At 40.5% G+C, this 106,695-nt stretch overlaps 4 protein-coding genes and 1 long non-coding RNA gene across 8 annotated transcripts; 2 read left to right on the top strand and 3 right to left on the bottom strand.

The window, feature by feature from the left end:
* Positions 1–1,887: 1,887 nt before the first annotated feature.
* On the bottom strand, positions 1,888–10,594 carry LOC127023796 (uncharacterized). Its single transcript, XR_007767477.1, has 4 exons — positions 10,510–10,594; positions 8,832–8,923; positions 4,449–4,558; positions 1,888–2,575 (listed from the first exon to the last, which is right to left on the bottom strand). It is a non-coding gene; the product is annotated as an uncharacterized LOC127023796 (long non-coding RNA).
* An 11,066-nt stretch (positions 10,595–21,660) lies between these two features.
* On the bottom strand, positions 21,661–95,961 carry RABGAP1 (RAB GTPase activating protein 1). Of its 3 annotated transcripts, none has more exons than XM_050907738.1 (26): positions 95,916–95,961; positions 88,800–89,001; positions 82,133–82,367; positions 81,370–81,574; positions 80,566–80,740; positions 80,058–80,215; positions 76,362–76,472; positions 75,156–75,222; positions 73,612–73,714; positions 72,235–72,404; positions 69,298–69,472; positions 67,451–67,544; positions 64,365–64,515; positions 39,980–40,093; positions 38,933–39,007; positions 36,535–36,660; positions 35,794–35,937; positions 34,194–34,235; positions 33,722–33,850; positions 29,250–29,342; positions 28,096–28,242; positions 25,224–25,328; positions 24,661–24,744; positions 23,740–23,811; positions 22,984–23,181; positions 21,661–22,178 (listed from the first exon to the last, which is right to left on the bottom strand). In XM_050907738.1, the coding sequence occupies exons 2-26, from the start codon at positions 88,947–88,949 to the stop codon at positions 22,056–22,058; spliced, it is 3,246 nt and encodes a 1,081-aa protein (XP_050763695.1). In that variant the 5' UTR covers positions 88,950–89,001; positions 95,916–95,961; the 3' UTR covers positions 21,661–22,055. The 3 variants fall into 3 exon arrangements, with proteins under 3 accessions (XP_050763695.1, XP_050763696.1, XP_050763697.1); XM_050907739.1 differs by lacking the exon at positions 95,916–95,961 and adding an exon at positions 92,074–92,114 and having other exon boundaries at positions 28,132–28,242; XM_050907740.1 differs by lacking the exons at positions 39,980–40,093; positions 64,365–64,515; positions 67,451–67,544; ... (9 more) ...; positions 88,800–89,001; positions 95,916–95,961 and having other exon boundaries at positions 38,926–38,987.
* Positions 55,740–56,786, bottom strand: GPR21 (G protein-coupled receptor 21). Its single transcript, XM_050907741.1, has one exon. The coding sequence runs from the start codon at positions 56,784–56,786 to the stop codon at positions 55,740–55,742; it is 1,047 nt and encodes a 348-aa protein (XP_050763698.1).
* Positions 95,962–96,197: 236 nt separating the features above from the next.
* ZBTB26 (zinc finger and BTB domain containing 26) lies at positions 96,198–100,617 on the top strand. Of its 2 annotated transcripts, XM_050907994.1 has the most exons (3): positions 96,198–96,216; positions 96,482–96,562; positions 98,900–100,617. In XM_050907994.1, the coding sequence occupies exon 3, from the start codon at positions 98,910–98,912 to the stop codon at positions 100,224–100,226; it is 1,317 nt and encodes a 438-aa protein (XP_050763951.1). In that variant the 5' UTR covers positions 96,198–96,216; positions 96,482–96,562; positions 98,900–98,909; the 3' UTR covers positions 100,227–100,617. The 2 variants fall into 2 exon arrangements, with proteins under 2 accessions (XP_050763951.1, XP_050763952.1); XM_050907995.1 differs by lacking the exons at positions 96,198–96,216; positions 96,482–96,562 and adding an exon at positions 97,928–98,015.
* Positions 100,618–104,917: 4,300 nt separating this feature from the next.
* On the top strand, positions 104,918–106,454 carry ZBTB6 (zinc finger and BTB domain containing 6). The gene has a single exon (XM_050907923.1). The coding sequence runs from the start codon at positions 104,918–104,920 to the stop codon at positions 106,199–106,201; it is 1,284 nt and encodes a 427-aa protein (XP_050763880.1). The 3' UTR covers positions 106,202–106,454.
* Positions 106,455–106,695: the final 241 nt, after the last annotated feature.

Below are 106,695 nucleotides of genomic sequence, written 5' to 3'. Positions count from 1 at the left end.
CTGCTTGATCAATGTTGCAACAAGCAGTGTTTTGCTAAGGCGGAACTAGAAACTCCTTTCTTTTGCATAATACTTGCAGGTTTCCCTTCAAAAGCCTCCTCACAGGAGCATGGTCTAAGGTGCCTTTTCTGTGAGATTAGAGGTCTGTTTTACGGTTACTAAGCTTTGTATTTCTGGATGTACCCAAAAGCCAAATACGTAAACCTGGTTCTGTATGCTTTGTGCAGCTGCTAGCATCGTTGCCTATTTTGTAGTACCTTTTCAGTGAAGCAGAAATGTTATTTTATAGTTTGAATTTCTGGTTCATGGAAAAGAATTCGGGAAAAGTTCAATTAGTACATAGATAAATGACACCAGGGAAAGTCTGTGCCTGTGCACTACCCACCTTAACTCTAGTTTTAGCTAACCAGATGATAGTGTGTATTTTGGGAGATGGTGTCTGGCACTGAAAGGATTAAAAGAAGCCAGAGCTTTACAATAAAGAATTGATGTGTTTAATGTGTTGTCCGTATTGGAGGTGAATGGCATTACCATTGACTTTGGAAGAACAACTGTGAGCTTCAGTGGTCTACTCGGTTAACACTGAGGAAAGTGAGGCTATTTACAGAATGGGGAGATGAAAATGTAGACTGTTCCGCTGTTACAACAGCATTTGTTTGCCGTTAGCTGCGCTTGCATGCAAACCCATAATCAGGCAGGTACCTGCTTTCCCTTTCTACCAGTTTGGGTTTCGTGAGACCACATGAGGGAGAAATGTATGTACAACCAGCCTGTTGCGCTGTCTGACTGGTGTCTGAAGTGCCCGTGCAGGACAGCGGTTCTCTCTGGCCCATTGCCCCTTCAGAGAATTTATCCCAGTTGACTTCTTACACAGCTGTCGCATTAGTGTAAGAGCAGCATTGCTGTGACCTTGCTGTGAGGCCGTATATTCTAGCAGCAGTGTTTTCCTTTGTTTTGAAACAGGTGAAAGCTAGACAGAAGCATTGTTCAGAAATTTGTCAGCGCATGACTTCAGGAGACACCTGGTGTTATCACACATATGATACAAATCAGCTGGTGGCTCCCTCTCCAAAAGTGCATTGCTCTGCAAGGAGTTGGCACCTCCATTTCACCAGCTGCAATGGTTAAAAACTCGAGTTTTAAACAGCAGTCTTTACAGATGGAAGCCCTTAAGTACTGTGTACTGCTAACCATACCTCAGCATTTTTCCTCCTGATGGGTGAGTGGCAGCTGGAATGCTTGTCATTTTCCCAGATATGCAACTGTGAATTTTGAAGAAATAAGGTATTTAATAAAGTAGGACTTCAAGCCTACTTTGCCAGCCATATGAGCTTTCTCTGGGCATGTTCTATCTAGAGAAGGTTTTAAGGCACCCAGATTGGTTTGGAGGGCTTGGCTAGCTGAAAGCATGGTACATGATGCTTCCTGCCATCATGTCCTCTCTCTGCCAGCGCTTCCTGTCTTCCTTAAGCACACATCCAGAAGCTGGAACATGGTGACCTTATTCCTGGGCATTGCGCCAGCTGGATGGAGGGAGGGCAGCCTACACTCATGAAGGGAATGCGTAACAGACGGCCTCTGTTGCCCAAGCAATTTCTGTTGGACACAGTGCACAATCCAGCCCTCACAAAGGTGCTTTAGTGCCTGGGTAGGTGGTTCCTAATCTGTCTAACTTGCTGTCATGTAGCCAACGTGAGCTAATTAGATGATTCGGCAATTGTCATGGCTCCCACTTAATGTGCTGTAAACCCTGCTGCCGTGACTTTCACTGCAGTTAAATACCTTTGCTTCTGGGAATGCTGTCCTCCTTCCCTGCCTTCTCTGATCGCCTTCTAGCATCCCAGTAAATAACTGATTCTCTCAAATTATGGAATTGTTACATAGAAGTTTCTAGATTCTTAAAAACTTTTAATCAGCCTATGAAGCGCTTCAGAGAAACAAGTTTTCCTACAAATATTTCAACTTATTCATGTGCCAAGGGATTATTTCTGCTCATTTACAGAGATCTGTGAAAACTACTCTGGGATCTCTGGAGACTAGGATTCTTTCTTTGAGAATGCTTGCCTTCTGGTAGGAAAAAAGATTTAAAGTGTGTCTTACTCAATAAAAGACTATGCCCTCTAGCCACTGAAAGAATTTAATTGGGGAAAAGTGTACAAATCTAAAATTAATTGAGGCTTTTTGCTTTCATTGAACTATTGAGAAAAATTTCCCTGACCACAAGTTCCTCACGTTATTAGGAAGTAGAAAATGAAGGAAGAGTGGCACGAAGATTTTAAGTGGTCCAGGAAAAAAATCTCCTGTTTGTTGGCTGTTCAACTATGGGTCATCAATCTCTTAGCGCTTCTTCTAAAACTCCAAGATAGCAATAAATGTGAGCAGCTTTAACGTATCATCCGTGATCCAGTCCCAGCAACGTCCTTGGAGAGTGAGCCTGGAAGTCCCTGTCTTTTCAGTCACCAATCCCCTGAAAGAAATAGTGTCCTTTGCTTCACTTGTAATTCTGCATCTGTACTTCTGAGAGCTTGTAGATCATCACAGTCTAGAGGTGGGATTCCTGAACATCTCTCCAGAACTGCACAAATGAAGAGCAAGCAGACAATATAGTATTTCAGTCTTTACTCAGACAAAATTGCAAGTTTCCCTCTGCCTCTTTGGCTTGGTAGGCTAAGATACGATCATTCAGTATCAGAACTTTCTGCCTTTAGCTAAATTCTCTGCAGACAGCTGCCTGTTACTTAATCAAGGGAAAAGTATGTCCCAGCTTCAGACAAGTTCCAAGTCACAGAAGCAGCTTACAAAAACAGCTACTATTTCTGGTGGCTCTGGTAAACAGCACAAGAACTCTGCTGCAGTGGATTCTTTTGGATATGTGATGAGATATGTAAATATGAAGTTCAGATTGTTGTTCTCAGTCATGAAGCTGACTAAGACCTCTCCCCTCTGGCATCAAAAGAATGAAAATGAGCTCTCTGCTGGACTCACTGAGGAGTTCTGTTAAGAACAGTTGTACTGTCTTAAAAAGCACTAATTCAGCTTGAATGTTCAGGACACAGACCCTCTCAGGCTTCCTGCTGAATAAATCTATTGAAAAATGAGATACTTTATTGACTTGTTTAAAGCAAAGCAAATGGATATTGTAGTTGCATCTGCTATCTATAGTATATGAGACAGCTTGTCTAACAGCTCATTGGTTTCACTCTTCTGTTTTAGCACATCTAGTTTGCTGTGAATCTGATCCTTACTGTAAAGTGGAAATGCTGTTATAGTCATTTTAGAGCAATTCACTGGAGAAACTCGGCACTGAAGTCCTATGTCTATGGACTGTGGCAGCAGTATTCACCTGTGCTTTCTTTGAACGTTAACCACTTAAGCTAGTAATTAAGCATTTGACATGAAGAGAACTGTCATCACAAAGCTGTTTTATTACTTAACCCCAGAAGTTATGCCTCCTTAGCTTTATTTGTGTCATCTAAATCCATATCTATTTATGTCCAGGTTTTCTAGTGCTCCTGAAACATCTTCCTTTTTCCCATTCACAGAAATGGGTCTGATTTAGTTGTAACTGACGTTTAAGATAACACAAAAGCACGAGTAGGACACATATGCCTGTTCCTCTAGTCTGGGCTCTTCTAGGAGAAAGGGTGCTTTTTCTGCTAGGCCTTTCTGATACTGTGTAGGCAATGCAATGCCTTACTAAAAGTAGCTGTGTGAGGTTTGTAAGAGAAAAGTTCATCATAGTATAAGGTTTAAATTCAGTAAAGTGTTTTTTTCCTCCAATTCCTGTGGCTGCATGAAACATTCAGACCACATGTTTACCTTGATGTTTAAGAGGAGCTGAATATCCAAGTGGTATGTGGAAATGCACAGTTGTAAAGCAAATTTCTTATTTTGGATGTTGTTTTATCTTGTATTTGGTGCCTTAACTCTGTACAATCTAAGGTCATATATACTGTACCACAGGTAATTTAATAGTTAAGTGTACTTTAAAAGAACCCATCAATCCTAGTCTACAGAAACTGTTACAAAGACTGAAGCTGCCTTAGTGTGAGAGAGTTCTCTTCCATGTTTGTTTAATAATCCATTGATAAACAACAGTTGCAAGAATTTAAAGAACATATAAAAATTTTAACCACAGATTGAGACTGAATTTATCTGACTTCCAACCTCAAAGGTTTGTGGCAATAAGATAATTAAAGGTACAGTCTCTTCTATGTTGTGTAAGTAAACATCAAAATGTTTTATAGCTAGCCAGAAGTGCATGTTTGTGAAAACCTATGGACTGTTATCTCTACTAGAACAAATTACACTAATTCTAAGAGGCATTAATTGAATGTAATTGGCTATCCTTCATTCATTGGTACAGCAGAGTTGGAATGAGTAAGAGTTGTAATTAATTTTTAATTCCAAAATAGCACGTGGACTTAAGCCTCATTCCTGCCTCTTACCGGGATCCAGGAGCTCCAGGTACCTTATGCTGCTTTGCAGTTCGCGAGGGGTAGTGCAGCTTCTACTTGAATACACGGTTGCTGAATGCATCTGGTCCTGGTAGAATGGACTGAGGCCAGAGAGAGAGAGAAAAGAAAAAAAAATGAAGCGAGAACACCCTCCTCCAGTCTTAAAGGTTGAGCATCATAGATAGGAAGTTGGAAGGAAAGTTGCGCTGCCTTTTCCAAGTCCGTTAATAGTCTGTGGTAAAACCAGGCGGTTTATGTCTACTGTGGTAAACCAGCAGCCTTAGTATACGAAGAGCAGGGGGAGATGGTACTGTTTTTTCAATAGTTTGTAAGAAATTAGGTAAGAGGTTTAAGCTATCCATATAGCAGGCTAAAAGCTGCTAGTGATGTTGCTACAGGAGATTAATTTTTTCTCCTGTCCAGTAAACAAGTCCAGGATGGAAGGTGTTTTCCAGAGGAGGAAGAGGTACAGGAGAAATCCAATGAACAAATTCTGTTTCCTAATGCAACCATATCCAAAACAGGGAGATTGCTCCAAGCAGTGTATATAGCATGCAACTGAATTTTGGGAGGGAAAGGAATAATAGTAGTTTCCCCTAAAGGAATACTAGTAACTTATTTCTACAGTGCACACAGTGTTCTAGACAACTTGTTTTTACACAGAACAGCATGGCACCAAGGGAAAACAGATACTGCTTCCACAACTACATGTTGTAATGTACATATTTCAGGTCACCAATATTGGTGTAACTAGTTATGACAAAGTAGGTTCATCTTACCAGAAAAGCGTATTTTGACATTCTATCCAATTCTATTTTTTTTTAAGCTAGAGGGGAGTTAATTATAGCACTCATCTGTTTCGAAGGGAGTAGAGCAGAAGGTAAGTTTTAACTTCATACTTCGAAGCTGCTATGAGTAAGTTGATTAACAGTGCTCCATGGAAACAACCTGATGTACTTATTTATTTTCTTTGTGCTCATTTCTGTGTTCTTAGAAAAGCACAAGCTTGTGTAAGCGTAATCAATACAAAGTTACTCAGGGTACTGTGTCATCTCAGCAATGGACACTAACTGCATCTTAAGTCAACAGGCACATATAAATCAAGCTTAATTAAGAGGAACAGAACATCTTGGCAGGTTTTGCTTTACTACTGGCACTGTTACAATTTAATGATCTATGCATACGGAAATGTGTGTATTGCTGCACTCCCAATAGAACTTGTAGTTCTGTAAGGGCATCCTGTAAACTAACAAAGTAAAATGTAGTCAGTGTAGGGGAGAGAGTATTCTTCTTTCGTTATTTCCACAAAGAACTGTTTATAAGCAGACAGAAAGTGATGCTGCTCAAAGATAATGGTGGGCTGAAGAACAGCATTCAGAGCAGTACAGCTTTTCAAAAGTTAGTGATATGAATTTAATTATGAAAATTCTAATTTGCTATACAGATTATTTCCTGTGTTGTCAAACTAGTATCACTGCTTCCCTGCTCAAAATAACAGGATAAAGACAAGCGTAGTTTTCTAATAACATGTATTGCATGGAAATATACATATACTGGAAGAAAACGGAGGCTGTACTGCAGAGAGCATATTCAACTACAGAGCCATTCTCTGGGCAATGCTGCATAATTTAAGAGTGGGTAAATATGCCTTCAGGGACAACACAACACAGAACAGATGCTTAAAAAAAAAAACCAAACCCACAGAAAAAAGCCTCAAAGCTTTGTCCAGTCATACATTTATTCTTCCCTGAAAAAGGGACAAGTACATTCATATTCACTTAGTGAGATACATCAGACATCACAAAGGTCCTTAAGGACAAATGTTTTAAAGCTAGTCTCCTTTTGGACAGAAAAGGGAGGAAGTTGACTCTGTCTTCCAGTTCCAAAGTGCAGTGTCTTATTTCTGATCCTAACCCTAAGACAATATTTATTGATCAAACTGACTAAGCTTTTTAGGTCGACAAGCTCTCTACGAAGCAATTCTGTTCTCTCAAGCCTCTGCAGGGGCCAGCAACTGGTGCTTAACTACTGCTTCCACTCCAGAATGTCACCCGTCCTCCAGCTGTCCCAGAGCCATTCTGGGACACTTGCACTTCTAAGAGAGCAACACTGCTGGGGGGGACTGTCAAAAGCACTGAAATACTACAGCAGAGCAAGTCCCAGTGGGCTGTATGCTTTTTAAAGTCCTGTCCAGTTCTTAGTGACAAAGTTGAGCATGAAACCTGTACTGCCAAACGTACCAGCCCCTTAATGAGAAGGACATCTATGGGAAGCAGTCTCGGAAGTGGAGATTTTGAGGAAAGGCTGGCGTTTTCCAAGTCCAACTCATAAGATTTTTTTTTTTTTAAATGGTTGAGTTTCCACCCACCAAAAAAATCACCATTAGTCAAATCAATTAAAACAATTGCTGCTAATTTGGGCGAAAACATCCCCCTTGTGTAACCCAAACTACCACCGCCCATCCATTTAAAGAATTCTTAAGCAAAGAATCCTCAGGACGCAGAGCCCTGCTAAGAGTCTGCACACTAGAAGGCAGACAGGAAATCCGGCAGTGCGGTGTAATGTGACTTTTCTGATGACAATTACTTCTACAAGACAAGGAAAAGAGAGAGGCAGTGCTTTGGGGCAGTGTTTCATGCTCAGCAAGTTTGTAGAGGGAAGGAATGCAATTCTATAAATCACTTGTACTGTATTTCTGTTTCTAGACTTGAATGAATTTCACTTCTCCTTTGTGGGTCAGCACAGTAAACATTAAAGAAAAGGTCTATTTTTCTAAATCTCTTTCACCAATAGAGGTCTGACCTGCAGCCAACGGATTTATTTATCCACAGAGCACAGAGTGTTTATTTTTACACTAAGATTGGATATGGCATTGAATAAAAAGAATGACCTTTGAACTATCTAAACCTTAAATACTATGAACGAATTCCACAAATGAGTAATACGGTGGACAATTCCATCTTTCTTCCCAATAAATCTCTCTCTCAAAAGAAGTTACCCAGAATTAAACTTTCAAATGAAGTACAAGAGATCCTTGTGGTTTAATTACAGACTACTTTCAAAATATTTAAGATTTCTCCCAATTTGTAATCTGTAGAGAACAATGATGATTAAACTATTCCTGACTATACTGTAAATAAAGCAACTTCAAATAAACCTTAGCTATTTATAGCATTAAAAATGTAATCTGAACATTCAAATTGTCTTAATTTGGTAGCAGTTGAGTGGGAAGAAAAATAACTGCACACTGAATTTTAAATTGAGCTGTATCTACTCACTAGCCAAAAAAGCCTGCAAATGTAAAGTAAATGGAATGCTCTTTGTACATTAAGTTGCTTCCTCATGTGATGCTGTACCCCGTACACTTCGCTTCATTTGGCTTCTGTGTTGTGGTTTGTACGCCAGCCACTGTTATTAACTGTACACAACACTTAGATCTGCACTGTAATCTTGGTTCATTTGCCACTGATTGTAACCCAATGCTACAGACTTCTCTGTATATAGAACCGTAACCATGTCCCATTTGCTTCCAGTAGCATACAATAAAGGCTTATCTCTGTAAACAGGAATTACGGCCTTATGATTGGTTTGGGGTTTTTTGTTTACAGTGAGGAAACTGGCTTTAAGGTTTTTTGAAGCCTGGGAAGCCAAACCACAGAAGTCCATTCTACTCTAGTCAGGTAATAGGCTCAGCAGAAAGGGGAGACAGGCTTCCTAAGGCTGCAGTTTTATCAGAGATGATTATTAGCAAAATTGTGACTTTGAGATGTAAATATAAAGTACATTTATGCTGTAACAAGCAGAATGCATTCCTTCACAAAGCTGGCAGTGAACAGAGTATATGGGACTGAAATTGTGCAAGGGCTGCTGCACACAAATACCACTGGGGGTTAGACAATGGAAGCAGTAACAGAAAAGCCCAGAGAAGGCTGTGATGAGACTAGCCAGGAAGGCAAGTTTTACTTCAGAATGAAAACTGGGCATTTCCTAGTATTTAGCTAATTGGAAAAACTGGATGTCTATTTTCTTAAAAGATAGATAAATTATATATATAAAAAAGAGTAAGGTTCTCTCTTAAACTTTTTTCCTCTCTGGCCCCTCTCATTTCACTGCATTTCCTAAACATTAAATTCCTGTGGTCCCAGTTTGTCCTCTGAGGTCTGAAGCAAATCCAAGCAATTTCCTTGTCCAGAGCCATTGAGGGCAGGAGTTGAGGACACCATGAGAATTTTGTGGCTGCTGTTGTTTGCTTGACGCTGCAACTCATGGTAAGATTTACTGGAATATACAAGTATGTCCAGCTGCCTGGAGTTACAGAACACAGTTTTACTCTAGAAGGGAAGATAGGGAAGTCATTTTATCATATGCTCTTACCTTTTCTTAGAAGTATTTTTTCTGGTCTTTAATTCAGCATTTCAAGTCTCAGTAAGTGCAGAGGTCATTAATCAAATTCAGAGGAGATGAACCTTGAGGAAGGATTAAAAACTGTTGTGAACTGACTGCAGTTGAGATTGCTCTTAATAAAATGAGATGTATGGACCCCCACAGCTTAGCATATATGACAACTGGAGTAAGACTTGGTGTGAGACTTTTGCACTCAACAAAACAGCGTGCAGCCAGCTGAGTCTGCTGTTGTGCGGCAAACAAGTCAGTTATGCCCATAAGAGCTATTGAGGGACCACTTGTACCAAAACCAACTAAACCACGTGTCACTTAAAATTCAGAGCTGCATCAAATATTTAGCAAGTAAGATCCATAAAGAACTGAACATAGTCAGTTAAGAAAACATCATTAACACTTGGCTGAAACTGAGGTCAGTTTTACCTTATGTATCAGCATAATACCATACCTATGTACATGCTTAACATTAGCTAGCTTATTAAGAGGTCATTCAGAAAGCTACCTCAGGATTATCATCTCAGAGGTGCTGAGAAGGCTGACAGCTCTTCAGCAGTAGCCTGGCAATTGCTGGTCAGTGACAGCTAATGAAATGAGCTGGGCCCACTCCAGGAGCTGGCTGACATTCTGTGGCCTCACAGGAATGAAACAAGAGGTAGATAAGGGAGTGGTGCATGGGAGGAGTAATACAATACCGAGTGTAGACTGATAAAGGAGGCTGGCATGTCCTTTCTTCACTGTGAAACTGCCTGACATCTCCTCGTTTTATTCCTGTCCTGCTGTAGCTAACCTAAACTTGTCCAGGCAGTTACACAGTGTCCTGCTGGGGAGACTAGGGAAGCTGCGATTTGTGGCCCCTTGTACGCATTACTATTACCACCTCTCTGCGCGCCCTTCCCCCCTGCAACCCAACAAACAATACCCAAGTCTGTCTACTTTTTCTCAGCATACTGCAATGTCTCTCATTATCAACCTGCAGATGAGTGCATGCAGTGAAATCTGCAACAGAAAGCTCCTCCATCATTTTCAGGCCCTCCCCAATGTTGCTTGACCGCTCTAGCCCCATCCCTTGCTGGCACAGCACTGAAGGGATTCATGCAGAAGGAACCATCTGCTTGACAAGCAGGACGCCCAGTTTATCTTGCTGCAATCAACATCACCTTCAAAAAGTGTATCTGATTACAGAGGAAGCAGGAAAAAATTATTTATTGACTGATGTCCATGCAAGCCAGCCTGTCACTTCCACGCGCAAAGAACTGCTGCATCTATAAACCTGCCAAAAAAATCAGAGAACTAGCTCTAGTCTCACTTTACAATAAACACACAATACCAAACAATGGAAATTCCATGTCCTACTTTCTCTTAATTTCAGCAGCCTGATTTATCTAGATGTCAGTTCCCTTTTCTCATGAATAAACAACAGATCCCAAATGCAAGGTTTTGTAACAGGCATTTGGGACACTGAGGGCTGACAAAAGCTCCTTTTTGCTCAAAAGCACACTTACGGCCTGTGTACAGCAAACACTAAACCATCCCTCATGCTGGTCTACTTTGATGCTGGTCTGTTTTAAGAGACTTGCAAAACGGTAAGGAAAAGCAGTTAATGCAGAGTGAAAGTAGAGGTCTACTTTCAAAAGAAAAGTAGGATACTTACTTAATAGTATCTCAGACAAGGACATCTATGTTCCCCAGGCTCACAGACACCTTCCACAAGGCTGCTAGACAGTTGATGATTCCAGGTTTCCTTGCAAAAAAATCAGAAGGCACTCATTTCAGCATTTAAGTTTCTGAAAACTTATGTGCATGACAGTTGGAGCCACACCCTACTTGCCACAGGACTGGTAACTTGGGTGACAACTATTAGTTGTCGCTCAGAGCAAAGACTTAAGCAGGGGATCAATTCCCGTAGTTCCACAAAGAGCATATAAGAAGCCAGATTACAAAAATGTCCACTGGATGCGAGCTGTAGCGGTGTAAATTTCATCCCCAGACCGAAGTCCCACACAACTACGGCACGCTCCTTCAGTCCCACCGTCAAGCACCTAGTCTCCCCAATGCCAGAGGAATTGCCGTCTCTGCTGCAAACTCCCTACTGACACTTTACACTTACTTGAGCATCACCTATCCTTACAGGGCGAGCCTTCAATAAAAGAGTAATTTCTTCACCACAACTGTCCCCTCTGCTAAGCTAGCACAAATTCTTCATGAACAGTACCCCTCTTTCTGCAAGAACAGAAGTGTCACCTCACTTAATTGCTCAGGACATAATGCTGACTTTGGTTTTTTGCTGCAGGACTGAGTTCCAGCAAGTCAGCTACAAATTCTTCTCTTTCCCATTTGCTAAGCTGTAAATTATCCTTCCCTTTTGTGACCCCAATCCTTGGTACACTCAACTGAAAGAAACTGGAGCTGCTAACGCTTTCAGGGCCTTGAATTCATCTTCACTTTGGGCTATACATTCCAGCACATTTATTTGTAAAGCTATAGAAAGCCTGTGTGTACTCTTGTTACAGTAATACAAAAAGGCCTTTTCTTGCTCCAGGCACAAACACGGGGCAAAAACCTAAAAAGGCCTTTGGATCTCAAAAAAGGGTCACACATATACCCTAGAACAAATAACACTTCCCTCTTACCCTTTGCTTAGGTGCTGACACATACCAAAGATGGGATTTCCTGCTGGCAGTAAAGGCAGACTCAGCCCTCTGCTGGTTATGATTTATTCAAAGGGATTTTTTTTTTTTTTTTAATCTGGGTAACTTCTGATTACAGTAGAAGAGGGAAAGCTAAAACAGGGCAAGACGACAAACTATAGCTCAGTAAATCAAATTATGTTGCCCTGCAAAGCAGTTCTCCTATATTACTGACACTGCAGGTCTTGAGGTAGCAACAGGATTTTTGCATACAGCACAAAGCAAGCATGTGGACAGGGATCTGAGTTGCACAGGTCAGTTATCCTGGTTTTAATGAACAATGTGGTTTTGAGAAAGATGCTGTTGCATGTTGAAGACACGTTACTTCTGTCTGCAGCTTGGGAACTGCAGAGATCTGTGGGTGCCTCAGTTTAAGCTGTGAATAAACAAACCTGAAAGACGAAGATGAGACCAAATCCCAGTGACTGGAGGAAGGGTGAGGAGAGCTTTCGCCATCTTCTATTAATACAGTTATTCCAAAAATCTTCCTTATGCTGGTTAAGATTAAAGGCTTAGATCCCCAGAAAATTAAGCCAAATTGCAAGAAACTGCTCCCAGCTGACTTTGAGGGCTCCATTTCTATGCGGTCTGAGAAGAAAGGTGCTCTTGCAGAGAAAGCCAAGAGCCAGTTTGCAAGCCTCACCCTCAACTGGCAGACCTCATTCTGCTCAATTTCATTTCATCTTGGCAATAGTGAAGGCCGAGTCCTGCCTGCACCCTGCCTGGCTGAGGGGTGGGATTGTTCCCACACAACAGCTTTGTACTTGGAGATACAAGGCACAGAAATCAATAAACCATTCCAGTGATGCCAGTTATGAAAAAGCATCTGTCCCTCTCAGCTCTGGCTGACCTGTACAGAAAGGGCAGTATCACAGATTCTTTGTCATTATTCCCATCCTTTGTTCTGTAAATTTTGTTCAGTAAATTTTGTTCTGCATATAGCTGAGGGTAAAAAAACACAGAGCTCCTTAAAGGAGGCATCTGTTTACAGCATCTGATAGAAGCCCAACAGAACTGGTCCGCCAACACCGGGCTGCATGTCCGAGCAGCTATCTCACGGTATTTAATCTCTCACCTGGCTTGCTATGTAAAAAGGGCACATGGACTATTCAGGGTTGTCTGGGACAATGAACTGGCTTATTTTAATACTGAAACAAATTAAAAATTACACAGCTGAAGCAAAGGACAACACCCTCCCCTGCAAAAATAACAAAATTAAAAAAACCCAAAGAAACCACTAAGGCCAGACTAGCACACACCCAGATTAGAAAAAGACAGCAGCGTTCAGGTGAAAGATAATGAATAAACTAAATTCAAGTACAGTAAATTATTCTCACTGAGAACAAATGAATGAAGACTTGGGACAAAATTTAGAACTTCCCAGTTACACTACTTATTACTGGCCTCCTCACTCTGTCCTAACCATGGCAATGAGCAGCACCTGTAACTTCTAAAGACATTAAGAGATCAGAGCAGGCTGTTAAGCTGCTAGTGGATTCTAAAAACAGTCTATTACTGTAACGCTGAGACTGAAGGCACCCAGGAGCTCTACAGTTTGCTCTTCATGTCTGTGCTAGCAGCAGACATCTCATCCATAATTCATAGAAGTCTGGCACAGACTTCCATAGCCCCTCTGGCACGCTGGGTTTTTCACCGTACCATGCAAAAAACACCTTCGGGAGACGCACAGTCGTCATCTCGTAGAAACACTATCCCTTCCCCTCCATGCTATATGAGATCTTGTTCCACAAGTGATTCAGTGGGATTATGCAGCAGTCCTACCATGCCCTGGGTAGGTAGAGAGTTCAGATATACAGTACTCTGTAAGCAACAAGCCTTCATCCTCCTCCTCCTTCCCATCCATTCACTCTGGTGCACCAGTATTAAATTACCATAAAACCACTTCTTTAAACTAGCATAAGCCTTCAGGGCACCGAAGACATTAAGTCACTTCCCTCTCTTCTTGTCAGCCAAGAACTGTGTCAAAACCACAGTGGTTTTCTGTGGTATTCTTAAAAGAACTGATAAAAACCCTTTGCTCACATCATGAAAGCTGATAGTGGCACAGCACTCAGTCTCATCTCAGCAAGTGCTTTACCACCTTTTCTCAGGCACAGAAATTGAATGAAATCTGCACAGCAGTTTTCTTTTCCCTACCTGGGATAAACTGGCCAGATAGATTAGAAAACCCCATCAGGAGTCATTCTAGTGTCACCTTCCAAAATTCATTTATGAACGTGGCTCTAAGGCTACCCTTTACTCTGGGTCGCACAGACAACTCTATGCATTAACAGATGCTCACAGCAGGGAGTTTAAACACACAGCTTTCATGTATTCATGGTATACGCTAACTGTACACTCTGCATGATGAGGGCTTCTGCTCATATCTGGCAGCCTGCAAATCTCATCACTTCTGCACCTTCTGGAGTCTGAGAGTCCAGAGTGGCTGTGATTCCATCTGAAGTGCTGTAGAACCTTCCTAAAAATCATGACTTTTGTCATACAAGCTGTTGATTAAGGTGAACCTCTGCAACACCAGAACTAAACCAGCATGCTCACGTCTATAAAACAACCTGTACTCTGAATAGCTATCACCTCCACAGACAGTCATATACAGAGTTAAGCTGCACACCAAAGGCCCATAAGGAGAGATCATGATATATATAGCAAGCGAACAACTAAGGTCACATCACCTCCTACTGTAACTCAAGTCACTGAAGTTGATTAAAAAATACTTTTGCCCTAACATTTTAATTAACGTAAATGTAAAGTTTTTTGTATTCTGGAAAACCTTTCACTACTATGTGATAAACTTGTGCTATAAAGTTTGCTACCCCTCATATCTCAACCGGTATTAGTAAAGCAAGATAGTAACAAAAACACTTATCAGCACTCTAAGCCAAGTTCAAGATGTATTAGAAAGACATCCCATAGATTTACTTCCAACACACTTTGATTTTACTACACTTTCTCCTAGCAGATCCTTTTTGTACAAGGACATGACATAACTTTCAGAACAGACTCATAAGAGAATAACATGGAATGTTCTAGTCTTGTAACTACTCCAGGTATCGCTCAGATATTGTACATTTTCGATTTGCTAAAAGGAAATGAGAGTTCACACAGAGGTTTTTGCTAATGCTGGGCACCTAATATCATTAGATTCCTTGGAAAACTCCACGCTTCATGATTTGAACATTTCTCAACAATTCATTCAAACAAGGAACAGTCTATAAAGTTTAGTGACAAGGGTCAGCATGCTGAAAGCAGAAGGTTTTCATGAACGTGTCTCCCAGATCCAGCTGTGCCAAAGCAACAGTTCCTTGCCCCTCGCAGCTTTGTCACTGTCATCCTTCCAGACACTATCACGGTCATTGACTTCCTAGCTGTGCGGTTCGTGGAAGTGCTCCCAGCCTGTACCAGGCAAAACCAGCTGGGTCAGTTTAAGCAGTTTTGTTGCTGGTCTGAACTAACCACTGCTCATTTTGTAAGAAGAAAATTATAAAACACTACCAACTGCTCTGCTGGCAAATCAGTGTGAGTCATTATTCTAACAGCCCACAGCAACTGGCATCCGAGGGCAAACACCTCTGACGTCGGCACTGCATCTGGAAGACAGCATCCATCCAGAATGCTAGAATATGCTCCCCTTTTGTCCATCCCGCAGCAAGGGAAAATCGTAAACACAAACTGCAAAGCATACCTGGAACATACATTTCGTTCAGAGTGGTGCGTTGTGTGTCATGTGTCATCTACATCTAGTTCAGAGGACCTTATAGGACAGAGCCTATGGCACACCCTTCTCTTAGAAAAAGCTCAATCAGCAATAGTGTATCTCCAAAACAACAGTTGGCATCTTTCCTACGTCACCTACCTACAGAACATCAAGCTCCTGGCACAGTTATCACAAAAACTTTTCACTACAAAAAGTGAAAAGCAGCATTAAAACACCAGAGTTATCTATAGCAAAAAGAAGAGTCATAAGAATAGTGCTACAGGATGTCTTTACTGCAAAACTGCTTTAAGATACTCAATCCTACCGGACTGAGTAGAGCCTAAGCGTACATTAAAACTTTACTGCTCTGTCCCTACTGTTGCAAACTAAGGATTTGACTCCATAGCAAATGACCATCAGGCTGGCTGTAGATCTGCCCCTCTCTCACGCTAGCACTGGTATGCCTGGGTGAGTTGTTGTCACCAGGAAGCCAGTAGGAATGTTCAGTTGGGAGAGAAGGACCGACCTTTTAGTGCAGTCTGATCGTTCTATCAGTTCTACCACACTGTAAAGCTGCACCTAATAAGATGGAACATACTCATCAGAGCGTATGCTTTTTAGAAAAACTGAAGGTCTAGGTCTTGTGGAGTTAATCATTAGACAAGCAGAAACTTGACACAGATTTGAGTGTCCTAAGACAAAAAAAAAAAAAAATCAAATAAATTAAAAGTATAGCATGAGAAATGCACCTGCAAGAAAGAACCTGCAAGTGTTTTCTTTCTTTACCTCTTCTCTGACATACGTAGAATTAATGTGACATGCCAAGCAGACTCAGTAATACATGTAGTAAGGATAAGACATTACAAAGAGAAATATTATCTTGAAATCTGCATTTCTGGCTGGATGCTGTTTGGCATCCTGACAGATTCTGTCTTTATTAGTGCATTGCTTGAATTACCTAATTGATGAATTCTATTAAAATAGATTTTAGCTCCCTAACAGTATAGAGAACATTTAATTTAACGTTAAAAGATCATTCGACAAAGATGATTTCTGTTAAGAACCTTACTATTTAACATTGTTCTTTAGAAGTCTTGCAGGGTCCAGGACTTTTACAGTGCCATCTGCAGCAATTTCATCTATGCCAATTTGGGCCAAACCCTGTAATATAATTACTCAATTAAAAATACAAGGTATTTCACAAAATTGGCTAGCAAACTGCTTCTGCAGTCCTCAGGGGGAGATCAGATAAATCATATTCTCCTCCCATTACTTCAGGACCACAAATTAGAAGAGTTCTATTTACAATAGTTTTTACCCTATATAAATACATTTGTATGCATTACATGTGTAAACGTATAAGCTATAGTACTTTTTTTTCTACACACGTTAGCTACTGCACAGAAATAGCTTCCTTTTACACGTCTACACAAGTATTACCTCAGTGATTCTAAGATTTACAGAAGTGGATTTTTTTTTTCCCTTATTTGAGCTTTCTGTACTTCTAGCATCAGAGTACAACCAAGATTCAGCAGAGCCTGTAACAGGGAGGAGGAAACCAGGAACTGCCTTAACCTGCTCAGCAGTTAGTGATTTGATTGGCTTCTTGTTGTGCAGGGTCTCCACGGGGAGAACAGTACAAGGCAGCCACTCATCACATTACAGATCAAACAGTTCAAGCGCACAGTGCTTTATTAGTTCTCACATCCCATTTCAAAGCTTTCCACTTCAGGAGGCCTCAATTCACCTCTTAGCAAAGTTGGTGCAAGAAAGGAACAAACCTGTCTATGACTGTGACAAGCTGGTGTGAAAATTACCCCCCCTGAATAGCAGGTGCTGATGCTACACAGGAAGAGAACTTACCACGTTCCTCAACCTGAGGGGCCTATGGCGTTGCCTGCAAAGGGCAAATAAAAAGACAAGGCAATTTAAATCCCATGCAAATTACAAGAAAATTTTACATCTTCTCCACAAAGACCATTAACGCGCTATCAAGTTCAGCACAGGTTTTCCCCAAAGTATTATCAATCTCCAGCGATTAACATTTTCTTCTAAACCTCTGCCATCTTCCCCCACCCTAGCGCTCTCCAGACACCAGCACGCAGCAGTGCAGATGCTGGGGAGAGCTCAAGGAGAGCAGCCCGCTGAGGGGATCCCCTACAGACACCACAGGCGCCGTGTGGGGAATCAGGGAACCGCCACGCTGAAAGGTCTCTGCTCCCCTCAAGGCCTCAGGATCAGGGGTGGCTCCCCAGCAGCCCGCACTCAGCCCCTCCTTCCCAGCCGGGCAGACCCAGCCTTTCCTCTCGCCACTGCCCTGCTCCACAGCCCCTTTCCCTCGGTGCAGCGCCCACCACCGTGGCGTGTTGCCTCACCTACCACGAAGCTTCCAGCAAACAAGATGGCGCCCTGAAGAGGCCGCCATGAGTGACGTCCAACGCCAGCCCCACGAGCCGCCGTCTCTCAAGGGCTGCTCCTGCTGCCAATCAGCGCGCCAGCCTATCAGATCGCTCTCGGACCTGCGGGCTCTGCCCCCCCACTCCTCAGGAAGGAGGAGGGAGCCATGAGCGCCACTGAGGCGGCGGTCGGCGCAGCCCGGCTTCGCGGCTGTGTTTTCTTCTTTGCAGCCGTACGAGGAGGGGCCTGAAGAATTCGGGGTGCTTCGCACTGCCCCTCCTCAACTAAATCAAAACTTAAAAATCAGCTCAGTTCCGCTCATCTCGTATGAGAAAACACTTGACTTTCAACGTTACACCCACATCAGGCAACAAATAGAGTTTCTTAACAGGGGCAATTGTGCTTTTCTCACAGTCGTTGCTTTCCTGCCATTTCTGTAACTGGACTGCAGCTGTGTGGCCAGATTATCCTAAGAAAAAGCCTTCAGTACAGGATTACACTTTGTCCTATTTCATTAGCATGCAGAAAATGCAGCAAAATCATCCTCATTCCTCAAAGTCATTATGGACGTGCAGCAGTAAATTCTAGCAACATTTTGAAGGTTTTTGTATGCAGAGTCCTTGATTGCCTTTGGTAATACAGAAAGAATAACATTGCACAAGAAAAAAGAGTGGGGAAAAAAAGGAGGAAAATTTAAAATAGAAAGCAATCCTCACTGTGCACACAAACGCCACATTTTGGTTATTTTTTTATTTAAGAAGGACCTTCAGTTTAGTTAGTTGGCTCGCACTAGCTTCCTTGTTCAATCAGGGCACTGGGCACGTGGCCTGGGTAAGCCACCCACCCCGCAGCGCCGTCCCCTCTCCCACCGAGGGCTGAAAAACCTCGCCGGATTAAGCTCTTACATTAGGCACCTCTGTGAAGTGTCTAAAGTTAGGCTGGATGAATGCAAGCCAAGCTGTTTGAACAGATGGAGTGAAATCCTCCTCTTGATAACAGGAACTTTATATCACTGCCACGGATAAGAAGGGCAGCTAAAAAAAGGCAGGGAGGTAGTTATATAAATTTCAAGAAGGCTTACCAGCAATGCTTAAAGGTAAAACTTTCTGATAGATCTTGAATATCCACTTCTAGCTGCAGACCCTGAGCAGCCAAGAAGTTCTACAGCAAAAATGAGATCGTAACACTACAGCTACCACACTACAAGACCATAGGAATTTAATGATGCAGCACAAACATGCAAAGCATTAGGAAGTTGGAGCCTGGAGCACATGAGATTTAAACCCGAGCATCAGCAGAGTGGCACTTAATCTTCAGTTCAGTGCACAAGACCAGCTGAGAGGCATATGCGAACAGAAAGGTGATTGACTACCAGCAAATAGCTAACCATCTTATTAATGCCAAAAAATGCTACCAAATACACTCATTCCTTTTCGCTTACAGGTCTGTGAAATACTCATGCTTATAGCAGCTCTGACTCAATGTCTTTTTTTTTTTTTTTACCTTGTTTATTCATAGTCTTGAACATCTGCAAATTCATCTTCCTCATCTTAAAAATTACCTGCTTCCTTGTGTTTCACATGTAATTGCACTTCAAAAGATGTGCGTCTCAGCACAGGATCCATTTTTCTTAATTAGCTGTGCATATTTTAGATGGAGTCAGATGTGAAATACATCGCTAATATTTATTTTTGAGCACCAAAATCCTTCAGGTAGACATCTAAAATACTCTGTAATGACTGGAAACTGGCTATAAAATGTTTAGTATAAAATGCTGGGAAGGAATTAGTTTCTCATTATGTATGTTCCATGTCCCTGCTAAAATGAGGAGTATATACTGCATGCAATTTTGAGGTAATGTTTACTTAGCAAAAGAGATCTGAACAATAAAGCAACTTTTCCCCTCCCTTTAAGTACCTCATTTTTGGAGGAAAGAGGAAAGTACACTATTACACTATCTCCCAGTCCCTTCGGGGAAGACAAGTGGATGAAGCGCTTTGGGCTTAGGTTGCTTCTTCCTCTCCCCTATTTACCTTCAAACTTTCTCCAAAAAGTGTAATTATTGAGAAATTGCAGAGCTGAAGTTACCAAGGGATGCACCTCTGTGAAAGACAAAGCAGCAAAGACTACGCACAACCTTAAAATGCCATTCTCTTAAAGCAAAAGTATGGTTAGAAAAGTGACAGTGTGGTGACAGCCTCCTAGAGCAGGGCTGCTTTCGCAGTCACCTTTAGTCATTTTGGTGACAAAGATACATTTTTACTCCTTGTTATCTCTGCAGAACACACACAGCTAGGGGAGCCTGCGCTGCACTGTGACCCAATTAGTGCAGTCATCCAGTCGCACAGCTAAACCCTACGTTCAGCTATCACTGGAAAATCCTAGTGAAGATGACGTGAACAACACTTGACCCCACAGAATTTGCTACTGATGATGATAAGCAGAGCTAGCCTACATTTATTTTGCAGATCCAAGCAGAATTTGGAGGGCCATGAGAAAAAAAATGTTCTAAATTGGACATGTTTGAGAAATACTGAGCCACAAGCCTCAAGCTGCACAAGGTCATTTTTGCAGTTTCTTTTTTTCAAAGCAAACCCTAGATTTTATTATATAAAGCAGTGTTGGCAACACTTAGAATATGCAGTCTTTTTTAGCAAAGCCCTTTGCAGCATGACTATAGTTTCGGTCTTAGAGAAGCTTGCAGATGCTACTGCTTCTACTTTAAGAAGAGAATTAGTTTTATATTGCAAAATATTTAATTGATTTCCTATTAAAATGAAATGAAACAACAAAATAGTTATACAATTTTACTAGTTTATATTTCAATTCATAAAGTATACACACTGCAACTATGCTACCACAATGTCCACGCATCTAATATTGATGGAGTTACAGTATTTTTTTTTTTTGGTATTAAACAATAGAGATAATGTATGCAGTTAAGGAAAAAAGCTTGGACATAGCATGTTCTATTCCGTAGTTACAGAGTACATTAGCTAGCATTAGTACAGTAAACAAGAAAAAGGTAGAAATACAAAATAAACCAAATATCTTTATATACAAACCAGTGCCTCTTATTGTTACCAGCTTATACTCACACTGCACACAAAATTTATCCACTGATGCAATAGATACTTCAGCATAACACAAACCATTATAAATTAAAAAAATTACAAGGTGCAAAACTCCATTCTACAGCTTTCTGGTGAGAACTCAAGACAATCCAATGAATAAGAAATCCAAGCACGTTTAGCACCTATTAGTGCAACTGCATCGAGCGTGAAAAATGACCTACACAACCTCTGAACATGTTACCAGAGAAGCGAGTTGGATAGCTATAGATGCTCGCAGCTACACTCACGCAGTGATTTTTGCCTCATATATATCTCAGTTTATTGTTTCTTTGTCCCATTCATACCTATGTGCAAAACTAAATCCTGGAAGCTTTCTCAGAGCTTCACAGAAGGCCTGCTACAGCCGGGTAAAAACAAACAAACAAAAACAAAACAAAAAACCTGACAAAAAAACAAACAAAAAGACTCAATTAAATGTCAGACCATCCACATAATTAGTACTTATTAGCAGTCCTGGTGTTGGGGATTTTAACGCTGTTGATATGTGGATCAAACAATATGACACAGAAGTGAAACGGAAATTTGCCAAGAATTCTGATTATTCTTGTCTAGCACTGAGACAAGTGTCCCAGCCTCAGGTTGTGAATTTGTTTGGCAGCCCATGCCAAAAAAGCCCAGAGTTGCATAGAATTGATTAGTAACAGAAAGAAATGCCAAACACAGAGAGATGGATGCTGCATCTACTAAAACAAAGTGGGGTTGCTCGACAGGAATGCTGAAATCATCCCCATTCATAAAGCAAAACATGTCACCTCCTACTCTCCATATCCTACCTCTGGGGACTGCTTTCTGGCACTGATGTAGTTCTTGCTAAAGTTGTCTTTTTTTTTTTTTTTTTCCTTTTTTCCCTTTTTTTTTTTTTTTTTACTTTGTTAGTGACACTTTTCCTTTCAAATAAAATATTAAAAAAGGTTATAACTGTAAAAAAACCTATCATATGTAAACTTAACAATTAGGGTTTGGTAAGTTCTCGTACCTAGTCTGTGAAAAGCCTCCAGCCAGACTGCAGAATGGAGTGTTTCTCTGAAGAGCTTCAATCTAGCTACATCACCTGTTAAATATCAGTAGTATGAAGATCTCATGTCTAGCAATAAAACCTTTCTTGTGTTTCCATCCTCTTTATCACTGACCTATTGAAATCCTGACATGCTGTGTTTCTATTTTATTTACATTCTGGTCCTCTCATGTCACAGAATTAAACATCTGGCCAAGGAAGGCAACAAAAGGTGTTGTGTTAAGAAGGTGTGTTTGACAGAACTGCTTTTCAACAAGTCTCTTTTCCTTGGACTCCAGTCACTGTTTTTATAGAGCTTATTGTTCTGTTGAACCATGTTTTCTTTGCAGCTTGTACTTCATTCAATGCCAGACCCAAATGGTGCTCCAAATCCTGCAAACAGAAGAGTAATTTCATTAATTTGTTACGTATTCACAGCACAAGGTTATACGAGTTAAACTTAGAAGGCTCTAGGACATCTACAATCTCTTGGCCACTTTAGAAGTTAAACAAGTCTTACATAAATTAAAAGTAGCACAACAAGCTGATGAAGAAAAAAAAAAATGCTTTGAAAAGCAAAACAAGACTTGTGTCATTGCCCTTAGTGAAACATTGAGCTTTCTTCAGTACATCCAAACCCTTTAATTCTTGCCCATCTGAGAAGCAGCTATTCCCACAGGAAGTGGACTTCCTATAAACCAATTTTTACCTTTCTGTGAACAAGAAGCACTGACATACCAGTTTTAGGCTAAAATAACAATGTTGTCATATTTTACACAAATACCTCAAATACCTGGAGTGCTTTCCAATCATGTTTTAAGAAACATGTCTAACATTTGTCACATGTTACTTCTTCATTTAACATTGATTGTGAGATAAAGAAATGCATGATTCAGTACTTTGTCAGAGCTTGGATTTCTTCCAAGAAGCTGCAGAAGATCAGTCAGTAAGCACTGCACTGCAGCCAGGCAGATGTCTGGAAGTTGTAGTAGCTGGTAAATACAGTTCACGCAATTTCAATTATTTTGTCTGCATACACTATGTTTCAGACCCAATGTTTGGTTAAATAACCCATGCAGGAAATAGCAGGTTACAGTTTGAACTAACAGGATCTGTCCCAATCCCTCTGTAACACATACATTTTTCTAGGAATGCAGACATACCATATAGACTACAAAATGAGCCTCCAAAGCATTACCTGTATTTTACATTCCGCCTCCACAAGCTGCAACTTGGTCTGGGCCAGCTCAAGCTCCATTTCCCTCAGCTGGTTTTTCAGCGTTTCCTTCTCCTCATCTGTGTCCTCATCTGAACCGTCCTTGGCAGAACTAGCAACCTTCACACGGCCTTCTTTATTGAAGAACTCCCGGCAATGCTCACAGTCATCTACTTTTTGCTAAAGTAAATACCTGATTGTGAATGCTTGCATTGAAGTGCTGGTGGTATGATCAAAGCCTTTTCCTGCCTCTGCTCTGGAAGAGCAGCACAACACGAGAGGGACCACTAATGACTTGCAAACTCAGGAGCTTTTGGGGAAGCACAGCCAAGCAGGAACTCCTGCCACTCCCCGATTTATGGGCTCTGGAAACACTGCTGTGTTTTTGGTAACACTGTATTGCTACAATAATGGGCTCTGTACTGCCCACATGTGACTTTATGGTAAAAGATAATCAGAGAAATCTCCTCCAGAAAAAAAAGACCCCTCAAAATAATTAACAGTTATTATTGCCCAGCATCAACCTTAGTATGTAACCAATATAGCATGGGAGAGAGCTGACAGTTATTCATCTCTTCTCCAAGATCTCCCCCTTATAATCTTCTTTCCAAAACTGTAAGTCACTAAGGAACTCTCTTTCAGCCACCATTTTAGTAATTAAATAAACTGTGTGCTTGCTGTTATGGTTTTGCTAAGAGATTTAAACATTGTAGACTGTGGATCTATCTGGTCTCTTACCCGTATTTTCTCAATTTCAGCTTTATTTGCTGTTTGTTGCTTTTCCAGTCGCTCACTCAGCTGGGAACAAATCTGACAAGCAAAATTATGTTACCAGACCATTTATAAATGTAAATTTCCTCCCAAATGAATGCTAAAGCACAAATAAATGCTACAGGAATATTAACATGGATAGTCTGAGGGCTCTTAGAAAGCCAGGAAAATTGGGATGCTGCATTAAGTTGTCTCATTGTACATATTCTCATTCTCTACATATTCTTCTATGCCCAGAGGAAAAGGTGCTGTTTCAACTTAAGCGATTAGCAGTTTGGCCTTGCTAAAGGAGCCAGAAAAGGTTAGGAATAGCATGGCTCTTTTTGCTGCCTTTGGGATAAAAGAACCAGGCAAGACAGACAGAACAGTAAAAAAACCACTTCACTCTGAGACCTGTGTGATGCAGACTTAAGAATGTTTTGAAGGTTTATGGGCCCACTAAAAAGATACATGAGTTTGCTCCCTTGATACCTTATGATCAGGAGCTTGAATTCCAAAGCAAAATCTTTGAAAGGAAAAAGGCATCTTTTTTATTTCTTAAGTGCAGTTACCATTTGATTGAAGGGAAGCTGGGAGAGAACGTTTTTTTGGAATGAGGTGAACCTTTGATATACGAGAGCCCACTTGAACAACGTTAGGCTGTAACCGAGGCCATAGTGACTGATGACCTACAAATACCTACTTCAGGGGCAAACAGAACTGACCACCAAGCATCAGGATCTCAGCAAAAGAAAATGCAAAACCAACCACAAGCTTCACATTTAAAATAGATAAAATGTCTCCTCAAATGCATGGCACAGATCACACTTGTTTCCAGAAATCTTCTAAAATACCTGAGAAAGTCTTGCAATTTGATAGCAAACCACATCATCATTAAGTTGTACTTACCTGTTTGTAGTCACCAATAATAGAGCTGTTCTTTTTGATCTCTGACTCTGCTTTATCTAGTTCCCTACGACACATTTCCTTTAGCTGCAGAAAAAAAAAAAAGTAAAGGGTTTATATATTTGTACAGTTTGAAAAATAACCAGGTGGTATTTCCTCCTTCTCCTTAACCTCACTGCTATACTCTACATCAGGGAACAATGGTCTAGCTCAGCTCCATGCAGACAAGGAAAAGCTGGACTTTGGTGGCCATCATTGTTAGAAAAATTGACTAGCTAAGAGAAGAGAGTATTAAAAAAATGTGCTGACAGCTGAAGTCCTATACTGCCTCTCTGTGCAGCAATCTCTGGCACAGTCTGTGCCTTCGTGATTTCAACTTAAAAATTCACTACCCTATGAAGCACCTGGCAGGAACGCGAAGAATTCTGCTTTACTGACGTCCTTTACACTACAGAACAGGGACAAACATGACTTAGAACATTAAGCCCTTCCCACACTTGTCACTTTTTTTTTTTTTTAATTTCTGTACTGCACAGAAATGTGAAAATGACAGAAATGCCCCTAACCTGAGCTGATTCTTCTTCTAGGCGCCTCTTTTCTTCTTCTGCATCAATCAACTTCTGTTTGGTCATTAGCAGTTCCTTATTCAGAGCATCTGCCTTTTCCTCCGCCTGAAACACAAAGAGTGGAGCCCAGCATTGAAGAGAGGCTTTCTTGCTGTGCCGATGCTGCTGGGCAGCCATGGGCACTGGCTCCAGTAGGACACAGCCAAGATTGCAGTCTTTTCATTCTTATTAATAAGGGTCTGTTCATTGTTATTAATAACAATAAAACTTTATTCTGAAAATTATTTCTCTAAAAATTACGATCTGTAACTGCAAAGCAGCAACAAATCAAAATTAATGAAGTATACCACTATGCTCTATCACTCCAAAACTCCTCCTTGAATTCAGTGATTAGTTTTAGCAAAACTGGAGTAGGGATTGCTCCAAAGAAATCCAGTAACAGAAATAGGTTTTGTTTTCTCATCCAGACTGGAAGCTGACCAATACATTTGGAAGACAACAAAAGGCACAGAACAGCTCACAATGTGCAAGATCGATAAAAGACTACAACCAGCTTAGACCTAAGTTCAATTTGCAAACATTCAACCTTGCAATGAAAACAGGATTAATGAAAAATGCCTCTAGAACATTTAAAAAAACCCCAGAACTCTATGACACCTACCAACAGATGTGATACCATCTTTCTTATGTCACCCAGAAAATACTGCATGAAAAAAAACTTAGCTGCCAAAGCAAACATAAGAGTCAGACCCCTCTCTCCTTTCCTCCTTGAAGAAAAGAGATGTCCCACCAGAAACCATAAAATCCTTTTCTACTGCAGTTTTTTAAGAATAAAGATGTATTGTTGAAAAATCTGGGGCTCTTTATAAACCACTAAAAACTCTCTCTGCAAAGTTAAGACACCTTTTCCTGTCTTATACACAGCAAAGCAGTACTTCCCAATAGGTGTATGAATTCTACATAAAAATAGATCAATAACTCAACTGATATATAAATCTTCAGAAAGTAGCTGTACCAATTCCCTTCAAAGGAAGAAAATCAAAAAGTGAATTTTAGTCCCTTAAAGTCCTGCTGATCCTTTAAAACAGATGGCAAAGGCAAAGAGAACATGTTTTCATTATACATGGTTTTTAAGCTGTTTTAAAGTTAAAGAAAACTGGGATGTGGGAGTCCAACAACTGTAGAAAAATGAAGCCTATTTTCTGGTCTAGTGCAAAGGATATTGAGGAAATTCTTGTATTTCCAAATGCTTTGCTTTGATCTTGTAGGTTGCAAGATTTCAGACATGCCATGAAGGTATTAGAAAAGGTGTGTTAAACAATGTCCTTTGGTACTTTTCTTTCAGGACGTCTGGCTAGTAGAATGAAACTTAGCATTTCAGGAGCCAATTAGAAGAATTAATCAGAGTCCTAAAGTAGGATCAAACCTACCTATCTCCTCCTGGGGGATAACCCAAATGCTGCCAACATCATTTACCATCTTTGAAGGCATGACTATTATATATCCAATGAGGTATCTCAAAGATTTTGCTTAATTTTGTTCCTCTCCCAGCTCTCCATTTAAACGAATCAATGTAAAAGCATAACTGTGTCTCATAAAGGCTCAAGCAGCCACAAACAACAGTTAATAGCTGATACAAAAAGCTTCTTCAGTACATTTTTTGCTGGAGTCCACCCCCTGAGTGCAGCCGCTGGGCAGTCTGCATAGCCTTCTATGAGCTATCTTTAATGAAGTGAAAAAGCATAGGTAACAGGAAGTGAACATACCAACGCGTTGTGAAAACCCTGCTTCTAGAACGTACTTCCATGATTCACAGATTTTAACACTAAAGAGCAGTAGATATAATAAACCTGAAAGTCATATACCAAACCTCATTAAGAGCAACATTCACCCATTAGCATCAACATTTACTATGAATATTTTTCCAACAGCAAGTTTCCAGGAGACCGTGGGAAACCTTACATTCTCTGAAGCAGATAAGCTGAAACATTTTAAAGCCTGTCAACTCCTGCACTGTATGATTTTCAAAAGTCATTTTCCTTTGAGATTTCAGAAATGCACTTATCTTGGTACAGAACAAGAATGGCAAAACATGAGCACTTGAACTCTTCCCCTCATCTTCCCAAACAAATAGACTAAATGCGTTCTAGCCTACCACGTGCACTACAAACGCCAGTATCTTTCTGTCTCTGCATGTCCTGCGATGAAAAGCATATCCTAATAAAATCTCCCAAACATGAGTATGTAAAGAAGGGAATGGGACAGCAAGCTTAAAAAAAAAATCCTGTAACACAAAGCGAACCCAAAGTTTCCTCCTGAGAGCTCTACTGATATGGGAAACAACCCAGGACGATGAGTTCACATGGGCAGATTTCAACAAGCCAAATGGAAACCACAATAACATTTTCAGAGTTGCCTAAGGTACCCGAGAATCTGATTCCACTGAGAGCCAGACAGACTCAGACTTTCAAGTTTATGAGGCACTTTGCAAAAGCCTGTCTGCTGTGAAATCTTATTCATAAGAATACCAGTTGAAGGAAAACAGAATACAGCATCCGTGTTGTTATCCCTGTGACAATTCAAAGACCTGACTTAGCTCCTCCCAGACTTTCTTTTAATATACATAGAGAAGAAAGCAACTACTCAAGTACAGGCTCAGAACCTCTCCTCTCCCTCAAATTACTCTGAATGCTTTTCAGAGTAATTAGTATTTCAGTCACTGGTCCTGTTTCCCGTGGACCTCTGACACAGGCCTATATATCATCAGTCTGCAATAAGGATATGGAGGAAAGAATCCTATCCTACCTAAATAAAAAACACTCTGTGTATCTCCCCTCCAATGGGAGGAGTAATGAGGAAATAGCCCTAGTACCTTGTCTCCAGTAGACAGTGTAAAGACATGTCTTACATTGTCTAAATCTTTTCGCAGAGCAATCTTGCTGGTCACCAGTTCGTGTGCAAGATCATCATTTTCTTGCTCAAGCCTCATATTTGCTTCTTGTAGGCGCCGGTTCTCACGCTGTGGGAAACAAAACAAAAGAAATCAAGAAAAAGGTCTTCCCAGGCGTTTGTCTATAAAACACAGTGCTTACTGTGCCTAAGCACAAATGCCTACCTTCTATCTTAAGTATGCAAAGACAACTCTACCTGCATGAAATTCAATGAGGACAAAACTAGCTAGCCATATTGTAAATACAAAATAAAGTAAATAAATTATTAGCCTTGAGAAGAAACCACATATAAATAACTCTGCTCAGCTATTACTTGTTGAGCTACAGAAGTGTTTTTGAAGACTGCAGTAGTAGGGGTGTCATTCTGCCATCAATACCTTGCCAGGAGGTTCCTACAAGTACTGATTTTCTTGGCTCAAAATAGAATTTGCATGCTGGAAACAGGTGAGAGAGGACGATCCTGGGAAAACCACTCTATTTTCTCCCTCCTGTTACAACTCCCAGCACACAGACAGATATTAAAGAAAGTTTACATAAAACTGTTCAGCTTGAAATATATAAATTTGTATATGTATATGTGTGTGTGTTATGTATACGCATACCTAATTTTACATATAAAATTTATTCCTATATTATAATTATTTGATAAATAATATATGTATAAAATTACATATTTACCGTAACATACATCATTTGAAATTAGGGAGAGGAGTGAAGGCAGGATTATAATCAATAGAAGGCAGTTATAATCAATTAGGCATTTTCTTTCTGTTCATGGCTTTTGGTGCAATCAGCATGCTACACAAGTGCTAGAAACGGGCTCTAGTGAAACGGTTGTATAAGTCCAAATATAAATTCATACTATTCCTTTTTTCGTTGTGAAGCTGGGCTCACAACAACCCCAACCTGATTAACATTGCCAATATATAGAGATTCACTTCATGTTCGTGTAGCCGATTCCCCTGTTGTACCCAAACTGGTCACAAAACAAAAACAGCTCAAAGAAAAAGGAGTCGAAGTAGGAACTTTCTGCAGGTACTGTGTGTTAAATCAAACTGGAGTAGGTAAGCGTTACCTCATATCTTTCTATAGGATCCTCCTGTTGAGCTTGCTGCTCTCTCATGGTATGATATTCCTTTTCATATTTCTTCAGCTTCTTCTGGCTAATCTAAATTAAAGCAGCCCATTAGTGCCTGCCCAGAACATCAATAAAAGAACACAATTCACAAAGGGTTATAGTACAAGCTTTAGGCAACTCCTGCCTTCTACAAAACACAGCTAATATCTTCACTCAGTTTTGAGTATCAAACCCTTAGAGATGGTAAAAAATTCTGTTCCACTCAATATAATGACAGAAGCATCCCTTCCTCTTATCCTTCTGTGGAATATAGAGAAGTTTTTGAAAGGCATCCACAGGAGCACCCTACCTGAGTTTTCCTTGGTGCTGCACAGCTATTTGATGCTCCAAATACTACAGTGGCTTAGCATAACAGATTGCTCAAAACCCACAAGATGAGTTTAATTTTTGAACTAGCATGATGCTGAGGTTTCTTCAGCTGCTTTTTCAGCTGTAACATTTATTATCATGCAGAAGTATTTGGTTTACTATACGTGAGACAGCAAATGCTGAAAGGGCAAGTGCAGGCTCAGCTGACATTTCTGCTAGTGTCACTCAAGCTCAGTAGAAAACAGTCCAGTCCTAGAGTTGCCTAGGTGTCTCGGCAAGCAGCAACAAATCAGAAGCACGTATGCTCTGTCCCTTGCTGCTCCGGGATTTGGAAGGCTGGAATTCTGTCCTCGGCTCTGACAGACACACAACACCAGGAAAGTGACTCTCCCAGGGTCCCAGTTTCCCCTTCTGTGAGAAGGGAGAGAAAGGTGGTGTTGAATTCAGTATTTTGTGCACAGTGTTCAAGTCCTACAGGGACAGAGAACACAGGAGAACCTGTAACAGGTCCTGACCAGCATCTTTCCTGGTGTCACCTGTCAACTCTGCCATATGCTACAGTGGTTTAGCAACACAGACCACACCAAGACCACTCTGAGCGTTTCACATGCAAGTTAGTATGCATCTAAACTAAATCTCTAGTATTACAAGTTGCTGATGAACCTTTCTTATTATTTCAGTAAACCAAATAAATTAAAAGGCTATGGCGATGTTTTCCTCTTTAAAAAAGCCTTGTGTGAGAAACATGTTAAACAAATTTTACATGCATAAATGACAGGCAGAATGGAAAACATGTTTAGTTTCTCTTATCTTTGGTTTTATCATTAACAACCTTACTTGAAATGAACTGTAGAAAACTGGTAGCTAGGCTCCCTCTAGTGAGAGCTGCACAGAAACATTTCACTGTACTGCAGCTGACATTTTTTTGGAGATGCCAGCCCATTTATCTGGAGTCAGTCCAGCTACATCACAACTGCAGAAGTTATTCTTACTAAGCACTCCAGACAAACACCGAGAGTATTAACCCTTTACTGACAATGAAGCCAATAACTTGAGTAGATTATTTCAGTGCTCTGCCCCTGCTCAAACACTGCCCAAATTATTGGGTTTCATACACCAAATCTCAAGCTATGTAAAAGTTAGATCTTGAGAAGTGAGGCATCCAGCCATGTGAGAGGAAAGGAAGGAAGGCACACCATTGTATTTTCATCTTCTACTTTTCCAAGTGCATTAAACCAGTTTTGCCTTTAGATACCAATAATGAGGTGATCCTGAGAAGATTTGCTGTTGTCACCGATTCTGGACATTGGAGCCCTGGAGGGAACCGTGCCCTGGGGAAGTCAGCAAGGTCTTTGGGTTTGCATGGTGATAGAAAGCAGAAATTAACACTGAGGTCCCACCAGAGTTTTTCAGGGGCACAGGAGGCAGCAGCAACTCTGTTAACATTTGACGGCAACATTGAGGAGTGACTTTAAGAATCTAGTGTTGTCTCAAGCTGATCATTTACTGACCTCCTTTCCAGCAGAATGTTGTTGTAATCACAATGCCTTAGCCAGGCTACTTCTCCCTTCCTGTAAATGATTTATTTTGACATCAGGCCCTTTTCGGCTCAAAAACACTTCCAGATACAGAGCCGGAGATTTCTACTGACAGCGAAGGACTTACATTTTAGGTCAAAGAAAGCAATTATGTGCAGCACTTCCACTGGGGCAACACACATGGATGTGATACAGAAGTGTTCAGCATCTGTGCAGAGCCCAGTAGTGCAGTCTGTACTTTCTCCATAACCTCCCATTTAATCCCCCCAAAACCAAACAGCACTCAAGGAAGCAGTGGACAACCTTGCCATGTACCACTCAGAGAAGACTGTTTGCTTTAACTACTTCACATTGCTTTAACTACTTCACAGAGCACTGGGAATGCAGGGAATTTTGGCAGAGTGGGAAGAGGAACAAGTTGTTATTCGGAAACATGAAAGGGAAATGCACTCATTACACATGATCTTAACCAGATGCACATGCAACATCTAATCTGTGGCTAACGTTAAACGATTGGAGAGCTAAAATAGCTTACTTTATTCTTGATTATTCCATAATTTCTACACTAGTTTCATATAAGATATACTTGAACTCTATGCAGAATACTGTTATGCACACTGCTACTACACCAGGAGTACAAGATGCCTTGAATGTTAACATACTAGGGAAGTTGTGTACTTATGCACTGATGCTACAAAGAATTCCTCTAGTGAATTTTAAGGAAAAAGGATACTTTGAACCATACCAGTATATTTGACTAAAAATTAATCTACATGAAACTGTAAAGAAAGAATCACAGCTTCCTTAAAATACACTAAATAAATCATCGAAGTTCCATTTTAGAACTCAATCATTTCATCTATAAAGAGGAATCAATAACTTCCTAACTGTAACTTTTTTTGGAAATTTCACTTTAAGGGCTTATTCCAAAGCACCCATATAAACCTTTAGTTACAATATGTACTGATTAGAAAAGCAATTGACTTTCAGCTGTGAGGTAATGCAATATTTGCTATATATAACTAAAGTCTTAATGTCAAAGGCTAGAACTTTTATTTCATATAGCTATATTTAAGAAATAGGGCTTAGTGGGCAATTGAAATAAAAAAAAAAAAAAACAACAAACCCACAATCAAGCAAAAAAACCCTCCACTGTTTACCTCAGTAGTTCAAACATACAGGAGAGCTCACAGAGCTCTCTGAATAAATTCTATTAAGAAAACAGGAATTACTGAGATTAATTCATTTATGGGACAGCATCTCTCCAGTCTATAGTACACACCAAACTCTAGTTTCTATGTTTCTGTTCTGTTCAAAAGAAGGCTCCTATAAGGACCAGAGATGACATTTTACTGTGATATGTGGTTTCTGTTATATGTCAGAAGTCTAATTATCATCAGTATTTCCTGAACATTGACTGTATGAACAGTTAATCAATGATTTGTGGGAGAAATCAAACAGCTGTGATGACCACATTAAAAGACAGTCTAGATTAGCTTGCTAGCCTCAAAACACCCTCGCAGAAAGCAGTAGGTACTTACAAAACATTCATGTTCAGAAACATCTGTACATCAAACACCGTACGGTATGTCAGAGCTCTACTTCCAACCAGAGTGTCTTAGCACTTGTTTCCAGTACCCAAATGAAAAGCCAAGAAGGAAGCCAATACCGTAAGCCTCCCACATGGGCTGCTCACGAAGAACAACGCTTTTTTGCACTATTAAAAAACTTCAGCTAACTGTGGCAGCTCTAGACAACATACAACCCAGCCAGCACTTTGTTTAATTTCATATATAGTAGACCCTCTTCAAACTACAAAGATCGTAACAGACTAACCTGTTATTGTGAGCTACCTAGAGTACAAGTGAAATAGTCTTGAACGGGAAATGAACTTAAAATGCTGTTTAAAAAAGCGGCATACATCCCCGACCGTAAAACAATGACAAATCAAAACCTCACACAGGGAATACATAAACGTCAAAGTCATTTCCCTAGCTTGACTTGTAAGAAATTTTAAATGCCAAATCATATTCCTTTATGTCCCTAGAAGATCTGTACATCTATCAATGCATTTTTAATGAACTCCCTATTGCAGTACGTAAACATCCCATGCACCTGCAATTAAAAATAGCCATATTCTGTCTGAAAGACTGCATTCTGTTTCTGCATTACTTACTCTGTTTTAAATGAAATCTCCCCACTACCTCTCGATGAAAGATACTACCCTGTTTGCAGCTACTACCGGAGAAAGATTTCATCAAAGAACTGCAGAGACGTCTGCAATTATTTGATATTAGTGCCATTAGTCATTTAAGTTTGGGTTTTTTTAAGTAGTCTGATTTTTAGTAGCGCTGAATATTGCTTTCTGATAGCCACTCTGGTTTTGAGTTCTCCAGGTGGGCTCATACCACTTTGAGAACCTTGGGGCACAGTAAACTGTGTTTCACTGTAAAGCATCTGCAATGTATTTGCATTTGGACAAGCGAGTTGCAAAGTTACATATGGAGAAAGAAATTGTACCCATTAAAGATACGCTTGCAGTTGCTATCGTCACATCTTTACCTTCATATTACACGCTAATTCCATCAGCTTTTTTGCATTTTCTTCTGAACGATATCGCTTGGGCAGCTGTACACGGAAGAATTTTAAAGCCCCTTCAAAGTCAGTCAGTAACAAATCATCCTTGGTAGTCTAGAGACAAGGAGAGAAAAACCAGTAACTGCAAAGCAGATTTCGTACAATTACTGAATTCCCAGAGACAATAAAGCAACAACAGTTTTGTAAAGCTCCAAGAACATAACTACTTCTTAACCTTCTACAAATAGTGTTTGTTTCTATTTCTGCAACCTTCTATTTCCCTGCCACCCCACCCCCAAAAGCACTGTGCTGTACAGGGCATGCCAGACAACAGAACATGTAATACAGGAAGTTGTTAGCTTTTCAAAAAAAAGCATAATATTTTTGTAACAGGCATCTTAATTTTTTATATGGTGCATGATGATGCATAAAACACGATGTAATATTGTATACTCACTTTCAATAACCCCAGTGCAACATTAAAGATAACACTTATTCCCTGGAGAGAAAAATAATGACAAAATAAATCAATTTCTCAGTATTTACAAGCCTGGATATTAATTTATTTGGTGGGTTTTGTTGTTTGTCTAGTTTCTGTGAAAAGGAGAACCAGGATACAAGTGTAATCAGGTGCTATATTAAATCAAAGGCCCAGAGAATGACTTTGCAAACAATTAGGAAAGTATCTTTACTGAATAGCCATTATAGATAGCAAAACAATGTTTCAACACAGGTTTTACTATCTCCTTAGTAGTTTGAAACTCTGAAATGATGAAGGCACTGTTGTGTACTTTATTTTTTAATGACTAGTTGGTCAGCTCAAGATAGTTTAATTTTCATATAGCAACTTCTGAAAACACTGGATTCAAATGCAGCAATATATACAGCAATATATTAAGTTCTGGTATGAAAAAATTGGGATAATTCATGTAATGAAAAAGAAAGTGACTCACTTTAGGACAGAGTCCCACATCATCTATTTTGCCACTACTGGTTAGAAATGTTTTATTTATATTGTCCAATTAAATACAAACAGTTCTATAGTCAGTAGCAGCATACACCTTCTTAAGGGGTACCTTTGATAATCAAGACCCGTTGCTCATCTTATTTCAAGATTCTGTCTTTCTTCTTCCCACTAAATTATTCTTTCACTATTACTTTAAAATGATAAAAAAGCCTTAAAACTTCACTATGAACACATTTACTATTTATGAATTGAAAATGTGTTTCTAAACAAATAGAACTGATTTTCTTGATACCATCTGTTGCTTTCTATTGCATTGGCACATGGACAAAGCAAGCAGCAGATAGATACAGAGAAGGGGTAAATCCAGGAGATTTATGAAGCTGAAACGCTTCAGTAAAGGAAATGCAGACAAACTGCCACTCCACAGTAACAACTGCAGACCAAATGAAGAATGGACGTATAATGTTAACCAGTGAGTAAAAAAGCCAATCATTAAATAACTCAAGGATGCTTCAGTACAAAACGTGATTTGTTCACTTAGGTTAATAAGCTCTGACTCAAGTTACACTACTTACCAAGCATACTACCAAATATACTGTTCTAAACATGATTACATACAAAATCTCAACATAAAGAGTTTTACTTTCTAAATATATGCTGTGAAGTATAAATAGACTTCAGATTTCCAGGAGAAAGAGAGTTAGCTGGGCAATTTTATATGCAATGGCCTCCATGCAATAATATTCTAGGAAAAAAATAAGTTATCATTGCGTATAATACAATTTAACAACAGAGGAATTCACATATTTGTAAATTAACTCTCATCCCATGAGCACTGTACAGAATCTCACATAGATTCAAGTGTTACAAGAAACAGGAGATTATAATCTTTTATATAGATATCGACTCCTAATTTCTATCTTTAAAATGCTGTGAACTCTCTTTCATTGCAGAAACATAACACTTCTACATAAAAATAATTATCACATGCCTAGCTCTGAAAGAACAGATAGTAACAAGGACATGAATCAAGATAGTGAGAAACTGTCAAAAGTTGCTAGCAGTGCAAGACTCCAATTATAACACCTACCTCACATAAGAGTAAGTCAATAATATGGAAGACCATGTAGAGAGGGAATTTTGCAGTGAACAGGGTAAGGAACCACTGGGAAGCATACATGTGCGCTTCAAGGCTAATGTCCAGAAAGTGGTTATACAGATCAGGAATGTATTCCTAGGAATAAAAAAACCCCACATAAATACTGAAAGTTAATTTGTACCATTTTGGAACTGTAGCTAAAATCCCAAAGTAACAGAAGTAAGTAGGGTAGAGTGACAATCAGTGCAGCAAGGCAGGCTTCTGTATCCACCCGTGCCTGACAAGACAGCTGCCTGACAGGGTAAAGGACCTTCTAAGGATGCCAAAGGCTTGCCCTGGTGCGGAGGCTCCGAAGGACACTACATCACATGCACGATGAGTCCAATCTCCAAGCTCTCACCTTAGCAGGAAACCCAGCCAGTGGATGTGCTGACACTGCAAAGCCACTCTGCGGTGTGCCTGCAGCGAGCTCAGAAGTCACTGCTATGCCAGGCCATACGAGAGCCACTCCAACTGGTCAGACACGTCTGCCTTCAAACTTACTGCACACTGCCAGCGGCACCAGACTGGTCTCGAGTCAACATTCTCTATTCTTAAAAAACCTCCAATACAGATAGTCCTCACTCTTCATCCTTACTAAGAGGTCACAAACACTATTCACGTATAAGACAAATAGCTAGTTTTGAATTGCAGGCTCTGATCCATTCACTTCACGCAAGTTTGAACACCTACCTGCATGAGGCGCTCCAGCTGATAGAACTTGCAGTGCAAATCTTCAAAGTTTTGTTTGAAAAGTTCCCTGAGTCCATAATCAAACATGATTTTGACCAGAACACTGAAAGCTTGCTCCTCAGGCATCTGTGAGAGAGGAAAGTGTATCTATCACAGAGCATTTAAATCTTTCATATCAGTTCCATTTGCCCTTACCTCCCTTCTCCTCCCTCTTACAGAAAGGCTAAATTGTCGCTACTTTTTAATCTGGCCCTATCCAGTTTAAAAATAAATACGAACATTAACACACGAAATGAGGTCTAGTGTTGCAAACAGCATTTCATTCTTATTCTGTGGAATAAACCACCTCTTAATTACTCGACTAAAAATACTTCTTTCAGACATCAAGATCAAAGCAGTTTCTTGGTGTCTTTGTTCCAAATCATGTCAGAATCAGAATCTTACAGATTTTGAACAGCCTAACCCTTTGTCACGTATGTAACTAAGACAGAAGCAGTATTACTAGAGGATGTTAAACAGGATCTTTCCCTTATTCTTAATGATACATTTACCTTTTCAAATGACCTTATTACATTTGATGTTTATTTATTAGATGGCATGAATAAGAAAGACCAGTAACTGCTAACAAAAGTTCCACATATCACAACTCAGCATTGGTTTGGGTAAGTTCAATATCCTTTTCCTGCCAAAAACTGAAGAAACACTCATCAAAGCTCATCAGTGTTTAGACATTTTTCCCTGACATCAAAATTCAGTTTTCATATTTCCATAGTAAAGTCTGACTTCAGGTCAATCACTTGTTCCTGTAAAGCACAGAACATCCATCTCAAGTATTCTATTATTAATCTGCAGATGGAGTTTGTTCAAACTGAAAACTTTGCTGAGACATTCCAAACTGGTAGTGAAGGACTCGCAGAAACTTTATTTCCTTTTCTGCAACATTTCTTTTTAATATTTATTTTCCCTAGCAGCCACACTCCAAAGGCTGACTTCAAAAAGAGAGTCAAATAAAAAGAAACTTATTTGAAATTTAGCCTTTTAAAATGCATACATTATTCCCAGAAGCAACAGCTATTGTTAAAGAACTCTAGAATAACACATGGTTCATTCTTGACAGTGAGTCTCTCTAAGGCAATGGATATTAAAAAAAATGGACATATGACAATGAAAAAGCTAAAAGAACACACGTTATGTTTCAGTAAGTGTCCAGTTCTCCTATCAGAAAGTATCACCCTTCTTGATCTCATTCAGTGTAGTAATAAAGAATTAATTGCTCATCAAGTAAATATTTCAGAGTACAGTTACAAAGAACTAAAAGGTTGTTATCATTAATCATTTGGCTTTTCTTTCAAAAGAATGGAGTTAACAATCTGGTCTATATCCTCCACTGACTTTACAACATTATGGAAAATCCTCCACTGAAGACCAGACTTCCTCTTCCACTGAAAACTGCAGAGAAGTCTTCATACTCAGTTCTCTACGGTAGCAACAATCACTAAAAAGCAGCTGGGGAAAAGAACTCTCAAAACACTACTGGGCTTAGGAACTCTGTTCAGCTTCAATTCCGCATGCTTGCAATAGAAACACTGATAAAAAGCAGACGTTACTTTAAAAAAGAACGGTCTATAAATAATTTGTACAGATTTCTAATCCTCTCGTATTTCCCAAGCGTGAGTGATCTAAAACTTTTCCTTCTGAGATACAGTAACCATAAATCTCTCTAGCTTCTGAACACGCAAGCAATTAAAGGACATTACTCTGATGAGATCACTTCTACCAACAACAATTAAGTTTAAAAAAGCATACTTCAGTTATCTTTTAAAAAAATTAAAATATTATTGTATCCTTCACTAACCTCTCAAACCAAGCACAAAAGCCTACAATACAATAGCCCACATAGGCAGCATACTGTTCAAAGCACTGAGACCTAATAAACGGACATCTCATCAATCTCATAAATACGCTTCTGTGTATACAAGACATATGGCAATTACCATCCATATTTCTGACTGATTCCAATAGAAACATCTTCTAAAAAGCTTAAATCTGACCTTGAAACCGTTTAACAGAAACATTTACAGTGTTGTCTTATACACAAATTCCATGCCTACTAGTGATCATGAGTACAAGCCTGCAGAGTTACGAATGGAAGGGGTCCTGAAACAGAAACACAGTGAAATGAACGCTGACTGTAGACAAGAGTTGTTACGAATACCACAGTAAGTTTTAAACAATGTACTCTTCTCTGTCTAAAATCACATTATTATTGACCAACATATAAATGGGTATGTGGCCTGCAACCCTACTAGTTCAGGAGTTACCAACATTTGTTCTAGGCAACTGGAGCAATATTTATTCTTAAGCTTAAAACAAACAGGGAAAAAAACCCACCACTTACATGTAGAAGCAGCACAGCAGCAAGAAACGATTGGCCTTGACAGTAGCCAATCTCTTCATCATAGACAGAGTAGGCCTAAAAAAAGGAATCAAGACTTTACAGTGTATCTGTCTCGAGCTACAAACACAAAGGAAAAAAACCACGGCATTGAACATAGCTCCATAAAATTTTCACGGGGTGCATCAGTTGCCGTTCTAAGGAAGGGATAACCTGTATGAAAATTAAGCTGATACATAGTGGCAGTGGCTGGTTACAGTGATGCACTAAGACCGCTGCAGCCTATTAAACCACTTATCTGAGTGCTTTTACCTCTAAACAGGTGCTACAGGGACATTACGAAGAGGGAGAAACACCAGGAACACAAAAGAAAGAGTGCTGGAAGCTTAAAACATTCCAGTTGAGATAACCGAATACAACAACAAGCTGTCCATTTTTGCTAATTTCCTCCTTTTAATAGGCAACTTCAATGCATGCCTATGGCTTTATAACATTTATGGGAGGTACATGGTTATCTCCAGTTTTAAAGACAACTATATATGACAACAGCAGCTTATGGCATACATTACACATAAAGGACACACCCAACATCAGAACATTTCTTTTTCAAGAGGCAACATCAGCATGATTTCCTGCATGTGTCCCTAACTTTGCCAGCACAACTTAGACAATATTGACAACCAGGGAGCAATGCTGCAGCCAAAGGTGAGCTGCTCTTGATCAGTATGGAATTAGCCCTCATCTCCATCATAGCATATAATTTGTCCAGCTTGATCCAGGCTGACATGTCTGGAATCACGTGAAGTCTCTGTACCAAACACCTTGGTCTTCAGGAATCCAGAAGGGCTTATTACTTTAGGTCTCCTATCTGAATGGCACTATAACCAGCTAAACATCTACAATGAAGAACCAGACTGACTCTAGTCCCAGAGTCTGTATCCATGATACAGTTAAGGGTAATAAATACACATTCTTCTCAGGTAACAGTTACATCTGTAATGATGTTAAATACAAGTTACCAAAACCAGTCAAGAAGAATTTAAAGATTACCTTGCATATTTTGTAGAGGGAGTCCTGGCCATCTCCCCCAGTATCTTTAAAATAATCATGAGCAGGGAACGTTCGATTGATGTCTCGGGTGATAGCACTGTCTTGTGGAGACTCCTATTAGAAAAAAATAAAAATGTAAATTAAAACACATCAAAAGAATATAAATTACAATATGCAAGGACTGAGAGTTAGGAGATTGGCATTGTGTTCTGCGCACTGTTGTAAATTTGACAAAACACAGTATACTGCACCAGAACAGGCTGCCTGCAGGCTGGCAGCTCCAGATCACAAACTTGATAGATTTGGTTACCTAAGCACATCTGGGAACGGTCAGTGAGTGGCAGAAAAAGCACACACACAAACATGTTCCAGGACATTGCAATGCAGATAGCAGCCTTCCCTTGGAGACTTCTGAACCAAATACTGCCCAGTCACGTTTCTTTTATCTCACAACTGCGGAGAGTAACAGTCAATTGTAAGCAGCTGCATGCTGCTGTCCAAAATTCTGTCCCTTAGATTCAGCTAGAGAAACCACTCTTCATCCCCTCCACAGAATTAGACAACAGAAAAGTAGAAAACTGAGTACGAGCCCAAGAAAGACAGTATCGTACGGTAAAACATTATATAATGCAGGGACAGTTGCCTGTATGAGCCGGGCATTTCAGCATGAGGAAGATGGAACTTTGGTCTCTACATTACTCTGATGCAATCAGTTTCAGATGCCTTAGACATTTGGAAAGCTGAACAATAACAAGTAGCATACAATTAAGAAAACCAGTAAACGCAAACAATGGACTTAAAAGACCAACTGGAAGAAACATCAAGAAAGTCTGCATCAAGGGCGAGTCCTACACAAAAGGCAGTGAAAACTCCTGGTAGAGATGAAAGGAATTTGACAAAGCATAACAATTAAATACAGTAAACAGTAAAAGGGAATCTTAGGACCTTTTCCTCCTGACTTTTAACCGATTTAAACAAAAGATCTCCATGAAATTAGTTGGCAATACTGGCCTCAAATAGCCCACCCTATGAGGAACTGACAGTATTGCTGAGGATGGCTTAGAAGGAATCCTAGTCCTACCTGGGAGAAGTATCCAGAAAAAAGGTTTCCAGAATATTGTGTCAGGCACATCACAAGAAACCATAAGCATTTGTGAACAATGTCCAGCTTAACCTAATTTGTAATACCTACAACAGATTCATGTTCCAAATGGGAAAATAAGCAGGTGCCATTCCCAAATGAGGTTTTCTCAGGTCTCTGTCAATATTAGACATGTGACTGAGTGAGATGTTCTGATCCATCTCATTCAGTTCAGTTTGAAACTATTTCTAGTGTAGTCATTTAAGCCAGAGCTCATAGCACTGCAAGGAAAAGTATCCTTTGAAAACAGAAAAAACTACCCCCCTCATTAGCAAATGAAGTAATTTGCTTATTTAGGAAGCCAATGGAAACAGCTCATACACATCATACGTCCTCCTTCAATACAGAAAACAACAATAAGAAATCAATATTTTAAAAACACACACCAAACAGTGACACAAATGAAAAAATTACTAACTGGGCACACAGAAAATAGCTGTCAAATGATTTGACGCAGTTCCCAAAACCTTTACTTTACAGGGAACATTTATGCAATTTGGAAGATTAAGGAGCTTCTTCCATGTGGATGGAAATGGGTTGCTGAAAGAGACTGTAAAGTCTCCGTCATCACAGATGTTCAAGACTCAACTCAACAGGGCTGTGAGCAACCTGATCTGGTAAGACCTGCTTTGAGCAGGGCGTTGGACTAGATGACCTCCAGAAGTCCCTTCCAACCTACGTTATTCTATGATTAGCATACAACAGAAATCACTCGTTCAAGTTGTCTTTAAAACATTTAATTTACCTAGCATGTGATAGGCAATTTTAGTGTGTCTTTTGAATCTGAAATTGTGCTCACCATATTGAATTAAAAAATCTGAATTGACCTCTACAATTTCAGAACTATTTCTACAATTTTATGCCATATTTTGTGATTTCCGGTTAATCAGATTTCAGATTTTGTATGGATGTGTTCCACCATAATGTCTTGTACCTTTTGAGGCAGTCATGACCCAGCTGTGATCTAGCTGATTATTATAACCACTGCTATTACCCAAATTGCCAAAATAAAACAGAAACAAAAGCCCTCTGTTTGTCTGTAGGTATTTCTTTTTGCCTACGATTGGTCTGTCTTTCCACTATTTAAAAGATGACTTTCCTGGGCAGCTAATGAGAGCAAGAGCTCCTTGGTAGTGGGAATCACCTGAAAAGATGCCACAATAATCATTAAGCAACCATTGCTAGTGAAAGGGTCAAAGGTTCCCTTGTTAGGTGGCTTCCCTAGCAATGACTGAACACACAAATAAAAAAGCCAGTCTTCTTCACATGTGAGATTACCATGTAACAGTGTCCATGTTAACATTGCAAACATACAAGATGCTCTGTGAAAGCAAAGCAGAAGAGATTTTTCATTTTTAAAAAAGTTTTACTATATCCAAATAACCCATGTTTCTGTTAGACAAACGGAAAAAAGGTTAGAAGTAAAATAGATAGTAAAAAAGTACATGATGTAATCAGTGTGACAATCATTAAATACAGCTTTCAGTTGATCTTTTTCTTCACAAAACAATTTTGCAAACAACAAGAACAAAATTACCACAGTGTGCTTGATTTTCTCTTCTGATTTTAATCCAAGGTTAATGGTCCTCTCTGTGGCTTAATACAGACATTTCATTAGGAAAGCATTACACTGCTATTAGAATCAAGTTACTGGATTGTTTTGGAAATTATATCAAAAGTAATGTTCAGCATTTCAATTTGATAATAATTAACATGCTAAAGAGGTCCGTCATTATAAGGAAATCAGAAACAAACAAGATCCAATGCTAAATAAATTTCGTATAAATATAAGCCTTTTAAGTCAACAAAGACAAGTACGATAATGGCTGGCTGTTAGCTTCAGCTAGTTTTGCAAGTAGAGAAAGAAAATGCTCAGAAACAATTCTGAAAACTTTAAAGCACGTGATACAGTCTTAGTGATAACTTTCAGTTTCTTAAAAGCTTGCAAGACTGAATTACGGTGAAGTACTCTGCTTTGCAGGATCACAGGTACTGTTCACTGCTAATAGCAATTTGTGGTACCAAACAAGTGGGTTTCCTGAGTGTTCCTCGTGTTCTGCTGCAATGGCAAAATAATCTTAAATCCACTTGCCTTTTAATCCACTTATTTAATAGCAGAGACCAAAGCATCTGGTTGGAAACTCTTAGGATAGGCTTCTCAAACAAATCACTCATTATGGCTAAAGAGAACTAATTAGTGGTCTCTCTCTGGCTTTGCGTGACTTGTTCAGCACTTGACTCCTATGTTTCAGTACAATTCTTCAAGTAATCTGTAACGCTAGTTCCTGCAGCTGAAACATAGCTTGGGGAGAGAAAAATTAACGGAAATGATAAGGTTTAAAAAAATGTTTTTCAAACCATGGCTTTGAAATCTCCCCATTAGTACAAACTGCTGCAATCCAAGCATTGTGTAACCTTTTCTTTACTCCTATTTTTATACCTTGCTGTGAGAATTGGCTCAATGGGCAATTTCTCATGCTTTCAGGGGACTGGGAACTGAAGGAAACCCTTCTGAACCCACACCCTTCACAAACTGGGATTGAAAAATAGAAAGCTAAGAATGACAGGAAGAAAAAGAAAGTAATAAAGAAAACAGAATGGAAAACAGCCATGAGAACTGAGGCAAGTGTAGTGAAGATTAAAATTCTCACAACAGCTCACTGCTTCGAAGGAAAGCAGGAAAATGTAGATGCTCAGACTAAGAACATACCCTTCCTCCCCCTCTTTTATGCACTTTAAAATATTAAGGGAGTTATACCGAAACCTTCCTCTCCAGCTGATTGAAAAAGAAACTACGTGAGTAATAATGCAAACCAGGACGCAGTCCAGCAGATAGAAGCTCATCTATTGTATCAGCCTGTATATAAAAGCATACTGATTCCCACCTCCTAAACTGGACACACTTAAAAGACATGTTTCCTTGCATTTTTGTGATCTTCCAGGGACCATCCCAGGATCTGCAAACCATATCATGCTGTTACAACCTCAATCAACATCTTCAGACTGAGACTGTGTTACTTCAGAAGCTTGTTCTGCAGCTTAAGCCACAATTAAAAGACATGGAAGAGCTGGAGTTCCTAGCAGCTCTTCATGGGGCTGATCTACTTGCAGTTTTCAGCAGCTCAGGTTTATTCCTCCTAAGCCCCTACATAAACCCAAGAGGATGAAGAAGCAGCAGCAAAGAATTGCTGAAGGGACAAGATCTGTGATGAAAAAAAAACCCTGAAATAAGAAATCTCCAGAGAAGCAGAGGAAATTGCCTGCTGGACATGGCTTGCCACCCAAAGATCAACTCCTGTTGCACCAGGCTACTGGAGAAATCCGATGGGGGTATAAAACATAAAGCCTTTACCTAGACACAGGTTGAGTTAAAAAACAACATAAAAATGGAAAAATGGTGAGGTCCAAACTTTAGATTTCCCCCTGCCCCCACCCCCAGAATGATTCAAAATATGGAAGTTTGCTCACTGAGGTGAATTATCCAACATATCCACCACAAACAACAAACTCTGCTTGATTCCCACTCTTGCCACAATGGGATCGATTTTCACAGTGCAATTATTTCTTAGGAAGGTCCCGCTGACTTTGCAAGGATTTTGTCACACGGTCAGGGATTACTGTGAGAAGGGTCTAAAGACTCAATCGATCAGTGGAATTGTACCTGCTTTGCCCAGGGTCAGATCAGCACGTGGCACGTTGTTGCAAGACATCTCTGTGCAAGGCATAGACAAGCCATTCAAGAGAGCACCAAGCCAGCTGACAGCTTTCAGCAGTTGCAACAAGCAGAAAAAGCCAAAACTCTCTGCAACTTTCATGGGCAGCAACAAGGGTAATATTACATGATGGGGATAAGTTATTTTGAGCAGATCTGTACATTTTAAGTACATCCGAAAACATTAAAAGGTCTTTCAATAGCTATTTTCAATGTTAGTAGGATACCGTGTCACCAGGTCTATTTTGCAGGCTGATGGCATTCCCAAGGTTACTTTTAATAAGCAATATTTACACTCACTCCTACACAGAGTGCATTTCCTGCATTTATCTTTGACCAAACCACTGTGAGAAGGTTCCAGTAAGAAGAATTACACCTGTTACTGAGACCTTAAGGAAGTATCACAAAACTCACTTTCAAAGCAATGTACTTGTTAACTTCTCACACGAAGTGCTACCCGCAGAATGTAAATGTTACCTGGAGTTAGCACTTACCGAGAACATTCACAAATAAATAGTATTTGTGGAAAAAATCTGAATAATTTAGACAAATTCAGAATGGTTAGACAGCTGCAATTTGATACAATAGTGCATTGATACAGCATACTTTCAGTCCAAATATGGCAATATAGTGCAATTCTAAAAATAAAAGTGAATCCCTTGTGATATCCAGCCCTTTCGCTGTGTTCGTTTCCTTTTAGGGCTCAAGTTTCCCACAGGAAAATTATAGAGAGGAGTTTGCCTACAGTGCCCTACATCATGTATGGATAAAGCATAAACACAAAACGCATGCTGGAAGGTTTTCCTGCTCTTGGCAATTACGTACAAGCCAGACTATTTATAGCAATCTAGATAAGAGGAAAAAAACCACACCCACTCCCAAACGAACACACCTTTATCAGCACAGTTACATAAAAGTCATCTGAGACAAGACGTGAAAACATGTGATGTATCATTTATTTCTTAAATGTATTTACGATCCATTCAGACCTTTCAAATAAAGTGTACAAGTGCATTTCAGAATAAAAAACTACACTCTTCACACAGCTCTGTAGAACACTACATTTCATCAAGAAACTTGAAGCAAAAACTTCCTATTAAACCACCCATGCATCCTTTGGCTACAATAATATCACTGATCAACAAGTACTGCTATTCAATTCTGAGTTTCCCTTTAAAGAGAAGGAGCATCCTAAAATATGCTACCCCTTCCAGAGACCTCTCTTTAAAGAGAGAATATTAAATAAATTAGCTAGGCTTTTAGGCAAAACAGTAAGGCTACTTAGTACTGTTGATGCATGATCCATATATTTGGAGAACAGGCAATCCTAGGCTATGTGAAATGCATCAACAGCCCTTGAAATTTTAGTATCATCAAGATTACATCAATCCAGAACAAATGGCAGACAAAAATGTAACCAGTGGAACAATCACTGAAAAATGTGCAGTTTCTCTTAGGATGGGAAGTGCTGATAACAGATTCAGAAAAGTGTTTATAAAATTCGCTAAGAACCACATTGACATTCTTAAAATTACATATTGTACAAAGCCCTAAACTGTGTGACTGTACAATTACTGCCGTGTTAAATTGATTGTTTTAAAATACATATATATGTATTTTACATATCTATGTGTGTATGTGTATATATGTATTTTAAAACAATCAATTTAACATGGCAGTAACTCTACAGTCACACAGCACACACACATATATATATGTATGTACATCTACAGCAAAAAGGAAACAAGCCAAGAGATGTATGACACAGCTGGGGTACAGATCATCTCAAAGGGAATAATACATTTCTTTGAGTTTTAATAGCTCATAGCAAAATTACCTCTTGGAAATAATTATGCAAAGATTTAGAATCAGATATTTACATGCTTCCGATTTATCTAGTTCCATTTAATATTTAAAAATATGCAAGTATTATTTTAAATCAGTAACATTTGTCATTTTTGGCTCAACTGTAGTTTTTCTTATTATTAGTCTTAGTTGAAAAATCAGCTACAGAAACGTCTATTAAAATGATGGGGTAAAGGTACCCCTCTCCCCTGTATTTTAACAACAATTCTGAGTTGGCACAAAATACGTAATTCTGGAGCCACAACAATAACTCTTCCTCAGCCGTCTTGCATATCAAAACACCCATCTTCACCATCTCCCCCTTCCCCTCCCGAGTACAAAACAGAGCAAACTCAGGCAGAGATGAGGAACATCGAGGAGCCCAGACTGACACCCTGATACTCCCCATTGTGTCGGAATTAAATATCGCATTAGAGAGTCTTAAGGGTCGGATTGGCTCTAATTCACCTGTTTGCTTTTCTAATCTGCTTTGGTGGATTTTTTTTCCCTAGTTCTCCGTAGCAGGGGTTTCACACTCACACCTCTTTCTCATCTTTTAATACGAAACAATTTCCAGCATTAAAAGGTGCACAAAGTTCTTGCAAACACACACACACACACACACACACATTCTTACCTGCGATTTTGTCTATTCTTGGCCTTTTCACTGACACTCAGGAAAAAACTACCAGTTGTAACACTACTCATGTAAGGAGCTGGACTGTCTCCCAAACAAAACTCCTCGTAACGACCCTCTGACAAATGTCAAATCTCCACAGAACACACTGAAATAATCTCACCAGTAGTTTCTGCTGTCCCTGTTACTGTGAAGGCGCAAGGAGACAGGTGGGACACAAGGAAAAGCGAGCATCCTTTAAAGTAAGATTGCTCCACTGTATTTCGTTCAGCAAAGCAACCTAAAAGCACATGCACGCATAGCCTCCCATGCTTGCAGTTTAATTGTAAACAGCATGTGGAAAAAAAAAAAAAACAATTAAAAAAGGTACTAATACAATTTCGAAATCCCTGAAGAAAAGACATACCCACGAGTATTAAGAACAGTAAAAAAGCTCATCATTAGCAATTGCAAACTCGTTTCCATCCTGTTGCATTCATTAGAGGAATACAAAATTGAATCTAGTGTTTACATGCTAGAATTACAATAGAAACTAGATTTCAAAGGTTACATATGGAGAGAAATTTATCAGCATAGGAACTTGCAAAACACTGTGCTGTACAGCATTTCTAAAGACATAAGTCTGTGAAGACAATATATGCGACTGCAAATCCTTTCAGACAGTTCAAAAGCGCGGCTGGAGGTAATGCTGCTTCCTGTCATCTGAAAGGATTAACTGCACCATTATTTTTAGTAGGTTTTAATGACAACAATTTAACCTCAAGAAATACCTAACCCCTCAAAAACTGAGGTGATCAGAAACATACAGGTACCTTACAGCCCTCAGGGTTTTATTTCTTTGTACACTAAACATCAATTCCTTTGACAGCATCTACAGAAAATGTTTTAAAAAAATGTTTTTATGAAATACTGTTAATACTCAGTAATGCTAATATTTAAAAATACTTCACAGTGTGGTACTAATGTAACTTCATAAAACGAGCAACTTGAGTTAGCTAAAGCTCCAAGCCTTACATTATATTAAAATAGTCCAAAGATTTCACACACACACACACAAAATCACTAGCACTATAAATATACCTAAGCCACTTTAGTGCAAAGTCTGGTTTTGCTTCCCCTGACAAATCCCTCTATATTCCTGCCAGCATATTAAAATGTCATCCTTTACTAATCTAATTATTGATTTTCAAGGATTCATTTACAGTTGAAATCCCAGAAGAACTTTTTTCAATTTACCATTAAAGTAATGACTTGGTTTATTAAGCATTTGATTGCTTGTATCTTGTGATCTTTGTAACATTTAAGAATGACTCGCATATGCACAGCAAGATTTGAGTTCATCTTTACAAGGAGTTACTTGAATTTATTTAACTTTTTAATTAAAGGATCTCCAGTAATGACCATCAGAGAGAAGCCAAAGCTTTGAATTACAAAATTGCTATCCTCATCTTACAAACTCATAAAAAGAAAGAAGTCGGAACAAGAAGTTCGGACTCCCTTCCCTCTTTCTAACCACCCAAGGGTACCCTCATGCTGTATCTCAGGTGCTGTCTCATGCAAAGGAACTGCCTAGGTGTAGCACTCCTCTGCACAAGTAGCGATTGCTAACTTCAAAACGTGTTTGTCTGTCTAAGCCCAGATTCTAAATATAACCCAATGCAATGTGCATCTGCTCAGCATTTCTAAAAACTTCTCAGCAAATAAAGCTACTGGTTATCAACCCACGTACAGGTAACAGTCCCACAGTGACTTGGCCTCCTGGTCTCTCCCCAGAGCAGAGCCTCCACCTCCTTTGATCAGCTCAGTGATCGCAACACTCCCCCACAACATCTTCACGACAAAACAAAGATGACTTTAACAACTTCTGTTTCTCAATTAAAGTAACCACAAATTCACTAGCTAGAGAATCAGTTTTGACTGGACAGATTGCTAAAGTACAGAGGCTGTAAATAAACAACCCGGATCAGGACATAGGAACATAACTTACGTTAACATTTTCATTAACTGCTAAAGCTCAAAAGATGCAAATATAATACAGGTGAAATCCGCAAACACTTCCATTTGCAACCACCACTAAATGCATGTAGAGCAGACACAGACTGTGGCTTGTTTTAAACTCTGCAATGGGAATAAAAATGGAAAGGTGACAGAAGTCAATATTGAGTGAAGAACCATCAGCAAAGCTGCCTCCACAAGCAAAACACTTTACCTGTCTAGAAAACGTTGTGTCACAGAAAAAAAAACAACTGAAAAGCTGACTAAACAAACTATATCACATTACATTATTTCCCTGTTGCTAGAACACCTCAGGTGGTCAGTCATGACACAGACTGGTATTATCCCATTTTACCTGAACTGAAATGGAGGGGCTGGATCACCACTCCAGGTCTGAAGGGAATCCGTTTGCTGCGGGTGCAGGAGCCCCAAGGCTCAGACGAGCTGCCTTCGGAGTGCAGCAAAGCAAAAGCAAGAGGGCTAAACTCCATCTTTTAAAAAAATGTATTGTAAAGAATATGACCCACATTAAATACTCCATTGTTTTGACAGAACTACAATTTACATCCTACCATCAGCACAGGCACAGCTGTCCAGCGGGTTTCCTTTGGTTGTTTCCGCTGGCCACAACTTTCAGTTTCTTTCTCTAAATACAACTGCATCTGGTTTTACACATACTAAACTTTAATTTTGAAGAGCTGTCCTCTTCCAAAAACATTTTACATACATAATTTCAGTATTAAATTGTCTGCCTTTGCTTATCTGCAGGAAATGTCTTTCAAAGTGGTACCTCTGCAATGCATAGGCAATAAGGGAAATAACAACTGAGAAGCTTTAAGACGTCGGCCTCTAGAAGTCAGAACACTTCTCTTCTAGTGCAAAATGGGTTGTTTTCATGATGGGCGATTCTCCCATCATCCTAAAGGAGGGGCTGTTTACTTTGATGGAGACAGTCTGTAAAACCTGATGGCCCAGCGGTCTGACCAGCTGCGGCTTATCCCAAGGTCTAACCTGACCTCAGCCAAATGTATTTCAAGCTCACAAGATTACAAAGTCTTAGGGGTCCCAAAGTGACTAACAGATCTAATATATTGACCTGAGACCACAGCCACATACAAACAGTATTCATAGTATAAAGAACATGAAAGATAAAAAAAGCCCCATGTAAAACATGCTCTCTAGAGCTCTGAATTTCAGCAATAGGAACAGAAAGAGAAGAGCAGAAAACAGACTGAAAGAAACAGGCTGGCTGAGACAGCAGGGAAGAAGCACAGCTTCACCAGGAGAACAAATGGACTCGGCTTGGGCATTTATCTGCTGCTGTTACGCCCCAGCTTCTCCCCTCCTGGAAGCCTCAACAGAACCACCCCAGCATTTGCAAAGTGTGCATTCCTTTAAGTTGCATAAGGGAAGACAGCTACTCTTCCCCCATTTAAGTACAAAAACTACGGAGGCCTTTACACCTCTTGGATCTCAGCAGAACATCAGTTACAAACATGTGCTTTGCCAACTTTAGACAGTGTTGGTAGTGAGGTAAAATCCAAGTTTATCTTGAATGACACCACAGAAAAGATGTGTCGTCGTATTCTGCAAAGTCATAGAAGGGAAGAAAAAGGTTTCTAAACTAAACAACAAAATAAGGGCCGGGTCAGGCAAATGTTTTAGCAGGTGCTTCAAGTACCCAGAACCAAAAATGTGTCAAAACAACAACAAAAGTCCTCCAAAACCTCTACCTCCTCTTATTAAATTAAAATTACCTACAACAGATGAATCAAGTAATTGGAAAAATTTTAAATGGGCCTTTTGTTTGTAATGTCTAAAGGTAGACTCCTATGCTCAGATGGCTCAGTACATCCGTTACCATCACAGCAGTTGGTAATACCACAATAAATATCGAAAAATCTGCTTATTAAATTTGCATACTGAATGTTTCCATCTCACATCACATACAGGCCTTGGAAGTGTCTTTTTCAGAACAGACAAACTGCCGAAATTTAGGACTTCTTACAGGTAAAGCCTTTGTACGAGTGGAAAAGGAACAATGCCATAGAGATGCGGCGTGAGACTGAAATTTGGAAATTCTCATTCGAGTCTGCTGTAAGAAAGACTCTTTGCGCAACCTCGTGCTACCCTTGCAATTCTCTGTGCCTCAGTACTTTGTACCGCTTTCTTCTTGTCAAAGATTTGTGACAAATGTTCAAGACTGCCCCTCGGCACTCTGATACTGAGCCGTGTCAGAATTCCAACTAGTAGAAACAAATTTCTGAGTGATAAGAAGCTTAAAAACAAGTACAAAACCCCTAACAGCAAATAAAGACTGTAGAAACTAGTAACATTTAATTTAAAAAAATCTAACCGTAGATAACAGAAAACTTGTTTCACACAAAAGATATCTGTTGAGTTAAAAAATACTGTCACTTGATTGGAGATTATAAAAAAAATATTTCACAGATTTTCTCCCAGTCTACTTGGAAAATGACAATATAATCACAACCTAAACTTCCAGTAAACTTTAAAAAAAAAAAAAAAAAAAAAAAGAGTTCTAGATGAAGCAAATAATCACTTTCTGAGTAGCTGTGCGTATAGAAATCCTTCCCATGGTACTAAAAAAATGCCACTGAATTGCATCCTGCAAATTGAACCTTCTAGCAGCTTAATTTGAAAGTTAGGCAGATACCCTAATAAAAATAAATAAATTTATAGTCTGAGATGGAACTTCAAAATTAGTTCATTTAATCATATCACAACACACAATTTTTATGAAGATGTAATTTGATTTCTGTATTCTCCTCAGTGTGGCATTTATCTGTGCAATGCTCTTGATACCAATTTCTAAAGCACCAGGCACACTCGGATACAAATATAGCCAAGAAAGGATTAGTTTCGTATGTACAATGATGAAAGTGATCCAACTGGAAAGTTTGCTGCCTAACAATTCATAGCACAGGTTGTGATGAAAAGGACTACTGTGCCTCATGTTAGCTATATGACAAAGGATGTTAAATGGACTGCTGAGCAAACAAGGTAATATATTTCAAAATTATTTCTTCCACAGTTGGCACAGTGAACAAGATTCACCCCCATGCAATTTCACTGAAGACAACAGACTCAAATGTAATGAATATTTAAAACATCTAATCACATACAAACCTAGATCAACATTAAATTAACTTAAAAAAAAAGTAATGTAATTTTTTTTTTAAATCAATAAATTAACACAGACAAAAATAGAAATATTCGACACTACAACTAAGCTACTGAGGCAACATTTAAAAGTGTCTGTAAAAACACTGGATGAAACCTGAATGCATCAATTGGCTGCAACTCCTCTCTGTCCTCATCTCTGGGAGACTTCCAGATTCTGATTTTCACCTCTCACGGAAATCATCTGAGCTGATGAAGACCTTGAGATGAGTAAGGCAACTGAACAAAAGCCTGGCTGTTAGGAATGTTATAACTGAACCTTAGCTGCAAAGCAACAACAGCTGCAAGCATGCATCTGCATCTGTAACAACCACTACACTTCAAGTACAATTCTAGGCTTATAGCTGAAGTAGCAACTGCTTCATCTCGACTCAGATCTCTATGCCATGATTTAGACCTCTTACCACTTTTTAAAAACTTTCCATATTCTCAAAAACTAGCATACAATGCTCCTATTTAAACCCTATATTCGTGCCACGAAAAAAAAAGCAACAATCTTTAATCTCCAGCTTCCACTTAAACCTGAAACTGCCATTTTTAGGGTTTTAGGCCCTAGCAGATTCTTTTCTTCTATTAAATTTAATCAAATGCTATTTCAATGATAGATTGCATCGCTTCAAAGACTTGGAAATGTTAGATAAGGTGAAGAGTCAGAGAAAAGCTATTGGGAGTTTACCTGAGAGGCTGTTCCAAAAATACCACACACGCGCTTTGATATTAGTGACTAAAGCCCTTAAATTGTTCCCCAAAGCCCACCTTTGCCATAATACCTACAAAACACTTGAGAACAATTAGCCAGCTGATGTGCTGTGAGCTTATTATACCATTTATAAATGACTCGCTACACCCTTACACTCCGCTCCCCCCACGGCTGTCTGTGTCTCTAACCAAAATTCAGACTGCAAGAGCTCTGCAGAACAGATCACCTCTATCGTGTCGGTGCAAGGATCACAGAGTCAGCCCTGGCTCTAGACACTGGCTTATTACAAAAGATAACAAGAAATGTTGTCGTGAAGGCATCAGGGTTTAGACAACCTTTGTTCTTAAAATTTCAGATGAACGAAGGAGGAAGTTTATCTTGAAAGGTTTGGACTATGGATGAAATACGTTGAAAGCAGACCAAGATATGACTTAAACACGCTTTGTAACAGGGCTCTCAAACCAAAACCAGGCAGCAATGCTAAGGGGTTTTGTGCCATCCTCCCCAGGAGCAGGTACATGCACATATCCCTAAGAGGAACTCATGTCTATCAGCAGTGAGTGCTGACAAGTACCAGCCATGCCAGGAGTGCTTCATCCTGCTGCTCTCTCTTTTCTTCACTGTTTCCTCACTGGCAGCCTGACAAGACTGTACTGGAATAAATGTGAATGGGCAGCAAGCAGGATGGTCTGTAACAATCGTCGCATGTGACAGGACAGACACAAACTGTTATCCTCCAGGGCAAAGCATGGAAGACAAGAGGCCAGGGCTCACAGCAGACCAGAGAGGAGGCTATGTGTATGCTTGCGGGAGGGACAGGGTAGAGTACTAAAAAGAGGATGATCCTGATCAATAACAACAGTACACCTGAAACTATTTAACAAAAATACAGAGTCTTCCCTTTGGCCAAGAGAATTACCCCAATTCTAAAAAAACTGAATTACTTTTCCCTAATAATTTTTCATTCCCACTATGACTAACAGTACACACCAACTGTAACACACGAGCTCACAGAATTCCCCAGGCTCGCAGCAGTCCAATGCACCGACTGGAAGCACAACGAAGGAAGCGAACTGCGGATGGTCACGGTGTATAACCCGCTCTCAGACCAGAGGTGTGGGGGGGGATATCCCTGTACCAGGGACAGGGTGAGATAAGACGATGCAGACTGTAATCCATTATTACAGGAATACTCGGTGCACTTTCATTTTCCAATATGGCATCAGTAAAAAGACAAGGATATTCTTTAGGAAAAACTAATCAATTTGAGGGCCATACTGCCTTCTTAACAGCATTACAGTATTCAAAAATATTTTATCTAAGCTAGCTTGAAAAAGCTGTGGTCAATGAGATTTTTTTTCTCAGACACTGACTTTGTTTGACCAGTTAGACATGCGTTTGCCAACAGGATTTAGCTCCTGCTATATTCGAACCATCTTTAATCCCACGAAGGCTAAAGAAAAATGTCTCTGATTTAGCTCTGTGCACTTATGAATAACTCAAATACTACAGTTAAATTTACAACATAGTTCCCTTAGCTGTTTAGAAGACAATTGTTTTCTTTCCTTTCCCCTTAAGTTCTAGTATGTAAAATATCAGAAGAATTTAGATTAAAAAAAAGGGGGGGGGGGACATGTTATTTTTAAAGTTGTTCTTGAGAAAATTTCCACATACAAAACCATGGCATTTCTCCACTGGTTTGAGAATAATTTTCACATGTTGGCATCATCCTCGAGTGGCTGCCACAACTCTGGTATCATAAAGCAACATGTATTTTCTCTTAGCTTATCAAAACACATTTTATTTAATTGCTAAATTTGGTCTGATCCAAGTTTTTCTTCTTACTTCACAACAAACAGGAAAATGTAGACGCCGTACTCTGATCGCACACATGCATCCTACCAGAGAAACGGGGCACGGAAGCCAGATCAGTCGTCCTAAGCGTACGACTGTTCAGATCACATCGCTGCACTCATGGCTCAATAAGACTCTAAGTTGACGCTAAAATGGTCACATTGTTCACTACTGTTCTAAAAGTCCTGTCTAGGTAGCACTGAAAAACAAATTGTTTGGCCCCTTCTGTTATGAAGCTGGAACATTGTGTCAATATACTTTGGCATATATTAAAAAATCCCTGTAATATACCATATACTGTGACATTTCCACTTCAGATCTATCATTTACATGTGAAGCACGAATCTCAAAAGAACCTAGTAAAGCTGTAAGAAAGACTACATTTTGCCGAAGCTCTCAGACACCCACTCCATTCAGTCACACCAGCTGGAGAGGTAAGTGTCAAGATACAGCTTTATTCTTAAAAATGAATATGGAGGTGAAATTCCACAGCCTCCTCCACAGCAATAATTTTTTAAAATGAAACCACAATGATATGTGCTCCTGATTCTTCTATGTCAGCAGCATTTCTCAGAAACCTTTTTGCAAATCTGGACATCTTAAAATCCTATTTAACTTATTTTGCAATTTACTGAATTGTCCCTGCACTTCCCAGTCCAGCTGATAGGTGTCTTAGACATGACATCCATTGGAAGATCTTTTGCTCCTAGAGGTAGAGGAGTCCTTAGCTACCCTCTGTCTAGCGCAAGAGGCACAAATAGCCCCCGAGAGACGCTTAAGTCCCTTCTGAAAGACACTGTTGGAGAGACTGTAAATGACACAGTTGCAGAAACTGTTGCTAATGGCAAGCCAAGTGGTCAAGAACGATGCAATGCGGTTACTATAGACATTGGAGCTCTCCAGCAGAAAATAGATTATGTAGGGCAACCAGAGGATGTAGAAGACACTGGTGATGCGGAAAAGAACCATGGCATAGCGCTTGTCCGGGCAGGGCTGCGCCTCCCCAGCCTCCCCATCCTGAGAGCTGAAGCGCACTCGCCTCTCGTTGATCTCCTTGGTGTGCTGCTGACAGATGCGGAAGATGTTGAAGTAAGTGAAGCAGACGATGAAAGCAGCCGGGGCATACAGCATCACCACAATGAAGAGGGTAAAATAGGGATCGGTGTTCCAGGAATTGGCACACCACTGAAACACGTCCCCGTGATATCCAGGCTTTCCCCAGTGAAAGGAGGGTAAGAAGACCAGGCAGGAGTACAGCCAAATGATCAGTATGCAGATTCGAAGTCTCCATGGGGTAACCAGCGTGTTGTAGGTCAGCGGCTTCGTGATGGCAATGTATCTGTCAATACTAATGCATGCCAAAGAGGCCATGGAGACGCTCTTCAGCACTGATACCACATAACCAAAGATTTGGCAAACCAAGGACTCACTTAAAACAATAGGATAGTGCAGCAGAGACAAAGAAGGCACCAGACAGCTCACGCCCACCAGGAGGTCAGCATACGCCATAGTCTGAATGAAGTAGCTGGTGGTGTGGTGGTTCAGCAGAGGTGCACAGTGAAAGACAAATATCACAATAATGTTGCCCGAAATAATCAGCACCATGAGGAACACAATAATAACCACTTCCAGGAGGCAAAAATTGATGGTCTCCAAATAGCTAATGGCCAGGAGACAGAACGGCCGGCCACTCTGGTTGCCAACCAAAGAGGAGTTCATCTTGAGCACTGCAGTGATCTCTTTACTTCATGCTCCTGCCTGCTGCCTGCAGCCACTCCAGGCAGCTGCTGTCATTGCGGCTGGTGCTGTGTGTGTAGCAATGTCAAAACCGGAGCCCCAATCCCCAGGGCTGCTCCAGATGCTGCTGCTGTGCATTGTCTGCAGTACAATTCCCCTTTAAATCCGGCTCCCCGCCGCTACTGGTGCACCGGGACCCAGCAGCAGTCATGTCAGCAACTTCACACACGCACACGGGAGAGGGCTGATATTAAAGCCCTCCTGGGTGGGCTGCCTCGCCGAGGAGGGATGAGGGGCTGGGGGAAGAGGGAGAAGGAACCTTCACCGAGTCAGGACGAGAGTCCTCCCAAAGGCTGACAGAAGAGAAGGGGAAAGTGTTTTACAGAACCGCCTCTCCCCCCGCGCTCCCTGCCACCTCCATCACCACCCCTCCTTCCCCACGCCCTGCTACAGCGCTTCCCTGCCGCCGCCTGCCCCCGCTCCCTGCCAGGCTCCCGCTGCGCCTCCTTCCCCCCCCCCCGCCCGGTCCCTTCCCCACGCCCTCGGCCCGGGGTGCCGGGGCTCCGGCCGGAGGGCAGCGCGGGGAGGCTTTCCGGGCGAAGCAGCCTCCCCGAAATTCCTGCCGCCGGCTATCCGGGCGGAGGGATGCGCGGCGGGGAGGGGGTCCAGCCCTTCTCTCCTGGCTCCATTTTGCACGACGCTTTTGTTCGCCGCCTCTCCCGGACCGCGCCGCTCCGGCCCCCGCAGCCGCCCCGCCGCCCCCCGCCCGGCCCGGGGCGCAACCCTGGCCCCGCCGCCCCGGCCCCTACCTGCCGCAGGGGAACAAAAGCCCGGGAGCATCCTCGGCCGAACGCCGGCACGGGCGGCGTGTGCTCCGGCCGCGGCGATGCGGAGCCGGGGGAGGGGACGGCGGGGAGGAAGGGGAGGGAGGCGGGCAGGAGCGCGGAGGAGGGCGCGGCGCCGGCGGGGACCCGGCGGGGGAGCGGGGCCGCAGCCCCCCGGCCGCTCCCTCGGCCCGCCCCAGCGCCGGGCCCGGCCCCCGGCCGCCGGCGGTAGCCGGGGGTGGGGAAGGGGAGCGTGGCAGCGCCGGCCGCAGCCTCGGAAATGCGGGTTTCCACTCAAAACGCGCTCGGCAAGCCGATTTCGCGGGTGGCCGGTGGCGGTAGGTGCCTCACCCGGCGCGACCCCGCAAGCCTCCGGGAAAACAAGCGGGTCCCCGCGCTCCACGGTGGACAGCGGCGGCGGCAGGCTCTTCCCTTGCACACCCTGGTCCTGCAGACAGACGCACACCCACGCCCCGGTCCTGCAGACAGACAGACAGACACCCACCGCACACCCCTGCTCCTCCTCTCAGCACCTCTCTGCACGGCCAGTGACAACCGTCCAAGCAAGGACGTGAATTCAAACGCTTAGTCGTAATTTAAGGCTTTTCCATCCGAGCCCTCTTGGGGAAATCCTTATTCTGGAATAAACGTGTCTTTCCCAGGTGTAGTTTGTGTTGCTTGGGAGACACTTGAAACCAAGGGCAAAGCTGAGGACTGTGTCCCACCATTAATGCAGGTGTTGCTCCAGGTAGGTAAGCACCTCCTGCATACATATACACAAAACGCAAAGGCATCGCTATCTCTGACAGTCCCCAAGACAACCTACACCAAACTAGACAAACTAGAAAACCCAATGACATTCCAGGGAGCAAACACACACAAGAGATTCACAACACAGCACTTAAACTGGTATTCACATACCATCACGCATATTTAACCAGAAAAACCTCTTCATCGGACCTCTTCGACGTCAGAACAGGATACCGGTATCTTGTTTGTCAAAAGCATTTTACTCACTTGACATGCTGGAAAACACGTTCCTGTGGTACATGGAAGCTCATTCTCTGACCCGGATACCAGACTGCTCCACTGCCACGCCTTAGGACAGGCCCATCGCTATGGGAATTGGTCTTTGAACTGATCAAACCAGTAAGAGACTGGAGTGAGGTTCTTCAGCAATTAAAGTCCTTTTGTCAAAAATGAAAGCGTGCAACTCGCATCCCTGCGAGCATAAGTCCACACACTGAATTCAACTGAAACCAACAAACCCAAGGTTTCGGTTAACCTAAGCTAAACGTTTGTCATTCTATGGAATACCTAACGGAAAATGAATTGCAGCCAAAGGGATAGATCTCAAAGCAATCACACTGCAACGCTCGGGATTTTAGCTGACCAGTAAGTACGAAAAAAACCATTTTGCGATACACTTGTATTGGTCAAAAATCTGTGCTGGACAACAGCATGACTTGGCAGATTTTTAGTCAGTCTTGTGCAAAAGCCTGAAAACAAAAACTTGGTTTTTCCGCTCTATCTTTACCCAAAAAAAGATCCCTTTACTATTGTCCTTCATTTTTGTTGTAATTTATGGCATTTCTACTCATGGCAACTGAAGTACTAGAACTGTAGCTAGGAAACATAAACTCTGAATTAAATTTAGGCAAGGGTATTGTGGTTATACAAAAAACAAGCTACGATTGAATTACTGCTGGAGAAATGATCTCCTATCTTTCCAAAGCAGAGAATGATTTACATACCAATTGATTGAAATAGTATTTCTGGATCCTTAGGCATGAATAGACACATTGTAAACATCCTTAAGAAAACAACATGCACTGAACTTTAAATATCTCTCAGATATATAAAAACAAGGTAGCATTGGAAATCGTGAGACTGACCAAAACAACATCTGGTTGCTGAATTTCAAAACAAAAAGATGCATCACCAAACCAAAAACTCCTCAATGTTTAGATTTTTATTAAAAGTACAAGCTTAACTCCTATACAGCTGACAGGTATTTCTGTAGAAGAGAGAGATCTGATTCCTTTAACTGACATTCTATTGTTTCTCCAAAGCTGAGAGTAATAACTCTATTCAAAGTTCATCCCAACTTACTCCTGCTTGCTTAAAACACCCAAGCCCAAACCAGCAATATCTCAGGCTAATTCTCTTAAGCACCTCTGTACCAGAAGCCAGACCGAAGTGGCCAACAAAGGGTGTAAATTGCAACTGGAAGGTAACTGGGCTGGAGATACACTCCCCTGCTACCCCAGCTCTCTGGTCAAGTGCACAACCAACCTACCGAGAAGATCCACTTCTAAAAGACATTGAAACCTGTGGTTCACGTGGCTGAGGTCTGAGAGATCGAAAACATTTCTGTGTTGTAGAGACTTCTCCCACTCTATACAGTGATAGAACACAACCTCTTCTAAGACTACTAAAAGGTATTCAAGAAATCATTCAATGTTACAACGAGAACTCTTGGGAAAACTACTGCTTGTAAGAGATAATTAAACTTTTATCGCCACGTGATCAAAACTAATCAAACAAGGGATCTAGAGGTTCAGGCACGCTGACAGCAAGGCTATGTCATACTTCTTATACTGTGATTCACAGATGTATGTTAGGTTTAATTTCAGTTGATCGTACACAATTGTGGCCCTTTGTACTCCTAAAATTAAATGTATTCTTCTTAATTTATATGAACATATGGAAATGTGATTGTGATACAAGTGGAAAATAAGTGTTAACCACCCACAGCTAAAGTACTGTTACATTTTATGCCACTGATGAAGCAATACATTCAGTCAAATAATGGTAGCGACATTTTAATCTATTTCTTCATTAAAAACTAGTATCATTTGCACCAAGACAGATGAGTATATTCAGTAGAACTTCTGTGTACTGTAATCCTCTGCTCATGGAGAAAAAAAAGTGGGAAGATGAGAAAGTGGGTAGCAAGAATCCTGCTATAAGAAAAACTGGAACAAATTAATCTCTTACCAGGCCTAGAATTTCTACCAGAAATGGTGACCCCAGGGTAACATTCCAGGATACTCCTTCTGCCATTGGCTTATTTTTTTAAATTTATTTTATTTGTGCCACAAGATGTCCCTCTCACGTCGTAATTTTCTTAATATAGTGTATTTATCTGGTACAAGAGTTCATGGTTTTTTTCCTTTCGACATTATTTCCTCCCACACAGACCTATATCCAAAAGCTTTTATTTTCTCCTCAATATTGTAAATGTCAGGTTCTTAAAATTTTGGTATTATGAAGTACTTCTCCATGGAGAGATCACCACTGATCTGAGAGATTCAGTAGTTGTATTAATTATTTTTAAAAACCTTGTCTGAAAAGTGGCTATTGTCTATTTTGCTTTGTATCATGATTTTTTTTTTTAACCTGTGTGGCTCGCTTTACAGGTTTTCTACTCAACAATACTTTCCATCCACCTACGACTGTCAAAAACATGAAGTATTTTTCCTGCAGGTGTCCATTAATACCTGGAGAGAGTCCCCATGGCTCTTCTCCTACCTTTCAGTGGCTGGAAGCCTGAAGATTAACAGCCGTAACCATGATTGCCAAAGTCCTACCAGGAACAGATGCCTCTCAAAGGGATTGTCTAGATCATTTTACCTGGAGTTTGCTTTCTGTCCCCAGTAGGGACGTGACCTTAATTCACTGGGCTGGCTTTCATCCACACTCCCCACCACGAGCACGGCAATCTGGAGTTGCTAAAAGCTTTATTATTGCACACAGATGGTGTGCAAATTCTCAAAAGTAATTTGTGGAAGCACCACAATGGTGAAACTTAGACACTACCACAACAAAAGCAGAGTACAAAAACCCAGCTAGCATTTATCAAAGAAATAAGGAGCAAATAATTAATAAATACTGTCACGATGACTAGAACGCAACGAGGACACCTTGAGGCACAGTTTCAATGCCATTTTTAATGTACAAGACAGATTCAAGAAGAGACCTAGACACAGCCTTCACTGGTAGAACACAACAGAAGACATTTCCTTTTCAATCATTCAGTATCCACACATCAACAGTAAGCAAAAAACTATCCTTGCAGCAGCTGATTTGCAAAAGAAAGCAAAAAACCACAGATTCGCCAAGCACCAGGGGCCAGAACTGCACAGGAAAGCAAACACCAGAAGAAATACTGGGACGTCTGCATCCAACACCCTGCGCACAAGGGAAAAAAAATCCCTGAAAGAGGCCAGAAGCTTTCGAAGCAGCTGTCAACACAGATCCTTATTAATTTGGGACTGTGCTGCCGCATGGGGTCATGAAAAGCCTGACAGAAATCAAATGCAGCTACAGGAACAGAGGTCAACATTAAGAGAGAAGGGGCACTGGATTATGAGTACTCAAACAGGCTTACTGCATCTCCTACTTGCACTGAAGAGCAAAGGTTTTACATCAACTCCTTGTGCTTCTGCACTACGCCACAGCAGTTATTCTCAGATAAACCGTTTTCAATGCGTGGTATTGCAAATAATTGCATGCTTGCCAGAGAAGAATCTGTATTAGTGACATGCAAAACACTGCAAAGCATTAGAAGGACGGCAAAGCAATATATTACAAGGGACCCTTGCCTTCACATAATTAACAAATTTATTTTTTTCCAGACACATTTACTCCTGTGCATTGCTGCGTATTGACTGTAACTGAGCTGCTATTTTAAGAGCAGTAAGAATTAGTCACATTAGAACTCCAAAATTATCAAATAATCTATGAAAGGCACGAAAATAAAAAATTAAGGCCAAAGTGCAGTCCAGCATTATTATACTGTTAGCATATACCATATACGATGGGTCTGCAAACGTTATCTTCCTGGGTCTTGAATTCATGTTCTCATCAGCCTCCCAATCAATCTTTGCATTCTTTGCCTATTCTCATCTTTAGTACTTCCACACAGCCACTGACAACCTTTTTTGAAACCTTACACTTCTTCCACTGCCTGTAGATCGAAGAAATCATTTCACTGTGAACCAACCAGACACTTTTGCTCTCAAAGCACCAACCTTCGTCCATTCTACAGAAACAGTCACAGCCCGTTTTCACATTTAAGTCACAGTAAGGCACACAGCCACAGCAGTGGTCTAATATGGCACTTCCAGATTAAATGAGACTTCATTTTCATTTGCTTGAGCTGGTTATTGTAGCATGCTGGTAGTATGCTACAGACCTCATATAACTACAGTGGAGCCTGAAAATGGTCATTCAGTACTCACTTTCCTTCATTGTTTAATTTCTTAACTAACTTCCACACTGAATGACCACTGCAGGTATAGCCAGTCCTTTTGCTGCAGAACACAGTGCTGGATCAGCCTACTCTCCCTTTTACTTGGACTCTAGAGATGCTTCCAACACATTAGATCCAGGTTATTTCCTTTGTCTCTGCCAAATGTAAATGAGTGGAAAGGTTTCACAGATTTAAAAATGAAATGTTACACTATTTCTTTCTAGCTCACAAAGATAGTAGCAGTACATGTCACCAACTGTGCCACAAAGAGATCATCTTTTCCATTCTGATACCAAAACATTGAAACAGAGAAACAACTGACGCTGTCGACTACTCACTAGGCAATTAAAATAACACAACAGGATAACTGTGATACACTCCTTGCCAGAGCAGTCAACCTCCACATTATTTCTATGATTTATTCACCATAAAATCCAAGTTATAGCTCTACAATGCATGTACCAATATTAAGGAATTCAGATCAAGTTTCTTCTATATTCAATAAGTATGTGAAAGTATTTATGGCAGAACATTTTTAGCTAATCTAACATGATTCATTCAAATCACGTAGGATCCTTCCTGCATGATTCCAGCAGAAACAGAGTTTAATTTCAGAAGCCCTCTTGCCCTCAGAATAAGGTCTTTAATTGCTCCTTGCGAATCTGTGCCATCAGAACATAGATATACAAAGGCTGATTCAGTTGTTTTGCTTTTTTAGCTGGTGAATAATTAATTTCTGTTATATTTGTACTAAAGTTGCATCATTAATAATTTCTAATATAGTCCCTCTAGACTTGCATGTTTGATGAAAGCAGTAAAATACAATTTATCTATACAGATAACGGTCAAATCCAAATTAACACATCGGTTTTCTGGATAAGGAAGTGACATTTCATTTTGTGACCCATTTGTTACTCTAGAACTTTGAGAAACACCAAATGATATCTGTGTATACGATTCCTATTTTCTTTTCCTACATTACTGAGGTCAGCATTCAAGATGAGAAGTTAAAAAAATGCTGTCTAGGGCAAAAATGTCCAAAGTGTTCTGTTTTTTCTATCAAAAAAAGGCTGCAATTTCAACTAGCATTGGATTTTTAGCATAAATGTTAAGACAATACAGCAAAATTCAGCTTTCATTCAGGAAAACCAAACAAGCAAAGGAAATGAGCTCCCTGAATCTCTGTCAATTATGAAAGCAATTAATAGAATACTAATTTTTGACAAACTAACTCAGAACTCATCTGAGTGAAACAGAAGTAGGACTATTAAAAAGAAAGCACTCTAAGTAGAGAGAATGCCACAACTAGCACTGCACGTTAGGGTTTTTTGTTGGAGGGAGGATTGGATTATACTCACTAGTTGATACACTACATTCAGACACACTCGTGAATCTTTAAGCAAGAGGGTATACACTCGGAAGTCTCTGTATTTCCATTCCTTAAGATATGGGGGGAAAAAGATGAATAAAAGCATTTACCTTTGTGATGAGAATTCGGTACTTCTCCACCAGGTGATCGTTATTATGACACCCTGCCAGCAACTGCCACACTTCTCCTCTTAGGGCCTCAGGGACACCACTTCTCACCAACGCTGACAACGTCTTTGGCCTCACGCTCAAATTGAGGTGCCTAGGTGTAGGTGAAGGCATTGTTACTATTATCCAAATACAAATAAACGAGTACATGAGCAACAACTGATGTGTAACATCAAACACATCAAATGACAGGAATTTCAAGACAGTCCATATGTTGCCAGAGTAAGTGAAATTCAAGTTATGAAAAAAACCCAGATTTGGAGAAGCACTTTCCAAACTATTTCCTTGATTCCCATTAAATTTAAATATAATATAAATATATAAAACACTCAACGAACCGAAACACTCCAGCAAAAACTAGAACTGGAGGACAGATACTACATTGTGTAAGATTCCAAGCTCAAACTACACCAAAACGAGAATTAGTTTGCAGAAGCATATACTGTTCTCTAGACTTCCTACACCCAAGCAGGCAGGTAACCTTCTAGGTGAGGGAGGGAGAGAAGACAGGCAAACAGAGCTATAAAAAAATCTCACACGGTTATTTAACTACATCCATGCATTTAAGCAGCTTCCACTGTACAAGCTAGTCCCATCTAAACAATTTTTCAAGTGAGATCAGTGACAGCTCATAAATTACAGCACTGTAAGTTGTAAATCTAAACCTACATATAATTTATGCAGTTACAGAAAGTTAAGCTGAACAGTCCATTCGTGGCTTAAACATAAAATCCCCAAAAGACAGAGGCCTTAAATCAAAGAAATAACAATTTTTCTGCAGTTAATAAAAAACAAACTTCTAGGTAAAGTGATTAAGAGGACTGATGGACAAAGCCAGGCAAAAAACTGAACTTAGGTCATATCAATCTCATTATCTTCTTAACAATAAACTGGTACTTAATAACGTTTGTTAACAGTCTAACAGATAGGTGAATGATAACTTTACACAGACTGGGACTCCTTGCCTTTCTCCAGTCTACAGTGTTCCAACACAGTAATCTGGAGACTAGCAATGCAGACATTTAAATCAGTATATATTGCACAGAACCTAGTACCATAATATCCTCCTTCACTTTGCTTTCTCTAAACAAAAACAACTATAATAAAAATAATATTTATATAATAGTTACATTTATATCTATATACATTCATATCTATAGACTTATATATCATATATTTATAGAGCATTTATTATACCTTTATAATATATAAATATGTAAGAATATTTATATAAAATACTTGTTCTATACAAAATACTTAAATTCTTTGTAAAGGCCTTTAAAACTGCTTTGCCTTAATCTCAGATCAGAGTAAGTACAACAGTAATTCCAATGAATACAGCCATGAACTGTAAGGCTGTAGACTAAAAGCCACACACTACTAGATTATTCCAAACTATTTTGAAATGAGAAAACTGTGTGACTCAGCAGTTATGAAATATGAGCCAAATATTATTTAGAAATCACAAAATACCAATGCATATTTAATTACTATACAAATCTAATTACAGGATTCTAAAAAACTAGCATGAAACTACCTGAACTCTGATTTTTATAATTTTCAATCCTCTTATGTTAAAAGCTCAAGGATCATTACTTCCAAATACTCATTTTTAGTTAAGAAGGAAAGCCCTTTAACACATATTAAGGTTGTTGCCAGCATTAGCACAGAAGCACTTCATATCCTCTTAGAGCTGCCAAAACATTTTCAATAGGAGTCAGGTGGCTTAATTATCTTTGAGGCCTTGGAAGAATTACAAAAAAAATTCAAGTTGAAAGAAACTTTCTCACAGCAGCAGATGCATAAAGCTCATCTGTTAAAGATGTTTCTGCAAGTCTAGGAGAGGGAAGGAAAAGGGATCATACATCATTTTACCACAGCCTTCCCCTTCTTACGAATGTGTCCGTTTCTGATGTCCGCTTTCTTACCAAATTAGTGCAATATATGAGTGCAAAACCAAACTGGAAGTAAAACGACTTATTCAAATAAGTACTAAGTAATTGCAGAAAATAAAAAATAGTGCTAAATTGTTATAACCTTAATTTAAAGAGAATCTGGCTAAGTGATCACATCATTACTTTTCCTCATCCAAAGTGCATGACTCATTCTAATCTCTGCTGTCCTACTCCTTAGATCTAATATTCTATTCAGATCTTTGATTTGCTGTACACCCCTTGCCCTGCTCCTCAGTAACATTAGGAAGCAGAAAGCAACAACTAAAGCCAGAGTCAAAATGTAGCATATCTGAGCTCAATCTGATGTTGTGCCTGTCATCCTCCTTTGGGGGAGGAACCAAAAAACCACCTGAATTTTGCAATAATCAGCATCACTTTCTCAGAACTGCTCAGGCTACTTTAAGATGAATAAAAGATCCTTCATGAAAGGAGGACAGGTGTTGCATTAGCAACTTGACTGTCAAGAAACCCTCTTCTTGTAAATTGGCATTTTCTAGGAAAAAAAACAGAAGAGCTCATGTACTTCCTTCTTGGCAGGCTCTGGAGCCATCTTCCTTTAGATAAGGGAAGAAAAGCATCTTCGCTATCCAAGTACAAATCTCCCATGTTCTTAAGCTACAGTTACTAAGATATGACAGCTGCAGGAAAAATTGGCTGTGAACTACATCAGAATTACAAAGAGGAATAGAAGTGATCTATGCAAAATAAAGACAAAGAGCTGCATTTTCTTTATACTAGTTAGTTCAGGTTTTTCTTTAACAAAATTTCAGTGAAACTCACAGATAAGTGAAATACTCATTTTAAGAGAGAACCACCTAAAGACACAGCATAAGTGAATTTCTATACAGTATTTAAGCACGCACTCAAAAAATGAAAATACTTAAAACACCCTCTGAAGAAATCAGAAAACACGAAGCCAGAGAATAAGGGGTGCTGTGGGCATGATAGAGGACTAAATCCATACTAATCTCATCTCAACTGGCTTCTGGAAATAACAAAAACTCCAAGCAGAAGGAGCAAACAGAATGCGAATATTCAGAATTGTAATTTTCCGAATGCGATTTTGCCACTTACCATTTGGACAGCAGCTCTCCCCACGTCTCAAGAATTTTTTCTGCACACTCTTTGGAAACATCTCCAGAACCACTTAAGAGTGGTTCATCGTTGTCTGCCAACAGAACAGAGGAGATGCTATGAGATCAACAGCCATTACTCTACCTTTACAGATTTAAATGTTGCCCTCTTAACTGTATCAGTGTGTGGCAAGAACAACTGCCCCTCATTTGTGGATGCAGTGGTTGTGTGCTCAACACAGAGAAGGCAGAAGTAGACTCTTCTCGGAGGCACACAGTGATGTGACAAGAAGCAGAAGACAAGCAGCAACATGTGAAATTCTGATTAAAAATCAGGAAAGCAATTTACCATGAGGGTGGCCAAACTGATACAAGAGCCCAGAGAGGTGGTAGAAACTGCATCATTGGAGACGGTCAAAACACAACAGGACAAAGCCTTGAGCAATCTATCTGGCTGGATTCACACTGAGTGGGAGGCACAGTTAGAGACCTCCAGAGGTCCCTTCACACTGAAGTAATTCTGTTCTATCTCAAACCTTTGGAAGACTACAAAAATTCTCAGAGCACAACTTCCTGTATGTGAAAAGCTACAATACTGTAAAAGCAAAAAAGACAATAAAATCAACATGGTTCCACTGAGCAGCTGCAAACTTGCCATGTTGTTGCAGATCCCTGAAAGTCCACAAGGTATTTTACTTTTAACTGTTTTGTACGTTTACTTTGGAAGTTAGTACTTTTTGGTAACTTCCCTGGCTTAAATTAAACAGCTTTTCGAATGAAACTCATTAAAAAATGTGGTGGAGGGGGAGGATTAGCATAATCACAGTAACTCTTTTTGAAACCAATACTAACTGATGTACTCCCAGATATTTTTAAACACTCACAGCAAGTATCATGTACAAAAACTGCATTTCATTGATACAGTAGTCAACATTGTTTTAGCATTAGTGAGGAAATACATTCTTTTTCATTACATCTATGCTTTCTCAACTGACACCTGAACTTGTCAGCAAACTCTTGAAATGCTGCAAGTCGTATCAACTGTAAACAAAATATATGTATGTTCCTCGTCTAGAAAAGAATACCACTGTGGTTTAGCGTAGTGGTTAGAGATGGCTAATGAATAACACTTGCAAAGGAGTTAATTTTCAAACCAACTTTCCCCTCCTTCCCGCCCCCCCCCCCCCCAAAAGGGAAATTAAAGCACAGAAGTGAAACAATTCACCCAAGGCCACATAGAAGGCCAGCAGAAAAAGTGAAAAAGCAGAAACTCACGTCATCTACATTTCAGCTCAGAGCTGTAAGGCCAGATATTTATATACTCAGAACTAGTCTATATTTTGGTTTAAGAGAATTTTTAAAAAGCAGAAAAAAGATCTTGAAAATGCATTAAGTTTCAAGCTGGGCAGGTCCTGGTATAGTTTTATGTATTACAGATGTCTATACGCGCCTCTTCACTAAAACACGCTGCTTGCTTATATTTCCAAATAATATCAGCTTCTCATTTTTACTCTCAAATCTGTTCACAGCTGCTCGGGGAGGGGCAGAAGCTACATGATAATCCCAAATTTTTAGCAGCCTCTTTTCACATTGTTCCAAATATATCACACTGGAGGCTTCATGAGGCCTGGTCTGAGAAAAGCACAGACACAGAAGTGTCAGACAAGGGAGAGGCTGATCCAGGAATGCGGGGGTACTGGTTATCGAATACTCACAGCGTTAAAGCAAGAAAAAAACCCATCAGTAGGCCAGATTCCGACTGGAAAGGATTCGACATGTTTCATAACTACGTTATTTACTGACTGCCCTTTCTCTTGTACTATATAAAGCATACAATCCACTTCTTACCTTCCTCTTCATCATCCTCTGGAGGAGAAGGAATCATCGAGCCCTGTGACCCAGACTGGGGCAGACGAAGAGAGGGGCTTGCTGTAGTTTTTCTTCTCTCCCTTTCTGATTCACTTTCTAGGCACACAACTTCATATAACGTGTCCGAGTTATTCTTTCTGTCCTTTTGCTTTATCTAGGAAACAAGTTTCATTTTACTGAGAAAAGCTATACAAATGCCCAGATTGTTTCATAAGGCTCTACCTTATCTTTTTGGAATCGGAGAGCTGAGAAACAATTTTCACCCCATTCTACAGTGAGGAATGTTCAACCCTTGCAGCACACTTAATGCATTGTACAGGCCTGCGAGTGTTTCTACCCCAACACCCTAGAACAAGCCATAAGCATACTGCACCCAAAAGGCATGAATATCTGTTACAGATAGAGCAGAAGTGTCATTCAGGTCTGCCACGCATAGGTAGTTCATCTTTTCAGCCATAAATGGACTGGACACAAATGCATAGATTTTTAAAGCTGTAAATGTATCTGTCCAACAAATGGTCTAAGAGAGGAAGGTTCCTTAATAGGAAGCAACTCTGCCTTTATTTAAACATTAGTGGAAAATTAAAAGCAAAACCTTCAAAATTATGTCTAATTTCTCTCTCTAACTTTCTGGGGATACTGATGGTGACAAAAGGAGAGTTTTAAGAAAAATTGTTCATATTTATTTTCCCACCATGGCAATTGTCTTTAGCAATGTTTCCAAGTCATATATCTGTGTATACATTCCTGCAGGAACACAAAATGTTGAGTCCCAAAGTCTATTACGTGGCCCTGTTTTCTCCTTAATTTTCAACACTTTGATACCTTCCTTTCCTTTAAAGGAAGATTTTTCTTCGTGAATTGGTTCTAAAATTTTAATACAGTCTCAGGATTTAGAACTTTTTTGCATAAATGAATAAAAATAGAGAGTAGAAAAAGGAAGGTGAAGAAAAGAGGGAAATAAGATTTATAATTATACTCTACACTAAGCTCCCAGTGCTCAATTTTATCCTTTGGAGTATTAAAAATGAAGAGAAATGCATCAAAACTAAAAATGACTAAATCACTAAATGTAATCTGAGCAAATAAAATCCCTCTGCTTTCACCATTTCCGAATAAAGAAACACTGCCAGAGTAAGATAAGCCAATTCTACACAGCTGTATTTTTAATAGGCTAATCATGACTCCATAGAAACAGGTTTCCCTTCCAGGCTTATCAGGCAGTACATTCTATATTTGTTGCTTCCACTATAAATTTTGATAATCTTCCATTAGTAAACACTGGAAGTTGGATAACCTGACAGTGCCTGTGGAAAAAAGAGAACTAGCTAAGATAAGTCACAATGCCTGTGAATTTGGTAAGACAAAAGATACAGAATTAGCTAAGTAAGATAAGCTTCCTTTAAACTGCCAAACAGAAAAGGCACCTTTCGGAGGCTGTAGAATATTTATAGCCCAACAGCCTTAACTGTTCAACATCTCCATGCTCTGCCTCAAAAATATCCTAAATAAAAAGACTGATCTCATCCATGAAGAATTTTTCCACCTTAAATTTTGAAGGAAATTGTGAAGGAAAGTTTCCAAAATGTTTATTCATATTTTACATAAAAAATAGGACAGACACAAAAAAGAATCCTTAGTGAACCTCATCTTTGTTACTACCAAGATGCCGTTATTTTCGAGCACTTTCAGACAAGTGCAAAAAGAACTAAGAAAAGCCTCTTATTTCATTCAAAACCTCTTTAAAAAAGAACACTTATCAAGAAATCAGGACTCCAACCTTGCTTTTTTGGGCTGCACCCAGAATTATTAAACCTTGAGAGAGGGCATACATCCACATTGTTATTTGCTTCTATATATTTCCATTTCTTTAAACAGGACTTTCATTTCAGAACAATAATTTCTAAAGCAGGAGAATGGCAGCTACTTCAAGTACATCATCTCTTTAGTGACTTGGAGCTTCAACTTTCCAGCCTTATTTTGAGACTAAGTTATTGCCTTGTACTGTTATTATGAATATCCTGGACAGAAAGAACCTTTCCTTTTTAGTAGATAGGGTAAAAAAGTAAGTTGGAAAAAACAGTAAAAGTTTTTAACAAGTTCTAGGGATTTTTTGTGGTTGCTTGGATTTTTTTTTCCCCCAGGGCAAACCTGGGGTATGTGTGAAATCTCTGCTTCCAACCATGTACAAGTGGGAAAACAGACTTTCACAAAAAATAATTTATTTTCTAATTTCAGGTGGATGTTTGCTCATCTAAAAAAAAAAAAAAAGTTGGATTTGTATGATAAAATCAATTTAGTGACATATCAGATAGCATGTCGCCAGGATTATATTAAAGCCTTTTTTTCTCTTAACCCTTAATTTTACATACTTACCCTACTATACCCTTATGCAAGCAACTCTCAGCATAGCCCCAGTTTGCAGATAAATCCTCTGTACCTTTTATTTCTGTGGTTTGGCTGGAAAATCCATAAGCCCCTATGTAACTTCGCAGCCTCATCAAAGCGATCAAAATTTGCTTTGAAATGAGGACATCCAGCTTTTTATGGGAACTTTAGACAGCCAGCAACAATTAGCATAATGAAGGATAGCTTTTCTAAAATTGAAGAGCATTTATTGTACCTCTTTGATTCAGGAGCAAAATGTTGAAATACGAACATTACATTAGAAAAGGTTTTACCAATCATAGGGAGAAACGACCATAGTGAAATTCTGATCTGCCAACAGGCACTAACAACTGCAATTCATCTTTACCTCCAATGCATTTGTATTTATTCAGCATTATACCATAAACCTACTTCTCAAGTCTTGAAACAATATAATTGACTGTATCACAGTTATATTTGAAAAACAACCTTGCCAAATCCCAAATTAACTGTAGATTTTAAAAAAAATTTTTTTTTTTAAAGTGTTACCTGTTTCAATTTTAGGAAAAAAATTTCAGTAGAGCTACGTTTGCTGAAGGGCCAGAACAATCTCTCATTAGGTGAACAAACTCTGACTTTAGTCTCCAGAATGAATCGAACAGGTTCCTGAACTTCAGTTATCACTAAATCCACAGCGGTAGTCATGAACAATACTTTATCTAGAGAGAAAACGCAAAGTGATAGTATTAAAAGAAGTATTTCAAATAAACCATTCCATAACCTCTTTCCTAGTAACATGAAAGAACAAAGAAACTTTTTTGCAGAATTCCATTTTTTCCCTAATTTAACATCTCAAAAACCCAGAAGTTTCAAAACAGGAAAATAAGATGACTATGCACTATTCACTAGAGAGTAAGGAAACTTCAAGCCAAGAAAATGATCTTGTTAAAGAGAATAAAAATTTTGCTTTTTCAAATCCCACGGAAATGTATAAAAAAATCTTCATTAAACATTATAAAGGATCTGTTTACTTAACTCCACAGATCTCTTGCCGTCTAGCCTAATTACATTTTAGTTGTTTTTTGTTTTTAGCAGTTACTTAGACAACACTTAAGTCCCACCATATTAAAAGTAGCATTTAAGACCATCTCAGCTGTGAGATTCAGAAAATTGACTATACAGTATGATGCTCCAAAAGGAGGCAACTGGACTCAGTGACCTATGAGATCTCTTCTGGTACTAAATGATAAATTGTGTCCTTTAGGCAGGATGGCATCCAATCTAGCAGCACACTGTACCCAGTTGTACCCAGCAGCTGACTTTTATGACTTTGCCCAGCCAATTTCCATTAACTTCCTCAACCTTTGGCATGCAACTGTGACAATAGATTGAAAAGATGATAATTCAGCTGACATCTTAAAAGAAGTAATGACAGATCTGTTTCAGGATTCAAGAGAGCAATGCAGCATCAGCTATTTTCAGACTACAGTTGGGAGTGTTTTACTTTCATTTTCATAGGTACAGGAATCCTTTTTCTTTTTTAATTAAAAACTTGGATTCAGAAAAGTCTGAACTGACCACAGAAACTAAGCAAAGAAATCTGCAATAGTCATTTAGTGCAATTCTCAACGGGATTCTTAAGAAGCTCTAACGGTGCGCAAAGCATCTGCATCCTGTCCCCACACCTATACAGCCTCCTGGGATACAGTTATTCTTACAAGGTATTATTACTGAACACAGTTTTCTTCTAGCCTTCTATTTTGTTTAGATTTTTGTGTTACATCTGGCATCCTACTTTCTGAGAATATATCCCATACTATGAAAAGTCTTTTTGCGGGATTCATCCTAAAAGAAAAGAGAATTGATCCAATGCCCACTATGTAAGTCATCTGCCCTGGCTAGGGATAACATCTGGCAAGTTCATACCTTTTGGTGTTTCTTCATTTACAAACTGGAAGTGTGGAGATTTTTGATTCCAGCTCCCAGTGATCACGTATGATTTCCCATCAGAACTTTTACCCATGGACTCCTGGAAACAAGGTAAGTTTATGTATTTTTATTTAAATTAAAGAAATCTCTATATTATGAAGTCTCAGCCCCATAAAACAGCTACTGCACTGGCAAAAGAAGGGCAAGCATCTGAAGTCCATGTGACACAGTCAGTAACAGAGATCATCTCTGAAGAAAAGAATAGAGTTCCTATGCAATCTTTGGTCTCCTTGCTGATAACGCAAAAAGGCCAGTTAATACTAATTGTTATATATGTATGTGGTATGAACATCTGTCTAGTGCGACCTGAAGATGAATAGCTCATTTTGGAGGTGGCCATTTGACAGCTTACACAGGTGTAGGTAAGATCACAGCCAAGTACTTGGAAAGACAGGACTCCAAGCTGCAAAGGCTTTGCTTTTTTGTTGCTGTTTGGGGGAAAAAAAAAAATTAAAAAAGAAAACAAAACAAAAAAAAGAAAAGAAAAACAACCAAAATACCAGAAAAAAACAAACCAAAAAAAGAAACACCTACCTGAGTGGTAAAGCATTTAAACATATAAGGCTTTAATCATGAACTTAGGGGATGTAGTTCATTGCCTCTAATACAAGAAAACAAATTAAATCAGAACACTTTCTTACAAACTGCTGAACTTGTAAACTTGGCAGATGTTTCACATTAACATACCTTCTACTTCACTATGACGTTTTAATACACCAGATGTGTTTTACTTTATCCTAAGTAGCTGTTTTATAAAATAAATTTTACTCTAAACCATCTTGAGATCCAGCTTTATTCAGCCTACAAAACACATGTTATTCAGCTATTAAGAACCAAGTCAATATTTAACTGTAGTGTTCAGTGTGTCTGTCTTCCCACCAACCTTACTTTCTGGGCAATCCAAAGCCTGGTAAAAAGCAAAATTATTCATGTAGTATTGGATCTTTTTGGGTACTCACTACTGTAACAAGCATGTACTTCATAAATACCAGCAAGTTTGTTTTCACAACACACTTGTGAAGTCAGATGATCTCTATCATAATTTTATAGATGGAAAAGTGAGTCATAAAAATAAAGCAGCCACTAATTCTCAGTGTTATATTTGAAGCCGCTTAGGCCTCAATTTTTACAGTGATAAGTATGCTATAAAACTTCTTATGTTCAAAGCACAACTCTTAATATTCAGAACTTCCAAAAATAAGGTTCCATGTTTCTTATTTCAGGCCCCTAACTGAGAACAGTCATGATGGATTGCAAAATTGGGCAACTCCCTTGACCAAGCATCAGGTCATATTCTAACTCTGTAGCAGAGGCAGGGATTCAACCCAGTTGCCCAGAGCCTCACCCTCAATTGCATAAGCTACAGCGTCAATCCCCATCAACAAGTACGCATAAGCGTCTAAATCTTTTCTGTCTATCCTGAAATCACACACAATCGTAATCAAAATTATTACTGAATTTTGTTAATAAAAAACCCTTACCAAATCTAAAAGGTGCATGTCACCACTCCGAACATCTTTCCCACGGCTAAGGAGAAGGCCAAAACATCTGCAAAGCCAGGCAAAAAATTAAACTGCAAAAATTAGACTCACTCATAAACAAACCATTAACATTCCTTATCTAAATATTCGCTGTCATACATCACAAGCAGCCCATGAATCCAATAACAAATGTCAACAAACCTTGACATTTGAAAGCAGCATCAAGCATGTCAAGCAAAACAATGTCAAGCTAATATTAAAAATGTCAAGCAAGATTTCATAAGCATATTTACAATATGATTTTACCCTGCCTACAGTAGCCTGGAAAGTTGTTCAATTATCTTTATTTGCACGAACAGTGTAAAACAGACTCTGCTAACAAGGGTTCCCTATCCCACAGGAAAACTTGGCCTGCATTCTTCTTCCCTTCTTTTCTTTTTTTCCTTTTTTTTTTTTTTGAGACGTATTTGCATAGAATTTACCCTTTGATACAGACAGGAATCAGGAAATTCCAGATGAAGTGCAAGGACCTGTCTTTTATGGTTTCATTTCGCAAAGACTTTTGGCCCACACAGGTATATTCCACTTCATCCTCTGGTTGACCACACTGTCCTGCATTTCGTTTCAGACTGCAAAGGCTGGCAGAAGCTGCGTCTTTTCTCTGTAGTATGAGCAGCACTAAACTCTGACAGTAGTCAAAAACCGCTGGTTTATTTCCAAGCAGTGAAAGATTTGAAGTCTGAGCTCTCCCCTTCCCTACACAGACGCATCATATTCTAGAATTCCAGACTGTGGCAGATTCAAAGCAAACGTACAACAGCATTGTCAGATGCAACAGAGATGAAATGAAAGCAAATTGAAATAACTCAGTCACTGATTATAGCCTCAGCATTTAAGACAAACTTGCCACTGAAAATAAAAGCAGTATGTTTTTTAGAAAAGATTTTGAAATGGGTATTTAGAGAGGATGCGACCATTGATTCCACAACCAGATCTGTGCAAGATTTGACTGCCCCTGTATTGTGCTCCCGCCACACACGTGCTGAACAAGCCAATCTGATCTTCTGCACAATCCCACTCAAGAGAGGTGTGGCATTAAATTACACAAATGGAGTATTCATAGAACAGTTACTAATCTGCTGCCTCAGAGAAAAGAACACAAAACATCAAATAGATAAAGAATTTTTTAAAAATTGATGAAATTACCTCTCAATAGCAAGTTCTTTATTAGTTGTCTGTTGGACGTAAATCACTATCTTCTTATCAATTCCTTGGCGGAGTTTAAAGCATTGCCTGTCCTTGTCTTTAGGAACCGCACTGTTATTTACCAGGAAAGGAAAAAAAACTCAGAGCGTCATTTATCTGTATTCCTTGCACGTATCAAAACCAGCATCAGACACTTGGTGAAGCCAGCTTCTTACACAAAAGCACTCAAGACCTTTCTTCCTTGCACACTGCAATCAGTAACATGAAAGAAATGGCAACATAATTAGCTGGTGTTACTTTGTCATCATTAGGTGAAAACCAAGGACACTTAGTTTTCAAAATAAAAACTGTGATTTTATACTGTGTGGCTTAGTGTTGTGAGACTGCCAGCAGCATTTCAAGAAAGTTTCTAAATATTGATTCCCCACGTAACATGCAAGTATTATCTGTTAAGCAATTACTTGTAAGAAACTGCTTATTGCTTGCTTTCACAAGGGAGGTGACTGCTGGCACATGTGATAAGCCAACAAGCCAAGAGCGCGCATCAATCTTTAGACTATTTCCTTTATTTTTTCTCTAGAGAGCCCCTTCTCCTAAATGCTGCAAAAAGAGGAGACAGTGTGCTGTGGTGGAAAAAACTAAAATTACACTTCAATGCTAATACACGCTAAAGTTTTAGTGCCAATATTCCCTGTTGAGCAGCACGGTTGCACTAAATACTGGACAAATTGAGACTGTTGGGTTTTGACTTTCTTTTTAAGTCAACTACCTGTTCACTTTTCCCTTGGTTATAAAAAAAAATCCTTATTTTATTTCAGACTTTCAAAATATGCATTGTTACCCCCAGGAGTTGCAAAATGGACTGTGGAGTATTGCCCACAGTTTAACACCTCCAATAAAATTTGGGTGCATTTTCTGACAGCAGGTGCTTACCCAGGCCAGGGAATGGCAGACTGCCTTTAACTGTCAGCAGGAGTTTTGTCTCCGGGGCCAGGACAGTGGATTTTCATACTTAGAGCCAGTACATGCAGTCAGACCTCATTTCCCCGGCATGACAGAAATGCACTACTAGTGACCCAGGGTGACAAGTGAAGGTAGATGAGCCAAGACAGGTTCAGGTACATTAAAGACTGAGAGCAGAGACTGAGTATGTGGGAAGTGTTCTCTCAACTTCCAGGTAAGTATGGGTCTGCACGCAAACGGTCATAGGAGGATTAGTGTCAAACTGATACAGCTTGCTATTTGAACTAAAACCTGTACTGTATGTAGGTAAGATTCTGCCTAGCTGGAGGCAAAAATCCACTTTTCTTCACCTTGTATAGAGTAGGTACATAGCTTTTAAACAAATGCCCTACCCCTAATGCAACTGTATTTTTGTGGCTGAAAAGATCTTTAGATGCATCTCCATAGCAAAGGCTGAGGTTCACTCTACAGTCCACGCTGACATACCCGAGCCATCTAGGACTGAAACAGCTCTTAGCAGCACAACTTCTGGAAACCACGGAAGCATCAAACCCTAGGCTGGCTTACACTACCTGCACTGCTGTGGCTATGCTGACATCGGTACCAAGCCAGCAAGATTGAACTTCACCTGGCGTATCACTGTGTGCCGCAGCCATGCTTCCACCTGCCGTGCACCCCTGTGGCCGCTGCTGCATCCAAGCCCAAAAACCATCAGAATCTTTCAGGCTCAGACCCTGAGCTAAACCATTTTTCAGTTTCAACACTTGAGCAGTCCTTTGGAGTGCTGAATAAATACTGGATTATTAAATGGGATTTATTTATTCATTTAATAAATAAAACTTGAGCTGGATATAAACCCAAGAAGAGAAATCTCTCTGAAGCTGTGGCTAGGAGCCAATGTGCTCAACAAGTCAGAGTATTTGGCAGACATGCCGTACTGAAATAAAGACACTTCAGCAATTACAGAACACTATAAATGGTTACATAAAACATCTAAGGGCACTGTGTATAGGCTAAGCAGAAAAAAACCTTTTCAGTATAAACTAAAAATGGTCTTTTTAGAAACCAAAGTTAACCACCATCAGACTTAACATGAAAACACCATTAGCCGATACAATGTGAAAAGCTGCTCTAATACTCTCACCCTACACCACCACTTGCTAATAACACCTGGTTCAGGGAAAAAAAAAAAAGAGGAAAAATTAAATTAAATTTTGAGAACTCTGTCAGAAAACAGAACCAGTTAGAAACAGATGCAAGCTTTGTTCATAAAGCTTTTTTGATACTGATCAAGAAACACTACAGATCAGAATGGGTGAGTATTTTAATGAAACAGATCATAGCAAAACCAAGGAGAACTAATACTGATGATCTTTGATAAAAAATTTGAATTCTGCCTTCTTTTCTGCTTTCAATAACTAATACAGAGATCAATCCTAAGAAATCACAGGGAAATGGGTACGGATGAAGGATTTATCCTTCATATTCTTAAAATGCATGACGTAACTAGAAGTTGCAATCACAAGGGGGGGAAAAAAGGAAAGCTAGGTTTTTACCAGGTTAAAAATAACAGCATGTCTACATAGGCAATGTCATGCAAGAAATTTACCTTTCCTGGGCAGCACTGGAAGATTTCAGCTTGAACTATGCAACTCCAGTAACTACCAAAGCACTATCATGTAAAGAGGAAAAAGTCCAGCATGTATGATTTGTTCTATTACATTCTGCTCTCAGACTTCCCTAGAGAATTCTCTCTGTTCAACATATTTAAGAAAGATTGAATTTAATTTATCCCATTCACGGAGCAAAAGTAAACCTGATGACCAAAGTTAAAACACAAAGCGGTCTTTATGTTCCTATATATTTGAACCTTCTGCCTCTACACAAACATCTTTTCTATGACTGTAAGTAAACAACTATTTAAGAAAGGGTTTTAAATAATATTATTACATTAAATTCTAGACACTTGCTGATCACAAATTCATGATTGTACAGTTGTTTTCTGACACTGGGTTGCATACAGAGCCAGATCTCTGGAGACAAAAAACACATTATGGACAACTTGACCTTTACTTAGTTCTGGAATAGCAATGTGGGAACCAGTCTGAGATCTTGATCATCAAGGTCTTGGCTGATGAAGCAGTAATAGCCCTGTACTACATATTAAAAGTAAATGTGTCTTGTGACAAACTGATTTGGCTGAATACTTCTTTGGAGAGTACTTGTCTTCTTGGGATCAGCAAAATGATTTAAAAAATTGAGTTTTTCAGAGTTTCTAATTTTCTCTGCCTTCTTTCATGAGACTTTATTAAAAATACGCACCCTTACACCTCCTGCAGTATTCATGCAGCCTCAGCACCTTTGAAAACCTGGCCGAAAATGCAACAACTCTGGATATGAGAACACAGTCACAATGATGCACTTTCAGCTTCAGCAGCAATTCAGCTGAACACAACTTAAAACGCATTGCATAGAAAAGGGTTTAAAGACAAAAGAAAAATACAAAATAGAAAAAGCACTTTGCAGGTAGCATCAGGTTCAGTTCAACGACCAAGATGAAATAGTCCAGAGGGTCGTCACTGTTTTATTTCCCAAAAACGTATGGGATTCATTTAAACTAGAATAAGAACCTTTCAAAAAGGGAATTTAGGGACCACCTCAGACTCACACTCTCTATTCACTCACTTTCCAACAGAACCAGATGCTGTATGCACAGGAATGAAGAATCTATACCTGAAATAACCTTTCCCATCATCTTCTTTGATTTCCAGCGACACGGAGAAGGTGAAAATATCACTGTCTGGAGTCCGTGGGGTGGCAATGGCTGAGAGCGGAGTTTGTTTGGCAGAACGACGGAAGGCAGTGGCAAAGCTGTACAGTATTCGGCTCACCTGCATTTAGACGGCACCGAAGAAAGATCAGAAAGCTACAGGCATACAGAATGCAGCAGTTGAAACCTACCTGAATTTTCACTACAGAATAGAGTGAGAAGTAATTGTACGAAAATAATTCTGTTTTAGCATCTAATTAACTGGTTTTCTACACTTCTTAAAACAATAAACTATTAAATGTGCATTCTTATTTCATGTCTGAGGTTTCTATAATTATCTTAACTTGGGGTAGAAAAAAGCCAAAAGTGATGAATTACATTACTTCTAAAGTGCCTGAAATACTTCAGTTTCATTTCCATAATAATGTTTACATGTACATAATTATCATTTGACAAAAAGATTCAACTTACAGCCTCTTGGATTTCACATCGGAAGACATGAATCCTGAAGAGTTCTGCGTTGTAGTGGCTTTCAGTGAAAGCAAAGCAATCACTTTCAGGGGTTCCATCATGCCCCCGTACACAGAAAAGGATTTTATAGATTGGATAATTTGCTATTTCTGTGTTTGTCTGAGGATCTAAAAGTCTGTTAAAAGAGAGAGAGGAAAAAAAAAAGCTTGCACCTTTAGAAGAATTATTTCAGCCAGATATTAACTTGCAAGCTTTAACAATTTCATAGCTACTGGAGAAAGTACATCACAAAGAAACTAGCTCCTGACTGTCATTTACTGCAAAGCTTGACCAGAATAATTATATTTAATTGAACAGCATAAAAAAGCACAACGCAACAGACATTTCCACCGATGATTTCCCCACAGTTTTCAGGGCTTAGCCTTCAAAAAGCTACACTAATATGCAGCAGCGGATAGCCTCATCCCTGTTAAGCCTCGTGTATCAGCCATTTTCCAGTCCTACAAACTAAATACTTTCCAGGCTATTTCCAAAGTGTTCAGCAATAACCACTCCCAGTATGGCTTTGGGGACACCCTGGATCATCATAATATTTCATACTGATCCTTGGACATAAAATGTCTTTGGTAAACAAATTCAAAGCATCGCTCTTCTCAGATCTCTTTAAAACCCACTTTTTCCACTAAATGAAAACTCAAGTTGCTCATGTCTCTTCCCAGGTAAACTGGTAGCTTCCTTCCTTTGCTAAAATGAAATAAGATTAAATGCACACAGTCACAGAGTACACCTGAGTGAGCTTCATACCTCACTGTTCCTTCAGAGACATTAGGCACTGACAGAGTCACATCTAAAGAAATCTGGCACTGGCTTCGTAAGATGGACATCATTCTGAGAGCTTCCACTTCACTGCGGGGAGCGTTCACAGAGGCACAGCCTAAGTAGGTGAGCTTGCTAAACACCACGCTGTCCTCATCTGTCATAGGTGTAAAAGGGCTCAAATCCTCACAGTCTAGGGTGAGACACAAAGTTGAAAGTAAGAAGCAAGACAAGTCATATGTAAGTAAATTATCAGAGATCGACTCATCACTAACTAAATGACAAAAGCAACGAAGAAACACATTACAGAAAGTCATGTCAGGCCAAAACACTATAGGAAAACCCTGTCTGAAAGTGAGTTACTGACGGCAGAGAGCAAGTCAGCTCTCCCAACTCTACAAGCAGTGCACTCAGAGGGCTTCTTTTAAATATAAGAGTGCACCAATTTTCATTACAGCAATAAGATGCGTAGATGAGCTAAACAGACTAATAATTTCTACAGCCAGGCAAGTAAGTATAATATTTCTGCACACATCTCAAGGCTACTACAGCAAGTGTTTTCAGAAGAGAGGACAGTTCAACATATGCTAACTCTTGCATCACATAACCTGGCATTTACTGCAGTAGGTGATTATAATGGGAGAAACGGGGAAAGGTTGGTGGACACACCTGTACCTGAATTCTCCCTCCTTTCCCCACAAAAAGCTAGCTCATAAGATACCACCAGGCATTCCCCATTTTTTTTTCTAACCTCCCTGGGATGGTTTCACTGGCAAACTCATTTCTGGTTTCTGGAGTCCCGCCACCGACACTGGGTTAATGGTAGAGGATGCTGAAGCTTCAAGGACAACAGGTTCTTCCCCATCTCCATCAGTTCTAACTTCTTCTCCATGGTCCCGGTCACTTGACTGATCTTCCATCGGTGGGTCCATCAGCACGTCTTCAAGCTCCCTCTGCAGCTGCTGTTCGCTTCCATTCCCCACAATCTAAGAGCCACAAACAGAGTTGGGACACAAAAAAAAAGACTGTTCAAATGAAAAAAATTACCCCTCAGGCACAGGGTCATTCATATGGCGTTTTCTGGCAACCAAAGCAGAAGTTAACAAATTTAACCTAGTTACAACCGTAAACACAAACTGCAATGTGCAAATGCTCACCGGTACAGATTATATCCTCCCTGCTTTAACAAATCAACAAGCTCAAAGCAGGAATTTTCTAGCACTGGAAAAAGTGAAGAGATTACTTTCAAACTAGTCTTTAATCACCAATGACAAAGACTAGCTTATGACAGAAGAAACTTACAGGTGTCCACAGTACAATGGTCTATAATAATTCTCAGACTAGTACCAGAAAGGGTCAAATATAATTAAATATGCTACATGGTTCATGGGCAAGATAGTAAGGTTTCACAGGAAGACAAGAATCTGGAACATGATATGCCATCATGCTGAGAAGAGGTAGTGTTGTTTTGTTTCCTAACACTCATCTACAGTCTGACTTTGCACTCATTGAAGTCAACATGAAAGTACGAAGCAACCTAAACGGTGCGAAATTAGGTCCTAAGCTAGAAAGAGAATGAAGACATTAATTTCAGGAAACTCTTAGATACTGTATCTAAGGAAACTCTTTGTCCATTCCTCTGCAATTAATAGGGAAGTGACTGATGCTTTACATAGTTTAGAAATTAAGCACGGAACTGTGGAGTTTACAGAAGTATTTTACCAGATGGCAGTCAGAGAAAGGTACTTGATTCCAGCACTTCAGCTGCTGCTGGTTATTATTGTTGGCACCAAAACTCAACCCTATGAGCAGATATGCATTTCTATATCATTATGTCTCTGTAAGCTTACTGACTTAAGATGCTACAGGCAAGCTAATAAAATCCAAATTGTGCAACTACCCCAAGTTCTTAAAAAGAGTGTAAATGAAATCTTACTAAAGAAAATTTTCTTTTTTTTTAATCTGTAAAATAAGACAGTAAAGAAAGGAAGTGGTTAAAAGCAGGAGGAAGAATACAGAGCAGACAGAAATCTGCCCATAACACAATCTCAGTATTGAAGCAAATTCTATCTGCCTCAAAACTAGCATCTCATAGTAGAAAATTAAATTCTCTTGAAAGTACCTGAAGCAATGGCCAAGGTTCTCACATTTTAACAGTAAATAAATCAACCTGAAGTCCAGTTAAGATTGCTGAAATAATACCGGAACCGATAATAGAACACCGTCATGCACACAGATGAGCCTTGCAATGAATTAAATACACTACGAGCAAAACATCATATGTCACTTAAATATTCGTACGTGCATTTCCACCAGGCGTGTGTCAGGAATAATTACAGCGAGATTAGAGGTTTCTCAGCCAAGTCAGAATTCTGACATATGGTCATTTCCATCGCATCCCCAAAGACAAACTTCTCAGTTCAGAGGGAAAGGGAAGAAACATGAAATTTAATTGCTGTCTTCTCTTTCACACTCAGACCCACAATCTCCAAATAATTATCTGTATCTGCAGCCTCTAGCTGCATTGCATTAAAGGTGTAAACTGCATATTAGTTTTCTGGTGAAAAGCAACTATTTAATATACAAGAATATTAACAAAGAACAGAAACTTCTGACCTGGAATTACTCTAGAATAGAGCAGAATACAACTACTTTAAGAGAAGAAAAGTCCGAGATCCCTGTTCTCCAGAAGAAAGTAGGCAAAAAATGAAATTCACAGGTAATGAAAGAAACAGCAAGCACACAAGATCCTAGAGGCAGGAGGGACATTAAAAAAAGTAATAACCTAGTGACTGTTTTACTACCGAATCTAAACAAAAAAAAAAAAAAATCTGAGAGGTGTTTATGCTCTTGAAACTCATGCTCAAACAGAAAGTAATTTTTTAGTATGGATTAAAATACATTCATGCGCTATCTGTGATCATCTGCCTGGAGTAGTACAGACTAACTGCCTTAGCCATACATCCACAGAATTATCAGTAACCTGTAACCAGTTACAGGAATCCACAGATTTGCATTTTCCTCCCAATAATTTTAGTATTCATTTGCATGATTCATCATGGAAGCAATGAAAAATCTTGCACAAGCATGTGGTCATCAAAGGCATAATGCTTTTAAGTATCAAGTTTATTATTCAGGTCTTTGAAGGCATTCGTCAGAAAGATGATGATGACGATGGAAGATGCACCATGTTACTGTACTGTACACAGTTTATATGTTTTGCAACAAAATACACTTAATCAATTATAATGTCCTGCCAGCCCTGTTAAAGCCTATATATTAAAAAACCTAAAGTAACTTCTAGTTTACAGAACCTGTTTTCTATGAAACTTGAAGTTAAGATTCATTCTGGCAAAAAGCTGCGTCTCATATGCTTTTGCTCACAGTGATTAAACAGACTTCAGTCTGGGTTTGGGAAAGGAAGGTGAGGAATTTATATCCAGTGAGAATTAAATGTTGTAATGGTATTAACATAAAATGCACATGAAAAATGTTCTATTCCATCAAGATTACAAGCCAAAAAAGTTTTAACGGTGATCTACTGTATTTGGTAAAATAATCAGCATCAGTAACTTATATCTAGATACTGCCCTGCAAAACATGATCTTGAAAATAAAAGTTCCTAAAAATAGTAGTGACAGGTAAAACATGAGTCCAAGTTGTTTACGGTGTGACAGGAAACAGGCACGTAAAAAGAAAAAAAAGTCTCATAAATATTCTAAAACCTCATCATCAAAATCTTCATTTAAAAAGTAATTTAAAAGAATCCCTCCAAGAAAGCCTTCCTTCTCAGCCCAGACTACCCTCAAAAAAGAATTCTAAAAGACACAGTAAATACACTTTTGGACTGGAGGAGCTCTGCTGTTCTCACAGCCCTAACAGTCAAGTGCAACAAACCAGCTGCCTGAGAAACCAGGCCTAAAATACAAACTTAAGACTAACTTCATGTCAACCAAAGTCTCTTATGCAACTGTGTAAATTCACCACATTGTGGGAACAGTGCACATTAAGATGCTTGAAACTTTGCTGCAACCCAAAAAAACAGTAAGCAGCAGCATGACAGAGTGCAGCAGCACTAAGGGCAAACAGAAGAATAAACAAGGTGTACCTAATAAATGCTTCATGCAGGTTTGCTTGAGTTAGAGGAAAGAAACCATTTACCCTAATCATTGTTTTCTCCATTTCTCACAAAACTGAAAACTAATTTTACTTAACCTTTAAATAGGATGTAGCGAACTTCCTTTACAGCAACACAGGGGATTTATTAGAACTGTAGTTTATTCCCTTCTCCTGACGCATGTGCTGCTGGCCTCTGCTGTGAGAGGTCTCGTTGTACCGTGTAGTTCAAGAACTCCTGTTCCACAGTGTGCTCCAGAAGCAAGGCTTTTGTAAACCCAGTTCAGTCCCACTGGCAGTGGGCAAAAGCAGACAAAGAAACAATACTGGAAAGCAGAGACAGCTAGCAAATTATGTTTCTGGAAAACAATCACTGACAAGCCCTTTTTAAATTGAACCAAGTATTTCAGCATAGACAAAAAGCAAAAACACATTTAGGAATTATGACCAACTGAAAAAAAATACGGTTCCTGATTGCATTCAGAAGAAATATTTCTCTGTCTGGACTTGAGAAAGAACAAAAATAAAAACATGCGTTAATTCAGTCCACAGCACTATTACTTAAAACTATAGCATATCAACAAATTAGAAATGAGAGCCTTAGGTTTGATGTACAAATTTCACAGCCTATCACATTCAGCAAACACAAGCCTAAACTTCTAGCACCATCCTCAGACTGTGCTTAGCAAATGAAAGATCCTCAAACTGCTTTCTAAAGAAACAGAACACCAGAAAAAGACACCTGCTCAAATATGAACCTGAACTTATTTTCTCCTTTTCTTAGTGGACACATCAAAGCAAATGGGTTTTGACATATACAAACAAATTAACTTAGTTATAAGTACCAAAGCAATTGCTTCTCCCTGAAAAAAATCATCTCATTTGTTCCTACGAAATACATAACCTCAGTTCTCATGTTGTACTGTTAATATTAATTTTCCATATGCTACTTAAACACTTTTAGATATCACAGTGACAGTAGTTTTAACATACCTCTGACAACCTTCACAACTCCACTTAACAACCATGCACACAATAAAGTTTAATAATACAGTAAAACTGGCCACTGAATGAATATTCCCAAGCTGAAAAAAAAAGATACCAAGAACAGAGCCATATTCTAGGGTAGTATGTCTCTTCTCTTGTAGAGCAATACCAAAAGACAACTTCTGTCCCTAAGAACAGCTAAAAAGTCTTCCCATTTTCTCTATTAAAAGTTTTCATCTCCTTAAGCAGAATGAAGGAGGTTAACAGGAAGATCCCTGTATGGGAGAATTTAGACCGCACACTGACTGCTTATCCAAGGTATAATGTTTCCATTCATCACTCAGATTGCAGCCAATAATAAAAGAGCACATATTCTCAAACGCTGGAATACTGAGAGGCTCAAGGTGAATCACTTTGTTCAAGGATTGTGCTCAGTCTTGGCACCAAATTCATAAAGAAGCTTATCTTTAAGACCTGCAAAGCTCTGTGACATTCAGTGCCAAATCAGGGAACAGCGTAAGTTTATTTTACAATTGTTGATGATCAGGAGGCAGCAGTGCTAATGTTCTTCTTTCCTCATCAAGAGAAACAGCATACCTGTAGCCAGCATTTTATAAACCACTTTGGAAGTAAACACATGGGGAAAATTTAAGAAGTAAGTTTCAGGAGTCAGTTTGAAATTGATTAAGGATATTCTTCTCTGAAATACTTGCAAGCTTTATGAAGATGACTTTATATACAAGTCTCTCCAATTTCTTTGGTTGTACTAAACAAGATATAGCGTGTCATACAACCACAGCAGGACATCCACAAGGCAATCATTAGACCAGCAATACAAATAGCTCCCATGTGGAGCAAGAAGTGTTGCAGACTACGGCATTTCATGTTTCCAAATTTTCTTTGGGAATAACATGATGGAATGGAAAATCTGGTTGACCATGTCTGTCCCCTAGGGTCTCAAATGATGCATCACAACTTTGGGAGCTGATTACATACACTGCCACATAAGCATTCTCAAGGTAAGCACCGCTATGGAGACTATTCTGAATTCTTACGTATTTATAACTGCTGGTATTTGCAGCATCTAGAAAGACAAGTGTGAGGTTACAGTCTTTCAGCGGGTTTCATAGATCACCAGGCTGATTGTTCAAGAAAATTTCAAATTTTTTTAGACTATCCTATGGTGCGAAGTGGCAATCTTCTGCAATAGCAATAAAATATAAGTGAACATTTTTGCCCGATTAAGCAAAAGTAAGATCTTGAGACTCTTAGCTAAGAGAATCAGCTTGAAGTCCTATGTAAAAGAAAACAGCCACTATAATGGCATGTCTTGTCCAAGACTCAAAGGAATGCAAGAAAAACAAACAAAGCAGTTGGGAGGTAAAAGCAAGATGAGCAAAAGCATCAAGAAACATTCAATAAAGTCTCAGTTACAACTGCTGCTAAGGAAAAGAGGAACACCCAGTCCAACAGGCAGAACATGTGATTTCTTATCATCTTTAAAGACATTATTTTGAAGACATAGATGTGACTGTAGACGTCAGTCTCTTGCGATGGTGGAATATCTCTTTCCATCTCCCACAAAAAACACACTAACTCGACTCATTCTAGGAAAGATCTGGTTTTCAACACATTAAAATGATGGAATTTGGAGTGACCACCTTACTTGTGTTACTTTGCTTAAAGACTGCTGAAATACAAATTGGGATGAAAGATTTTCTTTAAGTAGCCAGAAAAAAAAAAGGGGGGGGGGGGGGGGGAATAAAGAGAGAGTGACAAGGGTCTCTTTTCAGAACAGCACTTTTAAAAGTGAGAAGATGTCAATGCCCTTCCAATTCACACAAGCCTACCACATAGGCTTGTATTCTCAGATTCATGCCAAGTTGTTAGTTATAACTACACTTCTACATTTCTTAAAGAGAACATTTCACATTGGGGAAAACTTTAATATATGTTTGAATTAACAGATATGGTCAAATCAAGTGTATGTTAATATTGCTTTCTATCTGAAAGCTGTGATAAAATCACAGTTCCAAGTTCTTGATAGTCAGTCTGCTTCATCCTAAGCACTTCCATGAAGGATTCTGCAAAGTGGGGAAAAAACCCACAGGTAGTGATGGAGAGAGCTCTTACTCAAAACCCAATTATCACCTCTGACATCAGCAACAGTAATGCAGAAATTACTGGCAAAATCGATTCTTGAGTAAGTTCTCCCTTTTGTCAAGTTTTCCACAATAAAGAAGTCGCTCTTTAAGCTCTCTATGGTTAGTTTGATTTAGAAGAATAGGGAACAAACTCAGGTTATTGATTCTTACCTTCAGTCCTGTTTTTTCATCATCACTACCATTATTTGTAGATGGTGTTTCATCCCCTTGCCTGGAAACCAAGACAAAATCTTCACTGTTAAGAGTGGATACCGAGTCTGAAGAGACACTGATTTTTCCAACAGAAGCCTTGTCATCCATGACTTAAAAAGGAAGTTCGATTCATGAATGAGATTAAATATGTTATAAACTCCTGAAAAACAAAAATCATAAAAATACTTATATAAAACTTCATGCTAAAATGCTCAAACGTTTCTTTTCAGAAACCTGCTGACTAGTTATAAAAAGTAACACATCTGACAGCATAACCAAGTTACAACTCTTCTGTCAGTGTACACTCATGGTCCTGCTTTGATTTTGTTAAGCAGCACGCTACTATTAGAGCACTGGTTTCCAGAGCTCACAAAAGGGAAGTTAATAAATCTTTCTGCAGTATTTCATGATTATGTCAGGCACCATCTTCTACACATAGCACATAACAGGCCCTTGGAACATACACTATGCTGACAAAGGACTCTTATTAAGGCCAGAACTATAAAGTCCACTTACTTTCTTCAGATAATCTGTCTGCCTTCACCTATGTTCATGCAAAAATTACTTTTGTAGCCATCAGAGCTCACTGTATGCTGCAGTCACATTCTTTTCCCCCAAAACAAGAGTTAGATCTAACTCTTGATATTTTGTGGTGAGGATGCTCTAAAACCTTGGGACATACAGCATTTTATGAATCTATGCTGAATCTTCTGTACTGTAAGGAACAATAAAAGAAAAGACTTCCAAGAAGCAGGAAGAACAGCGTAGGCTGGATCAGTACTGAGAATCAGAGCCAACAGAGGATTTTAAAAAGCTGGAACTGGCACCGAGAGGCACTTGAAGAAAGGAACAAAAGGTGAAGTTCAGCTGCACACCTTGAACTCTACAGCACAGATTCTCAGAATCCATGGCTCAAAACAGACTGCTGTGATAAAAATGGGTGATTAAATTTCCCAGAAACCCAAATATACCCTTATCACAATGGCTCGGGTCTTTACATACTCCCAAGCATGACCAAACCCAAGTGCTTTTTCAGCCTCAAGTTCTGCCTTCCATTTGGTGGAGCACTGTCCCAACCTGGCTTCCAACAGAGCAGCCAAACAACAGAGAAACCTGGCATATCCGCAAGCACGGCTCATCGCATTCCTCGCTAAACCAAGAACAAGGCACCAAAACCAGCAAAGCCTGCTTTTATTTCTATCAATACCCTTCCCTCCGCAGCCACCAATATGACATGAAATCTGCCAGGAGGACAGCAATTTTTTTTTTTTCCCCCTCTGGGTTATTTTTAACCTGATTACTTTACCAATCGAGTTGCTTCGTGGTCCTGAAACATGTTTCACAGGACAACTGAAGCAGTGTGTAAGAGGAGGAACAGCTGTGGGTTGTTCCTGAATAACAATATATCTATGATTATTGGGTTTCATTTTCAAAAGCATGTAAGGTATTTAGATATCCTTTTCAAAAACATTTTAAGATCCACTGACTTTCAATGAGAATTACTGGCTGAGAAATTCAGATATTTTAAAAAGTTTTACTTGCTCTGTGTCTATCTGGTAGTACTCGCATATGTCTTAAAGGTTGTGCAGAGTTCTCATTTTTAAAGAGGCTTTTGTTTAAAGAATTCATATTAAAACACTTCTATAGAAGTTCTCTATTGCACAGATCATCTGAAAATAACTAAATCAAATATATTGAAACACAGAATAAAAATAAGCTTCAAACATTTAATATCCCTTTGGCTTTACTGTTTTCATCCAAACAGTGCAAACTCATCTGCCACACTAAGACAGTATGAGTCAAAGAGCAGGCTTTGATCACAAGCAGCTGTAAAGATCATCTAGGCAAGGATCAATTTAGCAATTTATTTTGGTATAGTGCGTCTGTCTTGAAGTGTTAATTTCACCTATTTCCAAAGTGTTTTCAATCTGACACCTTTCACCAAGACTAACTTCAATTAAAGAAAAAGTATGCTGGTGCTTTTGTGTACTCCTTTTCTTAGTAGCGTGGTGTAAACAGACACCACGCTTGATCCTGGAGCACAGCTGGCTTAGCCTAACCCCTACAGCAGTTTCACAATACAGAATTGCAACAGCAGAAGGTCCCCATTAGCCCAACTTTGCCAACCTTACATTGAGCAAAAGTCTTACTGAAATTACACAAGATAAGAGAGCACAGGAAAGGGGACAATGTAGTAGACTACTGTAAGAAGCTTTTGTTTATTAGTGATGTATCAGCAAGCAAGGCTCAATTACCCAACCGCACTGGAATCAGCCACAGAGGTTCATCGGATTAATGCTCAAATAGTCAAGGTGCAAAAGCACAGTCTTAAAATACTACAAATGCTAAAATATTGCCTGATGTTAACCAAAATTTCCATATCCCCATACTTTGCTTTGCCTGCATTTTATTTCCTCTGTTTCTCGCTATCATTTTGTTCCATGCAGATTACCGCATGGATCATTTTACCTGAAGAAAACTCACAACGGCAGAATCAACAACAGAAAGCCTATGAGCTCGTTAAAATATGGGCCAGCCTAGAAGGGCACACATCAAAGACCAGCAGAGCAATTAAGTGTGGCAGGCTTATGACTCCTCTGGAATCAAAAAGCAAGAACAAACAACAGTGGTGACAGTGCTTTTTAGTAATACCTGCAACTTGTCTAAGAACTGAAGCTTTCTGTTCTCACAGTTTAGAGAGGTAGGAGAAAAGACCCCAGCCAAGTGCAGATCTCAAGTTTCAATGTTTCTCAGAAGAAGCCAACGTCTCATCCCTTACAAGGAAAGAGACTTCGGTTTGTTTCAACATAAATAAAATATGAGCTTTTGAATTCAGTGTAGTTTAGTTCCTGACACAAAACTACACCACAATAATGTAGTATTTGCCTGAAGGTGTCTTTACACCTCTACGGGAGACGGAGTGTCTAGGTAAAACGCATCCTAAGAGGCAAATTTTTAACAACTTATTTCTTTGCTCACCTGTGTAATTAAATGGGTATCCTGGCCTCTCCTCACAAAAAAGACCATTAGAAAAAGCTGCAAAATGAGAAAGTCAACACGGCTGGCTCTTGGGTCACTGCTTTCAGTTTTATTTAAAATTCTAATTCTCAATGCAATTCACCTTCACTGCTGTCGTTATACAATGCTACAATGCGAGTCCACGAATCAAACTATCTTTTTAAAAAATGTTCTTGTTTATCTTTAAGGCAACCAAACAACAGTAGCAACCTACCTGACTCTCTCTATCCAAGATAACGTGCAAAGGAACAGCAAAGACACCATTCACCATGATAAAATCTCAAACAACTGGAAAACAAACCTATCAAAGTTCAAGATTAGTTACAGAGATTTATAAAATATTTATCCTTTACTTTCCTATCCTCTCCCAAGTATTTGGCACCTGACTTGCAACTTGTGATCAAAATTTTCCTTGTAAGTACTGCCAGAATGAATTTAAAAGAGATTAAAGCAAACAGTATATAAAAAAAAAGAAAACCAGAAAACCTTCCATTTTACATTACTGTAAGAGACTGAGGCTTGAATGCCACCTTGAGACATGTGCAACAAGTGAAGCAAGGCACTTGTAACTATGGCTGGTCTCACTCCATTTCCAAGGGTACCGGTGTTTAGAACATCCACAGCCACACAAAAAGCCAGAGGGTGACCAGAAAAATCAATGTTTCAGCTGTGAACTTCTTGGACTGTTTAAAACAGCAGCTACCTTTAAGCCAACAGCAGATGTAGCACGCTTAGCACCAAATTTAGAGGGGAATACAACACAAAATATACTTAAGTTTTGGGTTTTCGGGGCAGAAAAGAGAATAAGCATGAGAACAGGTATGCAAACTAGAGAGGAAAAGAGATTTTTTTTTTCCCATTCATAACTTTCTCAGCTTTTGTACTTCAGCTGCAGTTCCTATAGTGATTCCACAAAGTTACAGTATATCTGATGAAGAATGCATCACATATAGAACACAGTAGGGCATTCTTGGGTGCAACAATGCAGCAATATTAACTAAATTACTGAAGAATGGTATTATTCAAGAAGCTACCTTGAGCAGCAAAGTCAGGAAGCTTGGCATGCAAAATAAGCTCATATCCTCTATCCCCTAAAATATAAAAACACTAAGTATAATGTTAAAAAACATGGAAAACAAGGAGGTAGCAGACAGCCGAGACACTGAGGTGACTGATCAATGCAAATTGATTCACTGAAAATAACATATTTTCTGTTTCTATTCCTCTGGCTTTCTGCATTGCTTAACAATAATATCCAGTACAGTTCAACTTAAACATATGAAGTTCTACTTCCCTAGTTTTCATCATTAGCTTCTTAGTGTGGGTGAAAAGTGGAATTTGTAGCAGAGTTCAGAAGCTTTACAATGCACTTTGCAAAGCTGTGTTGTGACAAATAAGCCAGCATTCTTTAGGACTCTTAGCTCTTTACAGTCTCTGACATCTGTGATTTTTTTACCTTCACAATTCACATAGTGTACACTTACTGTTTTAGAAATACACAGTGAGTCCTGAAAAAAGCCTGGAAAATGCTACAGCACAACGCCGTCGTTACAGGCGGTCATGCCAGGTGTTTCAGTCTGAGCAGCATCAGAAATGTAAGAGCAAAAGTGATGTCACATTGACAGACACGTGGGAAAGGAGCTGTGGTTTGACTTTTTCTGAGCACATACACACCGCCTGTATTTTACTGCAGCTTTGGGAAAAAAACACCATACAAGAACAATCAATCACTAGCAACCTTTTTCTTCTCACATATCACACGATTAGTCTGCATAATCGTATGTTTGATCCTTATCCACCTTCCCTGTGCAACACACACTCTCAAATGCAACAAGAGGTGTTTTGCACTCAAAATGAAGCAAGAAAGCCAGTGGAATACTGCATGTGAAAATAAAGATTTAAGATGACTAAAGAGAGTAATTAATAAAAAATAGCAACTACAATGCTAACTTTTCTGTTCATTTTAAAACACACTGACAGCCACAGATGTTCCCACTAACCTCAAGAGCCAGACAGAAAAAAAGATATCATTATTTGGAGATAATGCTGCCTCAAATTTCACCCCCCCTCCTCTTCTCAAGAGTGGAGAAGCACAGATCTCAGGAAGCTGAGTGAATCATTAGACATTGTATGCAAAACCAGGAACCAGACAAAACACAAGAGTTAAGCTATTGCAATCTTTGGTAATAATCCTTAACAGATTTGTACTTATTGCCAACACAATTTTGCTTTTAATCTTAATTTGAACTATCTGCTCAGAGGACAAAACTCTAATTTTAGGCTTTTGTAATAAGCAAATTCCCCAACCCCATAAACACGCGGCAGGTCCTGGGAAACCGTGGTTTATAAAAGAAGTGCTGACGCTGCCTTAGCTAGCCCATCACAAGAATGTCGCTGGAACGAATTAACTATGAACGGCTGGTTCATCCACGCTCCGCGGCTGACGCTCCATCGGCATCAGGCACATCTATGCGCTGTCTGCACGGGGGAGCCAGGACATGCAGGACACAACACAGGCAGGAGGCTGGGATAAAGGCAGTGCAGCCAGAGGCTAAACAAACTCTGAAGATGATGCTCTATATACTTCTGGAGTTCCTCTCTCATTAGGATTCAAACAGAAACAGAGAGTTGTGCTTACCAGACAAACATAGCACTTTAAAAATACACTGTGAAAGAACTGAAAAAAGGAGAGTTACAATTGGTGCATGCTACTAAAAGCTGTCTGCACTGGGATTTGGAAAACGAAAGGAAACCTCTATGCCACACTCCATTTGTTAATTTGTTTACTGTGTACACAAAAATAAGTTTGCTCAGGTCCTTGACCTTTTAATGTGAAGTAGAGGCCTTTAAAAAGAATACAGTGTTGCTCTAATTTAATCAACAAGGGGGAAGTCCATGCAGTTACACATTTTGTAACAAAGTAGCCAAAAATCTCAGAAACCCCATCAAGTTGTGTTTTAACAAAACCTGTAAGAGAATAAAATTGGGAATATAGATCAACCTGTATCTGTATAACAATACAGGTAAGCAGTACTTGATCTCCAACTTGTATTTAAGAAACAAACATGATCTTTTCCCTCTCTCCAAATGCTCTCCTGAGTATTTTTTCTCCTTCTCCTCCTCTCCCCCAAAATGCCTTCAACAGGCAAAACTACACAGACGAAAACCACAAAGTCTACTTCTACCAGTTCGATTTTCACTTAATTTTTGCTGATGCGTGTTTTTAAACCAGCTTAGCACAGTCTGTTTGTTTATATTTCATTTTCGTCCCTAACTGACACAATCAGCCCTTAAAAATTATCCTTTGGGGATGTTTTAGTGAAACAAACATGTCCTTGCCAACAGGAAGGAAAAAAAAAAACCAAAAACCGAGAAACACCGAGGTTACGGTACATAAACCAAATAAAGATGTCTGGACACAACGAAATGCCACATTTTAGGATCCACCTGGAAGCAACAGGCAACAACCGACACAGCCAGGCCACGGACAGGGAAAGCAGCCGCCTGGCCCGTAAATCAGCGTCGGTCCCAAAGGAGCCCAGCGCAGCCCGGGACAGGACGGCCCCGCCGCGGGAGTGAAACCCGGCGGCTCCGGTACGCGCCCAGAGGGGTCCCGGGAACAGTGATGGGTTTCCAGGCTGGCAGGGCTTGAGGAGGGAGGCGGGTCCCCCCGTCCCCCCCCCCACTCGGAGCCAGGGGAGCTAGCGAGGACGGGCCCAGCCCGGCGCCCTCCCCGGGACTCGGCCCGGGGACCCGGCAGCGCCCGGCCCTGTGCCAGCCGGGGTGACCTCACGGCCCCACTCCCGCCGCCATCCGCGCCTGCTGCCGGGCGGCTCCGCGCCGAGGCCGCGGCCCCCGGCCCCCCACCAGGCGGAGGGGGCTAGGGGTGGGACGGAACCGCGCCAGGAGGGAGACACGGCCCGGGGGGCACGGGAGGGACGCGCCGGTAACGGGGGCGCAGGAGGGCCCCCGGCTCCCGCACAGCCTCTCGCCGGTCAGGCGAGGGCGAGCGGCGGTGAAGCGCCGGAGCGGCGGCGGGGCAGCGCTCGCACGCACCTGGCAGGCACCGCAGGAGCGGGCCGGAGCCGCCGGCAGGAGAGGGGCGGCCCGAGAGGCGGAGGGACGGGGCGGACGAGACCCCGCCGGCAGCGCGAGCCCCACCTACCCCGGCCGCCGCCGCCGCTGCCGCCGCCTCCCGGTGCCGGGCCTGGGCCGCCGCTGCCGCCCACCACGTGACCGGGCGGAGGGGGCGGGCGCCCCGCCAGGCGCTTCCGGGTGCGGGGCGGAGGGCGCGCGAGCGCTTCCGGCGGCCGAACAATGCGGTTCCGAGTCGCCGTCCTGGGCTGCGGCGGCGGCTGTAGGTCCCGGCGGGCTGGCGGGGCGCGGGCGGCGGCCCCGGAGCGGGGTCCGGAGCGGGCTGTGGCTCCCGCTCCCCCCCCCGCCACCGCCGCCACCGCCTCCGCCGCGGGCCGGGTTCGGAGGGCGGCCCGGCCCGGCCGGGGGCGCGGCGGGTCGCGGGGCCGCCCGGGGGGCGCGGCTGGCGGCCGGGCCCGGCCCGGCGCTGGGGCGGCGCGACCCCAGGCCCGGGCGGCGGCTCACGGCGGCTCTCCTCCCCTCTCTAGGTCCATAGCCGGAGGCCGCGGCGTGCGCTGCGGTAGGAGCGGCCGCGGGTGCCAGCGGGGGGACGCGGCCCGACGCTACAGGTACCTGCCCCTTCCCTCCCGTCCGCGGGGCCGGGGAGCGGGGCGGCGGGGCCGGGCCCGGCCGGTGCGGGCGCAGACAGCGGCCTCCCCGGCTTTTGCAAAGGACTCCGCGTTTGGGCGTTGTTTTGAAAAGCTGCGCGGGCTCTCGGTTGGGCTGCCCTGGAACATCGTTTTCCCGGTTATCGGGAAGTACGTGCTCAGGAGCCGGTGGCCATCTGCCGTCGGTGAAAGCCGAGGAAGCCAAGCAGAAGTTGGGCTTGGTCTGCCGCCCTCCCGAGAAAGAGGGTTTGGGGTTCATTTGATGGCTTTTTTTTCTTTTTTTCTGGAGATGAGTAGTAGTGGAAACCGAACGTGTGTGAAGGCAAGTCACTTCTTTTCTGTTTCCAGTTTCTCATGATGTGACTCTTGTAATCTGCCTGAGGAACGCTGCGCGGCTGGAATAGTTGTGTCTGGTTAACAGCACAATATAGTGTTACCTTGCCATGGACACTTTAACTGCATTTATATTGTAGTATTCCCGTGTGGAAAAAACAGGCTCACAAGTAGACTTCCTTCATCGCTTCCAAGAGAAAACACCAAAAGAAGCCATTCGATAATGCCTGAAATTCACTGAAGATACTTCACGATGATCTGTTGCTACCGTTTATATTTGCCAAAGGCTATTGCCTCATAAAATTAAACTTTTTGCCCTAGAAATGGGGACGAGTCAGGCAGCACTGAAGGCAGCATGACTAAGAGACTGGCGGCTCTACTTTCTGTAGATTCAGCAGAACTGGTTGTACTGCAGAATGACGCTACCCCTGTCTCCAAACTTTGTGGTCCCTTGTTTCTGAAGGCTTTTGAAATCCTTTTCTAATTTTCGCACACCATACACTGGAAGATATACTTGATGGGCTCGAGTAGTGAGGAGGTCACGTCTCCGAATGATGTCTGATCAGCGAATTGAAACAACCCTGATTATCAACAGATAGTTCTAAAAATGTTCTTCTTTGAACCCTTGTCTTGTGTGTTCATTCATTTACACTAGGCATGACTCCATTTCCTGTTGTGTACACTGAGCTGGTATTTCATGCCCCAAGAGAGCAGTATCTGCTTTTATCTATAAACTTCAAAGTTTCCTTTCAAGCTTTATGTGGTGTTTGTCATAGTTGTGAGGTGTAAGTTTTGCTTTGTTTTGTTATTTTATCTCACCAAATCTTGCATCATTTAGTCTCCTGTGATTTCTTCATTTCCTGCAATCCCAGTTCTCTGGCAGGATGGCGTGAACAGTGTTTCGAGAATCAGTGTAGTCTTATAAATTCTTAAAAGAACTGTTGAAAGACAAAAGATTGATACTTGTTTTATGGAAGATCCACTGTTCTTCATTCCAAACACTATCAAACAAGAACAAACTTCCTAGAGGAGTGATCTTCCAAAGAAGACGACAAGAAACAAGACTTCCTACATTCCCCAGGTATTCAAAACACGGAGCCTAGAAGGCATGATTTATATAATGAGGGGCCATATGGAAGATTTTTTTTTCTGTGATCTTTTAAAAAAAAAAAAATCAAAACAACACACAGCAAACCAACCCCCGCAAAAAAACTTAAAAGACAATCTAAAACGATGCGTTAAACCCAGTGCTGCAGATATCGCAAAGCTTGCGTAGTCCTTCCTGCTAAAAGACCAGCTTGTCGAAATTACAGTTACTGCCAATGAGACGTGTCCTACATCAATATTCCTGCAAATTGTGGAGTGTCCTAGAGGAACTGTAGCCATTGCTCTTGGACTGTAACTCTTATGAGCAGTATATGATAGATGCAGAAGGTTAAGAGGGATGTTTGTATGTCTGGCAAGTGCCGGGTTCTGTCTCACCTTGAATTCACTTGTTACAAAAGCTATTTAGGCATAAAAGGAAATCGAGAACCAAAAGCTAAAGGAACGTCATCGTGACTTGGTAAAGACAAAATCTCTGAGGAGTTTTAATGTGGAAGCAAACCTTAACAAGAGCTAAGGCTGCTAAAAATACTTCCATGGTTTCCCTTTAAATTCCAGACAAGTAGTGTGGAAAACATCTTAACTCTTTAGGATACTGCTTCAGGAGAATTTCTGTCCTATCACCTGTACTTTATATTCAAGCTGCATTAAATTAAAAAAAGGTAAAAGATATTGTAAGGCGAGGTGTAAACCTGATTTTTTTTTTTTTTACTTTTAACTTGTAATGGACTTTAGTATTTATCTGGGATAAAACATCTGATTAAACACACACTTTATATTATTTCTTTAAACGCTTCTAACTTGCATTTTAGAAAACAAAAAAGTTCTCACTTGGTTTCTTTTCTTGCTGCTTTTCCTTAGGTGTGCCAAAATGTCAGAAAGATCAGATATTCTTCACTTCAAGTTTGACAATTATGGGGATTCGATGTTACAGAAAATGAACAAACTGAGGGAAGAAAACAAATTCTGTGATGTTGTGGTCCATATAGATGACGTTGAAGTTCACGGGCATAAAATTGTATTTGCTGCTGGCTCTCCCTTTTTAAGAGATCAGTTCTTACTAAATGACTCCAGAGATGTAAAAATCTCTATACTACAGAGTTCGGAAGTGGGGAGGCAGCTGCTTCTATCCTGTTACAGTGGCATTCTGGAGTTTCCTGAAATGGAACTGGTAAACTACTTGACTGCTGCAAGCTTTCTGCAGATGAGCCACATTGTTGAACGATGTACACAGGCCCTCTGGAAGTTTATAAAACCGAAGCAGCCGTTGGAGAGCAAGGAGTGTGAACAGCAAAGTGACTCCTCTGAGCTGAAGGAACATCAAGGAGACGACGACTCTCTGCAGCAAGATTCACCTTGTATTCAACCTTCAGAAGACAGTATGGACATGGAGGATAGTGATATTCAGATCATCAAAGTGGAGTCCATTGGGGAGGTAACAGAAGTTAGGAATAAGAAGGATCAGAACCAGTTTATTTCTTCTGAACAAACTGCACTGCATTCCTCAGAGCCTCAACACTTTCTTATCAACTCCACTGTTGAAAACAGAGCAAGTGAAATAGAGCAAAACCACCTCCACAACTATGCCCTTTCATATGCTGGCAGTGATAACATCATTCTGGCCTCTAAAGATATGTTTGGGCCTAACAACCGAGGTATAGACAAAGGCCTCCAGTGGCACCATCAGTGTCCAAAGTGCACAAGAGTATTTCGGCATCTGGAGAACTATGCTAATCACTTAAAGATGCATAAACTATTTATGTGTCTCCTCTGTGGCAAGACATTCACTCAGAAAGGCAATCTCCACCGGCACATGAGAGTGCACGCAGGCATCAAACCGTTCCAATGTAAGATCTGTGGGAAAACGTTCTCTCAGAAATGTTCCTTACAGGACCACCTCAACCTGCACAGTGGGGACAAGCCCCATAAGTGTAACTACTGTGACATGGTTTTTGCGCATAAACCCGTTCTGAGGAAACATCTCAAACAGCTACACGGTAAAAATAGCTTTGACAATGCCAATGAAAGAAACGTTCAAGACATAACAGTGGACTTCGATTCATTCACATGTAGCGCTGCTACAGACAGTAAGGTCTGTCAGCAAGCTGATGCAAGCCAGGTACTGGATGCAGGGAAGCTGCCTCAGGCTGTGCTCAGTTTAAGAAATGATAGTACCTGTGTCAATTAAGCAATTAAAAACAGCCCTTTGTAGGGATCGTGACTGAGAAGAGCAAACAGTTGGTTTGGGCTCTTACCTAAACTAGTGGTATGCCCTGAAAGGCTACGGATGGATGGATGGATGGCGGGTTGGATTGCAAAACCTGGCAGGTCTTCAGCCATCGTTCTTAGTCTTACTTGATATTTTCTGTGAATAGCAATCTTCCTTCAGGTTTCTGTCTGTGTCTCTACTGTGGATTATGGGGTTAATTGTTTCATTTCTCTCTGATTAGGAGACTCAAGACTAACACCTTTTGAAAGACTGTTGCTGTGGGCTGCAAGTAAACCATCTGCTGTACAGTTAGAGGCCTCTCTGTGTCTGGGCAGATGGAGGAAAGAGCAAAGAGGACAAGTCTGTGAGATAACCCAATTTTTTTTTTTTTTTTTTTTAAAAGCACTGGATAACTGAAAGCACTCCATGTAGTTAAATTTTAACTTACCTCTTAAAATTATCTTTCTCTGATCTTACCCCTAGACCCCTACAGTTGAAATGAAGTATTTTTTGTGTCACTTTTTTGCCCTTTCTAAACTATTTCAAGAAACTTCTGCTGCCAGTCAACACTATCTTAAAAGCTCTCAGGGTTTTTAACCTCGACATGCATTATGAAAAGATAAAACCCTACATGATTTGGCAGGGCTAGCTGATCGTTGCATAGAACTGTTCAAAATGACAATAAATTGCAGCTCTGGAATGTGAGAGGCCAGTGCCTGGAGTGCAAGTATGACCTATTTCTTATGCTGTCATACCTAGGATTTTTAAAGGGTACTTACCAGTGTATGTACTGAGACAAGCTAAACACTTCAAAACTAAAAACTATCATCCATCTTCCATAAATTTTGCATCGCATAAGCCACAACAGTTGTTGGTTTTAGAGCAAAGCTGGAGTGGAGAAATACTGCTTTTTGACACTGTGAAAAGAATCCGTTTTAAAAGCTGCAATGTATAATAACTCCATGCTTTGCCTTTTTTTTTTTTTTTGCTCTCCCCCCCCCCCCCCCCCCCTTAGTTCTTGTATATCTCTCCTTGATATCTAATAAGGGCCACGTGTCAGTTAACTTGAAAAAAGAAACAAAAATACCTGCCATAAGAACATTAACAACAAAGTTTTTTGATTTCTTAGACATTCAAAGAATACTTTTTTTTTTTAAGTGACCTGCATAGTTCATGACCGTTAGTGTTTTACAGAGCCTAGGATGAGGTATAGGTAGCACAATTTCCGTAGGTTAATATATCAGCTATTGACTGTACTCAGCAATACCTCTTGTATACCGCCTTAAACATGAAATGTAGTGGGAATGGTGTGTTAATTGGGATTCTGGGATTGTACCGTATTGCTTCTCAAAAGTGCCGTGGAATTATCCGCATCCCAATCAGGCTGAAAGAAACTAATTTATCTGAGGAACACCATTCCCAGTAGAACAGCACTCTTACTACATTAAAGTGTAGCATAGACTAATAATCAAATGGCTGATCCTCAGTAGAGAACTGCTGTTTGTATTTGGAATAAGTATTTCTTCCAATGCAGCTCTTTTCCACAAGGTTTGCCGTGAGGCTGAGATTATGCTTCCTACCTAATAGTAGTACTGTTTGTGTGTTTGAGTGAGGGGGTGAGGGTGAAAGGCTGCTATTGTATGGTTAAAAATGCTAAACAGGTATGACCAAAGGTGTGTTAGAGCAAAAAATGTTGTGTATGTAATTATCAAAAGTTGGTCTTGATCTTCGGATATGTGTGTGTAGAAGCCAGGATTTCCTTACGCAGACATTACACTGATGGATGATAAAAAGCGTTAATGTTGCAGAACGTTTTCAGAAATCCACATACTTTCAAGTAGAAAAGCAAGGTGATTCTGTGAATCAGTTTTTGCAATTGAGTTCTTAAACTACTGTACTTGACTGTTACATGAACTATTACATGGACAGCTATGAAGTAAGCAATGGAAGTGGAGTCAGGGCATTGCATCTTTCAAGTTGTAGCAAATATATTTAGGCCTAAAATCTAACTATTTGGAACTTTTTAAAATTATTGTTCAGGTTCCTGGGGCAGAAAATAGGTTTGCATGGGAAGAAAAACTGTTTTTCCTCTTAAAGCCACCCGCTTTCAGAATCATTTTGAGCTAAAACTGACCGTGACAGTTGCATCTGACACTTGCATTCTGTCTTCAGGCAGAATCTTCTGTATTGTTCAAACATTTTGATAAAATATTATTCACTATATGGAAACAAGTTACAGCGCTAACGTCAAAACGAAGATAGACATGGAGAATAAGAGCTTGCAGAGCCAGGTCAACGTGCTGTAAGGGATAAGTGAACAACCTAACCAGATATGAATATGGACACGATAAAGAAAATGGTCTTCTGCCAGAGAAAGGAATAAAACTGTACAAATGCTAGAAAAAGTGGCAGCAAAATGGACAATATTGAAAGCTTTGTCTATCTGGGAAGTTTTTTTTGTGGAATTATGAAGCTGCAATGTTACTGTAAGGAGAATACAGCTTGCTGAAGTAGCCGTGGGTGACCTGAAGCTGATACGAAGAGACAAGGGGTTTCCTAAGAAACAAAAAAATTATTTGGTCAAGATATATAGGTTTGCAGTCCATCCTGTGCTGTGGTGATGTCAACGTCTGAGAAGGCTGAGACTGCTGGCCGTTCAGTTAAAAGGTTGCTTGTGGTCATCTGGTGAGACCATGGCAGAAATAAATAGGAAAAAGCAGAAATGCAGAAGACTGCTTCTTCAGTGAAAATGGACGCATCTATTGGATGAAAAGTGACTTCTTACTAATGTCTGTGCTTTCGGTGTGGCAAAAGGGTGCAGATTTATGCAGGAGACGGCTGCGTGACTCCAGAAACACTGGAGATCTAAGAGGGCAATACACTGATGGCACAGTGCAAAGTGCACCGGTGGTAGAGTTCATCTAAGATTTGCCCCTATATGGAACAGACAAGTGAAGAGTATAGAAGAGGTATTAGAAAAGAAAAATCTGGCTAATGCTTCTTCTCTGAATTACAGATTAAAATGGAGTGAGAATTATTATAAATGGAATATACAGAGGCAGCTCGATTATAGAATAAGATGAACTTAATTGTCCATGTATGTAAAATGTTGTCTTCATTGCAATGTTCCGATTAGTGAAAGACTAGATCCATTGGTTGTTGCTACTGATGCTGCATATTCAGATGAGGACTATGGCAGTTATCATAATCTGTGTGTTAATGTGTAGAATACTATTTGCTGGTAAGTGGATAGTCTCACAACTTAATGTGCTGTACAACTTCCTGCATATCCTAAAAATAACTGAAGTTTATTACAAAAATATTTTAATAAGTCCTTGAATATATTAGGATTTTTTTTTATGTTGGCATTTTATTTATTTATTTTATATAGAAGAAGAAAATCTTAGAACTCTTAGGTTTACCAGAGGTTTAGGCTCACCGCTTTTCTGAGTGGTGGTAGCTTGTGTAGCATGTGTTCCTGCAGCATATGGTGGTGCTGCACAGCCTCCTGTATAGATCAGGGATGAGTCTTTCCTTAATTTATTTTTCTTTTAGAAGACATGTTTTGCAAGTTAGTAACGGATAAAATTGAAGTGTCAGTCTTTTTCTCCCCTAGCTTTTTGGCAAAACTTAAGATAGCTGCCGCTGAACTTTTGTTGAAATAACTTAAATATTAATTGTGTGGGGCTGATTTTGGTTCTGGAGTCATTGGGAGGAGTGAAGGCGAGGAGGGAGAATCAAAATGTGATACAAACTGAAACTGTTGAGAGAATTCTGAAGTCACGTTAAATCTTGATTTTTAAAAACAAAGTGGGGAAAATAGTCGGCCCTCCTGACTTGGTGAGGGTTGAGAAGGCAGGATGGACTTTTTTCCTTTGAGATTGTATAATCGACGGACTGAGCACTAGCTACCTCTTCAGTGACTGGGCAAAAGTCTTACACTACGTATTATTACCAAAGCAGGCGGGTCGGTGGCTGTCGGATAGTTTCCTCCCCGCTGCGGGGCCGGGCCGGTGGCCGGGGAGAAGCCAGCCGCCTGGCCCGGCGGCGGCGTTCGGGGGGGCCGGCGGTGCGCCTTTCCCTCGGCGTGTTCTCGCTGATGGCGCCTGCCCCCGCGGCGGGGCGAGGAGGAACCCCCGGGGCAGCTGCTCTCCGAGATGCCTTACGGGGGCTGCGGCCCGGGACGCTCCGGGCCCCACACGTTGCTACCTCTACCGGACGTTTGGCGAGGCGCGCCCCGTTGCCGGTGCGGTGTCCCCCGGCGGCAGCCGCTGTAGCAGTGCCAAGTCTTCTAATAAACGTGCTGCTAACTCTGTCTCCCGCCGCCTCTCATTTCCCGCCGCGGTAACGGCGCCCGGGGGGCGGGCGGGCGGCCGCGCTGGAGCCGCTTCCGGCGCCGCTGCCGGAAGTGGGCGGGCGGGGCGTGGGGGGAGCGCTTCCGGGGCGCTGCGGCACCGGCTGCGGAGCACGCACCGGCTGCAGGGACCGGCCGGGCCGCGGCCGGTGAGTGGGGCGGAGGGAGGGAGGGTGGACGGACGGACGGCTCCGCGGGGCTCCTCAGCCGCCGCGGCGGGGAGCGAGGCCGCGGCTGGGCCCTGCCGGCGGGGGTGGCCTGGGCTCGGCGTGACTCTCTCCGGCGGTGCCGGTGCCTCCCCCGCAGGAGCGGCGCCATGGCTGCGGACTCGGAGGTGCTGCACTTCCAGTTCGAGCAGCAGGGGGATGCCGTGCTGCAGAAGATGAACCTCCTGCGGCAGCAGAACCTCTTCTGCGACGTCTCCATTTACATCAACGACACGGAGTTCCAGGGGCACAAGGTGATCTTCGCCGCCTGCTCCACCTTCATGAGGGATCAGTTTCTGCTCAATCAGTCGAAGCAGGTGCGGATCACCATCCTGCAGAGCGCCGAGGTGGGCAGAAAGCTGCTGCTGTCTTGTTACACGGGCGCTCTGGAAGTCAAAAAGAAGGAGCTGCTGAAATACCTCACCGCCGCGAGTTATCTCCAGATGGTTCACATCGTGGAGAAGTGTACCGAAGCTTTGTCGAAATACTTGGAAATCGACGCTTCCATGGAGAACGGTAGTCGGGCTGCAGAGAGGTGTCATTCCTCGGACGCTGAACTGAGAAACGGGGATGAGGTTTTAGATAAAGATTGTGAAATAATTGAGATCTCTGAAGACAGCCCAGTGAACGTAGAATACCCTGTGAAACAGGAGAAGGGGGACGTCTCGCGGCCTGTGGTGCAGAGCTTGATCTCGGAAAGAAAGGACACAAAAACCCCAGAAATATCAACGGTTGAAATCGGATATAAGGATGATGAAATCTGTATCTTCAGAATGGATTCTATGAGCGTAGCGAATGTCGAAAATGATCATTTTCCTCAGCCTTGCACTTCCTCTAAAACAAATTTGTATTTTCCAGAAACCCAGCACTCCTTGATAAATTCTACAGTTGAAAGCAGAAATACAGAAATGTCAGGAAATCACTTTCAGGCTTTTGTCAGTGACAATCCAGAAGGAACTTCTAGTCTGATGAATGGGTTCCAGAGCCTGGATGATTCTGGCAGTTCATGGCGGCACCAGTGTCCGAAGTGTCCGAGGGGATTTCTGCATCTTGAGAACTATCTTAGACATCTAAAAATGCACAAACTCTTCTTGTGTTTGCAGTGTGGCAAAACGTTTACGCAAAAAAAGAATCTCAACAGACACATCCGGGGGCACATGGGCATCCGCCCCTTCCAGTGCATGGTGTGCTTGAAGACCTTCACTGCCAAAAGCACGCTTCAGGATCACCTGAATATACACAGCGGTGACAGGCCCTACAAGTGTCATTGTTGCGACATGGACTTTAAACACAAGTCTGCTCTTAAAAAGCATTTAACTTCTGTTCATGGAAGGAGTAGCAGCGAAAAACCAAACCTGAACACTATTACAAAAGTTAAAATAGACTATGATTAATAGATGGGTGGTTGTGGAGCCAGGCTCCACAAAAAGCTCCTGCCTAGTGAAATTCTAGATGAAATTCTAGATACAGATCCCCACGTAATGGCGAGAAGCACAAATATGTGACTGGTGATCAAAAACAGGCCTTGCGAGCAGCAAACTTGCCTGCTGCATTAAGGTTGCTGTTGCTGTAAGTGCGAAAAAGGTGTTTGCTAGTTGAAAGTAAACTGCAAAATACGGGAAATTATTTCATGTTTCTCTTCTGTTATTCTGGACGCATTCTGATTCCACCATCACCACCACCCCCCAGTTATGTTTTACACTCCCCTGTTTCAAGGGCAGGCACTGCCGATTTTCAGGCTATTACTAATATTGCAATAAGCTGAAGCCTGAGCCGTGATGTTCCTGATCTGTAACAGCTAAGGAAAGGGGATGTTTGTATTTATTCAGCAAGTCAGTCCTTCCCACCCAGTTCATGTATCATTTATGGTGAAATCATCTCCTTACTT

Source organism: Gymnogyps californianus, chromosome 18 (genome assembly GCF_018139145.2).
Source record: "Gymnogyps californianus isolate 813 chromosome 18, ASM1813914v2, whole genome shotgun sequence".
NCBI lineage: Eukaryota > Metazoa > Chordata > Aves > Accipitriformes > Cathartidae > Gymnogyps > Gymnogyps californianus.
The sequence above is the reverse complement of the archived record's forward strand: the minus strand, read 5'-3'. Positions and strand labels throughout refer to the sequence as shown.

What these genes read in the sequence shown, in the direction of transcription:
- GPR21 (XM_050907741.1), bottom strand. Translation starts at nt 56,786, where the DNA reads ATGAACTCCTCTTTGGTTGGCAACCAGAGTGGCCGGCCGTTCTGTCTC.
- RABGAP1 (XM_050907738.1), bottom strand. Translation starts at nt 88,949, where the DNA reads ATGGATGACAAGGCTTCTGTTGGAAAAATCAGTGTCTCTTCAGACTCG. An exon ending in ACCGAATTCTCATCACAAAG is followed by an intron (nt 40,094 to 64,364) that starts GTAAATGCTTTT and finishes TTTTTCTAATAG; the next exon opens with GAGTCTCCACAAGACAGTGC. An exon ending in AGCTGGAGCGCCTCATGCAG is followed by an intron (nt 35,938 to 36,534) that starts GTAGGTGTTCAA and finishes TTTTATTCCTAG; the next exon opens with GAATACATTCCTGATCTGTA.
- ZBTB26 (XM_050907994.1), top strand. Translation starts at nt 98,910, where the DNA reads ATGTCAGAAAGATCAGATATTCTTCACTTCAAGTTTGACAATTATGGG.
- ZBTB6 (XM_050907923.1), top strand. Translation starts at nt 104,918, where the DNA reads ATGGCTGCGGACTCGGAGGTGCTGCACTTCCAGTTCGAGCAGCAGGGG.